Consider the following 101638-nt stretch of genomic DNA (forward strand, 5'->3'; position numbering starts at 1 on the left):
GGGCGTTTTGGTAACAACACTTTTCGTGTCCCCTTTGGAAAATACTAAAACACCCTCTATCTCTTACCCTCAAACCTTTCGTCGTTCTCTGTCTCCCCCTCACTACTTCCTCCGCCGTTTCATCACTCTCACTGTCTCACATTATCTCCTCTCAAATCTTCAGTTCTCTTCCTCCCTTCAGTAAAGGATCTCAAATTTTGCGTTTTAATCCAAATTTTTAAAGTTTTGTGTGTAATCCAGTACTGCATCGAACCAGAAGGGGGTGGTTTGGTCACAAATTGAGGAGGGTCCGACTGGGCCTTGGTAACGGGTACTGCGTCGAACCAGAAGGCGGTGGTTTGGTCACAAATTGAGGAGGTCTGATTGGGCATCATAACATTCACATCATCGTCTTATGGGAGCGGGGAGCAAAACGGGTTCTCGGGTCCGGAGGTATCGCATTTGGGTTGGGGACATTGTTACACGTTAAGAGAGTTGGAAGAAGGTACAAATGGGTTTGGTGATGAGAATCTGATAGGTGAAGGTGGGTATGGAATTGTTCATCATGGGATTTTGAGTGATAATTACTCATGTGGCTGTCAAAATTTGCTAAATAAAAGGTTTGTTCTCTCCCTAACCTTTCGTTTCCGTAGTTGTAGTTGTCTTCTTTCTAATTTTGTACTGTAATTAAGTTTTTGTTTTTTGTTAGACTATAATATGTTTTGGGCGTACATAAAGGTTTTGCATTGTTTCTATGTATAGTTGAATGCCTGAATGTTTAAGCTGGTGTTTTCGTTGGCATTTCTTAGATTTAAACTGTATTGAAGGTGGAAATTATAATGTTTAAGTTGGTGTTGCCTTTGGCATTTCTGGGATTTAAGATTGTTTGATTTCCAAGAGCTTTCTGTTCCTTTAATTCTCTGTTTACATCTTATATTTCCCCCAAAATCATTACCCTTTTAATCAATGTGCAATGTGTATAGTTGACCGTGTAATCAATGGGATATGTAAGTTGTATGTATCTCTCCCCCTTCTTTCTCTTCCTCGATTTTGCATCAGTTTTGTTGCTTCTTCGGATTTGGTGACTATGGAGTGATTAATTGAATATTGTTTGGTTGGAATTTGAGATTAATTAAGTTTAATTAGCTTCTTGCTGCTGTGGGGAGTGGATGTAATTGGAATGATTGAAGTTGTTGATTTTAGAATTTCGGATTTAATTGAGTTGTTGATTTAATTGAATTTCGGATTCTGGCTTGAAATTTGTGAATTTTTTCAGGCTAATTTGACATGATTATAGAAGGAGAGGGGCGCTCTATTGAAGGCCATCTCAGAAAACCAGGTTTGAAAATCATATTTTGTTGTTGGTGTTCTCTTTGGTTATATGTTTTAGACTTCAAGTTATGACATGACATTAACTTTATATTGCATTTGCATGCTTAAAAACTCTGTACCAGCAAATCAATACCCCAATATTTCCAACGAGGCTTCCAAATTGGGCGTAGTATGGAGAGCTTATGCAAGCTACCTATACTATAGCTTCTCTAACAGCTTCGTTGAATATGGACCCTAATGAAACCGCCAGAAATTATAGAACCAAGGTAAATTTCTTAAATTTTGTTTTTTGTTATTAATTTGGGGTTATTTCTGTTGTAAATTTCAACAGTTTGATTGTCTATGTCTTCGTGGCAGCTCTGCACAGATCTAGAAAGTAGAAGTTTCCAAATCAATAATTGTGAGTATTTTACAATTCCAATCGCAATTTACCCTTCCATTCTTTATTTAATTTTCAATTTGATTTCAATTTTCTAATTGATTAATTCAAGTAAAAGGGGATATGATAATGGTCCAATTGCGTGATCCTTTCAAAAGTTTCTGATTGATTAATTTCCCCCTTTTATTTGGATATGCAATCTGATTCTTTGGTTTGCATTTCAGTTTTGTTTTTGAAATAAAGAGTGTTTTTTTGGAGTTTAATTTATGTTTTTGACTTCTTATTGTGGAATTTTGTGTGTGAAGATGGTGGTGGGTGCAAAGCGGAGAGTTGAAGAGTTGGAGGATGACTCTCATGCAAGTCGTAAGCATATTAAGACAAGGGATCTCCAATCAGTTCATCAATCTGTAGATAGAATGTCTGGTACGACATAGGTGAATAATGCTGTCTTAATGTGATAGAATCGACCTGCATTCCTTTTTTTTTATAATCAAATGCGATTCATAGTCTTCATTGCCAGTCACTCTTTCGTTTACATTTCTGAATTTTAGAGGGGAGAGAATTTGTTCGTTCAGCCGAGCCGGAATTTCCACATTGAGCTAGGAGAGCGTGAGAACGTTGTAGGTCTCTCTCCCCCTCTTTCTCTTCATCCTTGATTTTGCATCAATTTTGTTTTTTCTTCGGATTATGGGTTTTATTTATTTGGTCATATGCAATTATCCCCTTTGTATTTCATTGTTTAAATTAAATTAATGAATAAAACCACCAAACTATAAAATTTGCTGTTTTTTCAGGGTAAAAATGTCGTCTTCTTCATCATTGATGTCTCCTACCCCGGAGAATCGCATTGTTGTATGTTTCTTCGCACCTTTTTCTTTCTATTTTTAGAAACTCTTGCGTAAGCTGTATATAACTAGAGTTTGCAATATCTGCAAATACCGGGAAAGTAAATTTAATGTTTTTTTTTTTTTTTTTTTTCTGTATTAGGATTTCTTATTAGGTGTTGATAATTTAATTATTATGGATTTGCAGCATCAACAAGAACTTATTGAGCAAGTTCATTTTATTGGGATTTTTTTTTCTTTCTCAGTTTCTCTGTGTTGGGATTTGCCGGTGGCAAATTAAAGGTTTGATTTACTCTTTGTGAACTGAGTTCCGGGGTTTGTATTTGTATTTTCTTCTTGCGAAGTTGAAAACTAGGAGAATTGGCTGAAGCTTCAAAATTTTGAAGGCATCTTTGTTGTTGAAGATATAAGATTGTATCAAATTACCGAGTATATTTTAATGCTAGACTGCAAGTTCATTTTATTAGCAAAGTCAAATTTTGTTGTATATGAACATTTTTTATTACTTTTTTAGGTGATTTAATGTAATATAATAGAGATACAATATTTAGTTTTTAAATATCCGCACGCATTGCGTGCATATAAGACTAGTATTTTTAATAAGATAACTAGTGTGTGGCCCGGGCGATGCCCCGGTTGCTACATTGAATAACTAAAGTTTTAGATTTTTCTTGAGCTCATAATTGACCAAAATACTTGTGTTCTATAGAATGCAAAATATCTGTTAAGTTCGTCAAACACAGACATGCTAAGTCATTTTTCATGGCAAGTAAGTTTTCAATCATATCATCTTACAATTTGTATAATTTGTTTTCTCGTGGAACTAAGTGCGTCAAATTAATAAACACCAAATTAAATACTTCCTCCATTCTTTATTAAATGACACAATTTTTTTGTCACGTTTGCCAATGCAATATTTCAACCATTAATACCTTTTATTATCAATGGTTAAAAATTATAAAAATTTGATATGATAAAACTATAGGATGAGACGATTATAACAAGACCCCACATGACTATATTTTTTGTTAAGTATAAATCACAATTGATGGTCAAAGTATATTATATGAATAGTGTCAAAAGTACAATTGTGTCATTTAAAAAAGAATGGAGGAAGTATATATGCAACTATGTAAGGCAATCCTATAGTTGATTCTTATGAGACTTAAGGCAATCCTATAGTTGATTTTTATGAGACTTAAGACATTGTGTTTCTTCATGCTTGTCATAATGCTTTAATTTTTTTTTTCTTTTCAAAATAGTCCATAGACATTAAAAAGTCACATAAAAATTTATTTGTTTTAGACTTTATGTGAACATTTATTTATAAATTAATGTGAAGAGATAAACCACAAAAGGTGTAAATTAATGTCAAGTAACACAAAAAATAAGAATAAGAATAATTTATATTATCAAACCCTAAAAATACGAAATTAGGGGAAAAATCAAGAATTGACTGAAAGCAAACCCTAAAAATACGAAATTAGGGAAAAACAAATACAAAAAGTTAGAAAACTATACCTCCTCAATTTCGAAGGCGGCTGAGTTCGAAGGCTGAGGTCGAAGGCCAGATGCTTGGAGAGAAAGAGTCGAGCAAATTTTCACAAAAACCAAGACGAATTGTCACCCAATTTCAACAATTACTTGCAAAAAACCCAAAAAAAACCACGAATTAGAGAAAACTTAGAACAAAAAAGGGGGGATTCAGAAAAAAGCGTCGAAATGGGAGTTACCTGGGGAAGAAACCGCGGCGAGAAAACGGGGGAGAATTCACGAAAAGGACCTCAGAATTGGGGGAAGTCTGGCTTATCTGGGTATAAGCAAAGAGAAAGAGAGAGAGCATACCACAGCTGTAGCATCGTGCAAGACAGAAGTAATTGTCCATTCACCATTTCTCTAAATCAAAAAGAACCCCAAAAAGGGAAATCGTCAGAAATGCAAGAAATTTCTGAGAGACAAATCATCGAACAGTTTATGTGCATAGAAAAAGGCAGAGAAAAACAATAAAACAATAAAAAATTAACAAGGGTCAAAGAGAATATACAGAATCGGAGTCGAGGAGAGAGAGACAACGGGGGCAGCGAGGGGTGCCGAGGCCAGGATTAATGGTGGGATCATGGTGATACACATTTCCAGTTCGAAGCTTCTCCTCGTACACTTCTCGGGTTCCCATTTTTTACGTCTCCCCTTTCAAATTTCTTGAAGCGAAAGATAAGATGTAAAATTGAGTGTGGTGGAGTGAAGGAACTGCGGGGATGACGATGGGAGGGGGTAGGGCAGCGACAGAATTCAAGGTGGTGGTTCAGGCGGAGAAAGAAGGGATTTAGGAGAGAGAAAGAGAGCAGATGAAGAAGAAGAAGAATGAGGAGGTGAGAGAGTACGCAGGGAAAGCTGAGGGAAGAAGAGGGAGTATGAGCGTCCTTAGGTTTGAGATCCGAAATGTTTTTCTTAATTAGTTTTGCAGCGAAATTTTTTTATTGCAGCGGGCTTTTATCTGTACGCTGCAAAATAAATGGGCTATTGCAGGGGGCTTTTACTTTGTACGCTGCAAAAAACTCTCTAGCTGCGGGCAATTAATTTGTACGCTGCAACAACCCTTTATAAAGTTTGACCCGCGTTGACCTACTGGTTGTTGAAGCGTATTATTACATGTACGCTGCAACAAGGGGGTTGCAACAGGGGTTTTTTCTACTAGTGGATGGTAATGAGAATTATCATCCACACTTGAGGTCTGGTGTTCGAACCTCATCGTATTGATTTTTGGTTGTCTATTTTATACATTTACTTCAAATATGTTCAATCGTATTTATAAATACCAAGTTTAAGTGACAATTAGTTTTTAGGCCGGACGATGTCTCGGGATACTACATTAATAACATTTACATTTACGTATATTTTTTCCTTTTGCAATGATATCATGAAACATGTAATAATTTAGTGGTAAATGCATAATTGTTTAAACTCAAGGTCAGGGGTTCAAACCTTAAGGAAACCATGTTTAACATTTCTTTTAATTAATATAAGATTACATGGAGCAAACGACCCATAAACAGAGCGTCACATGTCACGTATATTTTCTTATACATGTCTTTTAATATATAATACAGATATAGATAAAATTGAATATATACAGTTAAGTGAAAATAAGTCCAGCTTAACAACATAAAAGGAAAAATCAAATCAAATTCACATGAAAGATACGTACATAGACCCTAATAGTCTTATAAAATAACAGCAAATACTAGTAGGGTCCATGTGAAAAAAGAAATTTATAAAATAACAGCGAAGATTTTCATAAGAAAAGTACACCACTTAATAAAATACGACGATAACAATAAAAATATACTCCCCTATCCCTAAATGTTCTTTACATATTTCTGTTTTAGTGTCCCAAAATGTTCTTTATGTTGGGGAATCTTTCCTTTTATATTATTACATAAATACCTTAATATTCTACCTTTGTGTCTAAGAATTAATTTAACCAATTAAATTTATTGGGCCATTTAATCAATCTCTCACACATGCATTCTAATAGGGACGTACATTAAATCTTTTACATTTTTCGATGTCATATTTTTGATAAAAGTGTAAATATTATAGATAAACATAAATTGACTTATTTTTTTAAAAGAATAGAAAACTCTCAATTCACATTAATTAATCGTTAAATTACATGATTAATAACAAATGTAAAGAACAAAAGAACACAAAGCGTTAAGAACAAAAAGGAACAAGGGCGCTTCTCTCCTCTCTCCCTCTTTTCTCTTTCTTTTTAGGGTTTACAAAAATTAGGTTTTAGGGCGGAAATAGCCAATTTTCTTCGGAAATTTGGTTATTTCCGCCCCTTTCTCTTTCAATTCTGTTGTGTTTTTGCGTTAGATCTCAATAAAATTACATAGATAGATTCAGTGTAGTAAGTACCCCTATGGTGGGTTTGATTGTTTCAGTGTAGTAAGTACCCCTATGGTGGGTTTGTTTTTAGTTAAGTTTTGTGTGTTTAGTTTAATTCAGGTTGTTTCTTTGGTAAAGATTTATGCGGGATTGAATAGGATGTCAATCTTTCGACTACAATCACACGAATCAGATGGAAATCATACTTGTCACGGCTACAACAGATCTATAGATCCCCTCGTCAATGAAGGTTGTAAATCACAGCGATATAAAAGAGGGTGTACATAATGTTTGATATACTACGATCGTAGCTATGGTGAAAGAAAGTTTTTATTTGATTCGAATGTTATGTATTTGTTAGATTTAAATCTTTATTTAGATGTTGTATCACTTTTTATCAATGAATTAATTTGTTTATTAAAAAAAAAAAAACAAAAAGGAACAGAGGAACTATCTTTTAATAAAATATTGTCGATTATAGAAAGTACATTACTTAATAAAAATAGGGAGGGAGTAAATGTTTTTGGACCATGTAGAAAAAATTGTTGAGCAAATATAAACATTTGAGCTCGTTTTTCCCGGACATGATAACTGATATCATCATATCAATGGCTAAACTAACAAATTGACTGGAGTATTAATTATTATACCTAATTTGACAGTTGATTTAGCTTAATTATACTCTTTTAACAACAAAAGAAAAAGAAAAGTCAATCCTTTTCGTTCCATCCCTTTATCTTTAATTGGAATAGAAGGAACGAGGGGTTTAGTCACGGCCATTCGCAACGCCTTAGAATTTCACAAAAGATCATACAAGTGTATGATACATTGTACATTTGTACACCTTTAGGGTTTAGACACGTACAAACATACTACCTCTGTTCCTTAAAGTTCCTTAAGTCTTGGAATATGTGTTCAAAGTATGAAAATTTTGATCGTAAATTCTCACGGTTGTTATATATACTAAACGTTATCATGTGATCTTGTTAGATTGGTATCGTTATTTATTTTAAGAATATTAAAATTTTGTAATTTTGTTCTCATACGGAATTGGATATATAAGTGGTTAAATATTACATTTGAGTCCGTGTAAATAGTAAGGGTAAAGAACATTAAGGAATGAAGGTAGTACAATGCACTGAATCATATACTCTTTTGAGGGCCTGAGGCGTTGACAAGTTAGTTCACACATTTGCATGAAACGCCACGAGTTGTTTTAACCGGTTATATAATAGAAAAGTGAAGGTTGTTTCAGTGAATCCGGCATGGTTTCCGGATATTCCGGCGTGATACGCACTACATTTAAGGTTATTGTTTTGTTATTATTAATAGAGTAATGATATTAAATCTAACAATACTCGATAAGATCGAGGGGGAAAGTACATTTTTCATTAAATATAATAATTTATAATAATTTAACATCATGTAAAGAATGTGGAGTATTTTGTAAATGAAATTAAACTAGGTTAATTTCAAAAGATTTTAGTACCATGATTAGAAGATACCTAATAAAAAGAATGCAAATACAAGAGTAAATAGAAAAGTATATCTCCGCTTTAACAAATGTACATTTTTATGCCTAACATAAAGAGTAGTGTTGTAGATAAAATCCGATCTCACATATAAAATGGTAATATATTATATTCGTTGCTATCATACACTCGCTCGTACTTAACTAGGATCATTATTAATTATATAATCCGAGTTATATACTTAAGAGGATATGAGTTCGCCACAATTAACATAAAGAAGTAAACACAATGAGTCAATGAGGGTATTTGGTTAAGAGGGTTTTTAAGTAAAAAATAGAGCATGGCCGTTTGAGGAAAATTCGATGTTTTAATTGGGTCAAACCTCTAATGTAACACTTTTTTAAAGTGTTTGGTTGATAGAGTTGAGAAAGAGGTTTGGTGAAATAGGCTAATTTTAAACGAAAATGATAAAGGTCGCAACATGCGACCTTTAAGCCGTGTCACAATGATGACATGGCATGCTTATGTGTCATGATTTAAATTGGAAACTAAAATATTTAACTTATATAATGTATTATACATGTTAAGAAAAAAGGTAGGAAAATCTTAATATTCTATTTTGTTTCTTTTTTTTATATCAACTACCTTATTTACAATTTTTCATAGTAAAAATATCGCATTGATAGTAAAAATATTGTGACGAAGCATAGTCTATGTGGCGCCTATATGTATCAATTAAACTCCGACACGTAAGATTGCGACAACTAAATGTTGTCGCAACTTGCGACCTTTATCATCACCCAATTTTAAAACAAGCTATGGAGTATTAAAATAAGCTTTTTAGTGAGAGAGGTTTGTAGTATTAAGCGAAACCACTGCTCTATCCTACTGTTATTCATATTTACTACTCTTTACTAAGATTTACGGGAGTATATATTAAAAAATCCTAATAATAAATTATGTCAATGTCGTCTTTACTAATTATTTTATATAATAAAATAACTAGCAGTTAACAACACTACAGAAAGACCTGTAACTAATAAAATTAGCAAATCAAACGCATTGATACATGCAAGTAGAGATGGCCAGTGGCCGGACCGGGTCTAATCCAACCCACCATGACACATCGAAGACACATCAAGCCCCAAAACTTGACTAAATCCATTGGACCAACTTAACCCTCACAACCCACCACAACCCATGTAACCCACAATCTATCACGTTATGTGTCCAATTTTTCCAACAAAGCCCACAACCCAACCCGGCCACCTCACCCCTGACTCCCGTGTGTCGATTGTGTGTCAACTAACACCCAACCCGCTTCATTGACCAATCTCTAAATATACTAAAATGGTAGCCACCACAACAAATAGATTATCCACCCTTTAAAATAAAAGACTAATCTTGGCCGTTAATTTTGTTGACTTTAAACATGTTCAAAAGCAGTTAGAAAATAAAATTTACAGTAAAAAATCCACAGTCTTTCTCTATTTCTTTCCCTCTCCCCTTTAGCCCCTAATCCTAATAAACACCTTTCATTATTATTTACAAGTTACCCGTTTCTTTGCAATTCATTTGATAGTATCATGGAAAATATAAATGTTTTAGTTAAGAAATTTCATCGTTATTTTTGTTGATAAAGAAGAAATATATTTAATTTCATTTACATTGGGAATGAAGATTTCCTATAAATGATATTGCCGAAAAATTGAACATGGAGTTTAAGGAAGAGAGAGTCGGAGAGATTAGAGATTGAGTACTACTAGAAGTCCAGAAATATATTGAGTAGATTGTGACATTAGAGTAGATCGAGATATATTTATTCATTTAATTATTTAAATTTTGTGAATAACTGTTTTTAAGTTTTTTTAATTTGTTTAAGTCAATGAAACGAACGGACTAGATTAGTCTTATATATTGGAGGGTTGAGATTCAATTGATTATAGTGACTACCATTTTTACATAGCTATTGTAAAATTATCCATATAAGAAATCAACAATTAAGGGCTAACTGCTAATCGCAAAAGTGTTAATTGCAAAATATGCCCAAACATGGCCAATGTTTTGTAGCTAAGCTTAGTGGTAAACCGTGATTAGTTACAAGTTGAGACTAATAAAAACTAGACGAAATGTGTGGTCAACCAAACTTTTCCAATAACTCGTTTAAAAAATAAAGATAAAAAGGACTCAAGTGTGTCAATACCTTCAAAGTGACGCAAGCGATGACAAAACCACTAAAAAGCAGGAAAATGATATGTGCATACGTGGAAGCCCCTTATTGGGTAGTCAACACGTGTCTAGGCTGCGGTCAGCTAAGTGCTTGTCACCCAAGTAATGTCGGCTCAGCTGTCGATGCAGTGTATTTGGGAAATATCGCAAATATCAGGATTTTGGAAGTTTTTCCTAATCGCGACAAAAGCAAAACTTGTTGTTGTTGCAGCGATTCACTGTGTAATTAACGGTGATAAAATTCAATACATTTAATTACAAATTTTTCTTTAAATCTACATTTTCTATGAGTTACAATTCTCTCCATTTCTTTTTATCTATTCTATATTCTTCTATCATAAGATGATATTAGCTCCGTTTTATAATTATCTTTACGGTTACTATTTATACAAATATTAAAATAAAGTAGAAAATTTGGTTTAATATAATAAAACATGGATACAGTAAGAAATATATGTGAAAAGGTGGGCGAGTGTAAGAAAAAAAATGAATAAAGTAAGAGAAAGTGAATAGGAAATTGTGAACATTGTGAGTTAAGAAGGAAAATGTAGTAAATTTTCATTTCCAAAAATAGAATAAAGCAAAGTGTAAATAACATTATAAAAACGGATTAAATATGAAATTGTAAAGATCATTTTGAAACAGATACTAAAAAGGAAATTATAGCATCACTTAGCAAGTCATGAAAGAATTTCCAATTCTCAATTTTCCACCTTCGTACATTTACAATCGTTGATTAATTGATTTTATACTCGCTTAAACAACTACTTGTAAAATTTTAAGATATACAAAGTAGATTATAACGCATAATGTTCTGACTACCCTGAAATATTTTGTCAATACGCTAATACTCATTTCTTTATACTAAAAACTTTTTCTTACTAATTAGAATTTGAATTGAAACTCGTGTTATGTTCCACCAAGGCTCTGTTTAGTCCAATTTATAGTATATATATATCCAGTTAAAAAATTTTGATTTCTCCAAATACGACATAAGAAGGTAAATGGTGTACTCATATTCTGTTCATCTGAGGCTCTGTTTAGTCCAAATAAATTTAACTGAAATTAACTTACCTGAACTTATATTTTCCGACAAAACTTATTTATAAGAAAAAAAATTGAATTATCAGAACTTATATGAACTTCTGCAAAATTATATTAATGTCTTTGAACTTATTTTTGTTGAAATAAGTAAAAATAAGTTGAAACAAACAGACTCTAAATTTAACACAAAGACATACACGGAGTATTATAAACTTCAACAATAGCGCAAAATACGAGTCTCTAATCTCTCCACCTAATCTTTATACATCCAGTTATACCATACACAAACATATATTTCTAGTCGACTAGCAATAATTTCAACTCAAGATATTTGTGATACAATTTTTTATTCAAACCGATTATATTATACATAAACCGATATTTCTCGTCGACTAACAATTTAGAGTCAGACTGTTTGGAACAGTAAATCCATGTATTAGTAAATTACTGTATAGTTTTGTAGTCCAACAAAATGATAGTGAGAGCAAAGTAATTAAAATTTCAACTCAAGGTAGTGCTCCAAACACGTGCGAATTAAAAAAAAACAGAAAAAACACGGCTCACACAACACACAAACAACGCACAGCCACCTCATCTACTCATCTCTATCTTTCCCCTTCCTCTATAAAAGGGGACTGAGGTCCTCTGTCTTAAGGCTCGTGTTTTGAGCAGCTTACTCTTCGGGATCATCAAACAAAAACGAAGCAACAACAAGAATAAAAAAAAAAAAAAACAAAGAGAGAGAAAACCCTAGAAAATCAAATCAAATCAAAAGGGGGAAAAATCCAGCAAATCCAACAAATTCAGATTCAAATTTCAACTGTTTTATCACTTCGATTTCTGAACTTGAGTGAAGAAATGATGAGTGACGAATTGGTTTTGCCTCCCGGATTCCGATTCCACCCAACTGATGAGGAATTAGTGGTTCATTATTTGTGTCGAAAGTGCGCTTCTCAACGGATTTCTGTTCCTATTATTGCTGAAATTGATCTCTACAAATTCGACCCTTGGCAACTACCTGGTAATTTTTCTCATTTTTTCGATTTTAATTGGTTCAGAACTTCAGATATCGTATGAGTGTATGACTGGTTATTAACTGGAGTTCGGGAGTCGATTTTTGGAGTGATTGATTTTTTTGGGGGAAATTTGTTCATTTGAGTGAGATTAATTTTATTTTCCCCAAAAATAAACTGGATTTAATCAATTTAAAAATGGTTTTATATTAAAATGAATAAAAATCTACTGAATTTTAATTATTTTTTTGTTAAAAAGTGAAATCGGCTAAAGTTTAGGATATTTATGGATGAACAGGAATGGCTTTGTACGGTGAAAAGGAGTGGTATTTCTTTTCTCCAAGGGACCGGAAATATCCAAACGGGTCAAGGCCGAATCGGGCAGCTGGAACCGGGTATTGGAAAGCAACCGGGGCGGATAAACCGATTGGAAAACCGAAAACTCTTGGAATTAAAAAGGCTTTGGTATTCTATGCCGGAAAAGCCCCTAAGGGTGTCAAGACTAATTGGATAATGCACGAATATCGCCTCGCTAATGTTGATCGCTCCGCCGGAAAGAGAACCAATCTTAGGGTAAATTTCATTTTAACCCTTTGTTAATTTAATTTAATTGCTTTCAAGTTCATGAAAATTTACTCTTGCTATTTGTTACGGAGTAGTAATTTCAATACAACAATTTTGACCCTTTTGTAGAGTTAAGGGTAAAATGGGTAGAATTGAATTAATAAAGGGTAATTTGGTCATTAACTAAATTGGTAATGAATAATGATACTAGGTGTCAAAATCTGTATGGATTATATTTTTTACTTAATAAAAAATATATAGGATTATGAATTCATGTGATTCACTAGACTTTTCTAGTGCTACATTATGGACCACCCATATGAAGACAAACATAGTCTAAAATATGGACCTTCCTAGAAGCTCTTGTATAATTTGGCATTTTTCAATAGTATATATATTTTGTTTATTTGTGATTTTTAATTGCATAATTTTAGTAACATAATATTAAACCTTTGAAACTTGTACTAAAAAAGTAGTAACATTAATTGTATGAAACTTTTGAAATAATGCTTAATTGATTCATCTACAAAACAAGAGATAAGATAAGGCTTGTCTATACCAACTTTGTTCCTAACATAGTAACGTGCCATTTTATTTTCCCGTGGTCTAGTAACTTACATTAGTCAATTATCGATGATTTCGATATATAAACATGTTATGTCAAAGAGTCGGGCTATTTGGCTATATATTACCCACCTAACGCGGGTAAAATGAGATAAAGATGTCATGTTTTTTTTGAGGTTGATATGTCATTCTTAGTTGTCGCTCGGAGTACATTTAATATTAGCTTGAGTTTGTAGTTGTAACTTGTACGGTTTGGACTTAAGCACTAATTAACGGATGTTAACATCTTATGATCAACTCTTAAGCAACATTAATAATGAGCTTAATAAGTCAATAATTGGATTAGCTTAACGACGTGTCGATAAATGACGGGCCGAATCAATAATTAACATTTTTTAATTCCGCTATTTCAGCTTGATGATTGGGTGTTATGCCGTATCTACAACAAGAAAGGGGTCATTGAGAAGGACTTCATTGATCAAAAGCCCAAGCCCATGTCTATGCCTACTTCCATTACACAGTATCCCGAATTCGAGGATCAAAAGCCCGTGATTTCAACACTCGGACAAACCGGGCCCATGGGCTACAACATGACGACTACATCGCCGATACCTCAGCCGAAGAACGACCTGATGCACTTCGACACTTCGGACTCCGTTCCTCGTTGCCACACGGACACGAGCGGGTCTAACCACGTAGCCTCGCCCGAGTTTATGTGTGATAAGGAGGTCCAAAGTGATCCTAAATGGAATGAACTAGAGAAGAACCTTGATTTCCCTTCATTCAATTACATGGAACCATTTCCTGATGACCCGTTCACCTCAACGGCCCAATTCCATAATGACCAGATGGGCAATTATCAGGACATATTCATGCTTCTTCGGTAAAGCAGTAAGCTAGCCCGCCCCACCCCGCCCCAGCCCAGCCCAGCACAGCCCAGCCCGGCATGTTTCAGTGACAAGAAACTGTAAGGAAATGATGCTAGACCGGCCCGGCCCGGCATGTTCCAATGACAAGAAGCTCATAAGGAAAGGATGCTAGACTTGCTAGTGTATGTAATGGTAGGATGCTGATGAAGAATAGTATTTAGAAGGATGAGAAATTAGTCCTTTAGTAAATTCATTCTTAAGATTCAGCATGTTAATATGTAGTCACCTCTAGGATTATAGTAGATTTTAGGGGCGTTTTTAGCACAATTTTTGTTCATCAAAAATATTGCGGGAAATTTCATTATTTGGAATCCAGTTATTTAGCCTGAGACGTATATAATGTTCTATTTTTTTGGGATGGCAAAGATTAGGCAATTTTATGTTCATATAATCCTTGTGTTTGTATCTTGAGAACAACGAATACATGGACAAAAATTGGTTTGTCGATGAAGATTTGTTGTAATTCATGCTCTGGTAGTCACTAGACTCACTACCTTGTTGTAAGAACTTGGACAATGGTTCTTGACAAAAGAACTACAACACCTTAACAATATACTCCCTCTGTATTTATTTAAGGGATACACTTGCCTTTTCCGGCCGTATTTATTTAAGAGATATATTTGCCATTTTTAGTAACTTATCAACCCCACCATCTAATTAAATAATCTATCTACACCCCACCCCCACCCTCCATCCCCTAAAATGACATGGTCCCCACTTGTTTTAATTATTAAAATATCTACCCAACCCCACTTGTTTTATTACTTTATTTCATTCAATTCTTCTTCTTAATACCCGTGCCCGGCCAAGTGTATCCCTTAAATAAATACGGAGGGAGTAGCATAATCTTTGACCATATCAATTTCAGTTATTTCCGTGTTAATCGATTATACAAAATCTCGTATGTTCAAGAATTCTTGGAGTTTTTAGTAAAAAATAGGAAATCGACAATAACAGAAACGATCAATACACATTAATACGTTATATTCCTTTTTTTAAGCACATAAGTAATATTATTAAACAAAAGCGGAACAAAATTTGTACAAGCACCCTAGGCCTTCAACAACCTACAAGCCTAAACCTTTAAAAAAAAAAAAAAGCACCTAGACAAATACTTGCTCATGTTAGGGTATCGGTTTACTTTAGCCTTGTGTTTTATTTTCCGTACTAGTTTTATTTTCCACATTCGTAATATTCTTTGAATCTCGAGTAACTTAAAGATTAGATGCCTCACACTAGGAATTGGAATAGGAAAGATTCCTTCCTTAGAAGAGTTTCTAAAATGATAAGATAAGCATGATAGTCAATTTAAAGGACTCCAGCAGACTTCCTGGTCACTGATCACGATCTAGTAATTATAGATAACTATGATGAACAATAATTTATATTTCCGAAAAGAGATGAGGGTCCGTTTGTTTTAACTTATTTCAGCAAATTTTAGTTTAGATAAGTTTAGATAAGTTAATATAAGTACAACTTAGCAAAAGTAAATATTTTTAGATAATTTTATACATAAATACATTTTTTTCGACATAAATATATTTATATAAGTCTAAAATCAAATTCAGTTGAACCATACAGAGTCAGAGAACACCAAACTATGACGAAACATGGGAGTTCTTATCCCTTTCTTCCCACTTTAATTGACTGGATCACAAAATTTACAATGACGGCTTTGGATATTTAGAAGGGAGTTCTCATTGGCTACCACAGCTTTATAATGGGGCCCACTTCAATGATTTTGCGGTTTAGAACCAATAGCAAGTCTTAATCCACGTCTTATGTTGTTGTATGGTTGGTGTCAATTTCGCTTTGGGACATTCTTTTATAATCCCATTTACCTTTTTTTTTTGTTCTATGCAAGGATCAAATTTATATTCCGTACAAAAATCATTCAAATAATTAAGGGCTTGTTCGACTCAATTGCATCACTTGCATATTCTAGAAGTAGTTGTTCTATCGGTTATTACTCCAATTGTTGCAGAGTTTGGAATAGAGGATATAATTTGTTTGTTTTAAGTGTTTTAACTTGTTTTGACTTATTTTACCAAAAATAAATATAAATAGAAAAAGGTAAATTTTATCATACAAGTTACGTACACACAAAAGGAAGTTCAGTTAAATTCAGATAAATACGGACACCTGTGTTGAACCAAATTTAACTGAACAACACTAAACCTTAGTAACCAACTAACCATTGTTGTTATCGGATATTTTGTTAATAGGAGGAATTGAGAGTGTTCTCGAATATAACAACTTTAAATTCATCCTAATCATTTGACGGAATTATCATTGGTATTAGGATAGTAATATTGCATCCTTACAAGATTGTTCAACTTTGTATTTCACCATCCTCTTTACTTTATTACGTACCCCGCACGTTAGATGATAACTCTATGAAATTTATCAACAATGACAGAGTCATAAATTTGATATTGGGGGACGAGAAAAAAATGAAATCAAAAGAGAAAGAATATAGTTATATAGTACGGAGTAGTAATAAGATTCAAACCTTGACCAAAGACTACAAAAATCACAAATTAGAAGGTGCACTCACCGTATGTAGCTCTGCGTGAAACCAGATTAAAAGCACATTTTTTACGGTTTAAAGCACATTTTTCCAATTTAAATACATAACCATCGAGGCAAGAAATATCAATCATCAATCAATCATCAATCATCAATCAATCAATACTATATACTAAAAGACTCACCGGGAATGACACATGTCATCTCCTGGTGTGTCCTTAGATTTTTTCTTTTTTCTAAAATAAAACTTAAAATAAAGAATCTTTTAAAATATATAATTTCTGATTTTTTTTCTTATTTTTTATTCCATAATTACGATTTTATGTGTATTATAGTAAGAATCTAACATAATATATTAATACTAATTTGAAAAATATATGTCAGCAATGGAAAAATCACAAAGTTTATGATATTATTGTTTTTATAATATACATAGTAAGTTGCTACTCCGTAATAGCAAGATAGTATATTGATTTTCAAAAACCTTTTTCAAAAAAAATTAATTATACTCTTAGCCTACATTCAATACTTTTAAAAAATAAAATGTGTAATTATATGTCCATACCCAAACAAGTATTTTTATTATTATTTTCTTCCATCTTATGTAGCGGGTACGGGTATGTTTAAATTATGGATATCATTCAATTTTAAAAGAAACGGTTACCTGATAAAGACATGATAAGTTTTTTTTTCCCAACTAAAAGATTTTTTGTCGAAACCCTAATCACCTAAGATTGCACTAATCACTTTATAATTCGAATAAATAATAATTTTCTCTAATTTTCCAACAACCCATGATAAAATTTGATATGATTTTATTTTATTAAAAAAATGTTAAAAATAAATTAGTTAGAATAGAGAAAAAAAATATTTAGTCTCATTCATGCGTTGCACGGGATCTAACCTAGTTTAGTGTTATATATCGGTTTTTATTATTAATCCTAGGGGATAACTCCCACATTCCTCTGTCTCCGCCTGCGCTAATCAATTAACCTTTAATAAAGTAAAACTTTCTTTTTTCATACATTTTTCATATGTAAATAAATCTTTTTCACACATAAGTTTAGATAAGATAAAATATTTTAGATAATTTTAGATAATATAATTTTAGATATAATAAATCGAATATAATGGAGCATAAACTAGCAACATTTAGGATGATAACTAGTTTTAGGCCCGGACGATGCCCCGGGTTACTACATTAATAACATTCACAATTACTTATATTTTTGATAACATAAAACATATAATAGCTTAGTGGTAAAAGTTTCATCCTTTAAACTCAAGGTTAGGGGTTCAAACCTTACGCAAACAATGTTTGAATATTTTTTTTATGTATATGAAGATTACATGGAAGAAACGAACCATAAACATAGCACCACGTGTCACGTATACTTTTTTTTAAACGCCTTTTAATATATAGTATAGATATCACAAGAGCCGAGTAATGTGCAAATAAATGTGGATGCAATAACATGACACCTTGACTAGAAATGTACTGTAGTAAATTTTACGCAACAATTCATGTATGTCGACGAATAATGGCAAAATTGGGAAACACCCACAACCTGTTGGCTTGCGTTGGGCCAACTTGAACTTATGTTTTAGTCCAAACTCCAAACATGTCACAACTCACAACTTCCACTATCAGAGATTTAATAGAGGACCATGATGCATACGTATTTGGATTTTGCCCCTCTTTTTCAACAAAATAAATTGATGCATATGTATTTGATCTATACGAGTAATGCGACAATATATATTAAACACTTGATTTTTCGCGATCTTTATTACTCCTTCCGTTCTTGAATATTAGTCTTTTTTGAAATCTTGTCACTATTCACAATTGAAGAGAATCTTCTAATTTCTTATGTATCTCAAAATATATAGTTGTGGAATCTTGTTTTGTTCGTCTCAGTGTGTAGTTTAACAATATCAAATTTATATTTTTTTAACGTACGTATTTGGAGATATTTATGTTTAAATATTGAGTTGAAAAAGTCAAAATGAGACTAATACTTAAGAACAGAGGGAGTATTGTATTTACCTAAAATATGTGCCTCATTCGTTTTTTCAACATTGCATCATGTTGACTTTTATACTCCCCATCATATGATTTCTTTTTTAATTTTTCTTTTGACTTAAGCTTAATTTGCATAAAATTAAAAAGATTACAAACTAAAAGTACAAATCAAAACTAAACTAAGGCCATAGAAGACCCTTACATATATTACAACCAAACAAAATAAAACTCATTAAACCTTGTAGAGGTAGCATTCTCTTCTTCTTCCGGCCCATGATTGTCGTAATAACATCGCTTACAATACCTTTGAAGTGTAAGCATGCCAAAGCATACGACACTTATGCTTTGTGATACTTTTTTAAATCCATCCATGGCAATGATTTCCTTCACAAAGGGTGAACTAAAACAGGGGTGACAGACTACTAGAGGGGTGAGAACCTATTACACAAAGGAAATGAAAAGGGAAGATAAAGACCAACACAAACAAGCAACCTCGTTGAAATTTCCTTGTGAAAATTTCCTTGTGATTCGTTCACAAGATAAACAAGTCACTAAAAGTGACTTGAAAAGCATACTATGAACCCCAAAAACATTTGGGGAGCAGCGCTAAAATATGGGTTTTTGAAAGAAGTGAAAACTAATCTCATTGCTAATCTAAAATGAGATTTAATAACAATAAATCTCATACACCAACACACAATCAGGATCCAACAACACCACACATTACTTTCACTCAAACTACCTTCCCTCATCAACCAACATGAAAACACTTTAACAGGTCCAAGACCACTAGCATAGGAAATGAAGACCTTCAAAATGACACCCAAAACTACTCCTCCTATACAATCCGAACATCACTTACGGGAGGTGAAAATGCCTCCATTTGACAACACCCCCACAACCTTCCTTGCATCCTCAAACCTCCATGATATCCAAAGTAAATGGTCACATTCCAACAACAAGCCCAATTAAATGAACACCATACAAATGGAAACCACATGCTAACCAAACACAACAACCTCATACAAAAACCTTTCAACATTCATAAAGAGAAACCAACATACTACCCTCAAAAAACAACCACACTAAACATTCTAAACTAATCAACAAGAAAAACAGAAACGAACAAGGCAAAGCAGGGGAGGTACGGACATAAGCACAAGAGGAAAAATTTAACCTAAATCTGAACCCTAAACTAACCTTTATCTTTACCGTTAATATCGGGGTGGTTCGACACTACAAGACGGCGGGAACTACCTTTACAGTCAAGGTCGGGGTGGTTTGACACTACAAGACTGCGGCGACTACCTTTACCATCCAGATCGGGGTGGTTCGACACACACAAGACGACGACGATTAGAAATGCTTGGGAAAACAAGCCACGAAATCCAACAAATAACGGACTTCCGAAAAACTACTTAAGAGCACAACCCACAAAAACAAGCGTTTACAATCCCAAAAGACACCCTAACTCTAATAGATTACATTTATCGATGGTGGCGACGACGATTTAAGCAGGGTTGGAAGAGGAGCCTAGGTTGTGAGCTTAACCCGATTTTTAAACCTCCATACCCAAAAATCACGAGCTTTGCTTGATTATTCCGGCGACAAAACACCACACCCCCGACGAGAGGAGTACGAACTAAGAGGAGGTGGAAGCAGAGCTTGGTTCATCTTTCAACCCACATGAGAGCATACGACCCTTACTAGGCTAAAGATACTGAAAAACTACTACAGAAGCGGCGCACAAGCTTGCAGGCGGCCGTTAAGGCAACGATCACCAGCGAGATTGTGGCGGCAACGGCTAGGTTTTTGAAGTTTTGAGGGTTTTCTTAGAGGAGAGGAAGTTTAGAGAGAGAAAGTTCTTATCTAATCCCGAACATATGATTCGACGCTTAATACATCGAATTAAGCATAAATAAGAAAATATATATCGATGCAAATCTAACAAGATCCCACATGATTAATTTTTTTCCTATGTTTTTATAAATTATAAAATATGATCAAAATTCATATGTAAAAGTCAAATAACGATTCGGCAATACAGAAAGGGAGGAAGTATAATTATTTTTGAAAATTCATAGGGAATCTGACAATTAAAATTTCACTTGATAATTATAATGTATGTTCATAATTATGAACGCACTGGTGTTCTATAGGTGCACATTGAGCATGAAGTACACACTTCCATAATCTAATTTGCATTTTAACACTTTTACACTAGAGTGCATGCTTCACACCATGCACCGAATAACATAATCCAAAGTAAAAAAACGTGACATCCAAATCAAAATAAATGAACATGAATAAACTAACATTTTTTTGAACACAAACCGTCAATATTGTATTAATTACTTAGGGAAAATGTACATCGGAACCATCCTCACTACGTGAGTGACAGGCTAAAGTCGTATCACCTAATCAAAGATAAACCTAAAATCACTAGCTAGGTAGCAAGGGAAGTCAGGATCGAATCCACAGGGAAACAGGCGTTCTTTCTACTATTAATCAACTAATCTAGACTATTGGGAAACAAGAGTTGGTTTGTTTGTATACTAAAACTACGACAATAATTAAACAATTAAGAAATCAGATATTAAAGAATCTAGGGCATAGGTTCACCAACGAATAACAATCCAGGATGATAAACGATTAGCAATAATCAATAACGCAATAATCAATAACGCAATTAATTAGACTAGCATGCTCTCTCGAATCAATACTAATCATAGACTTAGAATTAACGGGCTCTCGCTACGTATTAATCCTAATTCCACCTATTGACACAAGCCTAAATATCAAATTGCATCTCTCGAATCTTAACTTGATATTGCATGACTATCACAATTAAACCTGCGCAAATCTAATTGCATAGTGAAATAAACCCAATCAATAGGAATCAATCACAATACCAACAATCACAATTATTCAATCATCCCTTCATAATTATTCATGGATCCCCAAAACCCTAGAAAAGTAATTACTCACACATAATACCAATAAACAAAGCAAACATATTAATTGAAAGCATAATTGAAATTGAATAAAAGAATAAGAAACAAAGTAATACCTAAAACGAAGAACGAAGGATTAACTGAAAGTTTGAATCTTTAATTAATTAAAAGCTGAATGTTTGGAGAAATAAAAATTGAAGTTTTAAGCTAAGCAAAATAATAATACGAAGTTCGGAGAAGAAAAACGTACCAAAAACACTAAATATATATATAAGCCTCCCCTTAATCCTACGGAGTAACTAAGCAAAAGAAGACGCAATGGGGCCGAAAACCGGGCACCCGTTTCCAGAAACCGGCCGGTTTTCGGCCCAGTCAGGCGTTCCAAAAGTATCAGGTAGCAAAAACCGGAGCCACAGGTTTCCCCAAACCTGCCGGTTTCGCACCTAAGAGAGGTTTCCTTCAATTCTCAAAACCTGCCGGTTTTCGAAAACCGGGGCCACAGGTTTTGAGCTCAATTTGACGCATTTGCCTTGAGTTTGAACTTGAGGCCCATGCCCAACTCCCTTGGGCCAAGTTTGACGCTCGTGGCCCCTTTGAAGCTAGCTAGATCATCCCGCAATTCTTCAGGATCCGTGTAGTCATCCAAAAGTTATAAGAAACAGGCCTCCAAAGATCAATTATCATCAAAAATAGCACTACAACTAACAGACACTACACAACACACATTAGCACTAAAGTAGGCTCCGAAGAGCTCAAATGAGATGAAAAGTGCATACGGGACGGGGGTAAAAACTATATAAAATATGAGTGTATCAAACTCCCCCAAGCTAAAACCTTTGCTTGTCCCTAAGCAAAAAGCATCAATGAGACATAAACGATTAACTCACCCCAAAATCTATGCAAAAAGGTTGGTGATAAAACAAGAGTAAAATCAAGGCAAGCAATTATCATTACCGAAATCTCTAATCCCCACAGTCACACATCAAACCAATACAAAGCTCAAGCAAGGCTCACAAGACATACGTATAAAATCAAGATCGGGCCTCACCAAGTGAATCACTCCTCTCGTTATGTGGCGGGCTAAGCGAACCAATTGTGGCCCGTTCACTCACCTTCCCATTATGAGCATGCGTACTACCGAATGAGTAGTAGCCCCTCCCAACTCACAACACTAGTGTGTTTGAAGGTTCTCCTAAACACTCAACCTACACCGGAGTCGACTCGAAATGCGCGTATGCTCTTTGGCCCTTGATAAACGACTATTTTCAACCTATTGTTATACACACATTGCACGATGATCAAAAAGGTCTTTATATAGGCTTGTAACGTTGGCCGGGTATAAACAAGGGGTAAGGAATATTCTGGATATGTGAGTAATAAAGTCTAACTTGGGGAGCAAAAACAACCAATGATACCAAAGAAATCATCTCTGAAAACTAAATCATCAATAACCAAAACATAACCATAAGGGAGGAAGTAACCAATATATTTCGTAGTATGAACCAACTTCTACCCTTTTCATTGCTTTTCTAATACTACAAAATGAATGACATATTTTTGTTCTTTTTTTTTTCTTTTTCTCAATTTTTTTTCTTCTTTTTTTGTATATAACGACGAAAATAACCAACTAGATATGTACAAACTATAATACCCGTAACCACAAACTTTTAGGTGCCAACTAATGAATACACCTCTTTCTTTGCTAACTTCCCGAGTACATGGAAACACAACCTTGAGTAACATAGGCCTTTAAAGACAACCATCTCAACAAAATAAACCGATACTAACAAATGATAGCTCCCCCAAGCTAGACTCGGGATAAGTAACCAACGGGGCTAATAAGGGCTATTTTGTGGAGTTAAATGAAGAAAACGGTCAAGGCTAAACATGGGAAAGAAAAAGCAGGAACAAATGTATCTAAGATCGTCTGAAAGCTTCCTAAAGAATGGCCTTTCATCATGCGCAAAGTGCAAGTGTGTTAAGCATACTAATAGTCGAAAACCAAAAACCCAGATCAATGCAACACCAGGAATTAAGCACTCTGAAAAATCAAGGCTCAAGTCCTCACAGCTAACCACAATCCAGCATTATACATATGAAAAGTGGGACAAAGTTGACCTTTAACAAGAGTCAATACAACTGTAGTTCATACATCAAACAGTCAATCCAATATGCTCACCTGTCTTATCAGCTTGAATCATCAAAATACAATTTCGAACCAAAGGGGCACAGGGAATTAATTGTCTAAATCTCATTGATCAACACGTATTTTTGAATTTTTAATTTTTTGTTAAAGCAAAAATTATCAAAGCATAAACTATCCTAAAGAAGCAAGCAAACACACACACACAAAAATAATAGAAAAGAGGAATGGAAAAAACATACCAATATGTACAAGAAGCAAATACCCCCCCAAGCTAAATCGGACAATGTCCTCATTGGCTCAAAGGGGTATGGAATCATCACCAATATCATCATCATCACCATTATCATCGCCTCCCACCTGTCCACCACTCGGACCCGCACCAGAACTCCCTTGCCCACCATCATGGGCAAATCGACTCGCCAGTTGGCTCTCAAAATGATCAAACCGGCTCTCGAAGTGACTCTCAAGCCGGTCAAATCGGCCCCATAATTGACTCTGAAATTGATTGAAATGGGAAGTGAGAGCCTCTTGGTTAACCTCGAGTTGCCGGAATCTAGCATATATGATCTCTGGGTCTAGGGGGCCGGGCTCACCAGGCTGGCCTGCAGCCCGTGCTGCATCTCTAAAATAGGCTTGCTCATGTATAGGTTGCTGAACAGGAACCTGCTCAGCGGGGATGTCATAAAGATAGCTAGCCTGATCGGGGATAAAAGCTGTGAGAGCAGTATTAGGTAGTGTGAAAAGAGGCCTCCCATTAAACATCCATTGAATCTCTCCAGGCACTAGACTATGGATTAAGGGCCTAATCCACCCTTGCCTCTCCATGTAGAGAAGTGTCATGGCATTACCACCCTCAACGTGCCCAGTCTCTGGCTGAACAAAATTTGCCACACTCATAGCTAGGTGTGTGATCATGCCTCCTAACACAATGGGACGGGTGGATGACTGCTTCCCGAGAGCCTGAAAATGTAGAGCCATGTGGTGGGCTACATTGATCTTGTAAGAATTAGCTCCCCTGTACACCCGACTTCCCAAAATCATCAACTCAGTACTCCGGACATTATTAGGTTCAAATCTCCCAAAGAAAGTCAACCCGAAGAACCGTTGACCTACCCTAAGCAATGGGTGTTGGAAGGAAGTGGCATGGAGATGTTGCACATCCTCTTTTATCTCCCTTGTTAAAGCGGTCCATAATTCCAAAACATTGTAGGGAGCGGGGGGTTCCTTAGGTCCGCCTACATTCATACCATATACTCGGGCAAAATCTCTCATAGACATGCGGTAATTCTGATTGAACATTCGGAAAAAAACATGCGTAATTTCACTACCACGCCCTTTTTCGACATTGAAACTACTCAAACATTCAAGGGTGAGACGTGCATAGGTTTTTCTACCACAAATATCATACATTCTACCTATGCCAGCATGTTGAAACAGTTTTTTCAATTCTTTATCAATCCCTAACTTGTTCAGACTTTCCTTATGCAACCAACGAGTGGGATGGATGGGTTTACCTTTGAGTAGCTTAAACCGGCGTTGTTGATCGTAGGACTCGAACACCACATCCGGGTAAGTTGTGTCTTGCTCAAGCTGCACTTCGGGGGGTGGTGAAGGTGCCATACTCGTACTTGCCTCTGCCCTTGACCTTTTAGTTGGTGCCATTGATGGATTTTCAAGCTTTTTGGGTGAAATCCCTCTTTCAAGAATCTGAGTGAAAAACAAGGAATTGATACCAAGAGATGAAAGAGGGAAGAATGAGGATGATTTTGATGTAAGAAACTTGTAATTTGGTGGAGTAATGAAGGTGGTATGAGGATTTGAAGAGTTAGGGTTTTTGAGGTTTAATGGAGATTGGGAAAAAATTGAGGAGGAAGATGAGATGTGAGTTGAATGCCCGTGGAAACTGCTGCTGCTGGTTATTCTGTTTCGGCATTTTTCCAGAAAACCGGCCGGTTTCACCAAACCTGCCGGTTTTCGCGAAATTAAAAGTCCCATGACATGCGCGAAACCGGTCGGTTTCCACGAACTTGGCCCCCAGGTTTTCGCGATTTCTCTGATTTGGGTACCCATGATTCCGAAAACCGGGCGCCCAGGTTCTCACAAACCTGCCGGTTTTCGGATGTTGCAATTTCTTCTGTTCCTTGCGAAACCGGCAGGTTTCTGGGAATATGTCACCCCGGTTTTCGCTCTTTTTCCCTTCTTTTCCTTCAATAATCCCCTTGGGCGCTGAATTCTTGCTGTGCTTACGGAACCGGCAGGTTTTTATGAAACCGGCCGGTTTTCGCTAAAAATTTTCCCTTACGACCAAGCAACTCAAAAAATTTCTAAGGCATGAATATTATGCTAAGTTCGTAACCGGCAGGTTTCCACGAACCGGCCGGTTTTCCTCGCCTTCTAAAACGCCCATCATCCTTCAAATTTCTCACACTTGGTATAAAAATCTGCACATTACTCAAACGACCAAGTGGTAAAATTCCACTCTCCTCACCTCTCTAAAGCTATAGAATCTAAACTAAAAACACACGAAAGCAATAATAAACAAAATTAAAGAACATAAACTGAAAATCAAATCAAAGTAAGCAATAAAATACTGACATGCTAAACTGAATCACACACTTGATCAAAAGGTATACTACAACACACAAAATGAAATTAAAAAGCATACTACGGAAATCAATAAATGGATAATGAAATACTCATCCCCTATTAGATTGATGCAATGTCCCCATTACACAATCTCCGTTTATGCGCAGATAATCGACAGGAAAGGGATGAGAGCCACGACAGCTCATCGAATGGGGGCACCAAAGATGGTGCCATCTGGTGTCACATCGATTGCCTTGGATGAGCTATGTGGTGCGGGGAGTGACAGACCACGACCCCGATCATGAATACGGTGCCCACCGTTTACAGAACTTTTGGCCTTTTGGGTCGCAGCATCATCAACCCGTGCCTTCTTTCGAACCCATGTTAAGGGGTTCACACTCCGGTCACCTCCACCTGCAAAACAATTTGAAACATGCGCTTCCTCCGAGGAGTTATTAGAGTTAGTATGAGTCAATTCAGTATTAAAATAATCATTAGAAACATTGACTCCAAAACATGACTCTTCTACCATCGGGCTTATAGCAACTTGGGTTAAATTGAAAGTGACTTTGTCATCCCCCACATTTAAAGTCAGTTTGCCATTCTTGACATCTATAATTGCCCCCGCAGTTTGTAGGAAGGGTCGACAAAAAATAATAGAAATTTGCCTATCCTCTTCCATGTCTAAAACAACAAAATCAACAGGAATAAAAAATTTACCTACTCTAACAGGCACATCTTCTAAAACACCTAGGGGGTATTTTACAGATCTATCAGCCATTTGCAGAGTTATGTTGGTAACTTTTAAATCACCCATGTTCAACTTAGTACATACAGACAGGGGCATGACACTAACACTGGCACCTAAATCACATAAGGCTTTGTCAATAAAAAGGTTGCCAATATTACACAGGATAGAGAAACTCCCGGGGTCCTTCAACTTGGGTGGAGACTTATTTTGTAGTAAGGCACTGCACTCTTCAGTAAATGCAACAGTCTCCACCTCACTAAATGCTCTCTTCCTAGTCAAGATGTCTTTCATGTATTTAGCATATGCAGGTACTTGAGTAATTAAGTCAGTGAAAGGGACCGTTACCTGCAGATTCTTTACCACTTCTAAGAACTTACCAAACTGCTTGTCTAGCTTGTTCTTTAGCTGACGATGAGGGAAGGGAAGTTTGATAGGTGGAACTTGTATCTCAACTTTCTTCTCAACCCTTGTGTCAGCTTCCTTATCCTTGACCACCTTCTCACTTTCTCTTGGCACAACACCACTAACAGATACTTCAACCCCTTCCTCTATAGTCATAGGTGGCCCATCATACTCATATCCACTCCGCAAAGTGACAACATTTACAGACTCTCTGGTCACAGGCTGTGAAGGGAGTTGACCTTTGGGTCTCTCTGCAAGAGCAGTAGCCATTTGCGCCAACTGTTTATCCATGATCTTGTTATGAGCAGTGAGGGCATCAATTTTGGCATCCTTTTCGCTCAGAGACTTCTGCAATTCTAACATCATATTCCGCATCTCAACAAGCATGGGATCAGGCTGTGTGGGTTGAGGCTGTGGAGGAAAGCTAGGTGGTCTACTAGGCTGCGGGTTGTAGTTACTTCGCGGTTGGTAGGGCTGCTGTGGTGGTGGTTGGTAAGGTTGTTGTGGTGGTGGAAGGTGTTGAATCTGGTGGGGGTTCTGAACATTAGTACTCCTATATGATAATAGGGGGTTGTTTTTATACCCCTCGTTGTATGAGTTGGAGTACGGATTGTTCTGCTTGTAGGCCTGGAATGCATTGCATTGTTCAATAGAGCTCCTATATTCCGGTGCATAATGACCTTGCATCCCACAACTATTACAGACATTGGCCAACTGAGCACTCATTGCGGCGACACTAGCTTGTTGGGTGGCTTGGGAAGATGCGTTTTGCATATTATCCACCTTGTGATGTAGGGCAGTTAGCTGAGCAGTAAGCTGTTCAATAGAGTTCATCTCATGCTTAACACCACGATCGACAAAACCTCTAGGATTCCCATATTGGGCACTATGGATGGCTATCTCCTCAATCACCTCTAAAGCTCTAGGCACCTCCAGTTGCATAAATCTCCCACTGGCAGCTGAATCCAAAAGACACCTAGACTCATTACCCAGACCATTATAGAATTGCTGAACCAGGAACCAGTCCTCCAAACCATGGTGTGGGCACTCTCTTTGCATGTCCTTGAATCTTTCCCAAACCTCGAACAAACTCTCATCTGCTTGTTGAGAGATACCTAATATCTGTCCCCTTAGACGAGCTGTCTTCTCAGGTGGGAAATATTTAACATAGAATGCAAGGGCCAAAGAATTCCAATCGGTGATTTTCATAGTTGCGCGGTTGAGACTATTAATCCATAGCTTTGCCTTCCCACTCAATGAAAATGGAAAGAGTATCTCCATAGTCTGCTCCGGTGTTTAATTCTTCTGCTTAATGGTGGCACAATACTGAATGAAAGACTGAATATGGAGATTAGGATCTTCACCCTTTTCCCCACCGAATTGGTGTCTCTCGATCATGTTTATCAGCTGGGGTTCGATCTTGAAATTCTCGACCGCAATGGAAGGCATGATTGCCTTGGGGAGCATAGACAGACTTGGTTTAGAGTAGTCTGTAAGCCTTGACACAAGTGGGGGTGGAGGTGGTGGTGCTTGGTCACCCATCTCTGAATCTGTATGGAATAGATTGCTAATCAGATAGTCGGATTCAGAGTCAGAATAGTCTCTCAACTGTTTAACGAATCTACGCCGTCTACGAAAGGTCCGTTCAGGTTCAGGATCAAACGAAGTCAGATCGCTGGTATGGACAGTCCTGGGCATAAACAAGCAAAAACTAGAAAACAGTCGTGAGATCCGATCTCAAGGAACGGGAGTCCCTTGAGAAGTAACAAACAATAATCTAGAAAAACAATTATTAACAGAAAATAAAACCGTTTCCCCAGCAACGGCGCCAAAATTTGACAGGCTAAAGTCGTATCACCTAATCAAAGATAAACCTAAAATCACTAGCTAGGTAGCAAGGGAAGTCAGGATCGAATCCACAGGGAAACATGCGTTCTTTCTACTATTAATCAACTAATCTAGACTATTGGGAAACAAGAGTTGGCTTGTTTGTATACTAAAACTACGACAATAATTAAACAATTAAGAAATCAAATATTAAAGAATCTAGGGCATAGGTTCACCAACGAATAACAATCCAGGATGATAAACGATTAGCAATAATCAATAACGCAATTAATTAGACTAGCATGCTCTCTCGAATCGATACTAATCATAGACTTAGAATTAACGGGCTCTCGCTACGTATTAATCCTAATTCCACCTATTGACACAGGCCTAAATATCAAATTGCATCTCTCGAATCTTAACTTGATATTGCATGACTATCACAATTAAACCTGCGCAAATCTAATTGCATAGTGAAATAAACCATATCAATAGGAATCAATCACAATACCAACAATCACAATTATTCAATCATCCCTTCATAATTATTCATGGATCCCCAAAACCTTAGAAAAGTAACTACTCACACATAATACCAATAAACAAAGCAAACATATTAATTGAAAGCATAATTGAAATTGAATAAAAGAATAAGAAACAAAGTAATACCTAAAACGAAGAACGAAGGATTAACTGAAAGTTCGAATCTTTAATTAATTAAAAGCTGAATGTTTGGAGAAATAAAAATTGAAGTTTTAAGCTAAGCAAAATAATAATACGAAGTCCGGAGAAGAAAAATGTACTAAAAACACTAAATATATATATAAGCCTCCCCTTAATCCTACGGAGTAACTAAGCAAAAGAAGACGCAATGGGGCCGAAAATCGGGCACCCCGGTTTCCAGAAACCGGCCGGTTTTCGGCCCAGTCAGGCGTTCCAAAAGTATCAGGTAGCAAAAACCGGAGCCACATGTTTTCCCAAACCTGTCGGTTTCGCACCTAAGAGAGGTTTCCTTCAATTCTCAAAACCTGTCGGTTTCCGAAAACCGGGGCCACAGGTTTTGAGCTCAATTTGACGCATTTGCCTTGAGTTTGAACTTGAGGCCCATGCCCAACTCCCTTGGGCCAAGTTTGACGCTCGTGGCCCCTTTGAAGCTAGCTAGATCATCCCGCAATACTTCGGGATCCATGTAGTCATCCAAAAGTGATAAGAAACAGGCCTCCAAAGATCAATTATCATAAAAAACAGCACTGCAACTAACAGACACTACACAACACACATTAGCACTAAAATAGGCTCCGAAGAGCTCAAATGAGATGAAAAGTGCATACGGGACGGGGTAAAACTATATAAAATATGAGTGTATCAGTGAGGTACCAAAATAAAAACATCTAATAGCCGTAAACTATTCCCCCCCGATTAACCCCAATCACACCCAAAAAATTGACAAAAAGGGTATTAGCCGTTCCCCATCTCCACATTGTGACCCCGACTAGAAACATCCTTCTACTAAGTACTATACATATTACTACCCAAAATGAAAAGTCTAAAAACAACTTATAACGCCAAATTATCTTCAATCTTCTTATGCGTTTACCAAAAAGCCACACTTCTTCGTGAAGGAAATAGTGCCCTTGGTCCAAGTATGCATATAATATTAAGTCTAATAAATGCGGTTCAGTATTAATTAACAAGTTAATAATTCAGTGAGATCAAGTGAGCTGAATGCCTAGCTAGAGGCCGCTTCAGTTCAAGTGGAATTAATGATATTAATCCACAGCTTACTTTTGACTGAACCCGTAGGGTCACACAAATAGTACGTAAACGGATCAAGTATTTAATGGCATTAAATACTCCATCTATGGATATTCGGAATCGACGGATCTTGGTTTCAGTGGGAGCTGAGATCGTCACAAGCAAGAAATGAATACTCCGGAAACGATGATATTGCCGGAAACGGAAATATGGATCGTATCGGAAATATAAATATTATCCAAGTCTTAGATGTTGCCGGAAACGGAAACATGGTACGTATCGGAAAATATTATCGGAATCGGAAATATTGTCGGAAACGGAAATATTGTCAGAATCGGAAATATTATCGGAATCGGAAAATAATTCCGGAAACGGAAATATTAAATATTTGTTCGAAACGGAAATTAATTCCGGAATCGGAAATATTAAATATTGTTCGTATCGGAAATGAATTCCGGAACCGTGAATTTAATCGGAAGCGCATCGTACGAATTAGCATCGGACGAGGCTTGCTAGACGAAGGCCCAGCACGAAGCCAGGCCCGCGCCCAGAAAGCCGAGCGCCCAACATGGAGCTGCCACAGCCTCGCCAGGCCCATCGCAAGGCCAGGCCCAGCAAGGCCTTGGCGCGCGCACGCTAGGCGTGCTGTTGGGCTGCGAGCAGCGGCTGCTCGTGTGGGCCGCAAGGCCTGCGCGGGTGGTGCTATGCTCGTGGCCATACGATGCTCATGTTCGTAACGAATCCTAATCCTATCGGAATTCGTGTATTGATTAAATCCTAGTCCTAATAGATTAAGTTTATTATTTAGAGTTCAAGTTGGATTCTAATTAATAAATCCAAATCCTAGTAGGATTATTATTCCTTTTCCATACCTCTATAAATAGGAGCCTAGGGTCATAATTTATAGACACAATTTTAGTATTCTAAAGGTAAGATTTTGAAGAAAAAATCATCCATACACTTGCACCTAGCTAATAGCCGAAATTCCTAAGCTACTTAAGGGAGATTCTAGTTGGCCAAGCTTAAGGCGGATCCGGACGTGCTGTGGACTATCTACGGAGGGACGACACTTGGAGTCCTAAAGACTTGTTCTTGTTCGGTTCGGGCGCAGCTAGGGAGGGCACGGAACAAAGTGTATGCATCTAAACTATGCTAAATGATTATGTGTAAATAATATGCTTTCCTGGCTTTATGTTTTTTCCGCATGATTTATGTTTTGTCATATGAATCATAACCTAACACTTCGATCTTCAACTGTTGGTAATTTCTCCATCAACTTCAACAAATCTATATTGCATTATCGATTGTTTAACCACCAATAACAAAAGGTGAAAAAGCTTCTCCTTTACCCTTGTCCATCATCTTGCTATCCTTGTCCTTTGAGCTGTCCACCACATGTCGAATCTCTGAAATAATCGAGCCAAACACTATTTGTGAAGCTGTAGAAGTTATAGCAATCTTATTCAAAGCATTAACATTATGAGTTTCAACACCCACAATGGATAGGGCCTTTTCCCTTGCGTTTCTTCTTACAGTGCTAACATATTCTGGGTTGGCATGCTCAAAGTGTATCTCATAATCTGCCTTTGCACAGGAAGGGATAATGTAATGCGGTTTGTGACCTACAACCATAATCAAAGAGTGTGCAGCTAGAGAATGAACCACCTTGTTATAGAATTCAGAGACATGAGAGAAACTTTTAATCCAATTTTGTCTAAGCAGCTGTGCCACCTCTCTTAACATTGGACCAAGCTCATGATGAGATTGTTCATTGATCTTCCCCAACATCACCTTGAGATTGAGAGTATCCGTTTCCACTTTCTGTTTATCAATTATGAAGTCTTTTGCTATCATCAAACCTTCTCGAAGAGAGTACTGTTCTGATGCTAGAGGAGAATGAACATTAAATTTGCCGGAAAACCCTACAAACCAGGAACCTATAGGTCTTCGAAAAACTCCTCCTTCTCCTCCTGCTATAGTACCTGATTTCCATGCACCATCAATATTTAGCTTCATAAATCCTTCCTTTGGCTGAAGCTTCTTGAATCTGGGTTATTCCCTACATCCTTGCCCTGCAAGATAAAGTTAGTTGCTTTCCAATCTGCATAAAAAGAGTAGAGCGAAAAGGAGGTTTTCATTTTCAAATAAAAAACAACTATATTTCTAGAAATCCAAATTTGCCAAATTGCAGTAGAGAAAATTACTTTCCAGTCTATAGAATTATTATTGTTGAAATTGATCCATTCGTTCCAATCAGTATTATAAAAGGTTGAGAAGTCAAAGTTTGCACACTTCCAAAGACGTTGAAAATGAAAAACCACATAATACTGGATTGAGGACAATCCCTAAAAAGATGCAAGTGATTTTCCATATTGAAACGACATCTTGAACAAATAGAGCTAATATCTTGAATGAAACGATTTAAATTTGATGCAACTGGAAGGATTTCGTGACAACAATTCCACAAAAGCATTATGTATTTATAAGGAACTTTAATTTTCCAAATTCGTCTCCAACTTACTTGGTTTAAATTTTGAGAGAGGTTATTAGAGAACTGCAAATGATAAGCAGATTTAATGTTAAAGCACCTGTTTTTTGAGTAATTTCATCTAATAAAATCTTCTTCTTCCATGCTATTCGAAAGAGGATAAGAAAGGATTAGGGTTTTAATGTGAGGAGGGATAAGATTCTCACTATCATTAAGGTACCAAGATCCATTACGAATAATATGGCTAACAAACCAATGAGCTTTCGTTTCTGGAATTTTCAAATTATTTAGCTTATATAAAGGCCCCTCCCCAACCCAATCCAGTGATGATACCATAAGGACGTTGTTTTTCCATTACCAATCCCAATTATCATACCGCCGTGGAGAACTTTACGACCTTTAAGGATGTCCCTCCATAAAGGAGATTGATTATTATTCGGAAAGCAGTTTAGAAAGGTTGCATGCTTTAAATATTTTTTTTAAGAATCTTAACCCACAATTTGTCTGGTCTAGTCAGAATGGTCCAACCCAACTTAGCCATAAAAGCAATGTTCCATTCTTTGAGTCTTCTAATACCTAACCCCCCCCCCCCCCTCCATTTCCATAGAATTAGTAACCTTTTCTCAAGAAATTCTTGAAATATATCTGCTTCTGTCTACCTTGTTCCATAAGAATTTCCTACAACACTTTTCCAAAGCATAATTGATAGTAATGGGAAGAATATTGGTTTGCATAGCATAAAGAGGATAAGAATTTAAAAAAGATTTTATTAAAGTACATCTTCCTGCAATGTTTAAGAGCTTTGCTTGCCACCCTCTAACCTTGTCCATAGTCTTATTTAAAAGTTCAAGATAAGTATTAATCTTTAACTTATTAGGTCAAATATCCACTCCTAAATATTTCTCAAAAGAAGAGGAGATTTTAAAGCCATAATTACCTGCTACATATTTTCTTATTGAGTGATGTAACTTAGTAAGGAAAATTAAGGTAGATTTAGTCATACTAATCCTTAATCCTGAAATATCACCAAAAGATTCAAGAGTATTCATAATAGTTAGCATATTATCAGGACTTGCTTCACTAAAGAGGAAAACGTCATCTGCGTAAAAAACATACGAAATTTTAATATTTTTAGTAATAGAAATAGGTTTCCAATTATCATTATTAACTTGATTTTCAATCATGGAAGATAATCTATCAAGGCACATTACAAAGATGTAGGATGAAAGAGGGCCTCCTTGTCGAATGCCTTTGGAAGGATTAAAAGCATTACAAACCTCTCCGTTCCAAAGAATTGAAATAGCCGGACAGGAGATACAAGACATGATTAAATTCACTATCCTTTCCGGAAAACCAAAAAGTAAAGTATCCCTAACAAAGTCCCATTCTAAACTATCGTAAGCCTTAGTTATGTCCAATTTTAAAGCCATAATTTTATTTCTTTTTTTGACCTTATGAAAGTGATGATCCATTTCCTTCACAAGGATAACATTATCCTCTATACCACGTCCCTTTATAAAACTGGATTGGGGAGGGCTAATAATACGTCCTAACACCATTTTCAATCGTATTACATAAGCCTATAGGTCTAAATTTCGCAATGAATGAAGGAGAAGCCTTTTTAGGGATCAAAGCAATGTAAGAATCATTAATCTCCATTGCAATTGAACTTTTTTCAAAACAAGAAACACAAAAATCATAAATTATGTTACCTAGTTCTTTCTAATGTCGTTTCTGGTAAAAAATAGGTTGAATTCCATCCGACCCCGGCGATTTTGTAGGATCCATAGAGAAAAGATTAGAACGAACTTCCTCTATTGTAATTTTTGAATCCAAGATTAACATTTCTTCCTGATTGATAAGTAAGTTACTTTTTGAATTACAATTCAGATTTCCTGTCGAATGACAACTCGTATAGATTTTTTGAAAATGAGTGGTGGCCATATCCTTTAGCTCAGTTTGATCCGTAATCCAAATATCTGAATCATTTTTTATAGTCAAAATGTTTCCTCGAGATTTCTTAATACTTGCTAACGTATGAAAATACTTAGTATTGTAATCTAAAGAAAGATTCAAAGAGTTTTGCTGCTGTAATGCAATGGTTTCTTCACCGGGAATTCTGGTGTTTTCAATGTATTGTGTTTCTGTCATTTTTTGAGGTCTCAACGGCGCAAAAGGCCTGCCTTCCTCTTATATACAAAGGTATATGCACAACTCTAAATTACATGTGTACAAGAAGCCAAAACAAAGCTGGCAAAATCCACCTAGGATCACTACAAACAAACTACCTAGGAAGAGTAAAAGAACAAATCAGAAAACATAAGCATGTGACTATCCTAGGTGTAGAATTTACTATAAAAGGCATGATATTCTCAATACACCCCCCTCAAGTTGGAGCCGAGGGAGTGATGCCCAACTTGAAGGAGAGATGATTATGTTGTTGCTCACTGAGAGGCTTAGTCATTAAGTCAGCTAATTGAAGAAAGGATCGAACATGAAGAACATTCAGCAGCCCATCCAGGATGTGATCTCTCACATAATGACAATCCACATTCAAGTGTTTTGTTCTTTCATGGAAAATAGGGTTATGTGCAAGATGAATTGCTGACTTGTTGTCACAGAACAAATCAATAGGCTTAGGTACAGTGAACCCCAAGTCTTCTAGTACCCCATTCAACCAAACAATCTCACTTGTTGTCTATGACATACACCTATATTCTGCTTCTGTTGATGACTTTGACACAGTCTTTTGCTTCTTTGTTTTCCAAGACACTAGTGATTTTCCTAGAAAAACACAGTATCCAGTGAGAGATCTTGAACTAAAAGCACAGTTTCCCCAATCTGAATCACAGAATGAGCTTAGCTTCACTTCAGAATCAGCAGGGTAGTATAAACTCCAATCAATTGTACCAGCCAAGTACTTCACCACATGGATAGCAGCCTGCAAATGCGGTTTTCTTGGTTCACACATGAACTGACTTAACTGCTGCACACTATAGGAAATATCAGGTCTTGTCAGATTCAAGTACAATAACCTCCCAATGATTCTTCTATATATTTCAGGATCTTCTAGGAGATCACCTTGATCAACTGATAACTTGATCCCTTTGGGAAAAGGGAACTTTGCAGGTTTACAGTCCTCAGTCCATGTTGATTTCAGTATGTCAAGAATGAATTTTCTCTGATTTAACATAGTTCCTTTTGGACTTCTTGAAACTTCTATCCCAAGAAAATATCGCATTTCTCCAAGATCCTTCATAGTGAAGGCATTGTCAAGTTCTGTCTTAAGCTTTTCCATCTCATTTGTGTCATCTCCAGTCACAAGGAGATCATCAACATAAACAAGCACAATTGTCTGCTTTCTATTTTCAATTTTAGAGAACATTGAGTAATCTCTTTTGGATTGGGTATAGCCATGCTCAATGAAGAACTTGGTCAGTTCTAGATTCCACTGCCTAGAAGCTTGCTTCAGACCATATAAGCTTCTTTTCAGCCTACATACTTGCCCCTCCTTTCCTCCAGTGTAACCTTTTGGTGGTTTCATGTACACTTCTTCATCCAGGAACCCATGAAAAAAGGCATTGTTGATATCAAGTTGTTCCAACTTCCAATTCATGGCTGTTGCCAAGGCTATCAAAGTTCTCACAGTAGTGAACTTAGCTACTGGTAAGAAAGTATGTTTGTAATCTTTGCCTTTGATCTGTTTATCACCCCTTGTCACTAATTTAGCTTTGAGTTTCTCTATGTTCCCATCTCTGTCAAATTTGATTCTATATACCCATTTAGAATCTATTGCCTTCTTTCCTTCTAGTAAATCTGTCATTTCCCATGTTTCATTCTTATCAAATGCATTAAGCTCTCCCTTCATTGCTTCCATCCACCCTTGATCTTCAGATGCTTTTCCATAGTGAATTGGTTCTCTTTCTCTCAAAACATTATTCAGAGATGCTAAGTATTCCTCTGAATAATATTCTGAGTCCATGAGCCTTGTTATGATCAAGTTAGCTGTATGTGTTGCAGCTCTCTTTCCTGGGATATCAAGGACAAAGTCCTTGAACTTTGTTGGTATTGTTCTGTCCCTCTATGATCTTCTTACAGTTTCTTGAGTGTTTGTTTCCAAATTGGTGACATCAAGGTTAGCTTGACCTTGTTCTACCACTATAGTCTCTTCCTGATTCATTTCTTCTTGCATGTCTTCCATTTCTGGTTCCATTTGATCAATTTCCTGCTCAAACTCTTCAGTGAAGATATTAGAGAAATCAATATCATTTTTCAGTTTCTGTACTTGACAAATTGTTTCTCAAACAAGTTGCAAAATCATTGTTTCCTTGTTTAAGAAGAAAAGGAAATATCCTTTCTTTGAACACCACATCTCTGCTCACAATTTTTTTTTTTAGTTTCCAGATCCATAAGTTTATACCCTTTCTGACAATAAGGATATCCAATCATGATACACCTTATTCCTCTTGCTGCAAATTTATCTGTAGGCTTCTTGTGGGGACTGACATGGCACAGGCTTCCTATGACCCTCAAATGATCATAGTCAGGTTCTTTCTTCATCATTCTCTTATATGGAGTTTCCCAACCAATCACTGCACTAGGAAATAAATTGATTAAGTGAGTTGCAGCCAAAATACACTCACCCCATAAATATGCAGGCAGTCCTACATGGATCTTCAGGGCTCTTGCTGTCTCAAGCAGAAACATGTGCTTTCTCTCAACTCTTGCATTCTGTTGAGGTACACCTGGCACACTTCTTTGGTGTGTAATGCCCTTTTGAGCAAAGATCTGTGCACATTCATTCTGAAAAATTTCTGTCCCATTGTCACTTCTCAGGGTTTTAACAGTGGTGTCAAAGTGATTCTCTATATGAGCAAGGAAATCAACCAGGATTCCCTTAAGCTGTTCCTTATTTGACAAGAGATGTGTCCAAGTCACTCTACTATAATCATCAACTATAGTTAGGAAATAGCTTGCACCTGTAATACTCTTAGTCCTATATGGACCCCATAAATCAACATGAATCAATTCAAAAACATTTCCAGCAATAGATTTACTTGGAGAAAAAGGTAGCTTGTGATGTTTAGCAACATAACAAGTGTCACAAAAATAGCTCTTTAAGTCTTTACATTTGCAAAAATCCAAATGTTCCATCTTAGAAATAGAAACATGCCCTAGCCTAGCATAAATTAAATCTAGTTTCTCTACTTTATTACAGCTCTTTGATTCTTTTCCTTCTTCTTTCACCAAGCAAACCTCCTCCCTTCCTTTTCTCCTTCTTGTCAGCTTACTTTCAAAGTTGATCAGCTTGTACAGATCACTTTCATTCTCTCCAAAGACTACATCATCTTCAGTGAAAAGGCCCTGAAGAGAACACCCATGTTTATCAAATAAAAGCTTCAGGTCATCTTTGTGAACCAATTTGCTCACTGACAGCAAGTTGTGTTTGAAATCACTCACATATAACACATAAAAAAGAGTCACATTATCATTCAATTTCACATCTCCTATTTCTTTAACTGTTTTGACATTTCCATCAGGTAATCCTACCCTTATTTTCTTGTCTAATGTTCTCATGTTAGTAAGAACACTTTTGTTTCCTGTCATGTGATCACTAGCTCCTGAATCTATGAGCCATGTATTACAGTAAGAGTCATCATAATGATTCACTGCATTAGAAAGAATTTCTTTACCTGCAAAGTTGCTGTGACTGCTAGCTGTTGCATTCTGCTTCTCACCAATTGCTTTCATTACTTCCTGAACAACAGAAGAAATGAACTTGTCATCATGTTTCATTGCATTACCTCCTGCATTTCCAAACTCCAAGGATTGTCTCCGGAGTATTCTTCCTCACTTCTAGTTGCATTTGCAGCTTGTCTTGTGTTTCCTTTTCCCTTTGGATTGTTCTTAAACCAATCAGGATATCCAACTAGCTTGAAACACTCTTCCCTTAAGTGTCCCTTCATTCCACAATGCTGACATTTCTTTGCATCTCTTTCAATCTTCTCAAGTCTCATTTTTTTGTATTCTCTCTTATTAAAGTTCATTAGAGGACCAAGACTTTCTCCTTGCGTGTTTGCTGCTAGAGCACTTGTTTGACTCCCAATACTGATCTCTCCTGTGATCTGCTTCTGTTTCTCAACCTGCATGACTAGATTGTACACCTTGTTCACAGGCATCAGTGGATCCATCCCAAGGAAATTTGTCTTCATCTGGTCATAATCAGGGTTCAGACCCATGAGAAATTTCATGAGCTTGGTGGATGATTCCCTCTAAATCATTTTTTTGACAATGCTACAGCTGCACTTTTCCAGAGCACCACAAGAACACTCTGGTATGTCTTCAATTTCTGAGATTTGATCCCAAAAATCCTTCAACTTGCAGTAGTATTCACTTACACTGAGATACCCTTGCTGCAGTTCCCACTGTTAGGTTATGATACATATGACAATTCATAAATCATGCGGAAAAACCATAAAGCCAGGAAAACATATTACTTACACATAATCATTTAGCATAGATTAGATGCATACTCTTTGTTGCGTGCCTTCCCTAGCTGCGCCCGAACCGAACAAGAACAAGTCTTTAGGACTCCAAGTGTCGTCCCTCCGTAGATAGTCCACAGCACGTCCGGATCCGCCTTAAGATTGACCAATTAGAATCGCCCTTAAGGTACTATTATTTTCGGCACTTTTAGGCAATTGTGTGACTGAATTTTTCTCTCAAAAACTCACTTTGAATACTTGAAAACTCGTTCTAAATATGTGACCCTAGGCACCTATTTATAGAGTTATGGAAAAGGATTTGGAATCCTATTAGGATACTAATTTATTTAATTATAATCCTACTAGGACTCTAATTAAATAAACTAAATCTTTTAGGATTAGATTTAATCATATGACGAATCCCGGTAGCCTTAGGATTCGAGTAACACACTTCGAGTAATACGCTAGCACCGCACGCAGGCCTTGCGGCCCACGCACAGCGCCAGCCCACTCGTCGCAGCCCCGCGCGCGCGCCCAAGCTTCGGCTGGGCCTGGCTTTTGCGCTGGGCCTGGTCGTATGCTTGGCGTGTGGTTGTTGCGCTTGGCTTGCTGGGCGATGGCCCGGCTTCGTGCTGGGCCTTCGTCTGGCAGGCCTCGTCCGATGCTAATTCGTACGATACGCTTCCGATTAAATTCTCGATTCCGGAATTCATTTCCGATACGAACAATATTTAATATTTCCGATTCCGGAATTAATTTCCGTTTCGAACAAATATTTAATATTTCCGTTTCCGGAATTATTTTCCGATTCCGATAATATTTCCGATTCTGACAATATTTCCGTTTCCGGCAATATTTCCGATTCCGGCAATATTTCCATTTCCGATAATATTTTCCGATACGTACCATGTTTCCGTTTCCGGCAACATCTACGACTTGGATAATATTTATATTTCCGATACGATCCATATTTCCGTTTCCGGCAATATCATCGTTTCCGGAGTATTCATTTCTTGCTTGTGACGATCTCAACTCCCACTGAAACCAAGATCCGTCGATTCCGAATATCCATAGATGGAGTATTTAATGCCATTAAATACTTGATCCGTTTACGTACTATTTGTGTGACCCTACGGGTTCAGTCAAGAGTAAGCTGTGGATTAATATCATTAATTCCACTTGAATTGAAGCGGCCTCTAGCTAGGCATTCAGCTCACTTGATCTCACTGAATTATTAACTTGTTAATTAATACTGAACCGCATTTATTAGACTTAACATAGAATGCATACTTGGACCAAGGGCATTATTTCCTTCAGTCTCCCACTTGTCCTTAGGGACAAGTGTGCATTTCCTAATTCCTTTGTCGCTCGATGCTTGCTCTTGAACATAAGGTAAGAGTTGTCATCCTTATTATGTCCAGAGGTGTTTCTCGGTTTCAGAGTTCAACTGATCAAATAAACAGATAATCATAGCCTATGATTCATCCGAGCACGGCCATGCATTTCACAGTTTCTAGCTCTCCGAGTGGCCTTGTACAACTTTTAAGCATCTCATCCCGATTTATGGGAGGACAATCCCAATCTTGCGATCTTGAGATTAGACTTCGTTTGATAGGTGATTACCTGAGCGTTGCCTTTATAACCTCCTTTTACGGTGCGACGGTTGGTCAACGTCAAAGCAACCAGTTCTCAAACAAGTAATCTCAAATCACTCAGGTATTGAGGATTTAGTGTCTAATAATTTTAATGAAATTTACTTATGACAGACTTTCATCTCTTACAGTAAAGTTTTATAGGTCTTGTCCGATACTAGTCTTCCCAAAGTAAGTATCTATGCAAATGATTATGACATTGCCATGTCCACATAGTTCAAGAAACAGAACTACTAGTCATCTTGCATTCTAATCGTCTAACGTTTTCTATGCGTCCAATTTTATAGAAAACTCCGACTAGGGACCATTTTCAACCTTTGACATTCAAGTTCACTTGATAGACATTTCTTAGTCACAGGACTGGTCCTGACAGTCTATCTTGAATATATCGTCAAATTGAAGGGACTCATCATTTAATAAACCACAAATTAAATGGAAAAATGAATTCTTTTCATTTATTGTGAATGATTAACCAATAATGTTTTACAAAGATTTAAACTCTAAAACTTTAAAACATTAAACAGAGACATCAAAGCCATTCTCCAATATGCTTGATTCCCATAGCTGCAGTGTGCGAGTTGTGCTTCGCCTGCGGCAGAGGTTTAGTCAATGGATCTGATATGTTGTCATCAGTTCCAATTTTATTTATCTCGACTTCTTTTCTTTCAACGAACTCTCGTAGAAGGTGAAATCTACGAAGTACATGCTTGACTCTCTGGTGGTGTCTAGGCTCCTTTGCCTGTGCAATAGCTCCGTTATTATCACAATACAGGGCTATTGGTCCTTTAATGGAGGGGACTACACCAAGTTCACCTATGAACTTCCTTAGCCATATAGCTTCCTTTGCTGCTTCATGTGCAGCAATGTACTCCGCTTCAGTTGTAGAATCCGCAATGGTGCTTTGCTTAGCACTTTTCCAGCTTACTGCTCCTCCGTTGAGGCAGAAGACAAACCCAGACTGTGATCTGAAATCATCTTTGTCGGTTTGGAAACTTGCGTCCGTATAGCCTTTAACAATTAATTCATCATCTCCACCATAGACCAGGAAGTCATCTTTGTGCCTTTTCAGGTACTTCAGAATATTCTTGGCAGCAGTCCAATGCGCCTCTCCTGGGTCTGACTGGTATCTGCTCGTAGCACTGAGTGCGTACGCAACATCCGGGCGTGTACATATCATAACATACATTATTGAACCAATCAATGATGCATATGGAATCCCATTCATTCGTCTACGCTCATCAAGTGTTTTTGGGCACTGATTCTTGCTTAGAGTCATTCCATGAGACATGGGTAGGTAGCCTCGCTTGGAGTCCGCCATCTTGAACCTATCAAGCACCTTATTGATATAAGTGCTTTGACTAAGTCCAATCATCCTTTTAGATCTATCTCTGTAAATCTTGATGCCCAATATGTACTGTGCTTCTCCTAGATCTTTCATCGAAAAACATTTCCCAAGCCAAACCTTGACAGAATTCAACATAGGAATGTGAATATGTCGTCGACATATAATACTAGGAAAGCAATTTTGCTCCCACTGACCTTCTTGTATACACAAGATTCGTCTGCGTTCTTGATGAAACCAAAGTCACTGACTGCTTCATCAAAACGTATATTCCAGCTCCTGGATGCCTGCTTCAATCCGTAGATTGACTTCTTTAGCTTGCATACCTTTTTAGCATTCTTTGGATCCTCAAAACCTTCAAGCTGTGTCATAAACACAGTTTCTGTTAAAACGCCGTTTAAGAAAGCAGTTTTTACATCCATCTGCCATATTTCGTAATCGTAATATGCAGCGATTGCTAACATTATCCGAATAGACTTTAACATTGCAACTGGTGAAAAGGTTTCATCGTAATCCACACCGTGGACTTGCCTGTAACCTTTTGCAACCAATCTAGCTTTGAAAACTTCAAGTTTCCCATCCTTGTCCTTTTTCAGTTTGAAAACCCATTTGCTTCCAATGGCTTGGTAGCCATCTGGCAAATCGACCAAATCCCATACTTGGTTTTCAGACATGGAGTCTAATTCAGATTGCATGGCTTCTTGCCATTGCTTGGAGCTAGGGCTCGTCATAACTTGTTTGTAAGTCGCAGGTTCATCACTTTCAAGTAATAGAACGTCATAGCTCTCGTTCGTCAAAATACCTAAGTACCTTTCCGGTTGAGATCTATATCTTTGCGATCTACCACTACTACAAAAATGGGCAAAGAGACCCTTTAGAAAAGACCCGTTGGTCGACGTAACGGGTCTCTTTAATTTAAGAGATCTAATATTATAGATAACGGCTCTCTTATGAGTTAAATGGCCCATTAAAATTAGAGGGGTGAAAAATAAAGGACCTGTTATCTGATTTAACGGGTCTCTAGCGTAAAAGGGGCCATTTAAATGCCGTGCAAAATAAAATAAAAGAAGCAATAAACCCTTTATTTACTTAACGGGTCTCTTATGTATCAAGGGACCCACCACTTCTCGTAAAAAATAATTGGAAAATAGCAAAAGAGCCGTCATTTAACATAACGGGTCTCTATTTTCATTCATTTCCTGGCGCCAAGACTTTCGCAAAACCCAATTTCACCCTAGGTTTTTCTTTTCCCTCTTTCTTCTTCCCTGGACATACAACCCCTAGGTTTTTTCTTTGCCTCTTTCTTCTTCCCTGGACATACAACCTAAGGCAACCATCGACGAATTCATTGACGAACTCACCACTACCAACGGCTAATCGGAGAACTAAGTTACGATTGGCGACTTCACTCCCACTGGCGACCTCGACACAATCGCTAGCAAACTACAAATTTAGGTTTTTGTTCTCATCAGTCTCTTCTTCTCTTTAATTATTTGTTTCAAATTTCTGAATTTCGTGTGGTTTTCGGTTTTGGAATTCGATTTGTAATTTCTGCTACAATTTAGGGTTTTTTTTTTCCTGAAATTGTTTTCCCCTCTGAATTTCTGAAATTTCAATTGATGCGATTTTGTGTTTAGATGTTCATGTAATAGCTTGTTTCAAATTTCTGAATTTCGAGTGGTTTTCGGTTTCAATTTGTAATTTCTGCTACAAGTTAGGTTTTTTTCCTGAAATTGTTTTTCCCCAAAAATTTGATATTTCAATTGTTGCGATTTGTAATTTTAATTTTGGGGTTCGGTTTTCCAGTTTCATGGGAAAGTGTTTCGCCATGGTTTGTTGGAATACTGTCTTTCTAGAGTTTCTTGGCATGAGTGAGACACTGAATATGTTTGATCTTTCAAAACCTCCACAACATATTTATGGTATCCAGATTTGGGTGTTTATGGGATGCGCCCAAGTATCAGACTCATCTTTTATTAAAATTTTCTTATTTTGTAGTTTGAAGTGTCAAGTATCAAGGCACACCTATGTTTGAGTATCATGTATCGAACAAGGGAACCCACTATTTTGCATCTAGATGGATACAAATCTGAGTAAATATATGATGTAGACACTGGAAATGTCGAGTCCAATAGTCTAGTAACATAACAGAAGATGGGCTTTGACTCCCCCTTTCCAAAATAGAACCCTCGTAGATTCGCACATCTTCTTGTCATCAAATTGTTTCAAAGTGATGCATACATAGCCACCCTCGACTCAACTGGATTTAATTGAATAATATTTAAGTGTAAAGGGTAAAGCTAATTTATTCTTGTCCATCCCCTTTCGTCATATTTTACTTAATGTTCTCTCTAATAACTCGTTGTTTTTGACTGAAAGTAGTTTTAGAGATGATAATGTTGTTGAAGTCCAGACCCCAGAGTGGTACTTTTGTTCCTGCTCACTATTAAGTAGATATTTTATTTTATTTTGCCTAGATATAAGTTATATCTTATTTTTGCTCACTTTGGTAAGTTCATAATTTGAAACATGTCATATTTGCCTCTTCACAGGTGTTTAATAGATACAATGGTGTGATTGATGGAGTCCAGTTCTCATCACATGACCCTGTAGGTGGCCTACTAGCTAGATCTACCTATTGATCCATCTGCTGGTATTCGTTGTGTAGAGGTATTGCTTGAAATTTTCCTATGCTTCTATGAGATGATTGGATCTTTATCACATCAATATCTTTCATTTGTATGAAGTGTTAAAACAATTCAAAAATTGTTTTATTTGTTCTTTTCTTGCTGATATATAATGGTATGTGCACAAGCTCCGCTACATCTGCTTGATATGTAGCTATACTTTCATATGTGGTTGTGTGTGTATAGTAAGCTGCTAAATTGCTTCTGTCAAGTTCTGAATCCGTGCTTCATTACTTTGAATGAATATTTTCAATCTTTCTCCATTTGACCAGTTAGTGAAAGGTTCTGAGATGTCCATTTATTTCTCCATTTAACCAGTTTAGTGAAAGGTTAATTGTGAGATTTATAGAATCATATCATTGAGAATACGAATCCAAAGATACTGCATCTGTACCACTAGTAATGGGCATATAAATAACCAGTTATTTAAAAAAGTAGTAGTAACTGACACAAATAATGCCTGTTACAATTCCAAATAGATTAATTTTCTCAGTTTCAGTTTTAAGCTTTTAGCAATTACAGTTCTGAATGAGTTTCAAGATATGTTAGGCATTCAGATACTCTCCCGATTTTCCTGATTGTTCTAATTGTTGGTTCAAATCCTTCATTTCTACAATTTTTTGTTGGTATTCGCTTTTAATATTTCGATGTTCATAGATAATTTTGATCATTTAGAAATTTAATTTGAACAACCGTGTCTGATCCTAAATTTCTTTCATGGTTAATTCTGTTATTGTTTGCCATAATTCTTGGAAATATGATATATGGAAGTAATCAAATCGGAGTATACTTTCTTTGTATTACAGTGGCAGTCTCGTAGTGGTACTATATTGTGTAGGTGTGCTATTAATATGAGGGAATGTGGGTGAGTGTGGGTGTATCAAGGTGTTTGAATGTGTTTGGGGATGATGAGGATCTTTTTGGCTGGATTACTATTGGCAGGGGGCTGAATTATGTTGTGCAGGTGAGTGTTCATTTAAGGGAGGGAGTGTGCAGGTAGTTCTTAGGTTGTCGGGCTTGTTGGTTTGGTTGTGTGTGTGTGGTAGGGTCGGATTATAGTTTAGTTTTTGAGCTACTAGTCTTATATAGGGTATATCTGGTTCAAGTCACAACTTTAGTTAAGTGTCAAGATTTTCAGCTGACATATAAACCATTTTCTTAGTTGAGCTTTGCCTAAACCAGTTGGTACGAGTAGGATTTCTTCTAGATCCAAGAATCGTGTTTTAAGCACCAAGCCAAATCCTTTGCTTGCTGAAAATTTATATCATTCATCCCCTCAAGTGCCGAACACGTATGAAAAGCTTGTACGAACTGAAATTTTGTCTGGGCCTATCATCCTAAGCTCAAAGTCTATATTGAAAGAAAGCACTAATAACAGACTGCCCCCACCTTTAACTGAGAGTATTTTAGCGCAGCAGCTTAAGCCTGAGATCGCATCAAGTAGCAAAAAAGTCAATTTACTATTCTTTTCTGGTCCTTTGACTAGCAAGCCCTTGTCAAAAGCCTTCAATATCAACTTGAGTTCCAGTATGTGAGGAGTTTTGTTCAATAGAAAATACCAGAGCCAATGTTAAGTGAACAATATTATTGTGCTACGAAGACCCAAGCAACTTAATTATAGAGGTTATACGGTCAGTCTTCTGAACTCTGCTCTGTATTTGTTTGGTGTTCGTTTACACTTATCTATCTGTAGTACATGCAACCTGTGTTACTGAGAGGCGATTTCATGTTTTCCAGAATATGAGGTTAGATATATTTTTTTCCATTCTTTTGGGTTATATTTGGTTAGTTTAAGGATATTGATTTCAAGATATGAAGCTTATAAACTCAGTTTGCTACCATCTCCTAATTTACAATGCCACACTAGAAATAGCAGTTAACTGCTACATAAAATCATTACTTGCAACTGGCATGACCTCAGTACATTAATTATAGAACAGTTATTAACATTATTAATTTATTATATTTACTTGTACAGAAGGAATAACGGGGCTTTTGTGATAGAGGGGATTGGATGGACTTTGTTGCCAATAGGTTGAGCAAAGGAGCCGAAGCTTTTGAAATGTGTATTGGTGGCAACATGAGCTCTCTATCAAACTTCCTTTTTTTTTTGTGTTCTTTTATCAGAAGGCATGTTTAAACGTGTCATAGATTAACTACAACATTTTTTCCGTATAAGCTCAGATTTTCTCCGTCAAAGTTCCTGATGGTAACACCTTTAGTTTGCTGCACCTTCTAGAAAGGTAGACATATATTGTGAATAGATGTATGCTTTGAGTGTATTGCACTAACTTGCCAGAAAACTGCTTTGATGGTTTCTTACTTTCTTTTAACTAATAATGTGTAATTCTGCTTCGAGACATCCAACTGATATTACTTGTTTTCTAAATTTAATTTCGTTGTTAATGCAGGTTTGTTTCTTGTTGAAGGTAAGGTGTAAGGGAAGTTCACATTTGGAAACCAGCCAAACAGTGTTGGAGGAGAACATATGCTTGTGCCCGCCACTACTACAAAAAAGGGCATAGAGTACTGTCGAAATACACTTTATAGGACGCTTCAGAGGCGTTCTTCAACTCAGCGCGCTATAAAGTTTATAAAACGGGTAAAAGAAGCGTTTTATATACCTAGTAATAAAGTACATTGATAAGAGATAAGCGTCATTTATTCCCTTCCTAAAATCAGAAAATGAGGAAGGAATATAAAACGGTTATCAAATTCGGGCGACGACCAACACGATCTGAAATCGGTCCGCAACATGTTGTGATTAGAGTTGCTCCAACTAGTGCCATAGTCACAATTAAGCCTTCCAAAGTTGGTGCACTCTGCAAGTTGAATTCTTTCTTGATATATAAAACAACCCTAAAGGAAACAAACCCACCAAAGTCTTTAGTAAACGAAATAATCAAGTTTAAACACAAATGGCAGATAACAATTGGAAACTAAGAAGTACTCGTCACTTTTTACGAAATCAAATAAAACAAGTGCAATCCATCGAGTTGATCACCAACATTGCAGCATCTCAATTTGGCAATCACCAATTTCCTAGGAAGTTATGCCTAGATCCTAATTTTCTATTGCTAATCTCAACTTCTCAAGGCCTAAAACATCAATTGAAACAAGTCTCAAACTCTCTTGACATTTGTCACATTCTTATTAATTAAGAGTAATCGACCAAACATATCAAAATTTGAAGCAGAAAGAGTATCAATTCAAAATCCAATCACTTCACCACAATATGTATGCAAAAATAGGATCTAATTGTACATAACTAACCCAAAAAATGTAAGTATTACCTTGCCAGGACGAGTTTCAACGAGCACACAAGCACTCGCAGCAGCAAAATTCATTCCTTGGGAATAATTCTTAGGGCCTGGTTGCATATACGTCCGCAAATGTGGCCAACCTGCAAATTGAGCTGCCCAAAAATAGAAAAAACATATAAGATGATGTAATTATGAAGAGTTAAATATAATTTTGCTGAAGTGATGATCGAATGCCATTTACCTAAGAAATCCGGGATGACAAGACCATCACAATACCTGCCAGAAGGCTTATTGAAGTAAGTCTGACCATAAGGCCAAAACTCAACACCATCTCCCTCGACGCTGGTGTACAAAGTCAACGAACAATCGCCCGAAAGCGCTAGATGAATTGGGGATTTTGATTAGAGAGAGAGGGAGAGGGAGAGGTAGAAGGAGAGGGGATCCAACGAACAGTAGTGCGGTACAGCGGCGGTGATCTGGTGGTGCAGCGGTGATCTGGTGGTGGTGCGTGATTATGGTCTAAGTTTTCCGGGAGATTGGATTCGGGGGTTTTGTTAGAAAGGTTTAGGTTTTGCACGATTATGGTTAAGTATTTGCAGAAGATAGAGTAGAATGTTTAGGTTTAGGTTTTACTGGAGGTTTTGGTTTGCGGGAGGTTTTTGATTTTACGGCTTGATTAATTTAGTCTGCTGCTGCATTAGTTTTTTTAATTTTTTTGAATGAGAATATAGTACGCCTCTATCAAAGATTTAAAACACAGCTCTATATGTTTTTTTTATTCATACTCCTACTACGATACACATGTATATATTAAATATAATTATTTTTTTATTTTTGTAAAAAATATGAAACGGTTAAGTGTCATAATCGTTCTCTATTCTTTTTCCAATAGAACTGATATTAGAGAAAACCGTACTCTATTATCCTATGAAACGCATAACACACTTAACCGTACTCTATTTAACGTTACTTATTCCAACTTTTGTAGTAGTGCGCATTGGCTAATAATTAGTATTGTCAATTTGTTGATGCTTGCCACAATTATGTAAACTTTTGAGCCTTATTTTATTTTGTTATTTTTATATTTTTGAAGATTACAATTGATGTAAAGTGGGAAATAATTTAGTGGGTAATTGTAAGAATTAGTTTGAAATTAAAAATTTGGTTAAATGCTGATTTTTTATGCCGAAAAATGGTCGTTTATGCTATTTTTTTTTTTAATAAAAGTTAATGAAAAGAGACCCGTTAGGTATAAAAAGGGCTCTCTCGAGTATAATAATAAAAAATAGTAAAATATTCTAAGAGACCCTCTATCTAACATATGGGGTCTGAATTTGTTAATTATAATAATATTAAAAAATTCAAAGAGACCCTTTATCTTACATATGGGGTCTGAGTTTGATGGAAAAAAATATTATTTAAAAATTCAAAGAGACCCCCTAGGTTAAATATTAGGTCTGAATATTTTTGCAAACATACCCCATATCTCTAATAAGGGGTCTCTTCTTCTTCTACATTATTTTTTACATGGTTAACGTAACATACCCCTTTTCTTAAATAACGGGTCTCTTGTTTTTAACAAACAGACCCCCTCTAGATGAGGGGTCTCTTTTATAAAGAGACCCCCCTATCTAGAGACCCCCTTAAATGGGGTCTCTTAGGCATTTTGAACGGGTCTCTTTGCCTATTTTTGTAGTAGTGTACGCGGGGTAACATTTCTAGATTGACCATGATTCTCACCAGATTCTTCTAAAGATCTCTGAGTTTCATCCTGAATGTCATCTTGAGCATTCTCTAGAGTTTGTGGTTCGACTCGAATTTCTTCGAGGTCTACTTTTCTCCCACTTGTCATTTTGGAAATGTGATCTTTCTCCAAAAAGACACCATCTCGAGCAACAAACACCTTGTTCTCAGATGTATTGTAGAAGTAATACCCCTTTGTTTCCTTTGGATAGCCCACAAGGATACATTTGTCAGATTTTGGATGAAGTTTGTCTGAAATTAATCGTTTGACGTATACTTCACATCCCCAAATCTTTAGAAAAGACACATTTGGAGGCTTTCCAAACCATAACTCATATGGAGTCTTTTCGACAGCTTTAGACGGAGCTCTATTTATAGTGAGTGCAGCTGTATTTAGTGCATGTCCCCAAGATTCTAATGGAAGTTTGGCCTGACCCATCATTGACCTGACCATGTCTAGCAAGGTTCTGTTCCTCCGTTCCGACACACCGTTCCATTGTGGTGTTCCAGGAGGAGTCAATTCTGATAGAATTCCACATTCTTTCAGATGGTCATCAAATCCATAGCTCAGATATTCACCGCCTCTATCAGACCACAGTGCCTTAATCTTCTTGCCTAATTGATTCTCTACTTCACTCTGAAATTCCTTGAATTTGTCAAAGGATTCAGACTTATGCTTCATTAGGTAGACATAACCATATCTACTGAAGTCATCAGTGAAAGTGATAAAGTAGCTGAAACCACCTCTAGCATTTGTACTCATTGGTCCACATACATCTGTATGGATTAAACCCAATAGTTCATTTGCTCTTTCTCCAACTTTAGAGAAAGGTTGCTTTGTCATTTTGCCAAGTAAACATGATTCGTATTTACCATAATCCTCTAAGTCAAATGGTTCTAGAATTCCTTCCTTTTGAAGTCTTTCTAAGCGTTTCAAGTTTATATGGCCTAATCGACAATGCCACAGATAGGTGAGATCTGAATCATCCTTTTTGGCCTTTTTGGTATTTATGTTATATACTTGTTTGTCGTGATCTAATAAATAAAGTCCATTGACTAATCTAGCAGATCCATAAAACATCTCTTTAAAATAAAACGAACAACTATTGTCTTTTATTAAAAAGGAAAATCCCTTAGCATCTAAGCAAGAAACTGAAATGATGTTTTTAGTAAGACTTGGAACATGGAAACATTCTTCCAGTTCCAAAACTAGCCCGGAGGGCAACGACAAATAGTAAGTTCCTACAGCTAACGCAGCAATCCGTGCTCCATTTCCCACTCGTAGGTCGACTTCACCCTTGCTTAATTTTCTACTTCTTCTTAGTCCCTGTGGATTGGAACATAAGTGTGAGCCACAACCTGTATCTAATACCCAAGAAGTTGAATTAGCAAGTATACAGTCTATAACGAAAATACCTGAAGATGGAACGACTGTTCCGTTCTTCTGATCTTCCTTTAGCTTTGGACATTCTCTTTTGTAATGGCCTATTCCATCACAATAAAGACAGCTTGATGTGGACTTGTCCTGCTTTGATTTAGCATTGCCCTTGGACTTTCCACCTTTCTTGAACGGTCTCCTTCTAGCCTTGAGTAAATCTTTGGCTTCACAGTCCAGTATTATTTCAGCCTTTCTGACAAGGTGAACAAATTCTGCAACTGTTTCTTCTCTTGGTTCACTTAGGTATAGTTGCTTGAAGCGACCAAACCCACTGTGTAGTGAATTGAGCAAGATAGAGACTGCCATCCTTTCGCTTATTGGTGTTCCTAGTAGACTTAGGCGATCAAAGTATGAACGCATAAGATCCACATGGAACCTCAGTGGGACGCCTACCCTCTGTTTAGTGCAAAGGAGCTGAACATGTGTTTCTTGGACCTCCATCCTATAACACCTGTTGGGAGAACTAACCTTTAGACCAGACATTGATTCAATCAACTCATGGACGTTCAGGTCCCTGTCCTCCGTGCTTCCACGACAGATATCCCTCAGATTCTTGATGAGCGTAAAAGGTTCATAGGCTACAAACCTTCTAGCCCAATTATCAGGGATATTGTTCAGCATGAGACTCATAACCTTTTTGAGATCCGCATCCCAGGCGTAAAATCTCTCAGGGGTCATGTCTCTGGCATAGTAGCTTGGCATGGGATGTGACAGTACATACTCAAGTCAATTGAGTTTGACTATTTCAACTAGCTTAGCTTCCCATTCAAGAAAATTTGCCAGGTTCAGCTTGACCATAAGCTCAGAACCTATGATGATGTTTTGATTGTTGTTTGCCATATTTAAAACTACAATTGAAAAGAATAAACAAATAAATAACCATTCACAGTTTCTCTTAATAAACTTAAATTCTAGCATACATGCATAATTCAATGTTTATTAAGCATTTTATTCAAGTTATGTGTTCCGGCAGGTGTGAATAAAAATGATTCCAAGATCCTAAAATCATTGAAGAACTAAGCACAGTTTGTCGACTTAATCCTAAAACATCTTAGGTAAGCAAAAGCCTTTTGCTAATAGTCTAGAAACTATTCTTGGTTGATAGGTACGTCTAAGAACTTATTAGGTAAACCTATCGATTTTGCCACGACATAAAAGGACTCCTTACTTATATCGTTGAGTTTCACCAAAACTAACATGTACTCACAATTATTTGTGTACCTTGCCCCTTTAGGACCAATAAGTAACACCTCGCTGAGCGAAAACTATTACTAGATTGATGTAAAGGATATCCAAGCAAGTGTATATTTTGGCATGGCACCTTTTAACTCAATTTTTAAGTTTGGAACTTAAGGCTCTTACTATGTTGGTTAGATTTTAAGTGAACTAAAATCCTTAATCATGCAACATAATCAAGCTTTTGATCTCATGCATTTTAAGACATATTTAAAAGCAATAAATAACTTAAAACATGCATAAGATAAATGTGATCTAGTATGGCCCGACTTCATCTTGAAGCTTTAACTCCAAAGTCCGTCTTGAAAATCTCCGTGGGAGGCACCATTTTCTTCAAATAGGATAAGCTATAATTAAAACTAATTACAACTATTTGATGGTACACAGACCATATTTGAATTGAAAAACAACTTTGGTACTTTAGACCAATTACATTCAAATTAATGGTACCCAGACCATATTTTCTATCCTATTTGGGCCATACTAGTCACTTCATAACCTGCAAAACAGTACATATACAATATATACCATTCACCCATTCATTATCATGAATGGCCCACATAGCTGTTTAGTAAAACACATTATGCATCACGTAAATATTTGCAGCAATTAATCAAGGGCACCAATAATCTACCAATTATTCAGTCCTTATTAATTCTAATCAAGTTGTTTTAACCTTAAGGATTTGTAGACCTAATGAAGAGTTTATGACTAAAAGGGCTCCCACTTAAACCAATAAATTCATATGCTTTACTAATTTTAAACATAAAAATGTATTTCTAGTCTAACCGGAAACATACAAATTTAATTAAAATTTAAAGCTCATATAAATTTATAATTGAATCCAAAAAGTTTAATTTAATTTCAGTCGTATTTAAATTAATTCATGATTTTAATTTTAGTAAAATAATTAGAATAAATAAAATTTATTATAATTACAATATTCAAAATTAAAATCCAAGAAAATAATTTAAATTATTAATTTTAAAATTAATTAAAATTACGTAAACTGAAAAATTTCAAATTAAAATTTCAAAACGATCTAATCGTAACGCAACAACCCCACGCAACGTACGCCCATGGGCCGCACGCACACATCCATCGCTGGCCATGTGCGCGCAGCCCATGCGCTGCGTCGCATAGCTGCTGCTGCTTTCCTTCGCAAGGCCTCATGCGAGCTGGTGCTCGCTGCGCGCGCGCGCCAGCGCTCGATGCACGCGAGCCATCGCTCGCTGCGCTCGCTCGCCAGCGCTCGCTGCGCGCGCTTGCCAGCGCTCGATCCTGCGAGCCATCGCTCGCTACGCGAGGCATCGACGCTGGGCGGAGCACTCGTGGCACGCGAGCTTGCGCTCGCTGCGCGCGAGGCTCCGCACGCTTTGCGCGAGGCAGTGCGCGCTGTGGCGCAGCTCGCTTGCTGACCACACGCGACTGCCGTGCCTTGCTTTCGCCCATGCCCATTCGTCCATTGCTCACAGCCCACGACACAAGGCAGGGCTGCTGCCTTGTGCTCGTGCACCATGGCCTTGCTCATTGCATTCGTGCCGCATGGGCGACGAGCTCCCTTGCTCGTCGTCACATGCCCGCACTATACAACACCCCTTAAGGGTAACACGTAGCGTCCATTGCTCTGTGCGTGCAAGTTATATGAGCGAATCGCATAAAATTTAAAAATTTTATATTTAAAATTAATGACAAATTAATAAATAATATTAATTTCATAATTTTAGGGCGAAAAAATCGAAAATTTATTATTCAATTGATTTCCGATTAACATGGATTCAAGTCTAGGTCATAAAAATTTAAAATTTATTATAAATTTACAATTTTTATGGTGGTTTTTAATCATAGGTCTCTAATTAAATTATAATTAATTATGAAAATCAAATTAATTCTAAATTATTCTAATTTTCAACAAATTAATCATAATTACAAATTAGATTGCATAATTAACAAGGCTAGGCATTCAAACTTGTTAAACATATACAGTAGGTCAATCAAAAATTCAAGATTTATCAACAAGAATCGCAAATATTTAATTTAACATCTTAAATTTACGAAATTTTGCATTCGAAAAACTAAAACCTCCGAAAAGTCATAGTTAGGCTTCGAATTTGAGAATTCTGGGTTCGGCAGAAAAATACTGTTTTTGTCAAAATTTTAGAATGCCTTTTACATGCGGAATTGACACAAAAATCACTCGATTTGGATGAGTAACGAAGAAACTGCCGAAAACTGCGTACGTATAATTAAATAAACGCAATTTGCAATTAATTAACAATTACGAAAATTAATCACCCCTTTTAATTTTTGCAAATTTGTAATATTTAACCATGTTCATGCAATTTAGATTATGAAAATAATAAGAGGCTCGTGATACCACTGTTAGGTTATGATACATATGACAATTCATAAATCATGCGGAAAAACCATAAAGCCAGGAAAACATATTATTTACACATAATCATTTAGCATAGATTAGATGCATACTCTTTGTTGCGTGCCTTCCCTAGCTGCGCCCGAACCGAACAAGAACAAGTCTTTAGGACTCCAAGTGTCGTCCCTCCGTAGATAGTCCACAGCACGTCCGGATCCGCCTTAAGATTGACCAACTAGAATCGCCCTTAAGATACAATTATTTTCGGCACTTTTAGGCAATTGTGTGACTGAATTTTTCTCTCAAAAACTCACTTTGAATACTTGAAAACTCGTTCTAAATATGTGACCCTAGGCACCTATTTATAGAGTTATGGAAAAGGATTTGGAATCCTATTAGGATACTAATTTATTTAATTATAATCCTACTAGGACTCTAATTAAATAAACTAAATCTTTTAGGATTAGATTTAATCATATGACGAATCCCGGTAGCCTTAGGATTCGAGTAACACACTTCGAGTAATACGCTAGCCCCGCACGCAGGCCTTGCGGCCCACGCACAGCGCCAGCCCACTCGTCGCAGCCCCGCGCGCGCGCCCAAGCTTCGGCTGGGCCTGGCTTTTGCGCTGGGCCTGGTCGTATGCTTGGCGTGTGGTTGTTGCGCTTGGCTTGCTGGGCGATGGCCCGGCTTCGTGCTGGGCCTTCGTCTGGCAGGCCTCGTCCGATGCTAATTCGTACGATACGCTTCCGATTAAATTCTCGATTCCGGAATTCATTTCCGATACGAACAATATTTAATATTTCCGATTCCAGAATTAATTTCCGTTTCGAACAAATATTTAATATTTCCGTTTCTGGAATTATTTTCCGATTCCGATAATATTTCCGATTCTGACAATATTTCCGTTTCCGGCAATATTTCTGATTCCGGCAATATTTCCATTTCCGATAATATTTTCCGATACGTACCATGTTTCCGTTTCCGGCAACATCTACGACTTGGATAATATTTATATTTCCGATACGATCCATATTTCCGTTTCCGGCAATATCAACGTTTCCGGAGTATTCATTTCTTGCCTGTGACGATCTCAGCTCCCACTGAAACCAAGATCCGTGATTCCGAATATCCATAGATGGAGTATTTAATGCCATTAAATACTTGATCCGTTTACGTACTATTTGTGTGACCCTACGGGTTCAGTCAAGAGTAAGCTGTGGATTAATATCATTAATTCCACTTGAACTGAAGCGGCCTCTAGCTAGGCATTCAGCTCACTTGATCTCACTGAATTATTAACTTGTTAATTAATACTGAACCGCATTTATTAGACTTAACATAGAATGCATACTTGGACCAAGGGCATTTTCCTTCACCCACATGTCTTTCTTCAATTGAAAGAGAAGAGGAGCACTTGTTTGCCCATGTCTTTCAACAATTTCTTCCCATAACCTCTTAGTCGATTGCATAGTCACAAGGCTGCTTGCAATCATAGGCTTCATGGTGGCCAACAACCATGACCTCACCATGTAATCCCATCTAGTCCATTTCTGAATTTCATCAGCACCTTCAGAAGGTTTAGGATGCTTCCCTTCTAAGAACCCCAGTTTGTTCTTAGCACCAAGAGCAATTCTGATGCTTCTGTTCCAATTCAGAAAATTCTTTCCATCAAACAGGATGCTTCCCAGTGGTGTTGCATCACTCTCATTTACTGCAATAAAGAGAGGATATTTGTAAGGATTCAGATTGTTTGTTGAGGAAGAACTTGTTTCAACCATTTTGTTTCTGTTTCGAAAGCTTTGATTTTTCTTGTTGGTTTGTTATTTCAGAACAGCAAACTCTCAAAATCTTTAAGATTTAAGAACGTTTAAACCTGCTCTGATACCATAAAGAAAGATTCAAAGAGTTTTGCTGCTGTAATGCAGTGGTTTCTTCACCAGGAATTCTGGTGTTTTCAATGTATTGTGTTTCTGTGTTTTTTTGAGGTCTCAACGGCACAAAAGGCCTGCCTTCCCCTTATATACAAAGGTCTATGCACAACCCTAAATTACATGTGTACAAGAAGCCAAAACAAAGCCGGCAAAATCCACCTAGGATCACTACTAACAAACTACCTAGGAAGAGTAAAAGAACAAATCAGAAAACATAAGCATGTAACTATCCTAGGTGTAGAATTTACTATAAAAGGCATGATATTCTCAATATAATCTCCATACCTTCTACAATTCATGCGTGCTTTTTGGACCCATTCTTTCTTTTCTATAAACAATTAAATATCATTAAGCCTATCAATAAACTAACATACGTATAACATATGTTCTATATTTCTAACTATATATACATTATATTTTATTTGAAATGTATATTTTCCAAGAGTAAGATGTGTGTCATACGGTCGCACTCGCATATTTGCAAAATTTCAACTATTCTCACCTAAATAATTGCACATAGTACCGTACATCGTTTTCCTAGGACCATAAATCCCATTAATCGGTGGAACATTACTTGATAATAGCTGTTTTTAATTTCGTATTAGAAAAAGTAAGGCATGATCGAGGGCCTTTTATATTACGTTACCCTCATGCAGTCGTGCTCATCAACACAACATAATGAGTCAAAGCCACACGTGTGGTCGTGGCCGCTGATATATGTAACTTTGATTATTAATCGATTTCTTATCTAACTAATTCTAGTTGAACTCACTAACTTAGTAACTTGTACGGAATAAATTGGCTTTGGCACAGAGAGTAATACAACCTTCAATAAGTACACTCAGCAAATGAAATTACTATGTATATAGTTAGATATGTGCGACATAAGCTACAAGCCTACAAAGTTCATGTTATAAGAAAGGCATGGCACAACAAGCTTAATCATTTGTATCATTCAGTACATCTAACAATATAGTATTCCATATACGTCACACCGGGAAACGAGGGTTTCTGAGACTCTACCAGCTAGAGTCTTTGAAGACTATACCAAGGGTATAAAGGTAAATGCAAGGGGATGAAGTTGTTTGGCCCACTTTTAATTTTTTTCTCCTTTTATTTCTCATTCTCTCTCTAAAAATCTGGTCCAAAATTCAAAATTCAAAAAATATAATTTGTTTTCCTTTTAATTATTTTGGGGAAATATTGTTGGCAACTGTAAATTGTAATAACTGATGTAATTAAATTTTAACACCCAACTTTTCACTCTCTCCCCTAAAAACTTACCTGGGAAGCTTCAGTTCTTCAGTTGCCATTTCGTCTCCCGCTCGTTTCTTCTCCCTCCAAATTCGGAATCATCAATCGATTAACCGCCTCCCATTCTACAACTTCCCCACAAACGTAAAACCGCCGCACTTCTTAACTGCCGTCCCGTACTATATAATTGATAGGAGGTTGAAGTTTTTTCTTGCGAGAGGAAGTTGGTGAATTGCAAAATCTCAGGTAAAGAGTTAATCTTTATTGAAGAATATTGTATAGGTATTTTGTTAGAACTTTCTGTTGTTATAATCTAGGGTTCATTTCGATTTTGGGTAAAAATCTGATTTTTTAACAATAATATAATTAGGGTTTATAATTCTGGATTTGGTATGATTTTTATGCAATTCTGATATAAGTTGGTGATTATTATGCAAGTTGTATGATTTCTGGAATATAGAAAGTGTTGATTTTTTAGTTTAGCATGCAATTTTACATTGTAGTTGGAAATGACTTTGTACTCTGTACTAAATAATCTTCATCTGATTCAAGTTAGAAATGAATTTGTAGTCATAAATCTTTATCTGAATTATAGTTATAATACGTATTAATTAGATGTTTTTGAGTGGGTTCTGTTCTAATAAATTTGATTAATAATCCCGAGGTACAAAAATTGTTCTTTAATTGTCATTTTGATTTCTGCTTATGTTGGTCAAAATGTTCTTAAAATATGTTAATGTTTGTGTATTTTGTCATGAATATCTCAAAACATGGTTACTCGTTTATTGAATTGTTATATAAATTGGCCAAACGTAGGGTTTTGTTCCTCAAATATTGCTTATATTTGTTATGTTTTGGTTATTTGTTCATCTGTTGCTTCTTTTTCAGTGTCGTATTTGTTTGGTAATGCCTAGCTGTTCTGAAAGTTCAAAATCCTGAAGTAATTGTTAGTTTGTTATTCAGTTTCTTATTCACTTTGTTGGCCCCTTGTAATTTCAGGATGGTCTTCAAAAAGGGTCACACCGGATCAAATAAGCAATGGGTGAGTGTTGTTAAGTGTTGTTTATATAATTTTATGATAGCTATATAATATTTTGGTTGGTATTACTTAATATTGTATATGTCTTTTCATTAAATAATCATGAATATGTTTGTGCATTACATAATCATGGAATTTGTTTTCGTATATTAGCAGAAATTTGCAATGAATGAAGTTTTTAAGGATAAACCTCCCCAGGTACCCGGCACTAGTAACCGTAAGAAGTATATGGAACCGGAAATTGATGAAGATGATGAAGAGTACGAGGGAGATCTCGTTGGATCAGGGGATGATAGTGAAGATACACCATATGAAGAGGAGGGTGAGGAATTAGAGGACGAAGAAGAAGACGACGAAGAGTATGTAGATGAGGATGAGGATGAGGGGGGAAATGATGTTGGTGTAAAGTGTAAGTTGAAAAATCAGGGCAGGAAAACGGGTAATGCTAAAGGAAGGCGTCCTGTTGTTGTAGAGGAGGATGATGAGTTTTATGATGAGCTTGAAGTTGATGCTCGTGCTAAGTTGAAGATGAAAGAGCGCAGTAGGAAGTATGCTAAGAGTAGGCGTTTAGCTAATGATGTAGAGGATGAAGGAAATGATGATGAAGAGGATGACGAGGAAGATGGAGAAGCTGATGTCCGTAGAGTGGGGAAGAAGCATCCGAAGCATGTAGGCCAAAATGTTAGGCGGGGTTATCCAGAAGATGAACAACATGGGTTGAGGAAGAAACATTTGAAGGTGATTAGGAAAAGGCGTCGTGGGGATACTGATGACGAGGAAGAACAGGGGAAGCCTGTGAAGAAGAAGTTGTTGCTGAAGAAAAAGGTTGGTAAGAGTGTTGATAAAGAGCGTAGAAAAGGAAAGTCTCCTCTTAAAGATAAGGGAATGACTAGGAGAGGCAAGAATAGTAGAGTGTTTCTGCGGGTATGATTGACATCTATACCGTTATTTTAATATGTATTCATTAAATTAGTATCAACTAGTTGTTTAATAATATGTTGTTGTACCCTCTGATCAGGTTCCAATCCCTCAACATCCAATGTCTAGGGGTGAATATGCCAAGTGTCATGATGTTGTAGTTGCTACCCAAAGGGCTAATTGCGATCGCAAGGTATATAGTAATTTAATTCTTGAGATTATGATTATGTGATTGTGTAGCAGATATTATGTTAGGTTCTGACTTACTTAATGGCATGTTGGTAGCAACCGAGTGTTATATGCCGCACTGATGCTTTCTCAAAGATCATTGCTGGATTTGATGACTCTAGAAGAGCCTGTGTGCAAAAAATGGGGTTTGGAGGATTGTTGGAGTTGAAAATATCCAAGCTTCTGAGGCAGCTTTGTTATTGGTTGATGACCAGATTGGACGGAGTCAACAGTTATCTGGTAGGTGGTGACGGGCATGTGTTGCCGATCACACCTGGCCATTGGGAAGATGTGTTTGGTTTGAGGAACAGCGGGCTTCCCGTCTCTGAAAAGGATTCTGATTTGCCGCCTGGAAAAGCTCTAGCGTATGCAGTGAAGTATGGTGAGAAAAACCCTGCAAACAACAAGACCACAGTACTGATATCCAACGCAACTCGCGTGTTGTTAGGTCCCTTGGACAAGCTCGGCAACTTAGTGCCGCTCGCAAATCAACGTCAAAGGACTGAGTTCATGGAGAACTTCATGATTGTGCTAATGGGACAGATTCTTTGTCCTTCTACTGATGGTGCAAACATGTCGACGAAACTGCTAGGTGTTGTATGTGTTGCAAAGGACGCAGATCAGTATAACTGGTGTGAGTTTTGTCACAAATGGCTGCTAGACTACGCGATCACATGCCAGCGGAAGCTAGAAGTTCAGGGTTATGCGGCTGGGACTGGTGGTTGTGTTTTGTTTTTGTTGGTGAGTGCTCTCCTGAAATTGACATTTAATAAGTATGTTCATTATAAGTGTTGTATGTTGTAGTCCTTTTCTGGCATGTTTTAATTAGTTATCCATTTCTGGCAGGTATTTTATCTAGACCGTTTATGTCGGCTTCCTGTCCGTTGGGACGAGTTCCCCAGACTAAAAGTCTGGACTGAGGAGGAAGTGGAGAAGGTGAAACTTCAAGATAGGAAGCCTACTGAAGACTATGGGAGGTTATCGGTGTGTATTCTCCTGTGATCAATATATGTGGTGTTTGTTGCTTTAAATATGACATTGTTATTAGTACTTCTTAAATATATTCTTGGTTTTATTTAATTTCAACAGACGGTTGATGTTGTTTACCGGGAGCCCCATCCTCTATTTGGAAGAGAAGAAAGAAGGCCGTTGGCAGAAGAGGTTGCTGATCTGGTATGAGTTGCAGTAGTTTGATATCAATTTTTCTGTTTTTGGTATTAAACACATTCTATATGCTGTTGTTTGGAAGGACGATATACAAGTGTAGCTTTAGAAAGCTTATAATAATACCTTGGGAGGATTCTGTAGTCCAATGACAATGAAAGAATGGTGATTCTTTCATTTAAGGACTGCTTAATCCCCCAAAGTATTATTGTGAAGTCTTTAAAAGCAGATGAAAGACTTATGAGTGTCATGGTGGTTAAGAAATTTGGTACACCGGACTGTGTACCAAATAATAGAAACTAGAATATATTTGTAAATACTGAACGTGTACCTATAGACACCTACTTTTGTCCCCATTCCCGCAAGGGAAAGGTTCGATGATGAAAGCATAAAAACTCCACTTGACAACGCATCTCCTATATAATAAACGAATCTCGATTCCCTATTTCATTTCACCTGAAACCTGCTATTTATGGAAACCTGCTAAAAATAGTAACTGCCGTAAAAGGTAGCGTCTAAAAGTGGCAAATCATAAAAGATAGAAACCTGTCAGAATTAGGTGTGGCACTCCAACATAAATCCTAAATGAGATAGAAAACTGCGAGAATCCTATTCCTAATAGGATTCGGAAATAAGAGTTACGTATTAATTAAAATCCTAACGAGCCTAGAGTTCGTAACGGGCCCAGACGCATTCCGTCATAAAATTGATACGCGCTAAAAGACTCGAATTAATCTCAAACTCTACGGATTTTAGGAATCCGAATCTGACTAAACAAAACTGCCAGACCCTATTTTCAACGCCAAGCCCTGGGCGCCGAAAATTCCAGCGCCCAGAGCTGGGCGCCGAAAGTACCTGGGACGGATTCTTTTCCTAATCCGTTTCGTATTCAAAATCCTGAAAAACTATCTTTCTACGCCACTTTTTCCTATAAATAGACCCCTAAGTTCGACGTGAAAAAGACACACAACAACACATAATATATTCTGAGTATTGACTCTAAACCCCTTAGCCTAAGCCTCTCGCTGCGAAACTGTTCACGCGTTCTGTCGCAATCGATCCATAAATCGAACAGAACGTATCCCGTCCCATAATCGAGATTCGTTAAATAAAAAGGAGAAATAGCAAAGTCAAAGTGGTTAGTTTTCTGAGAACCGTGACGCACCTCTCAAGGGTGCGTCGTAATGTGTCCCTTTTCGATGATTTAACCGCTTTCCTCGCCCTTTTTATGAACTGTTAAACTAACCTAATTTGAATGTTCTATCACGCCTAACAAATATAATATTTTTGGGAAATCGGATTATCATGCTAGGTCCCTTAATGTTATTTAAATCAGATAATCACGATCGAATTAGTATTATATGTTGCATATTGCTAAAATCAATTCAGATTAGTTCAATAGTTAACGCATGTCCCTTCAATTATTTATGCTGAACTAGTAAGGATATCCTGCCTCTGGAGTTATCGACGAGCGAATTACTCCTCTCGGTAGTTACAGTCCCCCGAACCCTCAATCTCTACCTTGCGGGTGTATATTGAGAGATCCCCATACCATGGATCACAAGGGAACCTACGGCCGTCGTGGCCAAACATAATTGCACTCCCTTTATGTCACGATAACCGGGTTTTGTCAGTTTTTCTCATTGTCGTTAAAAACTGAATGGCGACTCCTATATTACTAGTCAATTGGGTGTATACTCACAGGAAATCCAATTACACTTGATTGAATAAAAAGAATCGTCACACCCACGAGGGACAAGGTCACGCATTAGCCTCGCGCTTTTTCGACCCCCTCACAGTGGCGACTCCACTGGGGATAGTGAAGGAAATACTCGTGCTTGTAGGTAATCAAAATAGCCAAAGGGTGAAACGATCCTACCCCGCGTTTATTTCCCCATCAAGTTGGGACGACCTGAAAATCAGCATATTAATGTGAACGGGCAGGACATCATAACGAATCTCGGCTCCCTCGGGAGTTGGGACTAAGGATACCTTTTTTCGCCAATAAGGGGGTGCATACGCCGCGCATGTTTCCCACTTGATACTTGTGCAGGTAGTACACCTATCCCGAACCCAATCGCTCGCCCATTAGGTCCCTCTCGCCTGCATGCCCCATTGGCTTGCACTTGCGGGTTGGCCTCTTGAGCGAAATTCGTCTGTTGAAGACACTACCTCGACCGGGGCATGTGTTGGATCCACGATAGAAGCGGTACCAAGCCAGGCGCAAATAAACTACCCATAGAAGCCTATCATAAACTACGTGACATATTTAAGTTTCAAATCCATGTTTGTAATATAGTTATGTGTAGCGAACTATGTGACTATGTTATGATTGTGCGTACGAATAATGCTAGACAAATAATTCTAGAAAACCAACGACCTTAAAAATTGCCCAAACATTCATGAACCAATTGGCCAAAGAGTTATACCAAAATACGTGTTCCGCAAGCCCGAACGATCGCCACAAAAATAAGCGACGCTCGGGATGGCCTTTAACGAATCCCACAAACGCTGCACAACGCGTAAAGGACGTTATAAGGCAAGCACGCAAAATTAAAGTCGCAAAAACAAAAGTAGACGCAAACAGAAAACGAGAACCAGCCAGGGACGCATTTTCAACGCCCCTGGCTGGGCGCCAGAATTTCTAACGCCCACTGCTGGGCGCTGAAGTTGCTGCCTGGCCTTTTGGTCAGGCACAACAGCCACGGTGCCCACGCATGAAGAGAATACGTAGCAAAAAAAATTTCGTGAAAAATAAATTGCTACGAGGGCGTATGAAAAGCACTCGATTCTAAAAGCGACTTGTAAATAAATAAAATAATAACTCTTTGTGTCGTTGTTAGGCCTCCTATGACGACAATGCTTGGCACCAAAAACCGAACATGCTAATTAAATGACCTTGAATGGCACATGGGCGAAGTATTCAAAAAATAATGTTCAAATAGAGTCTTCATGGAAAAATAATGTTCGAATAAAAAAAATAAATCCGAGTCTAGACTAGGCTATGCCAAAGTACAATCCAAATCCTAAGTCTTAGTTGTCTTATCCATGGAATCGGTCCTAATGCTTGGTGTCGTTCTGCAAATTAAAAGGTTAAACCATATTGAGTCTCCCTTTCTAACATTTAAATCAATAAGCACCCATATGTAATTGTCATCCCTTGCTAAGAATCCACGGCCTCAATACTCTCTCACCAATAAAAAGAATATACTATAGTATTTGCAAAATGGAAACGGTCACATTCTGAAAATCATTCCCCCATAGTCGCACAAACCCCAAAGTGAACCTAAGGTGTCAATACCGTTAGCAAAAATTAATGGCCTTAGGGCTTAGGATCACATCGGGTCACGACTATCATAGTCCTCTCGAGTCACTCACTCCATGAAATACTACTAAGTAGGGACTAAAAGATTTTCCATGAATGCAACATGACCAACCATGAAAATACCCAAATCGGCATGCCATAAGACAACCATTGGGGTAAAAGCAATACACACTAAAAGAGAAGCCGCACTAATGACTCTAGTCTTGCAAAAATAAAATCCGATCTCCCCAATTAACTACCTTGCCAACATTAAGCAAAATGGTGCATGACGAATAAACACCCAAAGGTTAAAATCTAAAGTGTCAACCAACGAAAGTTATGGTCCAATTAGCCTAAGTCTGAGAGTCGCTTGGTCAAGTATTATAGGCTTACGCCACGTCATTATTTTGAGTCTAGGCCACCTCCTTGTATTCATACACGGGTTATAATCAGAAAGATTAATGAAAGTTTGAGTCTAAATCATAACTTCCAATTAAATCCCAGAAACTGGAATCTCAAAGAAACAAAAAATTACTTTCGATGTAATTCTTTCGTTAAAATTCAATAAGGTAAAAACAACATTTTGAATCTACACTATTTGCATATTTTAAGAAACGACTAAATACGCTTTCAAAGTAAGACAATTTAAAGGTCCACCCTAGGCCTACTAAAATTAAAGGTCCACTATAGGCCTACCAGACGAGGCTCACTCAGTCTCGCCTCGTGACTCAAAGACCACAACCATCTACCTTTTAGCCCAAATTAAAAATTGAAGAATTTATGTTGGGGGGGAATCCCAAGGAAAAAAGAAAGAAAAAATAGAAAGAGAAAAGGGAGAGCGAAAAGAGCAAGCCATGGAATACTTATCCCGTAGTGCAACATTTACCTAAGTAAACGAAGGAAAAGAATTGAGTCAACCAATCCAAATCATAAAATTCTACGATGTCTACCCTTTCCAATCCTTATGCTCTTAGACGCCTTCGCTCTGGGGTCCCTGTTCAGCTCATTTAACCTACCCATGTTCTCATTGCCATGACCCAAGAAACCATTACCTCGACTCTTGTTCTTGAACTTGTTGTCAACCGCAAACCACGCACGGCCATTGACACGTGCGTCATACCCATCATTTCCAAAGCCCAAAACCCATTATTACACCACCGTTAGCATAATAACCATATACCTTGTTCAGACACATCCTGTTGATATACCCTTGAGCCGTCCCCATGCTACTCGTTGTCCTTGGTTGATGTAAGCTCATGACACTAGCTTGAGGCCGTAAAATGTGAATCCTAGCAGATGTAATCCTTATGCTTGACCAAAACCTATACAAATTACCCTATCTCATTCAACCCATCTTTCAAACCGTCTTGAGTCACGAATGAAAAGTACAAAAAATAATAAATAATAAAAAAAACGAACTTTGCAAAGCGCCTTTAAAAATTCGTTTAAAAAGAAAAAGAACATTTAGCGCACAAAAAAAGATTCACAAATATTTGGCACAAAACCAAAAAATCTGCCCAGGTATCATTTTCAGCGCCCAGAGCTGGGCGCTGAATCTCTCTGCTTGCTAAAATTTGTCCAGAAGTGCTCGTCATCTTATCCGCACATACACGGAAAAATAACGAACACTTGGGGGGTACAGCACGTATTTAGGTATACGTACCAAAAAACACATGAAAAGAAAATAAATGTACTTAAAAAAATACAAAACAAATTTTTGGCTTACGGCAAAGCAACAGATTAAAATAATAATAAACTTCACTTATTCTACCGTTTCAAATAATATGTTTCCACCTCAGAACGTACTTGTTTAAAATTGGCATTCTAAGAAACCATTTTCTAGGCTAAGAACTACGCAAGACCTGATTCCAAATTAAATCTATTTAAGGCGGATACGTAGGCAATCCATGATTCGGTCCAACCAATTTGCAAAAATATTAAAGCCTATAGAATAACAAGAATAAAAAATAGAAGTCCCTTATTGAAATTTAATTACTTGCAACCCAAGTCGAAAGAAAGATTTAAGTCAAAAGAAGAATCCAAGTCATCAAGATGCCAAAATTAATGAGCACACATCGAAAAATAATAAGGGCACGTACCCTTGCGAGAAGGAGCACTCACACTCCTAGGCACTTAGCCAAGACTCAAAAGATCGCTTTGCCTCAATTGAATGGGGGCTAGCGCAAGCGTCCATGACCTCTAAAGTACTCAACTTGACCCTCCCTAAAGCGAACTAACTCACTTAAAAATCTCCCTTCACCACTAGACATAGTCGTTCGCTTAAAGACCTTCTTTCACCACTAGACACAGTCATAATCGCCAACAAGTAGTAAAGGCAGTAAACTCGCAATAAAGAGCATTGTTCTACGGCGTCGCCCCATCGTTCCTTCGAACTCAGGGCACCCGTTCATGGTAATTCAAATGCTTGCGAATCCCCTTTGAAAAAAACAGACATTGTCAATTGGACTTGGCACTTAACCAAGGCTCACCCTACTCAGACATATGACACGGGCATCTAAAATCAAAATCTGAAAACATTATTAATGAGAAGACATAACAGCAACTGGGGGCTAAAAAGTGAAATGAAAGAGCTAGGGAAAGAACTAAGTATACCTTGACCTTTTGTGCAGACATACACCAAGTAAATCTAAGTCAATTTGACAACGGTTTATATTCCTGCAATTCTGGAAAAGATGGCCCTAAAAGCCTAAAGCATATGCCAAACGGGCACAAGTAATATCTTGACGCCTGCACCCTGGCTTCCAGCAAATCCTTAGACAGCATTCCAAAAATCGTAACATATTTTGATTCACTCATGTAATCCTGTACGAACCCTTCTATAAGTCAACCTACTTGGGACACCTCGGATTGTACACAGTAGGACTCGGATTTTAAATAATTTTCAAATGATTTTTAAAGACTTCTTCGAACATAATAAAGTGTCGTTGGTTTAATCTAAATATGCGTTTTGCAAAGTGAGTCAAAGATGTTTCTAAATATAATTATGGGTAAAGAAAGGCACCTAGCTTTTGGTCAAGGCACACTCCAACATGTGACTACCTTGACCATGGCAATGTCGCACAATACGACATTTACAAAAGAAGTAGCAGATCACTACTCGAACGTACCTCGCACTAAACGAGTCTGGTTCAAACTATTCATGATCCATGTCACCATGAATGCATAAAGACGTATGCAAAGCATTATAACACCAAGCCAATCCCGTAGCTACAATTGGGGGCTTGAGAAAAACACTCTAAAAAATACTCGAAATGACGATTTTATCGCAAATTCTCGACGCTAATGCTATACATATGTCATAGGGGCTCAATCCTAAGCTTTAATCGTGCAAAACGAACCTTAGAATGGCTACAACCCCTCCCAAATTCTAAAGCACTACTTAGAATATATAAAGTCACCCCACTAACAAGGGTAACTGAAAATCGCGGGTCACCAAAACTCCGATCAAACCACTACACATAACGCTCGCCCTATAAAGCGCCCGTTACACAGTCTACATCGTTCCAAAGAAAAAGCGAAAGGAAAAAAAAAATCAAAAAAAACTGTCAAAGTTCTGCCCAGAAATCATTTTCAACGCCCAGAGCTGGGCGCCGATATCTTTAACGCCCCAGCCTGGGCGCTGAATCTTTCTGCTAGCCGAGTTTTGCCCAGATAAAAAAAAACAAGAAAGAAACACCTGTGAATCATCGCATCGAACGAAGTAATAAGCCGTGCAAACCCACGCAGAAGGTGCTACACTTGTTCGAGCACCTGAACGATTCAGCACGATGAAGTACTCCAAATAATGATATCCCAACACTTGGAGGGATGTTCTAAGACACGCCGTTAGGCCACACAAGCCTGCGTTGCACCATGATCCCGCTGTACCAGTCTAAAAAAGGGTAAGGCACATTGCACTAATGCAAGCACGACCAAGAGTAAGAGGCAAAGACTACTTATCGCCCAAATGCAAGCCACACGACTTCTACATTAAGGATTAAAGGTAGCAAAATATTACCTACCACGAAAGGGGTAGCTCGCACCTACACGAGCGGAACCCCAAGGCATCTTTCTCGAAAGAACCTACAAAATCGTACGCCAAAAGGAAGCATCCCAACATGCATACTTGGGGGCTCCAAGCTACGAAACAACCATGGCAAAATAAACAATCTCGAAGAAAATGTTTGAACAATCAAAAGGGCACGATGTTTGAGACCACTTCATGAATGGACCTGACCCCTATCAAGCTTCTAAGCAAACTATTCAAAATCAGTCATTGCTCAAAAAAAATGATTCAAGCAAACTGATTAATGGACCGCACACAACGGCCATTCTATGAACGCTCGTTCGCACATACATATCATCATTCACGAACACGTTCAAAAAATATAAGAGCGATCAAATTCTTACACCTCAAGGTATGTTCCTCGGGCCATATAGACTCGCCCGACTATTGCAATAACTATACACCTTAAGAGCAACAGTTCCTTAAAATAATCGCCCCAAAGCGACAAGCACCGTAGTCCACCAATTGGCTACGGCTTCTCAAGAAAATCATCACATTCTAAAAACAAAGAAAAAAACAAAAAAAAGAGAATACATAGAACTTCCAAGTGAAATAAACGAATGAACAAGAGGCCAACTGTGTCATCAAAAGACCAGCCCGAACAACACTTTCAACGCCCCACCTAGGCGTGAACTATTTCAACGCCCAGGCCTGGGCGCCAAAAATGTACCCATGCTCAAAAAAGGCCCTAACTTCTAGTGGGCCCTGCCATACTCATTCGACTTGAAAATTGCTGAAAGTCACATCTCACGACTTTGTTAAGAGTAGCACACCACTACAAAGGTCGCTCGCACATACGAGCATGACCCCAAACATGATTACAAGATGCGAAAAACAACCGACAAGCCCCAGTGCTTGGGGGCTCGCGAAAAAAATAAACCCCAACGAGGGGCGCGCGATCAAAATCACATTCCCAGACTGCGCCATACACCATACCATGTTTGGATATCTCAAAAAAAAAAATTGTTAAACAAAAATATACACAGTGTGGACCCACTCATAGGACAGATCTAATCAGGAAATATTACGACCCACCAACAGGTTGTAATCACAAAAGCCCTTCTGCATAGGCAAAATAAGAAATTCAAAATGGGCTCGCCCACCCTCAGCGGGCGGGGTCTGCGTCACTAGCCGCGCAGGTCCTCAGTTTTCAAAAAATAAATCTTCAAATTTAAAATAGGCTCGCCATCTTCAGCCGGCGGGGTCTACGTCACAAACCGCGTAGGTCCTTATTTTCAAAAACATCAAAACAGATTCGTCCACTTCTATCGGACGGTGGGTCCACCCTCAGCGGACAGGCTCGCCATCTTCAGCCGGCGGGGTCTACGTCACAAACCGCGTAGGTCCTTATTTTCAGAACAGATTCGTCCACTTCTATCGGACGGGGGGTCCACCCTCAGCGGACAGGCTCGCCATCTTCAGCCGGCAGGGTCTACGTCACAAACCGCGTAGGTCCTTATTTTCAAAACAGATTCGTCCACTTCTATCGGACGGGGGGTCCACCCTCAGCGGACAGGCTCGCCCACCTTCAGCGGGCGGGGTCTGCGTCACTAACAGCGCAGGTCCTTAATCGCTGCAGCGATAACTTTTATTGGTTTTCCCTTTTTCCAAAAATTAAAGGATTGGTTTGTTGGATTTTCCTTCGTTTTACGTCCTATAAAAACAAGGGGGTTTTCTCGTTTAGCTAGCCCTGAAAATGAGAATCTTTAAAAACGTTTTACCTCGTGATTGGGCTTGGCCAGGTCCAATTACTCTTTACATCTTTAATTTCGAAAACATCTGTAGTTACTCCCAATGACAAAGTGAGGGAGTTTCTACGCATCTTTAGATCCTTCCAATGACAAAGTGAGGAAGTTTCTATACTATCAGTTGACAAATCCCGATGACACATGAGGGATATGTCGACACTTCAAGTGATGACCCTTAAGTCAAATGTTATCACTCGGGGGCTCGTGAGACCCTCGCAAAACAGGTCACATACACCATGGCTGTTGTGACGCACTCCGTCTAATACTTTGACCATCGTCTTACTCCAAGACTCAGTCAAAGTGGGGGCTAACTGTAGACACCTACTTTTGTCCCCATTCCCGCAAGGGAAAGGTTCGATGATGAAAGCATAAAAACTCCACTTGACAACGCATCTCCTATAAAATAAACGAATCTCGATTTCCTATTTCATTTCACCTAAAAGCTGCTATTTATGGAAACCTACTAAAAATAGTAACTGCCGTAAAAGGTAGCGTCTAAAAGTGGCAAATCATAAAAGATAGAAACCTGTCAGAATTAGGTGTGGCACTCCAACATAAATCCTAAATGAGATAGAAAACTGCGAGAATCCTATTCCTAATAGGATTCGAAAATAAGAGTTACGTATTAATTAAAATCCTAACGAGCCTAGAGTTCGTAACGGGCCCAGACGCATTCCGTCATAAAATTGATACGCGCTAAAAGACTCGAATTAATCTCAAACTCTACGGATTTTAGGAATTCGAATCTGACTAAACAAAACTGCCAGACCCTATTTTCAACGCCCAGCCCTGGGCGCCGAAAATTCCAGCGCCCAGAGCTGGGCGCCGAAAGTACCTGGGACGGATTCTTTTCCTAATCCGTTTCGTATTCAAAATCCTGAAAAACTATCTTTCTACGCCACTGTTTCCTATAAATAGACCCCTAAGTTCGACGTGAAAAAGACACACAACAACACATAATATATTCTGAGTATTGACTCTAAACCCCTTAGCCTAAGCCTCTCGCTGCGAAACTGTTCACGCGTTCTGTCGCAATCGATCCATAAATCGAACAGAACGTATCCCGTCCCATAATCGAGATTCGTTAAATAAAAAGGAGAAATAGCAAAGTCAAAGTGGTTAGTTTTCTGAGAACCGTGACGCACCTCTCAAGGGTGCGTCGTAATGTGTCCCTTTTCGATGATTTAACCGCTTTCCTCGCCCTTTTTATGAACTGTTAAACTAACCTAATTTGAATGTTCTATCACGCCTAACAAATATAATATTTTTGGGAAATCGGATTATCATGCTAGGTCCCTTAATGTTATTTAAATCAGATAATCACGATCGAATTAGTATTATATGTTGCATATTGCTAAAATCAATTCAGATTAGTTCAATAGTTAACGCATGTCCCTTCAATTATTTATGCTGAGCTAGTAAGGATATCCTGCCTCTGGAGTTATCGACGAGCGAATTACTCCTCTCGGTAGTTACAGTCCCCCGAACCCTCAATCTCTACCTTGCGGGTGTACACTGAGAGATCCCCACACCAGGGATCACAAGGGAACCTACGGCCGTCGTGGTCAAACATAATTGCACTCCCTTTATGTCACGATAACCGGGTTTTGTCAGTTTTTCTCATTGTCGTTAAAAACTGAATGGCGACTCCTATATTACTAGTCAATTGGGTGTATACTCACAGGAAATCCAATTACACTTGATTGAATAAAAAGAATCGTCACAACTACGAGGGACAAGGTCACGCATTAGCCTTGCACTTTTTCGACCCCCTCACAGTACCAAACGGTATTATTTGCATTTTTATAGACTGTTCATTATTAATAATATTGTGTGAATGTATTAGACTAAAGCGTCCTATTTGTTTGACCTTGGTATTAGGTTATGGAAAGGATGGCCCCCTTACTGCAAGACCTCCGTGCCGTGATACGAGAACAAGTAATCATACGCAGGCTGGGGGCAAACGAAAGTGTTGCTGAAAAAGATCCCTCCCCTGGTGGTGTTGCTGAAAAAGATCCCTCCCCTGCTAGCAGTTCCCATCGCCAAATCAGCGATAATGCTTATATTAACGTGGATGGTGAGCCGATGGCGGTGGATAAGTCGGTCAACAAGGTCCTGAGTGAGTTAGATGTCATTGTACTGGAGGAAGAAACAGACAATGTGCAACACACAGTGGAACAACCATTGGGAGGTGAAGAAAATGTGTTTGTGAATTACCAGTCCTTGCCTGTGGAGCAGCCCGTGTTTGAGTTTCTGCATGTTCTAGCAGTGGTGGCCGTGCAGAATGAGCCTATGGAGGCAGAGCAAGTGCAGCAGGGCCCCCCACAACAAGTGGTTGAGCTAGTGCAGCATTTGGAGGCCATGCAGAATGAGCCTATGGAGGCAGAGCAAGTGCAGAAGGGCCCCCCACAGCAGGCCCCCCCACAGCAAGTGGTTGAGCTAGTGCAGCACTTGGAGGCCATGCAGAATGAGCCTATGGAGGCACTGCCGCAACACGAGCCACAACAAGAGCCACGTCATGAGCATGTCCAGCAAGGTCATACCGAGGGAGACCAAGGCGGACCACAAGAAGAAGGGCATGTGGTGCCTGTTGTGCAGCAAGAGGCAGACCCCCAGGGCCCAGTAGAAGAGCCACCACAAAATGATTTTTTGGAGCCACAAAATGATGTTTTGGAGGACCCCGAAAACGAAGATGAAGAAGATGGCGAGGAAGGTGACGAAGATGAAGAAGATGTTGGTAATACCGGGGATCAAGATAAACCTGGTGATGATGATGATGAGAACCAAGGAGCAAATGGTGGTACGACGGGTCCGATTGCGGGTGAAGGTGAAGGTGCAGATAATGCAGGGGGTCCGGGTGCCGATGGGACCGAGAATACAAGGGGTGGGGGAGAAGGTTTGGACCATGGTGCTGTTCACGGTTCCAATCCTGAAGATTTTGATGGTGCTGAACCAGGTGGTGATGGTCAGGTGAGAACAAGAACAAAGGCAGCGAGGCCTAAACCTAGTCCCAAACCCCGCACTGCGACAAAGAGAACCCATAAGCCTAGTGAGAAGGCAATAGCAATGAGAACAACTCGTCAACGACTAGGTATTAGAATGACGAAGGCAGACAGTTCTATTTTGAAGTACGTAGAGGCTTACGACACCAAAAAGAAAGCAGGGTATGTTCGATTCTCTAAAAGCTGATAATTACCCCACTGTTTGTTGAAATCTACTAAAACGTTGTTGTTTTGCAGAGGGGCTATGTTGATTGAATGTGATGGGAACGACGCAAACCAGCAGATGTGTTACTCGGTTGTTCACCCCAGGTCCTATGTGAATTCCCAGTATGTTCGTACAATTGCATATCTCTACAACCGGGAGTGGGCTAGTGAATTTCCAAAGAGTTGTCGCAGACTTATGCTTGACTCTATGTTTGCAGTGAGTACTAAAACTAGGTCTTTAATATACGTTATGTTGATCCAGTTTATTAAATGCTAAATCCTCTGTTGGCAGCATCAAAAGCTAAAGACGAAAGAAACATAAGCTGGGTTGTTGAAGAAGTGGTCGCAACCACTTAGGATGGTGGTCTCCTCAGATATTTCTGTGGTATTACCATCTTAGACTATTCATCCCTCATTATTAGATATTTTGTACGTTTGCAATAGTTGACTCATGTTGACTTAACCCAGGATCGCTAACAAAACATCATGGATGTGACTATTTTCCATATTCATTGGTACCAAACGTTCACATGGGATGTGATTGGGACCCAGTGTCCTTAGGTTTGGTACAAACAGTTGATGGTGTTGTTCCGTATTGGTACCAAAAGTCGTTAGGAATTGGTATATTGAATACCAAACATTATATTGTGTACCTGTTTTGTTAGTCCATATCTCATCACCTATGTGTCATTGTTATTACTGAATGAAGACAGGTTTAAGAGATATTAAACTTTGTAAATTACAGGTTTTTGTTCCAGTTGTCGAAAACGAACACTGGTGGTGTGTTGCTTTTGCACTCAAAGACCAGAATATATGGTTCATTGAAAGCATGTATAAAAATCCCGCTGCAGAGGATTCTGCGGAATTAAAGAAATTGGTATACGGACTAGAGATTTGTAGTCCTTACTAATTTTTGCGGTGGTAAACATTATTGAATAGTGTTTTTAGCTTCATTTAACCAGTATTTTAAATTCCAGATACCCGCTGTTGACTATGTCTTACTGGAGACTGACAAGGAGTTTAACGCATCCCCGGCCTGGCAGACTAAGCAAATGGGGAAATGGCCCCTGGATGTTGTTGGCTTTCCTGATTATAATGACAAGTATGTGGCCGTTGATATTCCCTAAGTTTATTTTCCCTGAGTTGTGTACATTTAATATATAATTAACTATGCTATTCCTCCTACACAGTCATGCATGCGGGGTTGTGATGCTTATGGCGATCCGGGAGACTGTTAATGCTTTCAAAAAGTCAATGCATGTGGTAAGTGTTATGTTAATCAAATTTGTTGATTGGAACATAACGTAACGTTAAAATACGGGTAGCATAACATACTGGTTATTTACTTTCTATGGCAGGGGGAGATATGCGCTGCCCGGAAGGCTCTGTTCTTGTCCCATTTGAATTCAGACTACAACTCTTGCCGTCCATTGATACCGGAGATAATTGCTACCCATTGCCGTTGATTTATAATAGTCTAGTGTCATGAACTTATGTTTATTTTAGTTTGAGTGTTTAATCATCAACTTTGTTTATCGGTTGCGTATGAACTATACCGTGCTTTTGTTGTTTGGTGACCAATACTTCCCTTACATTATGCATTTTGGTTAAAGGGGATGGAATATTTTGTAGTTTTGGCACCAATATATGTGTGTAAGATTTTAACGGCATTGTTCTATATTGCAATGTCGTCAAGTTCTACAAGTTGATCCCTTTAAATGTTGGTTTAGTCAAATTTCTTATGATTTGTTAGCCCCAACACTCGCTGGTGTTGATCCCTTTTACCCTTTTACAGTTGTGTTTTTAGTTGGTGTACTACAAGTTGTGTTCATTTCAAACTTCTTATGATTTGGTATGAAAATGTGTTATTAGCCTGGAACCCAATGTCATATAGGTTTGGTACAATACTAACTTTTATAGTTCTGGTACCCAAAGTCATATATGTATAGTTTGGTACCCAATGTGTCATGCTAAAACCCAAAGTCATACGCAAATTTGATGGTGCAGGCGTGTGCACGGTGCTCTAGGGTGCACCTGAAATAAAACGACATAAAAAACACATATAACGCGCGTGTTTAGCAAAAGAACATTTTTCTTGAACAAAAGAACAATACCCTAGAACAAAAGAATATTAAAGGCTCTGGTCTTTTCAGCTCTGTTTTTTGCGTTATTTATTCGATTGGCTTTCTTCTTGCGATATATATTCTTCTAGATTTTATGTCTTGCGATTGGCTTTCAGCTCGGTTTTGTAAAATAGTTCTTAGAGAGAGAAAGTAGTGAAAATTCCCAAAAATTCGTTGATTTTTCTGCTTCTACATCAAATTAAATCGAATCTCTTCTTCTGCAAATAATAAATTCTAGGTTTTGATGAATTTGATTTTGTAATAATCGTGTGTTTGATGATTTTGTTTTTGTAATAATCGAGTTTTGGTGGTTTTGATGATTTTAATGAATCAAATTATGTAACAACACGTTGATTTCATTGAAATCGCTGATTGATTTTGAAGATTTGGATTATGTAAATACGATTTTTTTCATAAAAGAACTGTTTTACCTATATGCTCGTATTAAAAGAAAAGTTTCTTTATGGTAGAAAAATAGACCATTTTCGTTTCATAATTTGTTCTTTCATTATATTGTGTTCTTCTTTTTTATTATTTTCAATTTCATTTGTGTTTCATAACTTGTTGTTTTTATTTTATTGTGTTATTTTTCTTCTTACTTTTTATTTATCCTTTGTTCTTTTGGTTGCGTTCTTTTTATTGGTTTTATCAATGTTAACCTATTATTTGTTCAGATATTATGAATAATGTGCTTGATAATTCATAATAGAATGATGAAAATCATGATTCTAAATCATATATTATTGTTGAACAAGGTATTTGTCTTGTTCTTTTAGTCTCTCTATTTGTTCTTTTAGTCTTTTGGCATCCTTGATTTGAGTTCATCTTTGAGTTATACGTTGGATGCATGGTTACGTTGGATCCAAATAACTGTAATTATATGTAAGTTAGTTTAAGTGTATCCAAATAACTGTAATGATATCCAAATAACTGTAAGTTAATCCAAATAACTGTATGTATTTACAAAAATATGTAACTGAAATGGTTGGTTTATAATCAATTAACTGTAATTTTTTAATTTCCGATTTTTTAATTAGTCGTTCATGTACTAGGGTGATGATTTGTGTTAAATAAATCAGTGGTTCATTCATCATAATATATTAAAATATTTAAAATTTACGACCAAACAACATAATTCTACTAGACATTTTATCAATTAAAATCACATAACATAAATCAAACTTTAAATCTTAAATAAAACAACAGATAAACTCCTTAAACAACAGATAACAACGTATTGTTGAATAAGCAAGGTAAACCATCCTCCCTCCTTAAACAACATATTCGGGTTCTTCCTTGCGGGGGTGGTGGTGGGGAAGGTGTTTCATCTCCTCTCCTTCGTTTTTTTTCATTCACTTGAGGAGGAGTTCTCGGTCTTATGTTGACATCAGCTTCAAGTTCAGCCACAACCTCCTCGATCTCCTGAGCTTCAGGTTCAACATCAGCTTCAAGTACGTCCTTGATCTCCTGAGCGACGTTCACTACAGCAACATCCTCGATCTCCTCATCGACGTTCACTGCACCAACATTCAGAACAACACCTAGGGGAACATCTGGAATTGGTAAATTGGCATCCAATTCCTGATCACCAGCAACACCTAGGGGAACATCTAGAATTGCTAAATCGGCATCCAATTCCGCGTGTAGGTGGAGCAACGGGTCGGGGTGTTCCTCATGAATGCCCTCAATTTCAAACACTTGCCAATAATGCTCGAGAAGTTCTTCGAAAGTAAGGACGTCCTCTGGTGGAGTGTGTGGAGGAGTGGGAATTGGGGTACCTCCCGAGCTTGAAGACGAAGAAGCCATGGAGAGGAAAATGTGGTTAAACAAAGGTGTTTTGGAGGGAAAAATGGGTTTTGGAAAATGGTGGTTTAAGTATGGTATTTATAGATACCAAACTCCCTTGATTTGATGGTGTACGTCATACGATAGTAGGGGAGTTAGAAGGTCGTTTTGGAAATTTAAATTAGTTGGTATACGTCTTGGGTATACAAAATGGTATTGGAAATTGTTACTTTTTTTTAGAATTGTGCCCTAATTAATATCCAAACACGCCTAGTTAATAATTGTGCCCTAATTACTACCCAAACACGCCTAGACAATAATTGCACTGCACTAATGAATAAGCCTTGCATTGGTACCAGAATTTACAATTAATACATATTAGAATTAGTTGGGGAGGCATTTTTTAAAGCCTAAGTATAAGTATAAGTATAAGTAGTGCATGTAATTACAGGAATCGCACATGTTTAATGGAAAAATTATTGTCTAATGATAAGATAAGATACATTGAAAGATAAATTTATTATCTAATGTTAATATAATAAATTTATTATCTAATGTTAATATAAGATAATAAATATATCATTTTAAAAAAAAGATATAAATCAGACGATCCTTTAAAAAGATTTTCAATTAAACAGATATAAATCTGACGATCCTTTAAAAAGATATAAAAAAGATTTTCAATTATATTGTCCTATAATAACTTACTATAGGTAAAACTTACGATCCTTTCAATTTTTTTTTGGTTATCGTTCGTTCAATATCGTTCTATTTTGCTTGATTCTTCTGATTTGTTGTTCTAATTTTGTGTTAATTAAATTGTTGATTATGATTGTTGTTTCAACTATTGATATCCTATATTCGAATTACGATATCGTATGCTTATATATTTAGACGATGTCCTATCATGCCAAAAAATAGAGTGGAACAAGCCATTTAACGCCGCAATCGAGCCGTCCGCAATATTCGACCTTATTAGCATACCAAGATGACTGTGATTAGAGGTGTAATTAAACATGTCTCTTTATTAGCGGTGTGACGATGAATCTGTAATTAAGCATGTCTCTTTATTAATCACAAAATATTAATAAACATGTCTCTTTATTAATCACAAAATATTAATACCAAACCGTGCATCGCGCGGGCTTAAGTATTAGAATAGTACAATAGTTATTATTGAATACCTAAGTATTAGAAGTCTTCACTGTGAATTAAAATGACATAACCCAATTAATATGACTGTGAATTCGTAAATAAAGAGACCTAAACGGTCAAGACTTTTTAATATGACTGTGAATTCGTAACCGACAAATTTGTTATCGATGACGTTAAAATTGCACGTACATGGATAATAATATGGTAATTGACAACTCGTTTACTATAAAAGTAATTGACGAAAATTACGATAACAATACCCACAAAAGAGGTAATTACATAATATGGTTCATTAAATAGTTGCAATCACTTAACATATGTTGCAATCACTTATCATAAGACACACTTACAAACATCTCAAACCCTAATTTCATAAACAAAGAGACACTAAAATACTATTAATGTGTGCAACTTACACTGCGTCACACAATATGACAAATTTAAAAATAATATTTACAACTTACACTGCGTCACACTAACTTACTATTAATATGTACAACTTATAATGCGTCACACCTTACTTTAGCAAACATACGAAATTGCACTCCCGAAGGGAATATTTAGTCTCACGGAGCAAGTGTAGGGGACTTGATACGCTCAATTCCTATATTAAGATCAATCACCCTTTGTTCTGCGTCATCATATTGCTCAATGATTTCTTTCATATGGTCATATAGATCTCCATGACCACCAATACGCAGCGCCTGGTGAAGCGATGTGAAGAACTGACGTTGGATGGATTTCAATCGATGTATATGTTCTTTGCAATTTCGTATCCCATTCTCCATTACCTTGTTCATTTCATCAACGCCTTGTTCCACATCGTCATAGCTCTGTAGCAAATCCTTGAAAAGGGTCTCAGCCCGACTATTCCCTTCCCACCTCATTCTTATCATTTTTGATTTTATGTGTTCACGCTGAGTTTTTTTCGCGTCCTTGATTTGTTGAACCTTTGCATTAATTTCTGCCATGGCACGTTCTTCCGCCGTGGGTCTACGCGGGACGCTAGACCATCTTGAGTTTGCGGATGATGCCATTTGATTATCGTATTTCTAACAAATGTGTTCTCCTATGCACTCTAAAAACGTGGTGTATTCCGACCTATTTATAGAAGACGATCACTGGGTCCGTCCTTATCCAAATAATGTGGAAATAAATAACTACCCTTTATTATTATAATAATGAAAATAATGAAACTGCCTTTAACTACCAATCGGGGGTTTGGTCCGGAATTATATCCAAATAACTGTAAGTATATCCAAATAACTCCAAATAACTAACTATATCTATCTAACCAAATAACTAACTATATCCAATTAACTGCCATTTTTTGGATTAACCACCAACCGACTTGTACTAGACTATGTTACCCTTTCTTTAAAAAAAAAATAGTACTAGAGATTGGAGACTATAACAAAAACAACATAAGGGAAGTTATATTTAGTACAAGGTTAACCAATACGAATACATAAGGAGTTCTAAACATAAGAAGTTCTAAACATACGAATACAAATCGTCTCTTATGTAACATGAAGTATAACATAAGGAGTTCTAAACATAAGAAGAAATAGTACTAGAGACTGGGAACTATTAAACAGAAATAATATTTAATACAACACATATCAATTCCGATGAATCGAATGCCGATGATAGTCTTTAAATCTCCTCACTAGCGTCGCTGTTCGAACTATATTCTTCGTCAGCTGAATCCTCCACAATATGCTTCATGTATTCTTCATCGAAGTACCATTTCCCCGTGTAGCGCATTGCATTTGCCAATGCCATCTGCCTTTCGTAAGACTCAGGATAATTATGTTCAGAGTAAAACGGATTTTCTAGTAACAAATCAAGCTCGCTCATTGTGTCTAACCCATTAATGTCTATCATTTCGTTCTTAAACTTCAAATACTTACAATCATCGTATTGTAAGTAGTAAAAAAGATCAAACATTCCAAAATTAATCCAGTCGAACGTTATTTCTCTTTCAGTGAATCCCATATATTTGCGACCTAGCACCAAAAGTCCAAAATGACCAGACTCTTTTTCATGCACTTCTAACCTATGTACAACATCATCTAACCAATACTGGAGAGGCTTAAAGAGCTCAAAGAACATCACCAGATAGCGATAGAATAGCTTATTCTCCATGCACTTCATTAATTTTTTTCAGCTTGTGCAAGTTAAAGCTAAATGCCATGTTGTAGGAGTCAACTAAGTAATACAAAAAGCAGTACGCTTCTTTCCTAAAACGCCGTGCACTGATAATCTTAAGCGGAGTTAAAAAGGGCCATTTAGGGTTAAATAATATACCCCCAATTGCATCATCCCCGTGCCTAGAAACCGCAGCAAGTAAGTGTGGGAAGAATTGACCTTTAGCCCTACTGTGTACCGTGAATATGCCGACAACGTCTTTCACATCCCGCTCACCTGACTCATCTAAAGTGGCCATTATGTCGTCAGTGTCTATTTCCTTAGCCTTCCCTTTCTCCCTCGCTGTATAGCGCCTTCCTCTTGGTGTTTGCCCCTCTTCCATACCATTATCTACTTTTTCCTTTCCTTTCCAAGCCATGGCCTACAATGAGTTATATTAAAATCATATTAAAATCTTAACTAAATAACAGCGAACGGATTGGTATTAAAATCTTAATTATATATGACAACGTACAGTACCAGACCTCTCATAACATACTTGTACCAAACTCTATACGTACCAGACCTCACATAACTTACAAGTACCAAACTCTATACTACCCAAGGTTGTTATTGCGTAATGTACTGACTTTTAGTACCAAACGACATATTTAAGCGGGGAAACACTTTTGCTGATATAATAGTGTGTGTATGGTGTATGAGTACACAATTATACATTTGAGTTTTTTGAAATAATACTTTAAAAAAAAAAACCAAATATGAGTACGAAAACATATATGTGTAACTCAAAACAACTGACAAATTCATTTAAAATGCATAATTTGATACATGGTGATCTATCAAAAGGTGGAACCATGAACGAACAACATTAAAGTTAATGTTCACGTTTAATCTCCACCTTTGACAATAAGGTAAGCTGTTAATAGTAGATATTTAAACAATTAAAGTAGATAAACTTAGATACCTGGACGTTGTATGTCCCCTATTGAGTGACCTCTTATGCCGTATGAAAAGGTTTGAAATGTGTGTTTTGCTGCAGTTAGGAGTTTGGAGTTCTGGTTTAACTATTTAAAGGAGGATACCTCTTTTAGGGTTCCGTATTTGTTTGGTGGGTGTGGTAAATGCAAGTAAATGAAGGGAGGATAGATGTAGTTATACGAACTAAATGAACTCTCCATATTGGTATGAATGTTGACAGAATGAATGGATAACCCCTTGGTGCCTTTGTACTTTAAAATGTATTTAAAATTTTAAAGTAAATGAAGGGAGGATAGATGTAGTTATACGAACTAAATGAACTCTCCATATTGGTATGAATGTTGACAGAATGAATGGATAACCCCTTGGTGAAGGAAATAATGCCCTTGGTCCAAGTATGCATTCAATGTTAAGTCTAATAAATGAGGTTCAGTATTAATTAACAAGTTAATAATTCAGTGAGATCAAGTGAGCTGAATGCCTAGCTAGAGGCCGCTTCAGTTCAAGTGGAATTAATGATATTAATCCACAGCTTACTCTTGACTGAACCCGTAGGGTCACACAAATAGTACGTAAACGGATCAAGTATTTAATGGCATTAAATACTCTATCTATGGATATTCAGAATCGACGGATCTTGGTTTCAGTGGGAGCTGAGATCGTCACAAGCAAGAAATGAATACTCCGGAAACGATGATATTGCCGGAAACGGAAATATGGATCGTATCGGAAATATAAATATTATCCAAGTCGTAGATGTTACCGGAAACGGAAACATGGTACGTATCGGCAAATATTATCGGAAATGGAAATATTGCCGGAATAGGAAATATTGCCGGAAACGGAAATATTGTCAGAATCGGAAATATTATCGGAATCGGAAAATAATTCCGGAAACGGAAATATTAAATATTTGTTCGAAACGGAAATTAATTCCGGAATCGGAAATATTAAATATTGTTCGTATCGAAATGAATTCCGAAATCGGGAATTTAATCGGAAGCGTATCGTACGAATTAGCATCGGACGAGGCTCGCTAGACGAAGGCCCAGCACGAAGCCAGGCCATCGCCCAGCAAGCCACACGCATCACCAACACACGCCAAAGCCTCGACCAGGCCCAGCGCAAGCCAGGCCCAGCCGAAGCCATGGGCGCGCACGGACAGTAGCATGGGCCGAGCGCTGTGCGCTCAGCGTGGGCCGCAAGTCCTGCGCGGGTGTACGGTGCTCGTGCGATGCTCGTGTGCGAATCCTAAAGCTATCGGGATTCGATAAAAGATTAAATCCTAAACCTATTAGATAAAGTTTATTTAAATAGAGTCCTAGCAGGATTCTAATTAAATTAATTAGTATCCTAATAGGATTCCATTTCCTTTTCCATACCTCTATAAATAAGTGCCTAGGGTCATTATTTACAGTAACGATTGAAGTATTCAAATGGTAAGTTTTTGAAATAAAATTAACCATACACTTGCAAACACTAGCCGAAATTCCTAGTAACCTTAAGGGCGATTCTAGTTGGTCTAACTTGAGGCGGATCCGGACGTACTGTGGACTATCTACGGAGGGACGACATTTGGAGTCCTAAAGACTTGTTCTTGTTCGGTTCGGGCGCAGCTAGGGAAGGCACGCTACAACATGTATGCATCAATTCTATGCTAAATGATTATGTGAATATAATATGCTTTCCTGGCTTTATGGTTTTTCCGCATGATTTATGAATTGTCATATGTATCATAACCTAACACTTGGTACCTTTGTACTTTAAAATGTATTTAAAATTTATAGTTCACTTAATGCTTATAAATGCAGAACACCTACTCATAATAATGAAAACCAGCTTATAGTACATTTAAGTTGAATTTGATAACAACATCACAACCACACAATCTCAGACAAACCAGAAAGTTCAGTTTTGCATTACAAACACTTAGTTTGGTTGTCTGTCTCTTTCCACGTACAATTGAAGATGAATAAAACACCCCATAAGAATAATTCTACCACTCCCCACAAGAATAATTCTCCCCACGAGAATGATCTTAAACAAGTTGTGTCGCATGAAATGTCACCAACACGACAAATTCACTTTCATCCCCGTGTTTCAATGTACTTCGCCCCTTCGAAAGGTACGGAACCGGAGATTGATTTAAACAATACAATGTTCTTTAAAACATATGACGAATTACTCGAAGATGATGATTACAACCCCATTTCTAACAAATGTGTTCGAGCCGCCATATTTTCAAAAACATGGGACAGGGACGGGTTCCCTGGTACGTTCATGTTAAGAGAAGGACCACGGATTGATCCTTACCATTTACCCACCCCAGACGATTCTACAGGGATCATTCACGGTGGTTTGTTGTCGTACATCGAGTGGGAAGCTTGGCAAGAGTTTGATGCCATCCCTGCAAATTATCTTGCGCTTATCGACCCACGTCCGGTTCTTCACATAGATCAGACACCCATATATGCGGTCCCTATCCGTAAAACTCCGATCTTCATGGGTTCTTATACTGATGCCTTACATGTCATGAGAATTTCAAAGCATCTACAATCTGTTGACCTAGATGTGTTCTACCACGAGGTCAAACGAAGAAGTAGGAGATATCATCAAATACAAGTAAGTGCTACAGACCAGTATTCTGGCCAGCTAACAAAGGCGTTGCTAGTCAAGGGGTTGGTGGTTGTTATATGGAATGCAAGGGGTGTGACCCGACCCCCTCGTTTATTTTACACTTCAATGAGATATTTCAGAAACTCAACCCAGCCCTGATTGTAATTACTGAGTCCAGAATTGGTGAAGCCCCCCTGTTGTTGCTTGCCCAAAAATTACCTGGGGCATACCAGCATGATGTGTTTGGTCCAACCGGCCGTGCGGGCGGTGTTGTGATGTTCTGGAGTGTTAAAGACATTCAACCTTCCATTACCCAACGAATGTTTACCAATTTATGCTTCCCCGACGAAGTGAATCATCTAGTGGGGTTGAAGTTCCATGTAAGTTTCCTCCATACCTGTAATACCAAACCTTGTAGGTTATATAACAAATTAGATTTCAGGTATAATTTAGTATACCTTGTTCTGTAACAAAAAGGGTACCAAATGTAGGTTTCAGATATAGTTTAGTATACCCTTATGTACTTACATAATTCTCTGTTTGTATACTTATTTAATGTTTCAGGCAGTCATACAAGGATCCCCGTGCAAAGCAAAAAGAAGGCTGTATGAATGAAATCCGGGTTAGTAAACGTTTAGTTTTTTTATTTACTTGCCAATTTAGTCGTTGATGTGCTTCGAATCTCATATGGTAACTTTTTTCATACAACTAATTATGGAGTTTGTATTAAAAAAAACCAGTGTTCATCAAAATAATTAACACCATCAGAATTATAAAAAAAAATTATTATTTCATAAATACACGATTCAATAACAGAAATATAAATAGGTCTCATTTCATTCCGACGGAACACGATTACATAAGTGATTACACAAAGTAATTGCGGGATATTAAATTCAAATTACCAGAACAACTTTGCAAATACTATAAATAGGCATATTACACAAATTCGGAACACTAAATCTAGACGTTTTTCAATTCTAGCTAGGTGATTTTTTACTACATCAAACCCTAATTGTACTAGGGATGAAGGAACCATATCGTCTTCCTTAATTAAGTTATGGTCATCCACCCACTGAAACCATCCACAGAATCGGCACTTGTAATACAGCTTCATCGGATTTGATGTACTCTGTGAAATGCGGAGTTCGGTAATATAATTGGTACACGTTGGGCACATTACGGTCTCACACCATAGAATCCGGTGGCCGGCGGTCGCACGAACATTGACGGCAGGAGACGTGTGGCCAGTCGAACATCTTGACATTATGACAATTGGGTGGAAGGATGGATTTTATTTTTTTCTTTTGCATACTATTCTACAAAATCAAGTTCAAATATATAGTCCCAAACGTATGAAGAAGCGTATTCGACACACTTCACTTTAGGGGATATGTTGGGCGGGAATTTTCCCGCTCACCGAATTTGAACTAATTTGAGCTATAAATATCAGGGGACTTTATTGTATGGTACAACGTGCGCAACCGATTGGTACCCCAACATCTGAAAACAAATTTTCAAATTTTTGTAATTTCCAAATAACACAAAAATAATAGAAATATAAACATATTTCAAACATATTCAGTATTATTTTCAAATATATTCAGATAAGACCGTTAAAATAGGTTAAATTCAATCAAAATAAATCCAACAGAACTTAAATGACTATTAATATTAATATTAGCAACCACTAAACTACATATCATAAAACATAATCGTGTATTTGGTCAAACATGACTACAACGGGTTCGGATTCATATTAGGTCAAATCGTGTATTCGATAACGGGTCATTCGGGAATATATTGTTTATAAATATTTGAAAATTTCGTATAATCATACTAAAAGAGACACCAGGAATGACACGTATCAATTCACGTGTCAATTCCTGGTGCGCTTTTTTCCCCTTTTATATAAATGTTTATGAATAGAACAAATTATAAGATTATTAAGTTTGGTAATATTTATCATATTAAACATATAAAATATATAATACGAAACAACCAGGATATTATATATTATATGATAAAATGGGTACGTTCGAGATTTATTAATTAGATCAATTAAAAAAGAAAGTCAGTTAATAATTTACAATTAACCGTGCGCGCACCAGACCTAATCTAGTAAGATATATTCCTAAAACCATTGTTAATTCCTTGTATGAATGGCTAGCCCTAATTTACCATTCTCGAGAGTATATTGTACCAACATGTATACTTATACGTACCAAACACTCAAATACTTGTCAAATATTTATTTTTACCCATATTATGTATGAATGGATAACCCTAATTTACCATTTGTTCGAATAAAAAGGACCTTTTATAACACAAATTTTGCGAGAAAGGACCTTATATAATTTTTTTGTGAAAACACACCTTAAGGGACCTAAAGGAAGTTTTCGGCATTGTCTGAGCTTTTCCGGCCCATTGACTTGCACGTGAGCAGCACACGTGGCTTACGTTGGCTAAAGACATTGATTTTCCCGAGTCTTGAATTTCATACTTGATTTTATTTTGGTTTTTTTTTTTCAACTTTAGGTTTTACAGCTTATAAATTAGGAGGAAAATTGGGTGTGATTAAGGTGTGATTTCACAAAATTTGTTCTATTCATAAACATTATATAAGGTCAATTTAGTCAATTGAATTTAGTCAATTAACATTATATAAGGTCCTTTCTCGCAAAATTTGGGTTATAAAAGGTCCTTTTTAACAAATTTGCCATTCATTAAACTAATGTTCACGTCTTGTATGAATGGCTTACACTACCCTAATTTACCAATCGGAAGAATACATTGACCCAAACGGTTTACTTTAACGTACCAAACACTCAAATTCTTGTCAACAACTGAATCACTAAATTCAATTGTTAATTGACTAAATTCAATTGGGGTCGTACCATCCAACTAATTAAAAGGTTTAATTAACCTACATTTATAACGAATGTAGTTGAACATTATTTATATAGGATTGCTATATAAATAGTAAACACTTTTGTACCAATCATGATCAATGAATTAAAAAGGGTACCAAACTAGGGTACCAAACTAGTCGTTCAATTGTAATAAAAATGTAAGGGTCAATTTAATACACAACTACCAAAGATGTTAGTAAAAGTAAATGCTAACAACTACCTGTTCAAAACCCTAAACTGGGACTTCGTATTTATAGGTACAAACTCCCTTTTGAGCATTCTTAACAACATTTAACTTCCAACCCTACCTCTTTCAAATATTTTCAACTTCAGTGAGTAGCCGTAGTTGAGTAGCCGTAGTTATCACTTCATCATTGAACCAGATTTTCAGCATGAAGAAGATGAAGTCCATTTCTAGTAGGGTTGCCCAAAACCAGGTTTCAGGGCCATCTCAAAATTTTATTTTTCACCCCACATCCGTTCTTTACTTCGACCAGCCAAAAGCATCAAACTTACCTGAGGTAGACTATAACACCACTAGCTACTACGTCGACCTCGAAGAATTTGAAGCGGAATTCACCGTACCTGAGGCAATAAAGTCAGATTTGGAGTTGCAACTTACAGCGGTGATGACAAACACCCCGCACGTACATGATGCTTTCCCGTGTGCAGTGATGGCTACAACCGAAGGAGGACCTGCTCCTTCACACCGTCCTCTAATTACCGACCACCCCCATTTACATCAGGGGTTTTGGGCCTTCCTAGTATGGTGTTCCAACATTTTAGCAGACGAAATGTCTTGGAAGTTGTTCCCTTCCGAGCTTCTTGCAATAATCGACCCCAAGCCAGATATTGATGTTCAAGATCTGCCCATTTATAATTTTCCCGACTTCGAAGCTCAGATATGCATTGCATCCTACTCAGACGCAATCCACGTTATGAGGGTGGAACAATTCTTCTCTAGTCTGGTAGTGGGAATCATGGACAAGAATTTTTCAAAGCCTTCACGGGCGTACGCGGAAATACACGTAGAAGGCCAAAAGATGTTCGCCGGAGTGCCCCCAACGATGATCCCACGCGGAATGATTGTGGTTGTGTGGAATGCCAAGTCTATGACAAGGCCTTCTTTCAGGGAAACATTCTTCTCACTTTTTGCAACCTACCACCCATCTCTCATAGTTGTAACTGAAGCTAGGATCAGCAACAACGACTATAAGGAACTTATAAATAACCTCCCGGGAAAGTACGACAGTACCGTATTCGACAACATTGATCTGTGTGGAGGGGTGGTGCTTATGTGGCGTGTGAATGAGCTTTACGTCTCGTACAAAGAAGCAGATTTCATGATAGAAGACGCGTTGTTCAACGTCACGTTTGAGGTACTTTTCTTCCCTAAAGCTTCTCTTTTCTTGAAGTTGTCAAGTTACACCTGCCAAATACATGTTAGAATGGTGCCAATTTCATGTTAAAAAGGTACCTAGCAATTATTACCGAGTACAAATTATTATTAAAAAGTACCATTTTAAAATTGCAACTGCGTACCATATTACATCAAAATTAAGGATTCATTCATACTTCTTTAGTACCAAATAACACTAAAGTGTACCACATACTCAGATGATCTTATTTTGTTACAATAAGGTGTACCAGTTTCATGAACGTCTGTTGTTTAGTACAGTTATGGTGTACCAACTTTACGTCAAATTGAAATTCATAATTACTGGCTTGGGTGGTTGGAAATGGAAATGAAATAAATGTGCAAGTACATATGTTCTTTTTAAGGGAGACCCAACCATTTTCAACCACCCCTACCGTTCATTTCATCCAAACAAACAGATCCCCAACATTTAATCCTTCCACCATGTTTAGCGCCGTACGAAAACACAAACACTCATCCAAAGGAAAATCTATTACTTCACAGATCGCCAACATTTAAGTGGGTAATAATAGCAGGACCACTCTCCTATTGAATCCAAAAAATATTATCTATTTCAAACCCTTATACACTTCTAAGTTGGTTCCAGAAGTAGATAACAATAACATGTTGTTCTACGTTGACGGCGAAGACTATCACCGTAATGTGTACATACGCGACGCGATCCGATTTGACTTAAGAAACCAGTTGAGGGACAAGCTGTTGAGGAAGTCTTATGATCGTGAAAGCTTCCAATGCGATTTAATGGCGATGCCAGATGGAGTCGCTTTGCCGCCACACCGACCCTTAATTGAAGACCAACAAGACCTACATCTGGCATTTTGGGCATTCTTGGATTGGACATCAAGGAAGTTAAGAGCATCTGGGTCTACCCAGTTGTACCCAGACATTTTGATCCCAATAGTAGACCCATCCCAGGCATCGACATAGATAATCTACCAATTTCTAGCTTCCCCGATTTCAACCGTCACTTGTTCATGTCGTCGGACGCGGACGCAGTACACGTTTCGAGCATTGACGCCTTTTTCCATTATGTGGAAATCAATGTGACACCAAGATCCTTTTGGAGATGGCCTCGCGAGTACGTCGATATTAGTTTGAAAGGAGATACAATTGGCTACGGGGACTACCACCCCTTTTTCCCGAGGGGAACAGTGGTTGTTATTTGGAACGCCAGATCCATGGCGAGGCCTTCTTTCGAAAAGGGTTTCAATAAGCTTCATGAAGCTCATAAACCCTCGCTCCTGGTTATAACACAAGCTAGGATTACTTGGAAACATTGCAAGCAACTTGTTCATCGACTTCCAGGTAATTATAAATGCAGTGTGTTCCAGAACCTGCGTGACTGTGGTGGGGTGGTAGTTATTTGGAAACTCTGTGAAATTGTCGTTAAGTTCATCGAAGAGAACTTAGAACCAATGACCCTGTTTAAACTCATTGCAAAGGTTAGTTCAACCTCTAAATGTCTGTAATTAATTACTAGTTTTGTTGCTTTCAGACTATATTAGGATATCCTCTTGCATATTAATCAACCAACATTATTAATACAAAATTTGGTTACGTACAACTTCTTAGGTGCCAAAACCGATAGTTTGACAACCAAATAGTACAGACCCTGTGTTCATTTGGTTCAACCGAATATATTGTTGATACCAATAACGATAGTTCGAAACGGAACTAGTATAGTCCCTGTGTAAAATTTGGTTACTTACTAGGTACCAACAACGATAGTTTGATATCCAAAAAGTATAGTCCCCGTTTAAATATAATATGTAGTTTGAAAAGGAAATAGTATAGTCCTTGGTGTAAAATTTGGTAACCGAATATGTTGTTCCAAATTTTACAACTGTAGTTTTAATTCTTTTGTTGTTGTTTTCTCACTTTTTATATTTCACTAATGTTGGATGTCCTATGTTGAGCAACCAGTCTTCAAGCCCCGGAAGCAACCCCTTGCGCGTAAGTTGAACCTATAAGGAGGAGACGATGAAGGTCGTGTCAGCAACAACTTTGACACTAATTTAAGTAGGTTATTAACTACACTTAGCGGAAATTATTACCAACACAACCAACCACAATTTTTACCTGTGGGTTCGATTGTCTCGGCTTGTATCTCGGCTAATGTCTAATGTCTAATGTCTAATGTCTATTAGTCTAATGTCTAAACTTTAATATCTATTAGTCTAATGTCTAAACTTTAATTTGTAATGTCTAAACTCTAATTTGTAATGTCTAAACTTTAATATCTCGGCTTGTATCTCGGCATGTACTAGGTGCTTTGTGTTGGACGTACTAATGTAACTACGTTTTATTGTATTAAAGTACAATTATTTGTCAGTGCTAATAGACGAACTCTAAATTTAACAAACAACTATTTATTATTGTGTACCAAGCAACACCTAATTCACGAACTCTAAATTTAACAAATAACTATTTATTATTGTGTACCAAACATCTTATACACGAACTCTAAATTACACCATCATCTAAGAAACTTTGTGTACACCATCATCACAACTAATAAACAATGTTATACGATGTTACATTATTACCAAGTGTTATAAGTTAAATATAAATAATCAACAACTTATTACGGACTACAATTACCCTATCAAATGAATTACGTATTAATTTTTTGACAAGTCGTGGCAACTAAGGAGGTCTTTGGTGAAAATTGGGTTGCGTGAAACATTGTCTTGGTAAACCTGAGTGTTGTTATTTCCTACAAAGCACTGAGTACCTTGAAACACATTATTGCTTGTGTGTTGGTAATTTGGATGATCTATGTGTCCTTGTAACGTATGATTTCCATGGACTTGATAATTCTGGTTTACGCCCGACATGCACTGATTTCCAGAACCTTGGAACGTTCCAGCAACATTACTGGTAAAATATCTTAGGGAGCCTGCGTTCTGCGATACTTGCAAGGCATTCAGGTTTTGCGGCATTTGAGGTAATGGACGCACGCATTGGATTTGTGACATTTGAACTCCGCCTTGGTTTTGAGAAATTTAGGACAGTTGCACACCACTCATGTTCTGTGACAAAACCATCTGACATGGATCTTGAGAGAGCATTACATCCTCTTGGGACATACGAATCCCCCCCACTGACATGCGGATTTGTTGTTGTTCCACTGGAAACAAATTTGTAGCAACGCCTCCACAAACTCTACCGGATGGCTGCTACATGTCACAAAATCAGTTTACACCAAAACAGACTACACACAAAAGAAAATTCAAATTAACATTACAATTCACCTGTAAGTTTTGAAGGGGAGCACCATTCATGAAATTGTGTTGCGGATATAAAATATGCCCACCAGGTTCCCGACCGTTCTGAACTCCTACGAGTTGTTGCAATTCACCTCCATTCCCACGAAGCTGACCATGCATACCCTGAAACCATAAACCACAACAAACATTATACTCTGTACACACTCCACAATGTTGTCAAATTTCTAACATAATTGAATGAGGATAAATCAGCTCACAATTTGGTTGGACCCCCATCGAGGATGGTAGTTGTTCTGTATACAACCTTGATTATTTTGGCCTGGTATGTTGGTATTCGCTAGACTCGGTCCAAGAACTTCTTCCGCAACAACGTCCTTATTTTTCCGTACTTGCTTTCTAGCAGGATTTTTGATCTCATCGGCAGCAAGGAATCGTTTCTCACGAGTCCTGTGGGCCTTCACACCACCACGTGGAACAGGATCCTTAACAACCACAGGTGGGGATAGAGATGGTGTATCCTCGCCGTAACTGTTGGGGGGTTTGTTAACAGACCCAGGAGTTAGAGGAGCATCGCTGCTCTTTCTGTTGCCAACAGAAGCAGCACCACCGCCTTCGTTATCGCCCACTGCCGATGTAAGTACATCGCTCTCATCCAAACGTAGCACAGTTTTCTGAATCATCTCAATAACAATGTCCAGTTTTTGCTCTGCGAGGGAACCACGCAAAGCAACCGGTTCTATGGCATTCATAATTTTGTCGTATCGCTTAACTTCCTCAGTCTTCTCTGGATCATGATACGCAACCTTGACAAGGGTGTGCTTACGTTGGATATCTTTCCTCCAACGATCAACAATATAAGCGGCAGGTACTGTTTCCACATTCTCCACGTCCAGTACCTTGATTATATGCCGGCACACTATGCCATGGCACTCAAAGTGTTTGCAATCACACTTCGCAACTGACGTTTCTTTGTTGAAGAGTACAACATATGTACGCTTTCTACCGGACAAGGATATTTCCTTCTTCAGAAACTTGAACCACACCCACACTTTGTCTGATAAAAGGTGTTCCACCTCCACGTCAGAAATCGGTTTCGAACTTATGGGGGAAACATAGCATACGTGCATGCACTGTAGCTGAACTTCAACAAACTTGGCGTCTGTGTATATCTTCTGAAACTTCCTTTCCACAGCAAACTCACCCACTAACGGTCTACTGAAACGACTACAGTTCACATCCGCAGCTCTTTCATCATTCGCCCTACTTTCCATTGCCTTGCAATATCTTGGAGCAAACTGATACAACCTCGTGTTCTTCTTCAAGTAGCCGTCGAAAAAACTATTTATGCTCTCCACCCTTTGAGTAGTCTGCATACCTGCCCAAAATATATGTTTCACATAAGCCGGTATCCACATTTCTCTCTGGTTGTACAAACCTGCCAGGGATCCAAAATGTAAGAGACAAAGTCTGCATTTTCATAAATCGCAATTTGAAGTACCAACTTCTTATATATATAAGGGAGTACAACAAAAATATGTACCAAACAACACAAATAACGGAGTTTGGTACATCTACTTAGCACATGAAATTCAAAATTTTGGAAATTAACATACCTTCAAGCCACTTATAGCATTTCTTTGTCTCCTCCTTTGTGTCGAGTTTAAATGTTATGATAGCAACCGCCCATTGCTCCTCAAACTCAAAAGGAGTTAAACTATTGTATATGGAATTCTGTAACGCAACTTTTATTTGGGGGAAATCATTCAACGACCCTAGTTTCCGGCTAAACTTCTGCATTATGTGCCACATGCACCAGCGATGTCGATTTTGTGGCATTGGCATTGCTATCCGAATCGCCTTCCTCATTGCAGCATCTTGGTCAGTCATCATTGCTGCTGGCGCTTTTCCCCCCATACAGGACAACCACGACCGAAACAACCACACAAATGTCTCTGCATCTTCGTGGATTAATAAAGCACATCCTAATAATATGGTCTGCCCATGGTGATTTACCCCAACAAAGTTCGAAAACGGCAACTCATACTTATTTGTGAGGTAGGTCGAGTCAAAGCAAACCACATCCCCAAAATACTTATACGCTTCTCTACTACGAGCGTCAACCCACATAACGTCCTTCAACTTCCCTGATTTATCTACGCGGTGCAGATGGAAAAAAATTTGGTTGTCCTTGGTCATTCTATCTAAATAGTTTATCATCGCCGCAGCATCTCCGTCTCTAAGCCTCAATCGCATCCTCTTATTCAAAATATTATGCATATCTTTTTTGGTAAACCCAATATTCTCAACCCCGTTCCGTCTACCAGCTAGGTTGTTGAAAATCTGTGTAATTGCCGCCCCTGAATCATGATCATTTACAATCTGATTTAAAATTGTATCAGTAATTTTCTTCACCCTATACATCGATATATGATTAGACTTTGTAGGTGTTGGATTGTGGTTCACGTGTTCGTTTACAACATTCTTCACCACCCAACTATTATCCTGCTCACAAGCACCATACAACATAGCAGGGCAATTACACTTTTTGGACTTCTTCTTCACAAGTGGATCCAAGGCCACACTCACTTTTTTCCCATTGACCATGCGCCTGTAAGTGGTTCTTCCGTAACACTCGCACCTCCACACATAAGTTTTTAGGGAATTTGATTTCCCATTTTCTTGTTTTAATTTGGGACAACTTCTGCCCCCTACACAGACTACACCAAATCCTTGTTGTTCCCCATACAAACGGTAATAGTTATTCATACCTTCCCAACTAGAAAATGACATTCCAACTACAGGGCTGGCTAATGCAGGGTCTTCTTTCCTCCTTGTAGGGGTTGTATACACTCCAGAAATATTTCCTTTCAATCCACTACCTTGTCCTACAGCATTACCCACACCTTCTCCTACAAATGAGTCATTTTCTTCTCCATCAACATCATTTTCAGCTTGATTTTCAGCATCAACATCATTATCCTCTTTAAGGTCATCGTCATTACCCATGAAAACTTCCTCATTCAAATCTTCTCCCACATCCAGTGCCTCATCATAATCATCCCCACTATCATAATCATAAGATTCATAACCCCATTCATCTTCAGCGTCTTCTTCATCCACATTTCTGTATCCATTACCATTTTCATCGGCTAAATCTTCACCACTTTCATCGGCTAAATCATCACCACTTTCATCAACACCTTCACCACTTTCATCGGCTAAATCATCCCCACTTTCATCAACACCTTCATCAATAGATATATCACATTGTTCACCCAACACTTGGAATGTCATTTCATCCAGTTCACTATCATCAGCCTTGGGGAACATGGAAGTTTAAGTTACCAACAGCACATCAAAATAATCTAATACACACACACTATACCAAATTCACATTGTTCACCCAATACAAACACTATACCAAATTGCAATATTCATAAAATTGATATGATTAAACAATACCAAATAAGTTAGATCATATTAATTTTCCTATACCAAATTACACTTTTTAATCAAGTTTGGTTTTACTTGGTACAAACACTGAAACTAATTTCCATCAAATTTAGAGCGTATAACTGTCATCATTATTATATATTAGTTATCAATTCATTTACTCGTATACACCAACGAAATGATTTTAATTAATGTTTCAACTATGTATGTAATAATTATCCCTAATATATCACCTAGATAATACACATTTACAGTTACCCCAAACCCTAAACCCTATTATTGATTAGTAATAACAATAATTAACAAGATAAAACATTTATATCTGTTGTGTATGGAAACATAAATATAATTAATTAGTTCATCCATACCTGATTATCTAGCTGTAATCTTCTCCTTCCGCCGCCCACAACGTCTTTCGCCATTGATAACGCAGATGTCACTCACAGATCGGTTATCGATAGATTTATTGAATTCGAGGAGACTAAATCAAGAGTTCCTCCATCGATTGTTTTGGGATATTTTTTGTGACAAACCCTCATCACGAATCTAAGGGAATTTGAGAAATTTGAGTTACAGAAATGGTTGATTGTATCAGATTGATGATGAAGAAGAATATGTGGATTACAATTCACCTTGTTTTTGCCGCCAAACAATTGGACTGGAATTTTGGCGCTTTGGGCGAAATTTTACTTCTCTCACTAACTTTGAGTTGGCGCCAGGTAAAATAATGGTTTCCTTTTTTTTCTGTTGTTTTTGCCCCACTTTAGAGTTTATTATTATTATATTCTTGGTATAGTTTTTAAAGCCTCTAGTAGGTATAGTCCAAGACTTTCTCCCGGGAAACGATAAATCCAAGGAAGGATTTCACTTCTTTTAAGGAAATCAACTTAAAAAAAATTTGGATTTTCTTGGAAGAAGTAAATTTTCCATGGATTTATCACTTCCCCGTCACACCTCATACTACCATTACTTACGTAGTATTTGTGTTGCTTAATACATATGTTAAAGGTTGTGTTATTCTCTGCACCCAAGTCATAATTGGTGTCGCTGATACCAATTTTATAATTTTATTAAGTTAGAAACGTTCAAACGTATGACAAAATTACTTGTATATTGAATTATCGAGGTCCACGTTAATTATGTTTATTAAATTTCATTTTGAACTCCTTAAATACCATCTCCTTTTTATTAAGTCAAATCGACAATTTTTTAAAACTCCAATCATATATATCTATATTTATTTTTTAAAAACACAAATGGATCATTAACTATTTCCTTCCTGTTTGATCTGTTTTTCTTCTTAAGATTCTTTTGTCCAAAATTATGTTATCTAAACTTAGCAGACCTTATATTAAACTGCATTTCATACATTGTAGCACAAATGATTTTCAATGTGAAAATCATTGTAGAAAAACTTATCTTAAATTATTTTAATTAAGTCAAAATATTTTGAATAGAAAAATGCCTTAAACTTAATATAGGACTTTAGTGGCTTTTGAAAACTTTGACCCTTACATTTTAAAGTCATCATTCATTCATTCTTCTATGTTTTAGTTATGGCACTTTGTAAAGTAATTAGGCAGGGATGCAATCAATCCATAATGAAGGGGGACTAGAATGGCAAACTTAATTATAACCTGTTATTTTTATCCTAATTGACTATTTCTGGTTACCGATCTGAATTATATGAACAATGTCAGAAATTTTACTTCTTATGTAACTAACACCATATGCTACATTTCAACCTGTGTTACGACGTAATAGTGTCGGACAATGGTACGTGTCAAAATGTCCTACTATGCCGAAAAATTTCCACGATTTTAGCCAAAATGAAATGTTGGACACGGACATCTTGAGTATTGTTACGTCAACCGAACAAAACATTATCCATTTCCATTGTAACGGCCCGTTTGATAGCCGGTCATAAATGGTGTCAATGAGAATGAATTTGTACGTAAATTTGTAAGCATGATCACTATCCATTTCCATGGTAATGCTAGTTCACTCAATACTCTCTCTAGATCTTTTCCTTTATAAATTTTCATTACCATCCATTACTATTTGGAAAGTGTTATTAAATGGGAATGCAAATGTAAATGAAAAACACCAAGTTTATGACAAAATTCATTACCTTGGACACCATGATAGTTATTTTTTGGCCAAATAATACTTAGATTAATTATACTTATTCTCATTCCCACCATTTATTACCAGCTATCAAACGAGTCATTGGTGGTTGTCAACAGATCTCTGTCTGCTATCAAACGTGTACACACAATAGTAACGAGAACAAAAAGCTTGAGATATAGACCAAAATATTGATGAATTATTTAATTAATGTTAAATGATAAATCTATGAAATTTATCAACAATGGCGGAGCTAGGAATTTGATATTGGGGGGCGAGAAAAAAAAAATGAAATTAAAAAAGAAAGGACATAGTTATGTGTACAGAGTAGTAATAAAAGATTCAAACCCTGACCAAATACTACAAAACCCACAAATTAGAAGGTGCACCCAATGGTAGGTAACTATACATGCACCCGAGTTAAAATCACAATTTTTACAGATTAAAAACACATTTTTCCAATTTAAATACATAATCACCGATTCACCGAGGCAAGGAATATTTACCGATAAATATCAGTTTTTATTTTCAATCCTAGGGGATATAGCCCCCACCTCCCCCTGTCTTCGCCTCCGCTAGTCAATATAACATTTTTCATACATTTTCATACGTAAATAAATCTTTTTTTAGATAAACATAAGTTTAAATAAGATAAGATAAGATAAAATATTTCAGAAAATTTTAGATAATATAATCTCAGATATAATAAGTCGAGCATAAACTAGCAACATTTCCGGTGATAATGGCCCTGTTTGGCAATTAACGGCTAGCGGTTAGCTGTAGCGGATTGGATTAACACTTTTGACTAGCTGATTGGATTAGCAGTTTTGACTAGCTGATTGAATTAGAAGTTTTTTTATAAAAGTGTTTGGTAAATAGCTGTTAGCGGTTAGTTGTTTGAGCATGCAAATTACAAATAAGGACAAGACATATTCTATTGTTTAATTTTAAATTACTAATTGTTAAAATTATAATAAATATATTTAATCATGTATATATGGTAAACTTGTGTGTGTATATACTATCATGAAAATAATTAAACAACATTTTGCAAAAACAATTTGTAAATATATTTGTGCAAATAATAAGTCAATATTAATATTTTACTAATATCTAATTAATAAAATTGTGAGATCAATTTTTCTAGTTTGTAGATTAATTTTGCATTGAAGTTCACTTATGAATTAATCTAATTCACCATTACTATGTTAAGATGCTAGTGAGAAAAGACAACTGCAAACACAAAAATGATTTTTTTTTTCTATTTGTAATGTTATAAACAACTAACGACATAAAAGAAATTGTAATAAAATTGTCTATTCAAACAAATAAACCAAATACTTAAGAAATACAATGTCGATGTGTAGACCTTTTACCTACCATCAAACTATGAGTAATATCATTTCGGGCCTTTATTATCTCGTTATTACTCAAACGACATGCCTCGTGCAAGAAATTACACAACATTCACTTGTATCTACTAAATCACATCTAAAATTGAAAAAAATAAATATAGAATAGCTTTTATTTTTTTTTAAAGAGAAAAAAGCTACTAAATGAAGGAAATAAAATAGAAGAAGATTAAAAAGAGGAGCAAATTAAACAAAAACAAAATGCAGATTTTTTTTTAAAAAAAAAAAAAGGCTGAAGAGCTAAAAAAAAGGGGGGGAAAAAAGAGAACAAAAAAATAAATACATAAGAGAAAAAATTAAAATTAAAATAAAATAAAGAGAAAAAAACAAGAAGAAATTAAAGAAGAGTAGGAAATTAAAATAAACAAGAACAAAAAATGGGAAAGAAAAAAACAATTACAAGAAAAGTAGCCTTCGGTCTACTATATATGGAATGAGAGTGAGAGTGCAATTTGAGAGGTAGGTGTGAGTGAATGGGAAGACAAAGGATAAAATTGTAATTTTAGATACCCAATGCTATCCTCTAACTCAAAAAGCTTCTCCAAGTAACTTTTTTGGAATTAGCGAATTCATCTCAATCCTCTATCCCAATCCGCTAAGTATGGAATACATCAAGTCCATGAATATTACAAGCGCATTAGTCAAACCAAAATGAAAAATTATGAACTCGTAGTGACTATATCTTGTCTAAAACACAGTCTTTGGTATATAGTTGTCCGTGATTCTCAACTGGTGATAACCCGAACACAAATTGGATCGGAATGAATAAAGCGAAGTTTTTGGAGCGTAGCGATATGATCTTTCTATTTAGCAATGAACGATTTAGGTTCTTTGTACATGTACGTGGGGTTCATTGATACGGGGAAGGTTGTCTCCACCATAACTCTCGTAGAAGACTTACAGCCTTAGCGCTAATTTTTCCTTCTACGGTCTATGATGGAAGCAAGAACGGAGCCTTCCATAGACTTAACTCCACCCGTTGATCTTTGAGAAGATTCCTACTCCTTTCAACCGATCAAACAAATCATCTACCCTAGGCAAATGATACTTGGTCTTGATTGTGACTTTATGACTTCCCTATAGTCGATATATAGAGTCTCATACTTCCATCCTTCTTCTTCAAATAGAACTGAGCAACGCCCTAGATCTAATATAACCTTTCTCTTGAAAATCCTCCAATTGACCCTTTAACTAACTCATTTCAGCTGGAGCCATACGATACATAACTTTCAAAATTTGTACGGTTTCAGGCACTAAGTCTATTGTGAAATAGATGGGTCTATTGGGAGGCATTCCCGGGATCTCTTCAAGAAATACATCTAGAAATTCACTCACCACAGAGATATACTTAGGCTTAAACTTCTCTTCACTTGCTAGGTCTCTCATACTACATAAATACAATAGGTTTCCCTTTCTTATTAACGACACTTGCTTCATTGCTGAAATGATTCTCATACTTCTACATTTACCAAATC

At 37.3% G+C, this 101638-nt stretch overlaps 5 protein-coding genes, 2 long non-coding RNA genes and 1 other non-coding gene across 10 annotated transcripts in view; 6 read left to right on the forward strand and 2 right to left on the reverse strand.

Moving 5' to 3' along the window:
• LOC130459582 (uncharacterized) overlaps positions 1–3192 on the forward strand; it is a 3196-nt gene extending 4 nt beyond the window's left edge. The window contains exons 1-8 of one of the 3 annotated variants that reach the window (XR_008919085.1): positions 1–599; positions 1256–1318; positions 1434–1577; positions 1669–1711; positions 1996–2113; positions 2242–2310; positions 2485–2542; positions 2781–3192. The exon at positions 1–599 is cut by the window's left edge and continues 4 nt beyond it. This is a non-coding gene — a long non-coding RNA (uncharacterized lncRNA). Of the gene's footprint in view, positions 600–748; positions 994–1255; positions 1319–1433; positions 1578–1668; positions 1712–1995; positions 2125–2241; positions 2311–2484; positions 2629–2780 lie in introns of those variants that run through there. The other 2 variants (XR_008919086.1, XR_008919087.1) reach the window with 2 other exon arrangements.
• An 8591-nt stretch (positions 3193–11783) lies between these two features.
• On the forward strand, positions 11784–14572 carry LOC110802653 (NAC domain-containing protein 2). The gene is made up of 3 exons (XM_022008091.2): positions 11784–12192; positions 12483–12757; positions 13726–14572. The coding sequence occupies exons 1-3, from the start codon at positions 12030–12032 to the stop codon at positions 14197–14199; spliced, it is 912 nt and encodes a 303-aa protein (XP_021863783.1). The 5' UTR covers positions 11784–12029; the 3' UTR covers positions 14200–14572.
• Positions 14573–28662: 14090 nt separating this feature from the next.
• LOC130460337 (small nucleolar RNA R71) lies at positions 28663–28769 on the forward strand. Its single transcript, XR_008920232.1, has one exon. It is a non-coding gene; the product is annotated as a small nucleolar RNA R71 (small nucleolar RNA).
• Positions 28770–36400: 7631 nt separating this feature from the next.
• On the reverse strand, positions 36401–37684 carry LOC110802680 (uncharacterized mitochondrial protein AtMg00810-like). The gene has a single exon (XM_022008121.1). It carries the CDS (start codon positions 37682–37684, stop codon positions 36401–36403), a length of 1284 nt encoding a protein of 427 aa, XP_021863813.1.
• A 10053-nt stretch (positions 37685–47737) lies between these two features.
• Positions 47738–49859, reverse strand: LOC110802665 (uncharacterized). The gene is made up of 3 exons (XR_008918355.1): positions 49373–49859; positions 49162–49283; positions 47738–48727 (listed from the first exon to the last, which is right to left on the reverse strand). It is a non-coding gene; the product is annotated as an uncharacterized lncRNA (long non-coding RNA).
• A 10249-nt stretch (positions 49860–60108) lies between these two features.
• Positions 60109–62762, forward strand: LOC110802679 (uncharacterized). Its single transcript, XM_022008120.2, has 7 exons — positions 60109–60152; positions 60306–61073; positions 61168–61260; positions 61353–62036; positions 62142–62279; positions 62385–62468; positions 62604–62762. The coding sequence occupies exons 1-7, from the start codon at positions 60111–60113 to the stop codon at positions 62760–62762; spliced, it is 1968 nt and encodes a 655-aa protein (XP_021863812.2). The 5' UTR covers positions 60109–60110.
• Positions 62763–73470: 10708 nt separating this feature from the next.
• On the forward strand, positions 73471–74551 carry LOC130471308 (uncharacterized). Its single transcript, XM_056841358.1, has 2 exons — positions 73471–74490; positions 74534–74551. The coding sequence occupies exons 1-2, from the start codon at positions 73471–73473 to the stop codon at positions 74549–74551; spliced, it is 1038 nt and encodes a 345-aa protein (XP_056697336.1).
• An 88-nt stretch (positions 74552–74639) lies between these two features.
• On the forward strand, positions 74640–75090 carry LOC130471354 (uncharacterized). Its single transcript, XM_056841417.1, has 2 exons — positions 74640–74741; positions 74817–75090. The coding sequence occupies exons 1-2, from the start codon at positions 74644–74646 to the stop codon at positions 75058–75060; spliced, it is 342 nt and encodes a 113-aa protein (XP_056697395.1). The 5' UTR covers positions 74640–74643; the 3' UTR covers positions 75061–75090.
• Positions 75091–101638: the final 26548 nt, after the last annotated feature.

This window comes from Spinacia oleracea, chromosome 4 (assembly GCF_020520425.1).
Source record: "Spinacia oleracea cultivar Varoflay chromosome 4, BTI_SOV_V1, whole genome shotgun sequence".
Classification (NCBI taxonomy): Eukaryota; Viridiplantae; Streptophyta; class Magnoliopsida; order Caryophyllales; family Amaranthaceae; genus Spinacia; species Spinacia oleracea.

Bases quoted from the DNA above. Each gene is read 5' to 3' on its own strand.
- LOC110802653 (XM_022008091.2), top strand. From the start codon at position 12,030: ATGATGAGTGACGAATTGGTTTTGCCTCCCGGATTCCGATTCCACCCA. The intron at 12,193-12,482 runs GTAATTTTTCTC...ATGGATGAACAG, and splicing joins CGACCCTTGGCAACTACCTG to GAATGGCTTTGTACGGTGAA. The intron at 12,758-13,725 runs GTAAATTTCATT...CCGCTATTTCAG, and splicing joins GAAAGAGAACCAATCTTAGG to CTTGATGATTGGGTGTTATG.
- LOC110802679 (XM_022008120.2), top strand. From the start codon at position 60,111: ATGGTCTTCAAAAAGGGTCACACCGGATCAAATAAGCAATGG. The intron at 61,261-61,352 runs GTATATAGTAAT...GCATGTTGGTAG, and splicing joins GGGCTAATTGCGATCGCAAG to CAACCGAGTGTTATATGCCG. The intron at 62,469-62,603 runs GTATGAGTTGCA...AGGATTCTGTAG, and splicing joins CAGAAGAGGTTGCTGATCTG to TCCAATGACAATGAAAGAAT.
- LOC110802680 (XM_022008121.1), bottom strand. From the start codon at position 37,684: ATGGACTCAGAATATTATTCAGAGGAATACTTAGCATCTCTGAATAAT.
- LOC130471308 (XM_056841358.1), top strand. From the start codon at position 73,471: ATGGCCCCCTTACTGCAAGACCTCCGTGCCGTGATACGAGAACAAGTA.
- LOC130471354 (XM_056841417.1), top strand. From the start codon at position 74,644: ATGAGAACAACTCGTCAACGACTAGGTATTAGAATGACGAAGGCAGAC. The intron at 74,742-74,816 runs GTATGTTCGATT...GTTGTTTTGCAG, and splicing joins GACACCAAAAAGAAAGCAGG to AGGGGCTATGTTGATTGAAT.